This window comes from Balaenoptera borealis, assembly GCF_965194805.1.
Source record: "Balaenoptera borealis genome assembly, chromosome: 2".
NCBI classification, from domain to species: Eukaryota; Metazoa; Chordata; class Mammalia; order Artiodactyla; family Balaenopteridae; genus Balaenoptera; species Balaenoptera borealis.
In genome coordinates, this window is record NC_138867.1 from 1,410,161 (window position 1) to 1,547,973 (window position 137,813).

The 137,813-nt window shown below is 63.4% G+C and overlaps 4 protein-coding genes and 1 long non-coding RNA gene across 10 annotated transcripts in view; 3 read left to right on the forward strand and 2 right to left on the reverse strand.

Annotated features, from left to right (window-relative positions):
* Window positions 1–8,792: 8,792 nt before the first annotated feature.
* Window positions 8,793–37,218, forward strand: NKD2 (NKD inhibitor of WNT signaling pathway 2). Of its 2 annotated transcripts, XM_082381207.1 has the most exons (10): window positions 8,793–8,973; window positions 9,096–9,131; window positions 9,459–9,556; window positions 31,721–31,781; window positions 32,975–33,102; window positions 33,477–33,572; window positions 34,283–34,430; window positions 34,940–35,024; window positions 35,500–35,627; window positions 35,800–37,218. In XM_082381207.1, exons 1-10 carry the CDS (start codon window positions 8,949–8,951, stop codon window positions 36,363–36,365), a joined length of 1,371 nt encoding a protein of 456 aa, XP_082237333.1. In that variant the 5' UTR covers window positions 8,793–8,948; the 3' UTR covers window positions 36,366–37,218. The 2 variants fall into 2 exon arrangements, with proteins under 2 accessions (XP_082237333.1, XP_082237334.1); XM_082381208.1 differs by lacking the exon at window positions 9,096–9,131.
* A 3,561-nt stretch (window positions 37,219–40,779) lies between these two features.
* SLC12A7 (solute carrier family 12 member 7) lies at window positions 40,780–85,491 on the reverse strand. 5 transcript variants are annotated; one of them, XM_082381204.1, is made up of 25 exons: window positions 85,299–85,491; window positions 70,849–70,943; window positions 70,448–70,570; window positions 67,539–67,685; window positions 66,274–66,328; window positions 65,077–65,207; window positions 64,605–64,846; window positions 63,768–63,979; window positions 63,085–63,252; window positions 61,502–61,600; window positions 60,874–60,931; window positions 60,389–60,563; window positions 59,625–59,743; window positions 59,290–59,388; window positions 58,854–58,973; window positions 57,622–57,726; window positions 57,003–57,171; window positions 51,943–52,138; window positions 51,543–51,712; window positions 51,313–51,444; window positions 50,573–50,680; window positions 48,026–48,204; window positions 47,426–47,440; window positions 43,443–43,576; window positions 40,780–42,288 (listed from the first exon to the last, which is right to left on the reverse strand). In XM_082381204.1, the coding sequence occupies exons 1-25, from the start codon at window positions 85,396–85,398 to the stop codon at window positions 42,197–42,199; spliced, it is 3,243 nt and encodes a 1,080-aa protein (XP_082237330.1). In that variant the 5' UTR covers window positions 85,399–85,491; the 3' UTR covers window positions 40,780–42,196. The 5 variants fall into 5 exon arrangements, with proteins under 5 accessions (XP_082237330.1, XP_082237328.1, XP_082237331.1 ...); XM_082381202.1 differs by having other exon boundaries at window positions 85,275–85,491; XM_082381205.1 differs by lacking the exon at window positions 58,854–58,973 and having other exon boundaries at window positions 85,275–85,491.
* On the forward strand, window positions 43,573–47,420 carry LOC309623890 (uncharacterized protein; the record flags this gene model as incomplete). The annotated part of the gene is made up of 2 exons (XM_082381209.1): window positions 43,573–47,021; window positions 47,082–47,420. Exons 1-2 carry the CDS (start codon window positions 46,386–46,388, stop codon window positions 47,418–47,420), a joined length of 975 nt encoding a protein of 324 aa, XP_082237335.1. The 5' UTR covers window positions 43,573–46,385.
* Window positions 85,492–129,318: 43,827 nt separating the features above from the next.
* LOC309623146 lies at window positions 129,319–134,387 on the reverse strand. The gene is made up of 2 exons (XR_014241266.1): window positions 130,324–134,387; window positions 129,319–129,882 (listed from the first exon to the last, which is right to left on the reverse strand). It is a non-coding gene; the product is annotated as an uncharacterized lncRNA (long non-coding RNA).
* A 1,029-nt stretch (window positions 134,388–135,416) lies between these two features.
* Window positions 135,417–137,813, forward strand: part of LOC309623102 (uncharacterized protein) — a gene marked incomplete at its 5' end in the record, with an annotated part of 3,774 nt that continues 1,377 nt past the window's right edge. Inside the window, 4 exons of the mRNA XM_082379617.1 lie at window positions 135,417–135,517; window positions 135,715–135,777; window positions 136,133–136,259; window positions 136,351–137,813. The exon at window positions 136,351–137,813 is cut by the window's right edge and continues 1,377 nt beyond it. Of these exons, the coding sequence (XP_082235743.1) occupies window positions 135,417–135,517; window positions 135,715–135,777; window positions 136,133–136,259; window positions 136,351–137,166 (1,107 nt within the window). The 3' untranslated portion in view covers window positions 137,167–137,813. The remainder of the gene's footprint in view (window positions 135,518–135,714; window positions 135,778–136,132; window positions 136,260–136,350) is intronic.

Below are 137,813 nucleotides of genomic sequence, written 5' to 3' on the forward strand. Positions count from 1 at the left end.
TAAAGCAGAACTAACGCACTATTGTAAAGCAATTCAATTCCAATAAAGATGTTAAAAAAAAAACAAAAACAAACAAAATAAACAAGTCTAAGAGCAAACTGGGTGAATGTTTGCAACAAAATGATGGGGCAAACATATCCTTCATATACAAAAAGCTCTTACCCATCAATAAAAATAATACCATAATAGCAATGGAAATGTAACGGTAGACATTAATACAGAGGCCAACCTTGATCACAGCCAAAGAAAGAAATACTGAAACAAAAATAAAACTTCATTTTTCAGTTTATCATCGTTTTGGAATGTGATGGGCTTGCCTATAGTTGGAAGTATAAACTGGTGAGGGCTTTTGAAAAGCAATGTACCTCTAGACATCACAAGTAAGAGCGGTTCCATACCTCTGCCAGGCAGTTCAGGGGACAGTTAGAACAGAGACAATGATTTGTGACGGAGGCCAGGTGTGACGGTGTCACCTGTAATCATGACAGGAGGGAGCCAGTGATACATGTCCTATGGTCGTGCCGTGGAGCATCAGGCAGAAATGTAAATTGTGCTTTTAAAGACTATTCAGGTGTACAAGAAAGTGACCATGAAACAGTTCTCGGTAAAATGAGCAGAAACAAAACTCTGGATAATGAAGCGGTTATCTCAGGGAGGTGGCATTGGGGACAGTTTTATTTCCTTCTTCATATTTAATGTCTACATTTTCTAAATTTTCTATAATGATCAGCCAGAACTTTTATATTGAGAAAAAGTAAGGACCTTTTCTTTTCACAAAAAAACAATTCTCATAAATGTGTATGACGTATATTGTGAATATTATGAAGCTTTTGGATCCACACGGGCAGATCTCAGAAACCCCAGGTGCTGCTGCCAACGCGCTGGCCCTCGGGCACTGCCGGGACCCTGGGTGGCTCTGGGCCCTGCTCCTGCCTGGCTTCCCTGGGGGCCGGCCATCCCGTACTGGAAAAACTTTCACCCTCCACGTCACGGCCACCTGGCTTGAATGGAAATAGCCAGCTCTGCCCAGCTCTGCTGATTCAAATGCACTGGGTATCCGCGGTGGGAACCGTACCTCCACGTGCTCCGGGTCCTCTCCTCTCCCTCAGAGTTACATGTGTCATCCTTTCTGGAGGAAAACATTCAGTGTGGCTCTAGTTGCAATAACTTGAGTCAGTCCCACTCGGTGCTGACAACAGAGGAGATCGGAGGTCTGAGGGTCAGAGACCGAGACCTCGCCGCGCTCGCCGGGCCTCCTGCTTTGGGCCGGAGGTGCTTTCAGGACCCAGCAGGTGACGGTGCTTATCGACAGAGGCCCGAGTTCCCTAAGTGAATGACCCGGGCACCTGGAGCCGCCACAGGACGATAAGCAGGAGGCTCCCGGGCCGCTTCCCCCGGAAGGTCCCGGGCGGCTGCGGCAGAGCGGGGCCCCCGCAAGCTCGCGGCTGCCACCCAACCGAGTGCTTCTGCCCGGGAAGGGGCCAGGCCCTCCGTCCTGCGTCCTGTGGGGTGGCCGGTCCTGGGGGTCCTTACAGGACTGCTAAGCGCATCACAGCACACAGACCCAAGCCTTTACTAACATGGTCAGACGGAAAGTATTTTCATTTAGCAAAGAGGACGCCCAGCAGAAGCCTGGCCTGAGGGGCGCGTCCTCCCAGGTTGAGCTCCGCCCCCATCTGCCCCTCGAGGCTCCTGTGAGCTTCCTGCACGTCTGTGCTCGGGCCTCCCTCGGGGCGCGGGGTGTCTGGGCCAGCACTGCCCCCCGCCAGCTGGGTGTGGGCCCCTGTCCATGGACGTGGGTCCTGGTGGGGGTCCCAGCACCCAGGCGAAGGCTCGGGGTAGGTGTAGGGCCCACAAACTGTGCTCCCCAGAAGTCGATGCAGGTTTTCAAGATCGTCCACTAAACACACTGGAGGGGGGTGTCCTCCAGCAGCCACGAAACCCCACGCACCAGCCCCTCCCCCGGCCCCAAAGGAACGCAGGCGTGTGACCCCGAGCCCCGCAGCGTGGGAGGTGGGGACCCCTTGGGCGGGAAGGAACGTCCCAGATCCTGAGCTGGCGTAGGGCCGCTGTGCGCACGGGCCCACCCCCATCAACCGAGCCCCTCACAGCAGTCAACGAAGGCCACGTGCAGGGCGTCCTGGGAACACAGGCCCCCCAGGGCTGCGACGCATTTTCAGAGCAGGAAATCCCCCAGCCGAGCTGAAAGTGGTCTGGATCCGGCCTCCTCATCGCCTGCAGCTCTTCTCAACGGAAACTCTCCCCGTTACCTGCCCGCGGATGCGCTGGGTGAGGGACGTGGGGAGGACAGCGGCCGAGCATGCCCCCTCGGGCTCAGCCCACCTCCAGACACGTCTCCTCATCTCAGAGACACACCTGGGTCCTGATGCGACCGTGCGGACGCAGACTTATGACTAGAGACGCGGCTTCGGCACAGTCCCGCCCTTTGAAAGTGCTGCGAACTGATTTCTACCAACAGTGGAACTGTCCCGAAGGCGCCGTGCCTGGAAGGGGGCTCAGGACGCGGGCAAGGCTGCCTCTGAGTGAGCCTGGGCTGCTCTCAGCTCCTGGTCCGCCCCGGTTCTCCACCGGCAGAGGACAGGACACTGCAAGTGTCCCCGCCCAGACCGCCCATCCCCGGGGGACCAGGACGCTCAGAGGGACAGAGCTCAGCAGAGGGGAAGGGGCCTCGGAGGCACGGGGGGCCCAGGCAGAGTGTCCGCCCTGAAGGCAGAAGGTGGATGGCGTCCCACAAACGGACTGTGGTGAGGACACACCAGTCGGTGCCACGTGAGGGGGCCACACGCAAACCACACTGGTCTGAGACTTGCGGGAAGAACGGACGGCAACCCCACAGGGGTCACATCATAGCGATAGCACCAACGCAAACACGATGCCCGCTGAACCAGTGGGCAACAAGGAGAGGCCGCCCCAGAGAAGGTCCAGGACAAGGACGGTGACCAAGCACACCCCTGCCGACCAGACTAACAAAGCGGGCACGGCCACATTACACTGTGCACGGTCACAGCGGCTCCAGGCCTGAGTCTCAAGAACGCGCAAGCCAGCAGCTCTGCTGGGCCCTGGAGCTGGTGGCGCATCCTGCAGGGATCCCAGCTAGGCTTGGCCCTACCTGGGAGGGACAGTCAGAGCGGGGAAGGGTCCAGCAGGCGCCAGTGGCTGGCAGCCACGGCGTCCCAGGGCCACCGTTGAGCGGGGATCGCCGGCAGGGTGGGGGACTGGGGGTCCGGTGGAAGGTGGGCGTGAGAGGTCTGGGTTCAGCTCGGGGTGCCCGTGCCCCGTCCCCCAGGGATCCGGCCCCTCCCCTGGCGCCAGCGCATGTGAGCTCCGTCTGGGGCCTGGGGCGGAATCCGTGAGCTGGCTCTGGGTCAGAGCTCCACCCCTCGACCGCTATCAGGGCTTCTTGTCTGCGTCCCTCTTGAGATGGGGGGCACTTTTTCGCGGCGATGGTGTCTGTGCTGTGGCAGGCGCTCCGTTCAGCTGTGCGCGGTGGCGCTGGTCAGGCTCCCAGCGCTGTTGCCAAGTGTGTGCGCTCGGCCTGAGATCCTAAGTGTGCCTCAGCAAAGAGCCCTCTGCAGATTCTTAACTTGGAGGTTCCTCCTGAGAACTAAAGCGATTGCTACCTCATTGTGAGCAGAGAAGGACTTGCCTTTCCTGCATCTGTGCCCTCCAGCTGGGCGGAGCCAAGGTCAGCGGGCAGGTGGCCTTTCTCGGGAGCCCAGGCTTGGCCGGGAGCCCGCGGCAGCCTGCAGGACCGGGAGCCCGGCTGGGGGACGGCACGGGGTGTGGGGCTCCACGGGTAGCCCGAAGATGGAAGGAAGGCAGCCTGAACCCGCTTCCGCTGAAGGGCCTGGTGGCCTGGGGCCCAGATGGTGGGCGCAGCCTCAGCCCCGTGGGCTTGGTCACTGAGCTGGCCAGGACTCAGCCCTTTGGTGGGGAGGCTGAGGAAGCAATGCCATCAGGACAGGGGCGGGCACAGTTAGAAGATAGAATTTTCAGTGTTTTTTATGGAGAAAAGGGCCTCCGAAGGCCAATGTGCCCGGTCTGGGCTGGTGAGCCCAAGAGCTGGATGGACGCCCGCATTTTCCAAGCCGGCGCTGCAGACCCTCCTTCCTGAGCTCAAGCGGCGAGTGCACCCCGAAATATGGGAGCAGGGGCTCCCCTCACCTCCCAGCCCCCCTTGAGCCTGGGGGCTTGCCGGACACTCAGGACACCCCTGGCCCTGTGTGGACGACGAGGGACACGCACAGGACCCACCCGCGTGGGAGGCGCCCGTGGGCACTGACAGCCAGGCCAGGAAGCTGAGCTGCGGAGGGCTGCGGGCCCTTCCTGCCCCTCAAGGCACCCAGATGCCACCCTGAGCCCAGGGAGCGGGCAGAGCGGGGCTCGTGTCCCTCCTGCGGCAGGGGGAGGGCGCTGAGTGCCCCGTAGGGACGCAGCCGCAGCCTCGCCCGGTTGGGAAGCACGGTGTCCCGGGCCGGAGGGCCCTTCCGGCGTCTCTGAGGTCAGCGCCCCCGGACAAGGGACCCAGGTGAGAAGGGAGCCTGTGCTCATCCCCGGAGTCGGCAGACATTTGGTCTGAGGCTCAGGAGGGACCACATGGAGTCGGGCGGAGTAGCTTTTACAGGTGGGAACAGGAGCCCTGGGGGTCTTTCCGAGGAGCAGGTGGGGGTCGCCAGCTGAGGTGATGGTGGCACCAGACAGCGAGTGACCAGGACGCAGGAGCCACGAGCAAAGCACAGCCTGTGGCCGGGCCCAGCCCATCCTAGCTGCTGCCTGGGCCTCGCCGGGAAGGGTCTGCTGGGACCTGGGCCTGAGGGCAGAGGGGGCCTGGAGCCCAGTCTGCTGTCTGCTCTTCTGTCAACGATCTGCCTGTCCAGCTGAGGGCACTGCGGTAGCAAGGGGGGTGGGGGGACAGTGGCCGTTCTCTGGAAACTTCAATCCACACCCTGTTTTTGCACCCAAAACACCTGGCAGCCTTGCTGGGTGAGGCTGGGAAGCCATGGGCCACTCTCCACCCAGAACAGGATCAAGTGGAGGACACAGGACATTGCAAACAGATAGCACTTCTGGCCGGCCAAGCCAAAGATGATTCAGGATTTCATAGAGGGCGGGCGGGGCACCGCATTGCCTCTGTCCTGGCCGGGACCCACACTCAGCCGGGGCTCTGTGAGGTGACAGCCGTGGTCCGTGTCAGTCCCGCCCCGCCCCCTTCTGCCATCACCCCCCCACCCCCCAAGCACAGGGCTGGATGTTGAGCAGGCTGACGGCCACTGCACACAGGCCCCTTCTTGGGATCTTCCCAGCCAGAGCTGGTGGGACCGTCCTTGCTTCTTCCTGTTTTTCGGTGTGAGCGGGGCTGCTGGAGCTGCCGTGGCCATGTCTACACGCACCGGGGGAGCCCAGAGTCTTCGGGCAGAGAGGCCCCAGAGTGTCCCGCTGGCTGAGTCCCCTGTCCAGTGCCCAGGCAAGCCCCACCTCTGCTCGTCCGTGGCTCTGGCTCGTGACCCTCTTTGGGGTTCAGAGTCTGAGTTGAGTTTCTTGCAGTCGAGAATTCCCGGCACCAATAAGCTTGAGGGACTTCCCAGGATGACCGGCTGTGCCCTGGCCCCTGGCTGCAGCCACGTGGGCAGAAAGTCAAAAATGAAGACTCAGAGAAATTGGAGGTATGCCACCAAAAGCACGATCAACAAAAGATGAAATGGATATACTGGAAATATCAAAATTAAAAGGACACCATTAAGAAAGTGAAAAGACAACCCACAGGATGGAAAAAAATATTTGCAGATCCTATATCTGATAAGGAACTTGCAACCACAATATGTAAAGAACTTTTACAACTCAACGATAAAAAGGACAAAGACTTAATAGACATTTCTCCAAGGAAGATATGCAAACGGACGAGAAGCACATGAAAAGGTGCTGACATCGTCACTCATGAGGGAAACGCAAACCAAAACCATGTGAGACACCACGTCTCACCCACCAGGACAGTCAGAGCCAAACGTCACAGGACAGCAAGGGGCGGAGCCTCCCACACGGCCGGCGGGCTGTGAGGCGGGCGTCCACATCGAGAACACCTGGGCCTCAGTGGGGTCGTTCCTCTCGACGCCAAACAGAGGCCCCACGTGACCCAGGTGCGAGCCCAAGAGAACTGGAAACCTGTCCACAGGCGTGTGCGTGCACATCCACAGCTGCCTGAGAGAAGAAACGAGCCAGGTGTCCGCCAGCAGCTGAACAGACCAACAACACGGGGTCCATCCACGCCACGGAATGCCACTCAGGCACGAAGAGGAATGAAGCACTGACCTGCTACAGCGCGGATGAACCCTGGACACGTTATGCTGAGTGAAGGAAGCCGACACAAGGCCACACGTCACGTGATTCCCCTCACATGAAAGGTCCAAAACAGGGCAACCCATGGAGAACGAACACAGGTCGTGCGGCTCCCTGGGGGTGGTGGGAAGACAGCGGGTAGTGGAGTTTCTCTCTGAGGTAGGCAAAGACGCTCTGCGATTGCCAGCGACAGTTGCGCACGTCTATGAAAATACTGAGAATCAGGAGTTGTACGTGTCACGCGGATGAACTGTGGGGCATGTGAACTAGATCTCAATACAGCTCAAGAATGAATTTAAAGAAAACAGTCGCCAGCGAGCCCAGGTCAGGGTGGGACGGGCGTGAGGTCTCTGCTTTACGGTCCCACTGCCTCACGCTGTGTGACAAGGCAGCCGTGAGGACAGGCACCAGGCAGCCCCAGCCTCATGCCACCCGCCTTCCCAGGACCCTCGCTCTCCCTCTGGGCCTTCTCCAGACCTCGTGACATCTGCACGGAACAAGAACCAGAGCCTCTGCCAGAAAGAATGAGGCCCAGTGGTCTCCGCCACCACACCAGGCCGGGCCCCCAGCCAGCACCCCTCCGCGGAGCGCGGGGAGTCCCGCTTTGCAGCCGCTGCACCCGTGAGCACGCAGGTGTCACGCACAGCCCCGTCCAGGAGCGGGTCCGCACACGGCGTCGCACGCCCATCCCTGAGCTGCCGCCTCACGTGGACATAAACACGATGCCTTTGGAAAGGCTGCAATCCCCAAGCGGTCACTTGGCATAACGCACAATAGCATTATCATTATTGTTGTCACAAAAACAGTAACGAGACACATGAAACCACAAGATGACGAGCCATTATATTCTCAGTTGGGGTCAAAGGCCGTATGGATGGTGGAGACAGAGAGGGAGGGCTGGAGGATCCCGGAGCGCTGCTGAGAGAGGCTCAGACCCCGGCCTGGAGCCGGGTGCCCCGTGGAAGGCGACCGTCACCAGGGTCAGAGCCTGAGCCGCCTGCAGGTCCGGCGGAGACCTGTCCCCCAGGGCTGGGGACATCTGCTTGCACGGAGTGGCCCACTCTGCGGCCGGGCCTTTAGACGGGGTGAAGGGAACGGCTCAAGGGCCAGGCTGCCACAGCACCGCTCACGCCTGTGTTCACAGCCCCCGAGAGCAGCTTGGTTCCAGGCTGAGGGTCGGCCCGCGTCAGGAGCAGCACCCCACTTCAGCCTCCCATCCTGTCGCTGACCAGCTGTGCGCCGGCGGGCACCACGGGGCACTGTGGGCCGCTGTAAAACGGGGCGACGCCAGCACCAGAAACCACACAGCCTGAAACCTGGACCAGATGGTGCGTGTGAACTGCCCTCGGGCTGCCGGACGGTAGCTCGTCAATGCGTGTTATGTGGAGGTGAGCGCTGGGGGCCGGGCAGCTGTGAGGGCTGCAGCGGCGAGCTGGGGAGGCCCAGCTCCACTGAGGGGCGACCTCAGCCACCCACGGCAGCCCACCTCCAGGGCTTGGTGCCGGCCTGGGCTATGTGGGGTCACCACGGAGACTGGAGATACGGCAGTGACACAGAGTGACGGGCACCTGCTGAGCTGAGGCCGCTGCAGGAGATTCAGGTGCTTCGCGGGTGTTCGGGGGGTTCAGCTGAATCGAGGGGAGAGGCAAGCGGAGGCCCAAGCAGGAGGTGAGGCAGGGCAGTCTCCGAAGGCAAGCGGGTAGGGGCCGATGCAGGGCAGGGGTTGCAGGGGAAGATCAGGGAGAGCGCCCAGGGACTGGGCGACGTGGAGGGGGCCAAGCGCAGGAGACCCCCTGCCCACTGCCCAGGAGTCCAGCCAAGGCCAAGGGTATAGGGTGCAGGGCGAAAGCAGTCCTGGGGCCCCACCCCAGTCCTTCCCTGTCCTTGATGAACCCGAGGCAGAAAGAGGCCAGCGGGTCCCCACCAGCCAGGCCAGGACCTGCAGTTGGCTTTTCCCAGAGACTCCTCCTCCGCCTCCTGTCCCTCCAAAGGACCCTCCCCAGTGGCCTCCTGTCCACTCGGATCCCCTCACGGTCTCTCCAAGACCCAGGCTACCACCAGACAGGGAAGCAGGTTGCCTCTAAAGTCCTGGGTGGTGCCCCAGGGTCCTCTCCTGCAAGTGGAAGGGCCTCTCGGGCGCCTCTAGAATGGGGGATGCGGGGACACGGGGTGAGAGGTAGGGTGGGGAGCTGTCCCCCAAGGGCCCCGCGCAGAACCGCGAGGTCCACTGCACCCTCGACACCCTAAGAGGCCGCCTGCCCCGGGTCCTCGTCGCCGGCTGGCGCCACCCGCCTACGCCCCTGGTTTGGCTCCCGCCCCAGCGGGAGGCGGGCGGGAGTCCCGGGGGCCGGTGCGCTGCGGGCGGCGGCCGCGAGGGGCGCTGCGGGGGCCGCGGTTAAAGGCCGGGCACGGGGGCGCGCGCTCAGAGGGAGCCGCGCCGCAGCCGCCGCCGCCGCCCCCGCTCCCCGCGGCTGACCGGAACCCGGTCGCCGGGTCCCTGCGGCCCCCGCGGACGCCGGATCCCGCACCGGACCCCAGCCCGGCACCTGGGCTCGGCTCCGGGAGCGCGCGCGGGCGGGCGGGCCGGGGGCGACATGGGGAAATTCCAGTCCAAGCACGGTGAGATGCGGGGCGGCGGGCAGGCGGGCAGGCGGGCAGGCAGGCGGGCAGGCAGGAGGGCGGGCGGGCGCCGGCCACTCACTGTCCCTTCCCTCTCCCCGCGCCCTCCGGCCGCGCCGCAGCCGCTGCAGCCTTCAAGCGGAGAGAGAGCCCCGAAGGTGAGCGCGCGGGGCGGCGGCCGGGGCGCGCGACTGCCACCGGGGCTGGGACCCGAGCACAGAGCGCGACGCGCTTTCTGCCTTCGAGGCCTGGGGGGCGGGGGAAGGCGGGGAACCTGGCCTTGGGGCCTCCGGGAGCGCACAGGTTTCCCCGCCCCAGACCGCGACCCCGGCCCCCCGCCGGAGCCCCGCGCCCCAGGCCGCGCGGCGAGGGGTGGGCGCGCCGGGCGGCGGGGCGTCGTCCAGGCGCAGCTCCCGCGGGCTTACCGGGCGTCTCCTTCCCTCCTCGGTGCCCCGTTTCCCGCGCGTCCGCCCACGGGGCCGCAGGGGACAGCTTCGTGGTGTCTGCGTACCTGGGTGGCCGCAGAGGCACGGAGGAGGCGGAGCGGCGGGGCTGCGTGGAGCACGGCACAAGGGACAAGCAGGTAGGCGTGGTGGGCCCGGCGGCCCCGCTGGGGCCAGGGGACCTGAGTAGCAGCGTTGTGCCCTCTGACCCGGACCCAGGACCCCAGGGCAGAGAAGGCGAGGGCCCCGACGGCCCAGACGGCCCCTCCCTCTGCGGGAGGGGGGATGTGGCGCGAGGCCTCACTCTCCCAGGCTGGAGGGGTGGGGGCAGGGCTGCGGAATGACCTGCTTTGGGCTCAGTGTTCCACACAGCAGTGGCGGCCAGAGTTGAAGGTTGCCGTGCTGCCCATCTGCCGTGTGGGTGACCGCTGGCCTGCGGGGATGCTCACGGGAAAGCCAGGCTTCAGAGGGACAGCCAGGGCCACCCGGGCTGCAGGTGCTGTCAGGGGCTGCAGGGGTCCCACTCAGGACCCAGCGCCCCTGAGAGTGGATTTGGAAGGTGTTCCATCCAGGCCTGGGGCACCAGAGGGGCCTTGGGCAAACCAGACTGCGCACGTTCGCCCGGGAGGAGAAAGAGGCCAGTGGATGGTCGCGGGCATTAGTGTGGACTGGAGTTGGGTAGGTGGCCATGCCAGGCGACTGAGACCCCCTCCTCGACCACGGCTTGCTCCCCTCAGAGCCCTCTGCAGACAGAGTGCAGCAGCTCACGGGCACGTCAGCTCTCCTTTTGGAAAGACGCTTTTCTGGCCGGTTGATAAATGGAAAGTTCTGAGTGTATTTGTAAACACTTGTGTGGCCTCGTCCTGAGAAGGGGCCCAGATACGCCATGAAATCAAACACACACTAGAGTTACGCTTCCTGTTTTCTGGGGGTGAAATTTTACTCCCATACCTGTGAAGGTAGGAACTCCATTTTACAGTATTTGCTGGGTACATCATAGTAAGGTTGCATGGACATTTGCTCCTCGGTACCAGGGGCCGCCCCAGCTGGTCTCTGTCCCTTCTTTGGGCTGATTCTGTTTGCCTGGGCAGGTGGGTGTTGGTAACGGGATGGTGTTTCCTTCCCGCTTGGTCCTCCTGTGTGTAGGAGGCGGCAGGTAATCCAGAGCGGTCGAGGGCACGTCCACCACCTAACCCTGTCCTGCCAGCCACCCGCCTGGGGGCGTTCTCCTGGGCGTGGGCACGGTGGGCCTTGGAGCTCTCGGGCGGGGCCGTCGTTAGCTCAGGACGCGGACAATACAGCAGAGCAGGTCCCACACGCAGGTGGTGTTCGTCCCCGGGCTGCGGGCTACGGAGACGGAAAACAGAATGCTTCCGCTGTGGCCGCGGGCTATAGTGCCAGGTTACGATGGTTTCTTAGGCCAATGGACTCCATGCTCTCGGGACGTTCTTGAAAGAACAGTGTGGGGTTTGGCTTGGGTTGTTCCCTTGTTATTTTGTTCTCAGCTGTGGTCTGAATGTTTGTGTCCCCCCCAGAATTCATGTGTTGAAACCTAGTCCCCCGTGTGATAGATGCAGAGGATGGCCTTTTGGGGGTGATTTGGCCCTGAGGGCAGAGTCCTCACGATGGGATCAGTGCCCACATGAGAGCCCCAGAGCACCGCGCGGCGTCACAGGCAGAAGGCCAGGTCTGCGGGCCCCTTGGTCTTGGACGTCCAGCCTCCAGGACCGTGAACGATGAATTTCTGTTGTTTATAAGCCACTGGTCTGTGGTGTGTTGTTGCCGCAGCCTGAATGTCATGCGACAGCCTCATTTCATGACACCACAACGTAGAAAGAAAAAATCTCAGAATAAGGGATGGGCCTTTAAATGTAATACATTTTCTCTTTCCTCGCCTTTTCCCATCTTTTCCTCATTTGGCCACGGGGCTGTGAGCCATGCTGGGAGTTTAGACCCCCCGGCCCAGGTGCTCAGGTGTCTCGCTGCCGCACCACTGACCCCCCTCGCCGGGCACCTCCACTCCTGCCTCTGCCTGGAAGTTGCTCTGTCGGGGGACATTGGGGTGTCAGGTCCTACGTTCCGCCTGTTTCCGGTCCTTCCCCTTGTGTGGTGTCCGGAGCCCCGTCACCGTCCCTGCCCTTCCAGGCGATGTCCCAAGGAAGGCCAGCCTGACTGTGCAGTGCCCCCAGGACACCTGACTGGGGTCAGCAAGGGGACACGTCCTCCTTTTCTGAAGGCCGCCCTCCTGTGCTTCCACGCAGGTCAGTCCTGGTGCGCCGTGTTGCCACAAGAATTGTCCCAAATGACCTCGTGGAAATTAAGTGCATGCCCACCATCTAACTCTCACCTGCCCTCACTCACCATCGCCCCCCCCAAAATAAAGGAAATGAGGTTGATTTTGCCCACTAATTAGTGAGTCATGCTGGCTCCTGGTGCCTACTTAGTGCACGTCTAATAAGGTGTCCGATAACTGTGAGTGTTTTCGGGCAGATAGATGCCCGCTTCACGATCTAGAGTGGTCCTCCTCGTTGATTCTGAGAGATGCTGCCTCGCTTCATTGCCAAGGGGCCCCAGGGGCCTGGGGTTGTGCAGCTGCCGGCCGGTGACGCGGGACATTGGCAAGAGCGGCACAGAGGATGCAGCAGGGAGTGACTGAGGCTGCACGTGCGTTACAGTCGGGAGGAGAGACGGCGGTCACAGCGTCAGCGCCTGACCGTGCTGTTCCAAAGGTGGGGCCGGCGGAGGCCAGGGCGAGGCCCTGTGGGGATACGGCTGCCCCTCCCGGGCACGTGCTCACTCGCCATCCGCCCGTCTGATTTCTCCATGCTCCCTGCGGGGCGGGAAGAGTCCAGAAGACAAGAATCACCACTAACAACTGAAACTTTGTTGTGACTCAAACACAGATGTCTATTGAGTAAGCCCAAGAAAGGGAATTCCAGCCGGCTCCAGAGGCGTGGGAGGCGCCCCGTGGCTTCTGGATGCCCCCCTGTCCCCCGCCCCCGTCACCGTGGAGCCGTGGCGTGCGGCGTAAACCACACGTTACGGGGCTGCGTCCTGTCCTGTGGATGCCAGGGCTCCTCCTCAGCTGTCGGGCCGCAGCCACGGCGAAGGGGTGGCCTGGGTGGCTTCCAGCAGGACAGGTGGTGGCGCCGTAGCCACCGTGCAGCTCCACAGGCTGACCCCTGGCCTTCCGTGACCCGCGCTCTGGGGACGCGTGATCTGTGGAGTCCTGGCCTGTGTGGGGCGTCTGGGCCCCACTCCAGGACCAGCCAGGGGGGCTTGGCTTTCTCTCAGGGGCCCGCTGCGCACCCAGGGCCCTGTTTCTGCCCTTGGATGTGGCCTGGCCGTGTGTGAGGCCAGCACAGGTGCGCACGCAAGCCTGGGGGCTCCTGTGGATTTGGGGGCAGCAACCACAGGCCCGAGGGCCCAGACCTCACAGGTCGGCAGGGAATCCCCCCAAGGTCGGGCGGTGTCAGTGTCCCTCACCCCGCCCAAGCTTGCAGAACTGCAGATGGCCTCCCTGGACCCCGCTTGGCCTACGGATGAGCCAGGTGGTCCTGACTGATCCGCCTCTGGGGAGCCGCTGGGCTGGGGACCCTGGAACCGCAAGGCCGCTTTGCGGGAAATGCCTGGAGGGGGCGGGGGAGACGGGGTGGCCTGAGGACCCCGGGAGGGAGCCGGCTGCTCTGAGTGTGTCCGGGCGTGAGTGGCCAACGGGTGCCTCTTCCTCACCTGGAAACCTGGGTGGCTGCTGTCTGCAGGCGGGCCTCCCGGTGGTGGGGGGGGAGCCACCGCGCCCGCCTGGCTGTCCCCGGGGGCGGGGGGTGCAGGAGGTTGGGGTCGTTTGTGGGCCTGCAGCCAATGGCATTTGACGACCAGGAGGCGCTGAGGGCACGCAGGCGGGCCAGACGCCATGCACGTGGCACCCACCCCAACCAGGTGCCCAGGGCGGGCGTGAGGGCAGAGCATGGGCCTGCCTCGCACGTGCTCTGGCATCCTCGTATGGGTGGCAAGGACTCTGGGATGTGGACCTGGCGAGGCTGCGGCCGGCGCCCCGACCTCAGGGCCCGGGTGGTGGATGGAGTTAGCCGTGGCAGGGCCGGAGGCGGGCAGAGGCTGTGCCCCAGGGCAGGACAGTGGTGGACGGAGACACCGCCCTCGGGATGCTGGTCTCTTGAGAAGCCCCCAGCTTCTGCCTGCCCTGGGGACACGTTGGCACGTGACACTGACCCACCACTCTCACGTGTGCCCTTGGGGGCAGCCGCAGAGAAGCCCCACGTGCAGACCAGGGGTGGTGCTCGGGCGGAGGACGGGGAAGTTCATGGAGCGCCCCCGCTCCGGGTCACTGTGCTGAGAGGAGGGGCCTGCAGGACGGCGGGGGGCCTGGAGCAGCCCAGTTGGCTGCTGGGTGGGCGGAAACATCAACTTTGCAGAAGTAGAAGAAGAGGCCTGCTGTCACCCTGCTTTGCTCAGGACGTGACTGGCCACCGTGGGAGAACCTGGTGCCACATCCAAGCAGCACCTGTCCCTTATCTCGCCTTCATTTTCCTCTGTGGAGAAGTAGTTAAGTGAATGACTTAGAGGGGTTTTGTTGAAGTCTTGCCTGTTATCTTTTCTTTAAAAATCCATGCCAGTTCGCAGTCTTCAGAAGTCAGCCCTCAGCCCTGGTAGCTGTCTGGCCGAACTGCCAGCTTTTAAAGGGGGTGTGAGCACAGACCCAGATGCAGTGGTAATCCAGAGTGTCGGTGTGGCCCCGGCCCCTGGCCCAGCAATGCTGCGCGACCGACTCAGAGCCCTGGTGAGGAGTGAGCCGCGTCCTTACAGCCCTGACACTGTGGGGTTCGAGGTGAGCTTAGGGCGATGAGTGTCAGTGAGTAGGTTCTGTCCTGGGAACTGAGACCCCACCGTGCACACACGACTCCTGGCCTCCGGAGCGATCTTCCTGGGCACTGAGACCCCACCGTGCACACACAGCTCCTGGCCTCTGGAGCGATCTTCCTGGGCACTGAGACCCCACCGTGCACACACTACTCCTGGCCTCCGGAGCGATCTTCCTGGGCACTGAGACCCCGCCGTGCACACACGGCTCCTGGCCTCCGGAGCGATCTTCCTGGGCACTGAGACCCCGCCGTGCACACACGGCTCCTGGCCTCCGGAGCGATCTTCCTGGGCACTGAGACCCCGCCGTGCACACACTACTCCTGGCCTCCGGAGCGATCTTCCTGGGCACTGAGACCCCGCCGTGCACACACGACTCCTGGCCTCCGGAGCGATCTTCCTGGGCACTGAGACCCCGCCGTGCACACACGACTCCTGGCCTCCGGAGCGATCTTCCTGGGCACTGAGACCCCGCCGTGCACACACGACTCCTGGCCTCCGGAGCGATCTTCCTGGGCACTGAGACCCCGCCGTGCACACACGACTCCTGGCCTCCGGAGCGATCTTCCTGGGCACTGAGACCCCGCCGTGCACACACGACTCCTGGCCTCCGGAGCGATCTTCCTGGGCACTGAGACCCCGCCGTGCACACACGGCTCCTGGCCTCCGGAGCGATCTTCCTGGGCACTGAGACCCCGCCGTGCACACACGGCTCCTGGCCTCCGGAGCGATCTTCCTGGGCACTGAGACCCCGCCGTGCACACACGGCTCCTGGCCTCCGGAGCGATCTTCCTGGGCACTGAGACCCCGCCGTGCACACACGACTCCTGGCCTCCGGAGCGATCTTCCTGGGCACTGAGACCCCGCCGTGCACACACGACTCCTGGCCTCCGGAGCGATCTTCCTGGGCACTGAGACCCCGCCGTGCACACACGACTCCTGGCCTCCGGAGCGATCTTCCTGGGCACTGAGACCCCGCCGTGCACACACTACTCCTGGCCTCCGGAGCGATCTTCCTGGGCACTGAGACCCCACCGTGCACACACTACTCCTGGCCTCCGGAGCGATCTTCCTGGGCACTGAGACCCCACCGTGCACACACGGCTCCTGGCCTCCGGAGCGATCTTCCTGGGCACTGAGACCCCACCGTGCACACACGGCTCCTGGCCTCCGGAGCGATCTTCCTGGGCACTGAGACCCCGCCGTGCACACACGACTCCTGGCCTCTGGAGCGATCTTCCTGGGCACTGAGACCCCGCCGTGTGTGCCGAAACAGACTAGTCTCTCATTTGAGCAACAAAGTGACCGACAAGATCTATATTTTAGTTTCATCTCCCTCGTTGGCAGCACCTGTTCTTCTTCAGCCGCCGTCACCTGGGCGGCCAGTGCTCGACCAGAGCTTGCCGGCAGGGCAGCACGGCCGTGGCTGAGCCAGTCCGCAGACCCTCCCTGGGTGGGGAGGAGCTGGACGGGGCTGCCCCGCCCCTCTGCCCCGCCTCTCTGGGGGTCAGGAGTTAGGTCAGGGGTCCCCAGTCCCCGGGCCGCGGAACCAGGCTGCACAGCAGGAGGGGAGCAGCGGGCGAGCCAGCGAAGCTTCACCTGCCGCCCCCCGCCGCTCGCGCTACCGCCTGAGCCACCCCCACCCCCCGTCGCCCCCCGTCGCTCGCGCTACCGCCTGAGCCACCCCCACCCCCCGTCGCCCCCCGTCGCTCGCGCTACCGCCTGAGCCACCCCCACCCCCCGTCGCCCCCCGCCGCTCGCGCTACCGCCTGAGCCACCCCCACCCCCCGTCGCCCCCCGTCGCTCGCGCTACCGCCTGAGCCACCCCCACCCCTCGTCTGTGGAAACATTGTCTTCCGCCCAGCAGCCCCTGAGGCCAGAACGGTTGGGGACCGCTGGGTTAGGCCGTCGCTTCCTCCGGAGGTGAGACACCGAGGCCACGCACGTCCCCTGTTCTCACTCCCGCCGTATGGCCGGGGGCAGCCACCCGGGCAGCCCCAGCGAGGCTGTCAGAGAAATACTGCCCACAGGTAACGACCGGGAGCCCCGTGAGGTGGCCCCTTTGAAATGGGGGCGGCTCCCCCACCCCGCAAAGCCGTCCTCTCTCCCCTTGTTCGCGGGAGGTGGCCTGCGTGGTGGCCTCATGGCCACCCAGAGCCCGCTCTGGGCCTGGTGCTGCCCGCCGGTCACTTGCTCTCAAGTCTCTGGGCCACAGCCTGTGCTCCGTGGCTCGGAGGCCACACGCCTCCACTTGGGTCCTGCGAGGAGGGGTGAAGCGAGGGACGTGCGGAGAGCAGGAGGGGAGCGGGCGCTAGTGCCGCGGGCCGGTCTCCGTCCTCACTGCCTGCAGGGGCGGTGGTGGATGGCAGCCCACCCGTGGGCAGTAAGCGTGACGGGCCCGAGCTTCCTGGCTTTCACCCCAGGGCCCTGTGAGCTGCGCCCGCAGGTCGCAGCCCCCCGAGAGGCTGGGTGCTCCAGGCGGGGGTCACGGTGGCCCCTTCCTCTCCTTCTCCCTGAAGAGGGCAGGCCTGTGGCTGCCGTCCCGTTCCCGGTCCCCGGAGCGGAGGCTCGGCTTCGCAGCAGCGGTTCGGGCCCGGCCAGGCACGGCCCATCTCCTGAGTTTGCCCTGCGCTGGGATTCAAGGGAAGCCGCCTGCTGGGTTGCTGCACGTCGCTGCCCCCGGGCCTCGGCCCCTCCTGGGCGTGAAGTGGGGCCTCTCCCAGGTTGACCCTGCATCAGACAGTCGCTGGGTTTGGAAGAGAAAGCCTGAGTCGAATGGAAGCTCTTGAGGAGGATGCCGCGGCCGGAAGCAGGCCTGGCGTGCGGGTCACCGCGGGGCCGCCGGGTCGGTGACCAGCCCCCAGGGGTGCGCGGCGGGCCTGCTCTCTCCACGGGGCCCGGACGCCTGCTGCCCTTTCTACCCAGCAAGGTGCCTTCTGGACAATTACGTGTGTGGAGCGAGGGGCTGACAGCATCGCAGCAGGAACCCTGGCTGCTGGGAGAGGAGGAGGGTGCCCGGCCCTCACAGGGAGAGGTGGCCTCGGCGATGGGCCGAGTGTGGGTTTCCTGGGGCAGCCATAACAAAGCCCCATGGACAGACGGACAGGCGGACGGACGGGGCGACTTAAACGACGGACTGCTTGTCTCCGTCCTGGAGGTGGAGGGTCCAGGTGTCCACAGGCCACTTCCCACCAGGGCCTCGCTCCCCTGCCTGGAGGCACCGCCCCTCCTGTGTCCTCCCAGGGTCACCCCCCTGAGATGTGACGGTCTCTTCGTCAGGACACAGGCTGTGGGATCAGGGTCCGCCCCGGTGACCTCATCTCACCAGAGGGCCTCCGCGGTGACCCCACCTCCGCACATGGTCACCTTCTCGGGAATTGGGGTGCAGTGTGGCCCTGATGGGCTGTGAGGCTTTCCTCGGCTCAGGACCGGCTCTGTCCCCTGCATGTCCACCCTCCACGTCCACCCCGTGCAGGCCCCGCCGCTGCTCTGACAGCCGACACTCAGCCAGCTTTCTGGGCTCTGCCGTCCCAACCAGGCCGGCGGCTTGAGTCCCTGAGCTGGTGCATCGCCGGGTCGGGGTCTCCTGGGGAGAGAGGCCCGAGGGGGGCCTGGGCCTCGCACAGGGGCGGCTCCCGTGGCCACGCTGACCGAACGCTCCTCCGCCCCCGTGCAGCGGCCACCTTTGCACCCCAGCTGGGAGCTGCACGGGCGTTGCTGCTCCGGGCCAGGGTCCCCTGCAGCCCCGGGTCCCCCTGGAAGGGCTTCTGGGGGAGGGGACCGCATGCCTGCCTTTCTGGTTCCTGCCTCCAGAGCTGAGGTCTGTAATCGTCTGGTTGTTGTGCTTGGAAGAGGGTGGCTATTTCTACGCTGGTTCCACGGTCTCCCTTTAACAGCTTTTGTAAAAGAGCCTCCTCTGTTCTCTGGAGAAGAAACCCTTGAAACGCACTTCCCTCTCTGAGCACTAATTTCCTTTCCCTGTGACCAGAAGGCAAAGAATCTCTAGGAGGACCGGGCCCTCACAACCCACGGGTCTAAGCCTTGCCCGTGGGGGTGTGTCTGCAGCTCCCAGTCTCACCCCCTCCAATCTCTTCTCAGAAGAGAAGGGAAGCCCCCCTCCCCCCTCCCTTCTCCCCTTTCCCCCTCCCCGCCCTCCCCCCCTTCTTTGGGCTGTAGGAGGTTGGCGACCCCATCCAGAGGCCAGTGCACCCTGACATCCTGGGGCACGTTGCATCCTTCTGGCCTGAGGGCCATCTGCTCAGATCTTTCTCCCCCAGGAAGACGGGGCCGTCCCTGTCTGGGGGGTTGCAGATGCCCACGTGTACACCCTAAACCCACGAGGTGCCGGCCCACTGCCCTGGGGTCCCTGGATCCTCAGGTGAGGGTTGGGCAGACCCCAGACCCCATTGGGAGGCGTTGGGAATTCTTCCTGAGGGAGGCTGGACCCGTGATCTTACCTGTGGTCAGCAGGCACTGGGGCGTTTCACCGTGGATCTTTTCTAGGTCTTTGATGGCTAAAAGTGCACATTGGGAATGCCTTAAAGTTAAATATTTTAAAATAGTTATGTGAAAGAGCAGCCTTGGGCTCCCTTCGTTGGTCTCCTGGGGTGGCCGTGACAAAGTGCCACCAACTGGCCGGCCTAAAATGACAGACGTTTACCCTCACCGTTCTAGAGGTCGGACCTCTGACACTGAGCTGTCCCAGGGCTGCGCTCCCTCTGGAGGCCCTGCGGGGGGGGTCCTCCCTGCCTCTTCCAGCTTCTGGGGGCTCCAGGCCCGTGAGAATGTAGTCTAACGCTGCGGATTTCCACTTGGGTGCGAAAGGGATTCTGGCAGTTTCTTTCCGCAAGCTGGTCGGGAAGAGGCCCTACACCTCGTGGCCCGCAGGCCCGTCCTGGGCACCTGGTTTCTGTGTCCAGGGCTCGCGGTCTGGCGCCCTTCCCTCCTCGGCACGCGCCCCTCTGGCCCTTTGGCAGCTACAGGTCAAACGTCTCCGTTGGCCTCTCCCCGGCCCAGGAGCGCCTGTCTGGCTGCCGCTGGGACGTCCACTCCCCACAGCCTGGACAGAACTCCCGATGTACCCCTGGGCCTGCGTCCACAGCCTGGCCTGCTTGGGACAGCCCCGTGGTCCCCGGGCCCTCGGTCTCTGGCACCCCCATCGCTCAGCAGATCTGCCAGCCCCCCGGTCGGCCTGGAGTCGAGAAGTGCCCATGTGGGCCGCCTGCTGGGCCTCTGCGCTGGCCAAGTGTCCACACGCGGCCAGGTAGGCACGTTCCTCCGCCCAGAGCCGCCTGCTGGCCCTCAGAGCCTGTGCCGACTGACTCCCGCCTGCCTCCCGGCCACCCCCTGTCCGCTCTGCCGGGTTTCACGTGTTGCGCCAGCCCCTGGGATTTTTGCTCACTCCTTGGCCCGAGCCCTGCCGTGGACGTCTGGCCTGTCTGGGGGGCCTCAGGCTGCCCACCAGGACTGTCCACCTTGCCTGTTTCAGACCCCTGCCTTCCTACCTGCCCGACTGAGTCATCTTCCCAACACCGGCCAGCTGGAGCTGGGTCACTGAGGTCCCAAGGGTCCCGGGCTGGCGAAGCCCCGCTCGGGGGCCAGAGTCCAGCTGGCGACCTCTGTGACCTCGGCTGATCACCACGTCTCCACCTGTGGGTGGGGGTGGGATTTGGGTGCTCCCGACCGGCGCTGGATGTGGTCTGTATCCACACCGCCCACAGCGGTCACTGCCGGCCACGCTGGTGCCCGGAGTGTGGTGAGTGACAGGAGACCTGGATTTCTAATGTGGTTTCATTCATAAATTTAAACGTAAGTAGCCACATGTGGCTGTGGCTGCCACGTGGACAGCACAGCTCCAGAAAGCTCCATTTTATGTCTGCTAAGCCCCGGGGCCCCTCCCCCTGCAGCTGCAGTTTGGAAAGTGCAGAGCCCCAGCGAGCTTGGCGGGTCTCATGTATTTCAAGGAACCGTCAACGGCCAGTGTCTGCAGGCATAGGCAAGTCCCTGCTCATTTTTGACCATGCTGGAGGTTTGGGTTTTAAAATTGGCCGGAATCCTTTTAGATGCAAGAAAGCAAAGCAGATCATTAGCACCAGGGGTTCAGTAGTTTTTGTTTGGCAAGCATGTAATGCACCTAAATGTACAAACACACAAATAGGAGAGAGGACCATCGGAGACACACACTTTGGCTCGGAAAGGAGGATAAACTTAAGTCCAGGAACATTGACTCCCCTCCGTCCCTCGCTGGGGCCGTGAGAAGGGTGAAGGCTGTCCTTGGTGGTCCCAGATCCAGATGATACACCGCGGTCTGCTTCCAACCCACAGAACCCTCTCCCCAAAGGGGTGTCAGCAGAGCAGCAGAAGTGGTGAGGAATCCATCTCACACCACAAATTAAATTAATTGGCGGGGACACTGCCGAGGGCCCTGCTTTATAATCCACGGTGGAGCTGCCGAAGGGCCCACGGGAGAGAACACGGGCGGGCATGGCCGTGCGGCTGATCGTCTGTGTCACGGCTCTTCCCACACCCTCATGTAAACATACCCACAGAGTCAGAGGTGCTGGAGTTTGTGGGTGAGGAAGGAGGACAGTGAAAGGATATCTTGGAAGAGAAAGTCTGGGGTCCAGACTCCACTGGCATCAGCGTCCACGGCTACTGAGTACACGGAACCCTCCCGGACTGCCCGGGCAGCAGGCTCAGGGCTCCTCCATGGGACAGCGCACCCTGCGTCTGCAGCTGGTGTTCGTCTGGGTTTTTCTGAGTCACACGGAGATCCCAGGTGACTGTAAAGGGCGAGCAGAGGGTGCTGGGGTGTCTACGTGGTGGGGACAGCCCCTCCAGGGGGACTGCAGTGCCCTGGGATGGAGGACCCCATGCCCACCCATGAGCCCGGGACACCTGCGCCTCCTTCGAGGCTTCTTAAGGAAAACCTGGAGAAGGGCTGTGAGGCAGGAGCGGGTCTCCTGCACTCGGGGTTCTTCCCATGCTCCCCAGACTTTCCCAAACCACGAGGCTGCCCTGGGCCTGGCGACGCTTCTGAGATGAGATCATCATCGTTTAACAAAGAGGCTTTTCAAAGGAAGAAATGCAGATGGTCAACAGGCACACGAAAATGTGCTCAGTGGCGCTAATCATCAGGGAAATGCAGATCAAAACCACGAGGTGTCACCTCCCACCTGTCAGGATGGCCATCATCAAAAAGACGAGATAACAAGTGTTGACGAAGGTGTGGAGAAAAGGAAACCCTCGTGCACTGCTGGTGGGAATGAAAATTGGTGCAGCCCCTGTGGAGAACAGTATGGGGATTCCTCAAGAAGTTAAAAATAGAACTACCACATGATCCAGCAATCCCATTCCTGGGTATGTATCCAAAGAAAGCAAAAACACTAACCCAAAAAGATAATATGCAGCCCCACGTTCACTGCAGCACTATTCACGATAGCCAAGACACGGAAGGAAGCCACCTAAATGTCCGTTGATGGATGAATGGATAAAGAAGATGTGATGTATCTATACAATGGAGTATTATCCAGCAATAAAGAAAAAAATCTTGCCCAAAACATGGATGGACCTTGAGAGCATTATGCTAAGTGAAGTAAGTCAGGCAGAGAAAGACGAACGCCGTATGATCTCTCTCGTATGAGGACCAGAAACATGCAAATATGTGTATAAACCAAACTCACATGTACAGAGACGAGAGCGCTGATTGCCGGGGCTGGGGGTGAGGGTGGGAGGAATGGGTGAAGGAGGGCAAAAGGGTTAGACAAGGCAAGTGCAGGTCTCCTCAAAACACTTTATGTTTTTCACGGGTGGGGTCTCAACCCCGTTGCTTGAAGGGTGGGTTTAGGTTCCTGTGTGTAGGATTGGGGAGGGGGCGCTGGGCTCCGTCCGCTCTGACGCACGGGGGCCGGAAGCAGCCTCAGAGCCACGAGGCGGTGTTTCCACCTGACGCCACACAGGTGCTGCCAAAGAGAGGAAAACCCTGATGACTCTCCTCAGGGTGCCCGGCCCTCGGGCTCCGGAGCCGCGACCAGGTATAAGCCTTTAGCGTCTCCAGCCTGTTTCTCTGCTGTGGGCACTGACGTCACTCGTGGACGCGCGGGGCCTTCTAAACTAAAAACACAAATGCATGGGGTTCTCTTCCACTTTGGAGCTGATCTTCCTTTGAAATAGGAAACATGAGGCTTTAATATGAATGAAAGAGACGAAGAGTCCAGTGGTTTTTCCAGAGGAAGAAGTCAGATAGGGGAAGGTGAATCTGGGTCTGCAGCTCAAACCCAGGGGCATTAAACCTCGTCTGAACGGGAGCGGTGGAGGGCACGGCGGTTCAGGCATGTGGGGGACGAGGGTCTTGTTGGTATGTTGCGTGTCGTGACCTCTGTGGCCAGGAAGCTTGGAGGGCAGCTGTAGGCGCTGGAAGGATGATCGCCCGCGATCTTCCGTGTTCTGTGAAGTTACTTGTTGTTAGCTCTGAAGACGGAAACAGGAGCAGGCACGACCGGGAGAAAATTCGGTCTGCAGATTTGTTGCAGAATGATTTAGTGTTAAACAAAAAACACAATTCCAGGGTGCTGAGAATTGAAATCACTGAAGACATTTTCGGCATATTTTATGGACACTTCTCAATTATCTGGGGTAGAGATTGTGTGTGTGGGTGTGTGTGGGCATGTGTGTGCCTACGTATATATATATATATGTGAAGGTACATGTGCATGTGTGTGTGTGTACATGCGCATGTATATGTGTTTTCATGCATATGTATATGTGTGTACACGCACGTGTATACATGTGTATACATATGTAGGGGGTGTGTGTGTGTATATATATATATAGCTTCTCACTGACCCTCCTCTTATTATGTTTTCCTTGCACGTGTCTTAGGGTGAAGTTATTTCCCCAGCAGGTGGCCTGGGTGCCCCTCCCGCCCCCCTGTAACTTATTCACAGCCGTGGGCTGAGTCCCCCGTGGTGCGTGTTTTCAGGCCTTCCTGCCACGCGCGTGCCAGCCATGCTCCGGTGGGGTAGGGTGGCCTCACCCAGGAAGCAGGTTACGGCCTGTGCTGCCACGTGAGGTCTGTAGGCGTTTATCTTAGGAGACCCTTTGGTCCTCAAACGACTGAGCTTCTAGACCTTCAGTTCCAAATTCGGTTATTTCCCAGCCTGGTTAAGCGGCGCTAACGCAGGGGCACCGATGGGCAAATCTAGAAATGCCCCTCGGCTCCTGAAGTGCGGTTGTAGCTCGGGAAGCAAGACGCCGAAGGCCTCTGTGGTTGCGGGCAAGCCCCGCACCGCCCCTCCCCCGAGGCCTCGCTGTCCTTAACTTTCGCTTTGAAATCAGGAGCTCACAGCCACAGCCGCCGTGGCCCCTTGAGTGGAGACCCTCCGTGGCGTCGCCGCACCTGAGTAGGAATTATTAAGCCCCAGAACTGCGTCGTCACACCTGAAACTGTTCCGCCGCTGAAGCCGAGACTCCCACCACCTGGCGTTTCCAGACAGACGCGCTGGCCCGGCACCTTCCAGTCAGTTCTGCCCAGGCTGCCTCAGTTTCCCTTGCGGGTGTTTCTGAGATGTGTGCCCACCAGGCCTTCAGGCAGCGGCGTGGGCAGACCCCCTCTGCCCTCCGTTCTCTCCCACCTGAGGCCACCGTCCCCCCTCCTGCCGCTGCCCCACCCCGCCTCCTTCCCCGTCCACTCTGCTGCACCCCTGACCTTTGACTCTGGGGCGTCTCTCCCCAGTGCCCCAGCCCTTGGGGTTTCTTGAGCCCTGCCTTTGCCTTCTCCCGCGTGGCCCAGTTCTGTCCAGTGCATGGTGAGCCCAGGCCTGCCCACCTCTCACCCCACACCAATCCCGCCGCATCTGGCGTCCTGAGAGCCCCGAGCAGGAGCCCAGCTTCCTCTCCGGTTCCCCCACTTGGCCCAGGTCGCCCTTGCCTAGATCTCCCATCACCCCCGCCCCTTGCCCGGCCCCAGGCTCCCCCCAAACTGCCCCGAAGTAGCCTTGGTCACCTTGGGCACTGAAGTAGCACAAGCCCGCTGGGCACGTCCCCTGAGGACCCCGGCCTCCTCCCTGAGCCCCACGAGCCCCTGGCTGACTGGGGTGCTCACTCCGGCCCCGCATCTCCACCCTCTGCCACGCCCGGGTCCCCATCCTGGTCCCCAGCGGGCCGCCCGGCACCCGGGGCTGTCGTTTGCAGGAGTAACCGCGGGTGGAGCTGCCGTCCGGGGGGGTGGCGGCTGTCCTCGTGGCCTCTGGGGAGCTAGTTCCCTGGCCGTGCTGACCGCAGAGCCGGAATCAGGGTGGTTCCGACGGCCCCTTCCAGCCGTCCCCAAGGCCCTCCCCACGTGCCGCTTCGGAGCTACCTGCTTTACCTGCCCAGGGCGTCACCTGTCCAGGGCGGGGAGGTAAGGCCAGGCTCTGTCTCTGATGATCAGAAACCCTGCTGGACTGATCAACATTCCACGACGGCCGACAGCCCGCGAGGGGGGCTGGTGTGAGGAGGGCCCGGGGGCAGCCAGGGGGTGTGGCCAGAGAGGTGCTCTGCGCCCCTGGGAGAGGTGTGCCGGGGTGATGGGCGCAGCGGGCGCGATCCATCTGGCTTCCGAACAGGTGGGGACGCGCGGTGAACAGCACCTTCGCGGTAGTGCCTGTGACCCTGGGCGTGGGCGCCGCAGGCCCCGGACCCCAAGCGTCCTCCTGGCATTGAGGCCACCCTCTCCTGAGGGAGCTGGGGAGCACCAAGGGTCTGTTCTACCCGGAGCCATTCGCTCTGGAGGAGGCCCCCAGCTGGCGTGCTAGGTCCTCCTCCCCCCCACACCCCTCCCGGTGCTCCCCCAGGGGAGCCCCTCCCCCTTTCCCTCCCCCTCCCCCTCTCCTTTCCCCTCCCCCATCTCTCCTCCTCTCTCTGACTTCCTGTGTTCTTCTCTTCCCCCTGCTTGGGCTCCCATCCACACTGGGCCCCCCTCCTGCCCCCGCCTGCAGACATCTCATCTCGGGACTCCGGAATTCACCCAGTCCAGGCTCTCAGAAGCGGCCTTGAACTTACATCCCATGGGGCTGTATTTCCAGACGCCAAGATGCTCTGTGGGCTTTAGCTCCTGAGCTGCAAGGGGCCTGCAAACTCCTCTGAGGGGATAACCCCATATTTTTCCTGTTCCAAGATCAGCGGTGGGGCCAGGGCAGTTCCTGGGGTGGGTGCATGCAGCCCGGCTCTCCCAGGGGGACCCTCTGGATTCTTGAGACAGCAGCGTGTCCTTGGATCCTGCACAGAAAGGAAATTGGACTCAACACACAGAGCTAGTTTTCCGTCCTCTGGGGAAAACTAGTTCTCAGAAACTCAGGCCTGGGGCCTCCTCGGAGTCTAAAGAATCCACTGTGGGAGCAGACGCGGCTCCCAGTCCGCCCTCGCGGTTTGCGCTGTGACCCTGGCTTTGGAGCAGGGCTGCGGTCTCCCACCCCTGCGGCCGGAGGAGGGGCCTGGTCGCAGCTGGGTTTCTGGCCAGTGTGCTTCCCTGTCTGTCCCCCGTTTCAGGAGAAGGCCCTGTGAGCGTGTGCGTGGGCGGTCACTCTGCACCCCGGCCTCGCGTCACTGGGAGGACAGCCGAGGCCGCACGGTCGGCGGCCGGTTCAGGGTTCTCAACCGCCTTTCGGCTTCCGGACGGTGCTGGGCTCGTTCTCGTCCCAGAGCCCACGACTGTTACCTTATATGGAAAACGGGTCTCTGCAGATGTCATTAAACGCAGGATCTAGAGATGAGAGATGGTCCTGGTGGCCCAAACTGCCACCAGGTGTATCTCTGTAAGAGGAAGGCGGGGGGCGGGGGGCTGACCCAGAATGGAAGATGCACCCAGGAGAGGCCGCGTGGCCACAGAGCAGAGGTTGGCGGGATGCGGCCATGAACCCTGGGGCCCCCAGGAGCTGGGAGAGGCAGGAGGGACCCTCGCTGGGGCCTCCGGGGGAGCTCCCTGCCACACCGTGGTTTCTGACTTCTGGCCCCAGAACTGGGAAAGGATACATTTGTTTTAAGCCACCCAGCTGGTGGCCATTTGTTACGGCTGCCCCAGGACACTGACACACTGTCCTCCAGGCCCTGTGACCCTTGACAGCTCCTCTTTGTTGAAGCCCAAATCCCGCAGACCCCCGCACTAAGCCCTGGTGAAGAATCTGGGTTAAATCAACCTGGATTTTTGAAGGAAACACAGTGCAGGTTTATCTGTCTGGAAAAGAGGAGATGCCTGCCCTTCCTGGAGCAAAACAAGGCCTGAACTAACCCCAAGGGCTGCTGCCTGGAAGGGCCTTGAGTTTTCCCGGCAGCATCTGCGGGGGGTGGTGGCGGAAGGCCGGGATGTGAGCCCCCGCCCGCTCCAAGGCTTGTCAGCTGCCGAGGACTCGCCACAGACCCGCGTCCACGCCAGGACCCCGGGTGGACCCGGGTTCAGGAGCCAAGCAGCCTGGTGGAGGCCGGGCACCCCTCACGGCCGCCTCTGCAGGGAAGCAGGCTCCCACGCAGGTGGGCGGCCACAGGAAGGGGCGACCGGGCCCGAGCGGCCGGGGAGCTGGGCTGCAGGATCTACCAGGAGGTCCCCCTGGGGTGTCGAGTTTGCCGCGGTCTGCAAGAGCCTTCCAGGACGCCCAGCCTGTTTGTCAGGAGCAGTTGCTAACCAGACTCTCTAACAGGCCGATGAGGAAGCAGGTTTATAAAGGCCGTCTTTTCACACGCCCCGCCCGGTTCACGGCTCCGTGGGAAGAGCAGAAACTCCGGCCGCACCGTTTCCCTCAGGGCTCTTCCCGGGAGTCGGGGGGCGGAGAGCCTCTGCTCCGTCAAGCGTGTGGGGTTTCCAAGGAAAACGGGCGGCCCCAAAAACCCGGGAACATGTTTCCTAAGGTCGCAGAGGCACTGAATTTTGAAGGGATATGTGAATGTTGACATTTGGAAAGCGGACGGTGTTCAGGAGGTGATCGTTTACGTCACCAAAGGTTTCTCCTTTCCAATCACCCAGACATCCCCACATCCACGTGGCCTTAAACAGGAGCCCATCTCCTGCCCCTCAACCAGGCTCGCACGAGGGGTGGACGGCCCAGCGTCAACAGCTCTGGTGAATGGAGGGGGCACCCTGGCCGTGGGAATGTGCGGCTAGACCTCTTGGCTTTTCACGGGAGGCCAGGGCCTGAGCTTTTAGGTGGTACGTCCCAACACCTCTGTGCCTGTAGGCCTCACCTGGGCAGATGGGCCGTCCTGGGCCTTTCAGCAGGACCTGGCCAGGCCAAGGGCCGCTTGCTGGGAAGGACCAGGAATTCAGTTTTGTGCCGTGGCTCATGGAGCAGACGTCCTCGGGAGTCTGAGCTCAGGACAGAGGCACAGCAGGGTACGTGGCCTCTGGGGGCCGTGGCCCATGGGCCTGGTGGGCTCCCCCGAGAGCCCCTGCGGGTGAGAGGGGCGGGGATGGGACCTGGGGACCCTGCAGCGAAGGCCGCGGCCACCTGACGTTGACGTCCAAAGGAGGACAGGGAGAATAAAGCATCAGGATACGTGGGCCCTGGTGCCGTCCCAGGGGGCCAGCAGAGCGCCTGGCGAAAGGAGGGCCCGGCGGATGCCGGAGAGTGAACGCAGATGCTGCAGGAGCGAGGGGGGAGCTGCCCCTGCCGGGCGCCGCAGGGGGTCGGCAGGAGCTCAGGCCCCACGTGGATCGTAGAGCATGGCGATCTCGCAGGCCCTGCTGGCTGACATGGGGGTCCCGGAGCCCGTCACCAGGAGAGTCAGGAGGTGGTTGGTGCCGAGGACCATCCGGGCAGGCGGGGAAGCGGGAAGGCGGGGGCCAGACCGGGAAGCGAGGTGAGGTTGGAGGGTTCTGTATGCAGGAGGCCGGGGCTCCTCTGGGGGGGCAAAGGGGAGCGAGGGGGGAGGTTGATGCTGGGGAGGGTCTGCAGCCGGGGCTCAGAGCAAGGGGGGTGCACGCCAGCCTGGGAGGGGCATCCCAGGAGGCGTGGGGCTGGGCCGCCCTGGGGAAGGCGCTGCGGCGGAGGCGGGGCCCTTGAGCGGGGCCATCAGAGATGGGGTGTCTGTCTGCACCCCGGTCGTGCTCGAGGGCCCCGGTTTTCGGGCCACTTAGGAGGTCACCCTGCGGGGAGTGGCCGCACATCTGGTCAGCAGCCCTGCGGGAGGTTTTATACGTTGCAGTTAAAGCTCTTGGCCCTTCTATGGCGCCAAAGCAGTGAAGATTAAAGGGCATTTCTGTGTAACCAGGACGGATTTGAAATCACCAGTCACAGGGAGCACGGTGACTTTCCCCGCAACGCTCTTTCTTTGCCTTGATTGCTCTGCATCACAGAGGTCGTTGTTGACTCAGGTCTTAACACTGCGTGTTCTAACATCGGGGTGTACGTGGATGAACGTTCCTTCAAATGTTCTGAACGTCCAGCTCTACTAGGGAAGGAGGTCATGACGGCTGTCGTATCCGTGGCTGATTAGGTACCGTCCTGGCCCGTTGTGTCCTTACTGTGTTTGCGATCATAGGGGAACGTCTCAGGGTCCAACCAAGGGTCTGTGCAGACCGTGTCTGTCTTGACCCTCCCCCAGCCCAAAGCATTTATCATCTTCTCTGTAACCAACACAATACGCCAAAAGCAAGTGCTCAAATTATTTTAAAACAAAAAAATGGGGTGAATTTTTGAACTTCCAACGTTTTTAAGCTCACACGTAGAGGGCCTGGGTGGGTCTTGTTTTCCCTTTGACCTCTCAGCCGAGCCAGGCGAGCGATGTGGAAACCCTGGCTTCCTGCCTGTCGCTCTGGCTCCTGGTGGCCGAGTCCTCCGGGCCAGCCACCGGCCCTTTCCCAGAAGTGGGTCTCGGGGCCTCAGCCGTTTCACCCCGAGACTGGCCCTTCTAGCAAGAAATGCTGTGCTCTGTTGCCAGCTGACCCGCAAGCCTCTGGCACCTGGTCCGGGAGCTAACCGCTGCTCCCCACAAATGCCTGGGACCTCAGCTGCGTGGCTTATTTTGATTTTACAGAAAAAAATTTAACCAAAAATCAGGTTTTTAGAAGTGACTGGAAGTTATCTTAACGTCCACCCGGGAGAGAGCTCAGCCCTGTCTTTGGGCGGGAGAGGACCTGGTGAGCCCGGGCGCTGCGTGTGCAGGGCGGTCACAGGACCCCAAGGACGCTTGGAGCTAGGCGAAGCGGGTGCTTTCGATGCCAGCAGGCTGGGTGGCGGAGGGAGTGGCGTCTTAATAATCGGGTGTCTTTATTTCTTATTAAAACAAGTTCACTGCCCACCTGGTGTGCTGAGAGAACTATGGAAGCAGCCTTATTCTGAAGGCTGTGACCTGGAGGGGGTTAGGGCAGGGGATTAGTAGAGAGGAAGATGCCAGGGGCACCTGTAGGGGCTCTGGAGGCAGACAGCAGGGGTCCCCCTCCTTCCTGGGCCCAGCGACACCGGCTCCACCCCGCATCTTCCTCGAGGCTCCGTCTGGGCAGCGATGGTCCCTGCACCGTCCGGGTGCTCCTGTGGCGCCCACGGCCGTCAGAGCCCCAGGCCAGGTTCCCTGACGTCACGTGCGTAGGGGCCCCATCACAGCCGGCATCTCACCCAGAGGAGCCCACGCTCTGTCCCTCGGCCCCGCCCTGCTGCACCCGCGTTCCTGGGGAGACCCCAGGGCCTGGGTGGGGGGGTCCCTTCCCCACGCAGAGCGGGACGTCCGGGCCGGTCCTCACTGAATTCACCCAGGGCAGCGCGTGCCCAGAACAGGAGGTGTGTGTTTGTCTCCTCGTTCCCATGGACCCAAGTATCTTAGGGCGTGTTTGTGGTTTGTGTTTGTCATCAAAGCCTTCTTCAAAATAATCAGTTTGAAAATCTGGGTAAAAGCATTCTAGGTATTTTTCGTGGTTTTTGTTTTGTTTGCTCTCAGAAAGAACAAGCTAGAGATGCAGAGCTGTGTTTGAGGATGGCCCGTGTCCCCTCCCCTCCTGCCGATGGACACGGTCATCCCGAGGGCACTGGTGGGCCTGGCGCGAGGGGCTGGGTCTGGCTGGTGGCGTCAGGCCCCTAGATGGGGAACCTTAGAGCAGGGACCAGTGTCACAGCCACGTGGGCTGAGCCGGCACCGGGCCTTCTGCTGTTCTGGTGGTGACCGGGGCACCTCGGGCCGGCAGAGGCTCCTGCAGTCACCGGCCAGGGCGAGGATGCCGCCAGGCGGCCCCCGCTCCTGAGAGCGCGGCCCCGTCTCCCTGCCGCCCAGTTGGTCCCGCACGAGGTCCCTTCCGGCCGGGCCTGATCAGCACCCTCCGAGGCACCGGCGTGGTGACAATGCTTCCCACCCCCAGTCTGTCTGCGTGACAAGGCGACAGCGGGACAATCTGACCCAATGATACTGCCACGTGGAGATGACATCAGGCCTGTTTGTGGACAGGTCAGGGCTGGTCCCCCGCCACCACCCGCAGGCTGAGGGGCAGCGGTCGCAACCCTCCACCATCCCCCGCGGGACCCCGAGCATGTGGGGTGTCAGGTGACCTGGCGGGGCAACCCCGCTGGGCCTCCTGCCGAGTTGTCTCCAGCCTGGGCCTGAGCCCCTGGGAGAGATGAGGGGCCCCAAGTGATCTGGAGATGCTGCGTCAGGAGGTATGATAGAGCCTTGGGGCCCAAGAGTCACCGGGGGAAATGCCAGGGTCCTGGGGGCGGCGCCGTGTGACCCGCCACTGGGACACTAGATGGAGCCAGGGTCTGAGGCAGCTTCCCTGGCCATGTCGCCCGTCTTCCCGTCTCTGTGCTCTGACTTTTCTGGGCTGTCTCCACGGGCCACGTGAACTTCTGTTCTGTAGCTTCCTGGCTGAAACACCCTTTGGATACGTTGGAAGTCTTGTCCCGTTTTTCCGTAACTGGTCTTGGAATCGGCTGTGGAAGCCGGGGGGCTTCTGTCTGTGCCCTCGGCCCGGCCACCCTGGAGGAGATGCCGTCCCCCTGCAGCCCCGGCCCCTGGGTTCGTGGGTGTTTTGGGGGCAGGTCACTCGGGTTCTTGCCCGGCTGTGACGGGAGATGCTGCATGCGGGCCAAGGAGCAGAGGACAGGCGGCTTCTCCTGTCCGCAGCCCAGGGTTCTGGTCTGTGCCCACCTCTTGCAGCAAAGGCCAGGCCGGAGCTTTGTTCTCACTGTGGCTGCGCCCTCGGGCAAAGGCCATGTCCCTTGTGCGGGGCTCCTGTTGAAGCCCTGGCACTCTCACGGGCACCATGTCTCGTCCTGGAGACGCTTCTCATGGAACCAGACAACATCCAGGGATGTGCGTGTGTTTTACTTTCAAAAATCTGAGGCTTAGTGAGTGTGGAGAGGTTGGTATTTCTAGACCAAGAACTCTTGACGCCCCAGGAGGTGGGGTCCGGTTCCGGTACCCGGAGCTCGTGTTGGGGTGCACACCGTCTGCCCTGTCCTTTCTCCCTGCAGGAGCTGCCTGGCGGGGACCCCAAGGAAGGACCTTTCCTGGACGACCCGTGTCCCCTAGAGGGTAAGTCCTGCTCTCCAGACCTCACGGACGCCACACCGTACCCCAGGCCACCCTGACAATGGGGACCACCCACGCCCCACGCTCCCCGACCTATCCCACCACACCCAGGCCAGCCCTGGCTGGTCGCGGGTCCCCACCGGTGGCCGTTGGCAGGTGCAAGCCGGGTTCCCCAGTCTTAAAAGCAAATTGTTCTTAGATGTGCTTAGAAACACATCTCACGTGGGCTCCGTCACATGGAGACGACACGGACTTTGGTCTGGGGGTTGGAGAAGCAAAAGGCGAATCTCAGGGCCTCTGCCCGTCCACGTCCCTGGAGACCCACGAGCCCGTGGGCCGGAGGACAGGTTCCGCACACGGGCGTTTTGGTGAATCCACGGGTCACCCGTGGGTGTGATGTGCCGCATTAGTGTAAGGCTGCCCAAAATGGTCTGCGTGTGAAGCATGACCGCCCTAGTCACTGCCACACGTGGGCATCTGCGTGGAGCGGGTCCACCTGCGGAGTGTGACAGGTGACCACCGGGCTTGTCCGAGGGTCAGGTTCCGGGTGAGTGTTCTCAGCATTACGTGGGCTGGGAGGCCGACCGGCAGGGCTGTCTTCGGAGGGGCTCCGCGAGCCCTGGTCAGGAGCTCGGGCCCCGGGTGTCTCCTGGCAGCGGCGTGCCTCCCAGACACGCCCGGCTCCTGTCCTGGGGAGTGAGTGAGGCCGGAGACGAGAGCGCTCCTTGTGCGTCGGGCCCGGAGGTCGGGGAGGGGCCTGCCCGGTGCACAGGCAGCTTCCCAGGCTCTGGAGTCTCGGGCTGTTGGGAGACCGGACCGCGTCGCTGGGGAGGGGAAGCCAGACAGCGAGTGCAGCGACCCTCCTGGAGGCCCCTCGGGCCGGGCCGCCTGCCTGTGGGCCTGCAGGGCACCCGCTCGCTGCCCCAGGCTTCGAAGCCACTGCAGCCAGGAAGGCAGAGGCAGGAGCGCGCGTCCGGCCACGGCTCACCCCGGGGAGGGCGGCCCTGGCCTCCGCTCAGGTCCCTCGACGCCGCGTGTTCCAGAAGCCCAGGCCCTCAGCCCAGACCCGTCTGGAGAGGGTCTCAGGCCCGGCGAGGACTCGGTGGCCCCGGGGCCACACCCCCTCCCCAGCCCTGCGTCAGCCCCCGGGCCGGGCCAGGGGAGACGGACCTGCGCCACCCCTCTCGTCCCTGCAGTGGCCCTGCCGCCGGAGAAGGCCGAGGGCCGAGAGGGCCCGGGACAGCTCTTCGGCACAGACGATGGAGAAAGGGCAGCGAGCCGCGAGGGCCCCCGCGGGCTGGGCAGGCGGCGCCTGAAAGTGGACGTAGGTCTTTGCCCTGCTCCCGCTCCTGCAGGCGGCCAGGCGCCCGGAGGGGGGGGGGGCGCATACTGCGCTGACACGGGGTCCCTGCGCCCTGCAGCTCCACGCGGCAGGCTCTGCTGGGTGGAGGTGCCGCCGTGCACTCGGCCAGAGCTGGCCAGTGTGGCCCCAAGTAATTCAAGGCACTTCCCCAGCGCCAGTGCCAGCACCACGGAAATGATCCAGCAGTCGACCGTACCGACCTCTCACCTCCCCGCCCGCTCGGGAGGGAGGGGCCCGTTTCCTGGAGGGCAGGGCGGGGGTCGGGGGCAGGGCGGGGGTCGGGGTCCCGGCTCAAGGGTGAGGATGGCCCCGCCTGTCCCCGCGCACCCCTGCAGGCGCTCCAGTGTGACGTCTCAGTGGAGGAGGACAACCGGCAGGAGTGGACGTTCACGCTCTACGGCTTCGACAACAGTGGCAAGGCCACCCGAGAGGTGACACGCTGTGTCTGCGTCAGACGGCCCCTGGAGGGGCGCTGGCAGCAGACAGGCAACCATGCCCGCGCCTCCACGCTGGGACAGGCTGAGCCCTTCCAGGGTGGCAGGAGAGGCTGGCGCCCTTCATGGGACAGGCTTGCGGGGGGCGGGAGGGGAGCCACCGCAGGACCCGGGTCACCGGCAGAGCCGGCTGGAGTCCGCGTCCACTCCTGTGCCCAGCTGCTGTCTGTGCGGTTCCTGGCAGAGCCCTGCACGCCTGTCTCTGCCCCGGCCAGCAGCCCCTCCCCTCCGCAGGGCGGTGAGGGCCCCAGGGGTGACCCCGGCACTCTGCTGGTTTGCGTGTCCAGGAGGGGCAAAGTGCCTCTTGAAAGGAAGCAGACACGTAGGATGACTGAAAATAAGTGTGTTTGAGTTAAAAGCAAAATTTGATAGTTTATCTGATTGCTAAGTCTTTTGAACATAGATTTGGTTTGAAATTTAAAAGGTCGGAAAGATGTGATTCCAGCAGGGCTGCTGGCTCAGGCCGCGTGGTGCATTCACAGGACTGAGGAAAGGCGTCTCAGATAAGCTGTCTCCTTTAGCTGGGCTCTGCTGGGATGCCGAGTGAATCAATCAGGCAGGCAGCCTGGAGGCGGCAGCAGGCAGTGTGGGTTGGGCGGTCCTCCCCCCGGTCTGCCTGTGTCCATGACGTCCACGCCCGCCCTCAGGACATGTCCAGTCTGATGCACACCATCTACGAGGTTGTCGATGCCTCGGTCAACCACTCCTCGGGCAGCAGCAAGACCCTCCGAGTGAAGCTGACTGTCAGCCCTGAGCCCTCCAGCAAGAGGAAGGAAGGTCCCCCCGCCGGCCAGGGTGAGGGCCTGGGCTCCTGGGCTGCAGCAGCTCCCTGCTCAGGTGCCCTGAAGACCCTGCTTTAAACGTCAGCCCACCCCTCCTTGCAGGCAGGCTTCCTGCACCCCCTGCCCCCATACTGCATCTCCCCAGAGCTCCCACTCACCCTGCCGGGGGGTGTTAACTGTGTCTACTGTTCAGTGCCCCCATCACAGAAAAAATCTCTATGGCTTCCTGAGCGTGGAAAGCGGGGCCTGGCACCTGGCGAGGGCTCGAAGCTGCTTGTTCGGTGAAGGAATGAGTGCGTGGGTGCTTGAGTGAGTGAATGAGTGAGCGAACGAGTGGGTGAATGAGTGAGTGAGTGAATGAGTGAGCGAACGAGTGGGTGAATGAGTGAGTGAGTGAATGAGTGAGCGAATGAATGAGTGAACGAGTGGGTGATTGAATGAATGAATGAGTGAACGAGTGGGTGATTGAGTGAATGAGTGAACGAGTGGGTGAGTGAACGAGTGCCCACCTGCCTCTTTCAGACCGGGAGCCCACTCGATGCAGGATGGAGGGGGAGCTCCCCGAGGACCCCAGGGTGGCCGACAAGAGGCTGTCCACGCACATCAGGTGAGGGGCTGGCGTCCAGCTCTGCCCTCCTCAGACGCGAGCGGCCCAGCCACACTCCTGCGTCCCACAGGCCTCCGGGGCTGCCCCCTTGGGGTGGCCCGCCAGGATGGGCACCTGGGCACAAAGGCCTGCATGCGGCCAGGGAGCCCCAGTCACTCCCTGGCATCGGGTGGGTGGCCGGCACTCGGGCTGGAGCTGGGCGCTTCCAGCGTCGTCTGAGAGGCCGTGGGGCTTGAAGGGCAGCAGGGGTTCGGCCTCCAGACCCTCAGCCCAGCTGCTCCCGTGCCCTATGGCTCCACTCACTGGGGCAGCAGCCACGGAGCCCTAGCCAGCGTCCTAGGTGACGCAAAGACAGCGGAGGACACTGGGTTGGACTGTGGTCCTGGGGTCCCCTTGGCCCCTGCTTGTCCTAGCACCCGCCCCTTCTGGGCGGGCGTGCTGTTCAGAGCAAACCCTGCCCCCCATGCTGCACCAGGAGGCCCACCGCCGACCCCCACCCCTGCTCCGAGCGGGGGCCGTACTGCGTGGACGAGAACACGGAGCGGAGAAACCACTACCTGGACCTGGCGGGAATCGAGAACTATGCGTCTAAGTTCGGACCAGGTGGGTCCTGGAGACCGGGCCCCTGGCGCCAGGCCTGAGGGCTCCGGGCCCCTGCGGCGACCCAGCTGGGGCCCCGAGTCCCAGAGTGGGCCATTCAGGTGTGCGGGCAGGACTGGGTCCGGGTGGGATGTCCCAGGCCCCGCCAAGGGTCTCACGGGTGCCGTGTCTGCAGGGTCCCCCCCGGCGCAGGCCAGGCAGGAGCCCCCGGCCAGGGCTGCACACCCGCAGGGCCGGTCCCGCTCCCAGGAGTCGGACGCGCACGCCGCGCACCATCGCCGCTGCCTGGGGCTGGCTGAGCCCGCCCTGCTGGCCGCTGAGCCCGTGCCCCGGGCCCTGGACCTGCCGCCCCGGCCGAAGGGGCCGGAGAGGCCGTTCTTGAGGTCCCCCCAGGGCTCAGGGCGGCCGCCTGGGGCCCCCAGCGCGGGCAGGCCCGGGAGAGCCTTCAGCTTCCACCCGCCGGCCCCCCAAGCCCAGGCCCCGCCCCAGGACGGTCACCATGTCCCGCAGTCCCTGCCCCCACCCTACGGCCACAGGCGGTGCCGGCAGAGGGGCCGGGAGGGCCACTCGCCGCTCAAGGCCGCGCCGGGCCAGCCCGCTGCGCTGGAGCACGAGGCGGTGCGGGAGCTGCCCCCCGCGCTGCCGGGCGAGGCCTACGCGGTGCCGGCGGTCCAGCGCCACGAGCACCACCACCACCACGAGCACCACCACCACCACCACCACCACCACCACCCGGCCTAGCGGCCCGACGCGCCGGGGACCCACGCGGAGGGGCCTCTCACGCCGCGGCACCCCCACCCCGAAGCTTCCTGTGTCATCCTGAACACACTCGTACGCTTAGCCGCCTGCACCTGCTTCTGTCACGGTACCACGGCGAGGCCCGCGGGCTCGAAGGGACTCTGCTCGGACGGCCTCGGCGTGTTCTCCTCTCGGAGCCCCGCTGGGTGCGTCTCCTGTGCGGCAGGGGGCGCGAGGCTGGTCACCGGCCCCGGGTGGCCGGGGGATTCGTGGCTCCTGTGGCTCGTCCATGCTGAAGCCGGGAGGGGCGGCTCGGGGCCACGTGTGCGGTGGCGAGTTCCAGCGTGCGAGGCCGGCACGGATCACGGGGGAGAAGGGTGGCCACGCGGGGGGCCAGGGGAGTGGCCGGAGTCCAGAAAGGCGGAGGTGAAAGCCAAGAGGAGGGGCGGCCAGGCAGGGCCACAGGCGGTGCCACCAGCATCCTCAGAGGACACAGAGGTGGCCAGCGGGGCCAGGGAAGTGTGGGCGCCCCCGAGACACACACACGGACAGCTGGACAGGAGGCGGGCATAAACCATTGAGTGCCGGACACAGCTTCAGCTTTGGAAAAGCGCGATTCCCTTTGGGAGGCTGGGAAGAGGGCTGCAGGCGAGCAGGAAGTCTGGGTGTCCCGCGCATCCCCCTGAGGCAGGACGTGCCGCTGCTCCGTCTGAGACGAGCAACTTGTGAATTTGTGCAGCTGGTTTTGTATTTGCTTCCTTGGCACTGTTTTTAAGGATAAAGCAAATTGGTGGTTGACCTGTGATTGAGTTCTTCCCCAGTCATAATAAAAATACGTGCATTTTGTAACATGTCACACCTTGTTTTAAAGTGAGTTTCCAATCGAATCGGTCTGTCCCGCTGCACCAGCGTGTGGCCACGGGTGCAGACAGCTGGCCACTCAGCTGGGACGGGCCCACGGTGCTCGGAGAGAGCATGTCCGTCGCTGTTTGTACGTTTGTAGAAGTAAAATTAACGCACGTGCAGGCACACAGAGCTCCGCATTTATGCATAACACTTCCCCCACTTTACTGCTCTAAAAAAACCAAAATAAAAAAACCCCTAAGCCTAAAATTGGGTTCATGCTATGGGCACACTTCACACCTCTGTCTGGGGCTGCGTGGGCCGAGGCTTATGTGGAGACGCTGGCTCTTTGTGGATGCACCTCGCCTCCGTCTCCTCCTGCCCGCTTCTAGACGCCGTGCTCGTGGCTGCTTTAAAAACCCCTCCGGGCTTCCGAGTGGCTGGCGTCTCTGTGCGCTGCACCCCGCGTGCTTGGAGGAGCAGGTGTCCCACATCTCAGGGCTCCGGGGATCTCAGGAGTAGACGCAGGCCGGGCCCGGGTGGCCCAGAGGCCAGCGGCCGGGTGTGGCCCCGCGTGGATGAGTCCACGTTCCATTCTGTTGTCGTGAACCCAGCTCCATGTCACCTGCCCCTCGGCACCAAATGTTGGCCCCGACCCCGGTCCCTTCCTCTGTGTGCAGAGCTCCTGCACCCGGTCCCCCATGAGGGGACTTTCAGTCCCAGCAGACCCATCCAGCCCTGCCACCGCCCACACTGCCCTCAGGCGGAGCTCGCTGGCTGACCGGGAGTGTGCTGAGGCCTCAACGTCAGCCTGAGTCCAGACGCCGGTTTTAAAGACAAAATGTAAGTGAAATGCCATCAAACGGACCAGAAGCTGAGTGTGTGTGTGTCTGCTGCCTGTGGATCCGTGGAGGAGAGAGGCCCACCCTCCCTGCCGCCAGTGTGGGTCCAGGACGGCTGAAAGGGACAGAGAGCCGTTTGAGAGCAGCGACGAGGAAGATGACTTACGAGCACACAAAGGGCCCCGGGCGGCCGCGGACACGTTAACTAAACGTCCACACGTGGAGAACAGCTTGTGTCCCGTGGATGCAGCGGCTTGACCTGGGGCGGGGCCCTGGGACCACGTGGGCCAGGGGAAGCAGATGCCCTCCCGGAAGAAAGGCTGTGAGACAGAGGTGGGCGGGGTCAGCGGAGCTGTGTCCAGCCTGCTTTGGGGGCAGCTCCTGCCCGCTGGGCCTGGGCGGGGGGGTGGGGCAGGGAGGAGCCAGAGGCCCCAGCGCCGGGTCCACCAGGAAAGCTGCGTGGTGACTGGTCAAGTGCAGAGAGATGCCTTCTGTAACAGAAGCAAAGCGCCTCGTTACTTATTTGTTGTTAAGTGTAGATTTGGCTACTGGACGATCCCGAAACTGGCCCAACCTGTGTCTTCCTTCCTAAGAAGGCCCTCCCGGAGAGCGTGTTGCCCGATACCCCTGGTACGAGTGAGCGAAGGTCTTCGCGATACTCGGGGGCATGGCCTCTGGTCCTCGGCTGATCGCAGGGCTGTCAGCTTGGCCACCCCACCTCCTGGTCCCCTGCCCACACACCGGCCTCCCTCTCGCCCCCTTCCCGGGCCTGTGCTCTCGGCCGCTCCGCTCGTGCGTGCGGTCCCCGTCTGCTCGGCCCAAAGGTGAATCCAGAGAGCAAGCAGGCCGGCTTCCCGGTGCCACACCACGCAGGCCACTGGCCCCTGCCTGCCCCCGAGCCCGGGAGTCTCTCTCCTCCGTGTCCCTCTGAGCACAGACACGACGTGGTCAGTTATGTCTCTGCACTCGTGGCACCTGGTGTGGGACGTGGGAGGAGACAGCCTGCCAGGGCCCCCACCCCGGGCCCCACTCCTGCTCCCAAGGCCACTCTCTGCCTCATTCCCTCACTTCTTCTGCCTGCAGCCCTCATGCGTCTCTGCGCCTGAGATGAGCCCCGTGCCCCAACCCCGCGTGCCGGGCCGGCCTCGCCTGTGCCTGCTGCCTGTGGGGCCCGTTCCCGTCTGCTCCTGGGGCACCCACAGCTTGTCCTGGCCCAGGCTCTTCACAGGAGCCCAGCGAGCACGGAGGGTGAGTGAGGGAGTGAGGGAGTGAGGGAGTGAGTGGACGCCGCCCGCCACCACCAGACACAGGACAGCCGCCGCCCAGTCTGAGCCTGGAAGGACCGGGAGGGTGGTGCCCGCCACTGGCCATCGTCCAAGAAGTGGGACCCGGGGCCTCCCACGGGCTTCGCGAGCTACTTGCTCCCACCGTACACACACCCACGGCGCCTCCGTCAGGGCTGGGGGTGGCTGGGGGGTCGCTGCCCCAGGGGGGAGCCAACCATGGACAAGCCCGCGGCCCCAGCTGCCTCTTCGCCCTCCGAAGCGCCTGGCGCTGAGTCTGGCGGGGCTGCATCCCCAAGGCGACCCCAGGCAGCTCCAGGTTGAGGGTCCACGCGCACCGCGGGGAGGGCCTCGACCGCTCCGTGCCTCCCCAGACTCTGCAAACAGCAGGTCGGAGACACAGCTGGGCGGCCAGGGTTAGAGACACAGCTGGGCGGCCAGGGTTAGAGCCACCGCTGGCGTCCACGGCGAGGGGGCAGCACAAGGGGGGCGCTGGGAGGGAGCAGGGGTCAGACGTTGCCAGGGAAACCGGGGAGGCAGCCAACGGGGGCAGTGGCCGGGGGGGCTGAGGATTCACCACCTCCTTAGAACACTTCTCTTCGCCCTAAACAGAGACCCCGTGCCCGCCAGGGGCTCCCACTCTCCACCCCGGCCCCCGTGTGTACCGTCAGCTGGTCCGTCTGTGGCTCTGCCCACTCTGGACATGTAACGGGAACCTGACGGTCGTGCCCGGCATCTTTCTCACAGCAGAATGCTCTCGGGGCTCACCTGTGTGGCAGCATCAGCACTTCGTCCGTCTCAGGACTGAGTCACACACCATCAAACGTGCACACGCTGTGCTCGTCCACGTGCATCAGCTGACACGTGGGCTGTTCCGCAGCGGGGCGGCCGTGAGTGCTGGAACACGCGCTTTCACGGCTGCTCGGGCATCCGTTTCTCCTGGCTTTTACGTCCAGGAGTGGAGCTGCTGGGTCTCCTGGTTTAACACATTTAGGAGCTGCAACTCTGTCCCCACAGTTTCTCTACGTCCAGGCAACACTCGTCAGTCTCCTTTCTGTGGTCACGCCTACATCCTCGCAGGCCGGAAGGGCTGTCTCGCCACGAGCCCGTGTCAGGACACAGGGCCCCTCGTGACAGATTCTCTGCCGATTCCACCCTGATAGAGATGACAGGTGGAGTCATCTCAGCCGACAGCAGGATTTCACTGCTGTGCTGCACACGCACCATGGGGGGACACGGGACAGCTCCCTGTTGCTGTCCAACAGCTTTGGTTGTTCTCGTTTGGTTTTTACTTCTTTCAACCAATTCACATGATGATTCTTTCGCCATCTGAGTGTGCTTTGGCTGATCAGACCTGAAATAAACTCCTCAAAGAAAAGAGAGGGAGGGGAGCATCCCCAAATGTTTAATTTCTATGCTGAACGAGTCACAGGAGATTCTTCAACATACTCAGATTTTATACAATTTTATTCTTCTACTAACAAAATCATACAAAGAGCCTAAAAAAGGAAAACATGAAGTCAACTTTAAAATGGCTGCAGTTACGGTTACACAGTTGACAGTATGGAAAGGAGGCCCAGTGTAGACAGACACAGCAGGAGGCAGGTGGAAGGCCCAGGCACCTCCGTTCCACGTGAGCTGGGGTCATGTGACTTAGGACAGGGACTGGCGGCCCCTCCCCAGATGCGCGAGGGGTCTGGAAGCCACCGAGGTGGGTTTCACTGCCTAACTCAGCACTGAACCAAGACCCCCCACTCCCCAGCCCAGCTGTGGCATTTGGCACATGCTGTGGCTGCCGAATGCTGCCCGGCCACCCCTCAGAAGCGTCTGGAAGCACACGCTTAGCCCCTGCCTGACCTGAAATCCATGCACCAGGCCGATTCCCTTGGGAGCCCAGGGAAGCCAGAGAAAGCCAATGGCTGGTCTGTTTGGAGCCCCTTTCACAGAGGCTATCTCCTTATGGTCAACTTTTATCACTCAAACTCCCCCAGGTGTTTAAATAAATAAATAAGCCATCGGGAAAGTGAGGCACAAATTACTGCGACAATATACAGTGGACGGGATCACTCGTGTAAAGTGCAAACAGTCCAGGATCATTGGAAGGTATCGTGTCAGCACCCTCGATGTCGCTGGGACCACCCGTCAGTGCCCTCCATGTGGCTGGGACCACCTGTCAGCGCCCTAAACACAGCTGGGACCGTCGGTGCCGGTGGGAGGGGACACACAGGCTCAGCTGACAGCCGGGTGCCGTGACTGCTGACGCCACAGGCCCTCCCGCGGCTGCAGCCTCGTCCCCTTTCTCCAGCATGAAGTGTGGAAACTGAGATCACAGGGGCGGGTGCACGTCGGACGCTCAAGTGTGTGGCGTTCCCAGCCCCGAAGGCTCCCCCGCTGCTGCCTGCAGGTTCCCGGAGCATAAACGCAGGCGGACGCCCAGCTGGGAAGAGCCGGTGCCTGAGCCCGGGCCGCCTGAAGGGGCTGCACGGAGCCCTCAGCTGCAGAGGATCAACCTGTCTGTGGGCTTCTCGCAGGCACCCTGGGGTGGGGGGGATCTGAGTGACCGTAACTGCACGACAGCCCAAAGATCCAACCCAGGGAAATCGATTCTAGAATCCAAGGGGCTTCCCACCTCCTCTGTCACCACGAGACGGCCGGCCATGTCGCAGGTCACGGCCAGCCTCGCCGGGGCGGGTGGGGGGAAGGGGGGCACGAGGGCTTCGCGCCTCCCTCGGCCGCGAGGAAATCTTGAGTCAGGTGCCGGCTCTTGGCCCGGACAGGAGAGCCCCTGGAGGCATGCAGGTGCTGGTCGGCAGGCATCGCGGCGCCATCCGCACACCCGCCGGGCACAGCCCCGAGCGGCCGGACGTTAGGAGTAGATGGTGACCACCTCCCGGCCGCTGCCCCTAACCAGGAGGGCCCTGTTCAGCCCCTCGGTCAGGACCTCGAGGAACTCCATGTCTGGGGGCACCGAGTCAAGGACAAAGCCAACCCCTCCAGGTGCGCGGCTGCAAGGGTGAACGGAGCGCCTTTACCACCCAAGAGCCCACGTCCGGTTAGGGCTCGGCTGGAGAAAGAGGCGAGGACGGGACAGGGAAGGCCGGGATCCGGGGCCTTCAGGGGAGGAGACTCGGGGTGGGGGGTAGGGGAGGAGGGACCAGTGTGAGGGAAAGAGGGGCACTGACCCTGCCAAGGAGGGACCTGTCCACTCGCCAAGACCCTGGATAGGCCGGGGAGTCCCGGTCAGCACGAGGCACAGACTCCTGAAGCGTGTGGTCAGCCTGAGGCTTAAAACCCAGGAACAAGGCTGCTTACCTCCTCCCACCTCCTCCCGCCCCCGGGGGGCCGAACTGTGACCCCGAGGCCAGGACGACAGCCTCGCGCCCCGCAGCTGGCCCATGAGGGATCCACCCGGCGGGGGGCTTCAGGGTACCTGGTGCCGGGAAGGGCTTGGGGGTGGAGCCACGGCTCTGCCACGTCCTAGAGACGGGCGGGAAGGGACCCGGCCGGGCGGGAGCTCAGAGCCCAGCGCCGACGAGGACCCAGAGCCGGAGCTGCAGCAGGAGGGGTCGGGGTCGGTGATGCGGCGACCCCCCCCGCCGGGTGTTCGGTCTCTGAGCCCACGTGCTCCTCACTCACCACCCTGACCCAGGGGGCCACTGTGATCCCCACGGAGGCCCCGGGAAGGCCACCTCCTCAGTCACGTGGCCACACTGCCCCCTCGGCCCCGGTGCTCACGCCCGCGTCAAGCAGGGGCGACTCCTGGGGCTCCCCCGCCCAGCTGCCCTGGGCCAGCAGCTAAAACGTGGGGAGGAGACGCACACTTGCCCGCTGGCTCCCGGCCCCCTGCCGGCCACGTGGGGACCAGGCAGCCGGCAGGAGCCGCCGGCTCACAGCCTCTGCATCCGCCTGCCCACGGCCCCGCGGGCGGCCCATGGCGAAGCGGCTCTGCTCCGGGCCACCCGGGCTGGCCGGCCCCCCCCGCCCCCGACGTCGAGGGCCCCGCGGCTCCCGATCCCTGCCTCGGGCGTCTCCACTGAGCAGGAGAGGAGAGAGGTGTTATCCTGCCGCGGCAGCGGCGCCCCGACATGGGGACAGCGTCCGGGAAAGGATACAGTTCTCGTCCCCCTGCCGGTTTCTGGGGGGGCCCGGCATGTTCAGCAGGACCAGCTGGGCATCCTGGGACTTGTCAAGGACAACGCCATTGAGCTTCACGGCCGTGTGCATCCTCCGGACGTTGGACTGGTCCCTGTGGGAGGAAGACGGTCACTCGGCACCTCCAGCCGAGGTCCTGGGTGCCGGGCTCAGGCCCCACCCTGCCCGCTCCACTTCCGTCCGAAAGGGCGGGTGAAAACAGATCAGACCCGCCACCCGGAGAACCCCCGGCACGGCGATTCCACGCGGAGGCCAAGATGACAGCCGGGCGAATCAGCTTCTGCTCCCAAGCACTGCCTCTCGGGCGGGAGCAGCCCCTTCGACGGCACGGCGTGCACCTCTAGGTCACGGAGCGTCTCCCGCGGAGACCCTGCCCTGAAGCTGAGCCTGCCCTAAACGCTGCCCCTCGCTCCTTCCAACGCAGGCTGGGGTCCAGGGGGCTGCAGAGAGGCTGAGCGAGGAAGGGCCCAGCCCTCCACCCGCTCCGGAGGCCCGAGGTCCTGGAACAGAGCTGGAGATTCCGGCCGAGAGTGCGGCCGCCATGAGGCCCACCCCCGGCTCTTCGTCCAGCCGGCCGACGGCTGAAGGACGAGAGCCCCGCCCTTGGTGACCCGGACCCCGTGCCCGTACGCTCACTGCCTGCCCGGTCCCCACACTCCTCGAAGCGGGCGGACCATCCACTGTGCACCCGTGGTTCTCGAAGGGTCCCGGGAAACCAGGCCTGGCAGCGGCCCCCAAGGGAGGATCCCCGGGGAAGCAAGACTGGGAACACCAGGCGCTCAGGCACCTGCGTGCTTGCCCTCCCCCCTCCCCAGGTCCCTCCCCAATGAGCTGGGTTCCAAGAAGCAGGCGGCAGGCCCCCCGGCTGGGAAGACCCGCCTCACTGCACCAGCACCCGCTCTGCGCTGGGCGCTCCAGCACCACCGCCAACTCTGGGGCCGCACACAGGATACGTAGCTCAAAGGTCACCCGTGCCTCAGACATGAGAGGGACGGGCAGACATACACACAGAGGCCGCCACACAAGGGGTCAGGGAAAGGCCCCCAGGATGCATTCCGGGCCACCACCTTTGATCAACGCAACCCTTAAGCCAAATAAATCCAATTACAGCCTCCAATTACCAGGAGGGAAACAGGGAGATGGAGCCCTTGCTTTCCTCTCTCCAATTTTATCTGGTAAAATTACAGGTTGGGTCTCTGTCCACAGCAGTCGGGGGTCTTTCGTTACAAGAACCGTGAATCAGTTGCCAGGATGGGCCACAATTACCAGTGCGTTTGGGGACAAGGCGATCCCAGGAATGCGTGTGGGACACTGAAGGGCCTCTCAGGGTTAACAGTCTGAAAACACATATAATCTTAAAATCACGAGTGTGGGTCTGCACAGACCCACAGCTCCAAGATGACAGGCCCCGTGGAGGCGAGAGAGGCGCGGACGTGGGGCTGGGCAGCCCGTGTGTCCAGGAAGTTAACGGAAACCTGCACTGCCTCCACAACCGGCCACGAGGTCACCAAATGGAAACACGTGGCCATGTGCTGAGCCTGAGAAGGGCTTCCCTCACGGGGTCCTCTGAGGCTGGGAACTGCACGTGGGGCGGGGGCCGCCCAGGGCGGAGGAAGTCTCCGTTGGGGGCAAAACTGGAAACCCAGGCCCTTGGCTCCTGACGGAGACACGGAGGCGGCCGGCGAGACAGAGGCGCCCACACGCCTGGGGGCCAGCGAACCCCCCGCAGGGCGCCCACCGCGGCGACCTTTAGTTGGGCACGTGCCACCTGTGGGCCGACCTCCAACCTTCCGGGAGCCCCTCCAGCCCACCCCGAGGAGAAGCCAGACGGGAGTGAGGTCCCGTCCCCCGCTCGCATCCTGCTGACCCCTGCCAGGCGCACGCGGGGCATGGGCCCACGGCTCACCGTGCCTTTTGGGGGGGGACACGCACTCCTGTGTCCACGGGCTTGTTTTTGTCTTTTTAATTAGGAGGCTGTACTCGTAGGGCACTTCAAGGTCGTGAAAACACGGCAGGAGGTGCAGTACTCGGCCCAGCATTTCCCGACTCATCTGCACATTTTGCTCCCTCAGTGTGTGATGCACTCGGGTTTAGGGGCTGGAACAGGAAGTGCACCCCAAGTCCTAAGGCTCCACGGAGCACGCTGGCCGGGCTCCCACGGGAGGGAAAACAGCCCGAAAATCATGGGGGAACCAGGGGTGGACAGATGCACAGAGAGACAGCAACCCCAGGCGGGCCCTGGAGCCCTGGCCCTAAGCCTTCAGGGGCCGGCCATGCAGAGGTTCATCCACATCCCTTCTCACGAGACTAAAGGTGGCAGCTTCCTACGGGGCAAAAAGGCACCCGGTGCCGGGCAGACGGGAGGAAACGCCGTCCTGGACGAGCTGAGATGAGGTCTGAACCCCCAGCCCCAAGGGATGTGGGTGAACGATCGCTACCAGCTACGGGCACAGCACACGCTCTGCTCCGCTGTAGAGCCGCTCGGGACCAACCGCCCTCCAACCTCAGTCCTCACGCGCTACCCAGAGAAGGGATTTCGGGTGTGTGCCCTGAGCCGCTCCAAACGGAGTGAGCAAACTAAACAGGAAATTACTGAAAGCCACAGTGGGCGAGCGCCACCTGCACACGGACACGCGCACGTGGCCCAGGCACATATACACGGACACGCACACACGGGCCAGACACATATACAAGGACATGCACACACACCCAGACACGTACACATGGCCCAGGCACGTATACATGGACACGCACACACACACAGACATGCGCACACGGCTGAGGCACACATACACGGACACACATACACACCTGGCTGAGCACACACACTGGGACGTGCATGCACACACAGAACTTGGCACACACACGTACACGGGCACACCCGCACAGAGGGCTGAGCACGTATGCATGGACACATGCACACACAAGGCCATGCACGCACACTGGGGCGTGCACACACACACGGGACTGTGCACACACATGTACTCACGGGCACACCCACACACGGGGCCCCGCACACACACAGGGCTGTGCACACACATGTACTCACGGGCACACCCACACACGGGGCCCCGCACACACACAGGGCTGTGCACACACAGGTACTCACGGGCACACCCACACACGGGGCCCTGCACACACACGGGGCTGCGCACACACATGTACTCACGGGCACACCCACACGCGGGGCCCTGCACACACACGGGGCTGTGCACACACAGGTACTCACGGGCACACCCACACACGGGGCCCTGCACACACACAGGGCTGTGCACACACAGGTACTCACGGGCACACCCACACGCGGGGCCCCGCACACACACGGGGCTGCGCACACACACACACGGGGCCGCGCACACTCGGACGCGCACACGCGGTTCACGGGGCTGTGCACACACAGGTACTCACGGGCACACCCACACACGGGGCTGCGCACACTCGGACGCGCCCACGCGGTTCACGGGGCTGTGCACACACAGGTACTCACGGGCACACCCACACACGGGGCCCTGCACACACACAGGGCTGTGCACACACATGTACTCACGGGCACACCCACACGTGGGGCCCCGCACACACACGAGGCTGTGCACACACAGGTACTCACGGGCACACCCACACATGGGGCCCTGCACACACACGGGGCTGCGCACACACACGGGGCTGCGCACACACATGTACTCACGGGCACACCCACACACGGGGCCCCGCACACACACGGGGCCGCGCACACACACACACGGGGCCGCGCACACTCGGACGCGCACACGCGGTTCACAGGGCTGTGCACACACAGGTACTCACGGGCACACCCACACACGGGGCCGCGCACACACACGGGGCTGCGCACACTCGGACGCGCCCACGCGGTTCACGGGGCTGTGCGTGCACCGCACGCCAGGCAAGCGCGCCTGCGAGGCCCCGCGTACAGGGAGTGACTTACAGGCTTCCCCATTCTCTACATGGAAGAGAAAACAGAGAGCACGTTACTTTAAGAGGAAACACGACACACGCTTTGCACAACTACTGGGCTCACCCCAGGCTGTCCTTTCTCAGCTGACTGTGGTCCTCCTCAAGCCGACTGACCCCTCGGGCCCCCTCGGGCCCCCCAGGCCCTGCCGATGACTCAGGGCTCCAGAGCTCTGCTCCGCCACTGAAGACCCGGGAGGTACTGTCCTAGTCTCCCACTCGGGACCCCTCCCCAGGTCCAGCCACGCCACCAACCGGCACCTGTGCCAGCCCTGGGGGCCCTCAGCTCAACACCGCAGCCAAGAGCCAAGGAGGGGGATGGGCCCTGGCCCGACGGGCAGCCTGGAGGTCACCGCGGGGGTTCAGGCCTGACCTCTAGGTGCTGGGACACCCACCAGGAACACTGACGGTGGCATCGCCGCCAACTCACCACCCGCGTCCCCACTAACTGGCCCTGGAAGGAGGCTGCGGCCCTGGGCCGGCTCGGCCCTCTCAGAGGCTGGGCGTGCCTGCCGCTCCGCATGGCGGCAACGGGGCCCCTCGTGGCTGCGGGCTGGTGCAGGTGGACACTCACGGCTTCAGGCTGAAGAGATCCCTGAACCCGGACACGCTGGCGTCCTTATTCCGGTGCTTCTCGGCGACCAGCTTCTCCTTCGTCCAGGTCATCTGCACCTTGTCCAGCGTGGACGGGGCCTGGGTCCTGGCGGCCATGGCCGAGTGGGAGATGGTGTTCCTGTCGTGGATTAGCTGCGCCTGGTGGGACAGCAGGACACTCAGCAGCCGCACCGTGACGGCAGGAACCCACCCCCCGGGGAGGGGACGTGCACAGGGACAGAAGCCGGCCCCGGACCCGAGACAGAGCACAACCCACGGGGCCTGGGGACGTCTGGGCCGGCCCTCCCAGACCCACCTGGCCAGGCCCCTCCTCCTGGGCTCCAGACCAAACCCATCGCTACATTTCTGTCTCCTCCTGTCCCAGCTCTGAAAGCCCCTGAGAAAGGACCTTTCCAGACTTGTTGACAGGAGATGTTGACGTGCACGTCTCTGCACTGGACACAGCCCCGCACACACAGGCCCTGCCTTGACCTGCTCATCCGCCCGTTCACTTGCTCATCCTTCCATCGATCCATCTGTCCATCCATCCGTCCGTCCATCCATCCTTTCCCTCACCCACCCCATCCATCCATCCATTCATCTTTCCATCCATCTATCCATCCTTCCATCCATCCATCCTTCCATCCATCCATGCATCCTTCCTTCCATCCGTTCATCCTTCCTTCCATCCATCCATCCTTCCTTCCATCCGTCCATCCATCCTTCCATCCATCCATCCTTCCATCCATCCATGCATCCTTCCTTCCATCCGTTCATCCTTCCTTCCATCCGTCCATCCATCCACCCACCCATCCATCCATGCATGCTTCCTTCCATCCGTCCATCCATCCTTCCATCCATCCATCCTTCCATCCATCCATGCATCCTTCCTTCCATCCGTCCATCCTTCCTTCCATCCGTCCATCCATCCTTCCATCCATCTATCCATCCTTCCATCCATCCATCCTTCCATCCATCCATGCATCCTTCCTTCCATCTGTTCATCCTTCCTTCCATCCGTTCATCCTTCCTTCCATCCGTCCATCCACCCACCCACCCATCCATCCATGCATGCTTCCATCCGTCCATCCTTCCTTCCATCTGTCCATCCTTCCTTCCATCCGTCCATCCATCCTTCCATCCATCCATCCTTCCATCCATCCATGCATCCTTCCTTCCATCCGTTCATCCTTCCTTCCATCCGTTCATCCTTCCTTCCATCCGTTCATCCTTCCTTCCATCCGTCCATCCACCCACCCACCCATCCATCCATGCATGCTTCCTTCCATCCGTCCATCCTTCCTTCCATCCGTCCATCCTTCCTTCCATCCGTCCATCCATCCTTCCATCCGTCCATCCTTCCTTCCATCCATCTATCCATCCTTCCATCCATCCATCCTTCCATCCATCCATGCATCCTTCCTTCCATCCGTTCATCCTTCCTTCCATCCGTCCATCCATCCATCCATGCATGCTTCCTTCCATCCGTCCATCCTTCCTTCCATCCGTCCATCCTTCCTTCCATCCGTCCATCCATCCTTCCATCCGTCCATCCTTCCTTCCATCCGTCCATCCATCCTTCCATCCATCTATCCATCCTTCCATCCATCCATCCATCCATGCATCCTTCCTTCCATCCGTTCATCCTTCCTTCCATCCGTTCATCCTTCCTTCCATCCGTCCATCCATCCATCCATGCATGCTTCCTTCCATCCGTCCATCCTTCCTTCCATCCGTCCATCCTTCCTTCCATCCGTCCATCCATCCATCCATGCATGCTTCCTTCCATCCGTCCATCCTTCCTTCCATCCTTCCATCCATCCATCCTTCCCCTCACCCATCCATCCACCCTCTCACGCATCAACAGCAAAGGGGCTGTCAGGGAGCCCATGTCCTTGGGGCGGGGCCGTCAGTGCCATGGAGTCTGGGGAAGGGCAGGTGCAGGGGGAAGGAGCTCCCATGTCACACAAGGTGCCCGGGGAGCTGTGTGCAAAGAAGGCACTGACGACAGCCAGAAGGAGCGGGAGGAGGCCTGTGGGGGTGAGGGGTCGGGGCCCCCAGGAAACCGCAGCGGCCTGTGTGGCGAGAGCGAAGGTCACTCAGGCAGGGACAGGGTCAGGCCGTGCAGGGCCGTGGAGACACGTGAGCTGGGACAAGGCTGGGAGGGGTGTAACGAGTTGGCGGCTGCTGGTTTGAGGATGGAGGGACAGGAGGAGGTGGCCGGTTGGGATATGACGTAAGAGAGGCGGGGCCGCGCACCAGCAGGACGGCCGGGCTGACACGGGCCCGGCCCCGGGGGCCTGTGAGGATGTGACCTCGAGCCGCGTGGCGAGGGGAGGTGGGGGCAGAAGCCACGCCACCGGCTGTTCACAGAACCAGGTGTGGGGACAACAGCTCGAGGAGGCCTCAAGGGCCCTGTCCTGACAGTCACGCGGGGCCCAGGAAAGGACAGGCCAGTGCGGCGCAGGTGGACACACCCCGCTCTGTGCAGGGGCCCAGGAGCAGGACCCCCGTGTGCCCCACGCACCTCCCGCTCCTGCTCTGTCTTGGACAGCTGCATCTGCTTCAGCATCTGGGATCTCTGCTCCATCACCAGCGTCCGCTCGTAGGTGAAGGCCGAGATGTCGTTCTCGACCTACAGGTCCCGAAGCACGGAAGCAGACGCGAGCACACACTGATCACCACTCGCCCCCCGTCCCCCAGCGAGCGTGCTGGGCGCCTGGGGGCCCCCGGGCCACCCTCTGGGGCTCACAGCCCCGGCACCGGCGTCCCCACCCCTACGTGTGAGCGTGCAGGTCACGACTGAAAGCCCTCCACCCGCCCCGGGACCCACGTTCACTGACACACGAGACACCCATAAGGAGGAGGCACCACAACCGTGGGCTCCGGACACAGGCCGGCCCACACGCGCCCCACAGGACCGACCGTGACCCTCCCGCTGGCCCTGGAGCTCAGATCCTCCGGGAGGCGGCCAGTCCCGTGGTCAGGCTCGGTGCAGCCGGGTCCCCCTCCCATGAGCCCGTGACCCAGCCCAGCCACGAGAAAAGCATCAGGCAAACCTAAACTGAGGGACTCACGACAAGTCGCCTGACCCTCCTTGAAGCTGTTGAGGTCACGGAAAAGGAAGGAAGGAACCTGAGATGCCGTCACAGCCAGAGGACAGAGAAGGATGTCGCAGACAGGCCAAGCAGGCTGGCCCTGGGCTGTAAGGGCCGTGGGGACCCTGCAGATCAGAGCTGTGTCTGCCCGGTGCCCGCGCTCGCTCACCATCTCCACCACCTCCACCTCGGCGCTGATCCGGAGGTGGTACAGGAATGTCTGCAAGTCCTTCTTCATCTGGATGCTGTTGTCGTGCACCTGGGCCACCGTGAAGATGCGCATCTGGCACCTCCTCCACACCTGCGGGGCGGGGGTCGGGGGGGCGGTCATTCCTGCCCGCTGTCCACCCCCTCCCCCGTGACCCCCATGACCCCGCCCCCACGTGACCCCGCCCCCACCTTGTGCTGCCGCAGCAGGAAGGGCAGCAGCATAAGCAGACCCCCGTCATGCACGATCCACCACACGTCGATGTACCCGTCGCTGAAGCGCTCCTGGTTTTGCGGAAACAGATCCACGTTCTTGGCCACCAGCAGGGCCTGCTGTGCCGCCGTGGTGTCACGGACGGTGTCTGTGGAGAGGTCACGGGGTCACAGTCCCACCCAGCAGAACCAAGCAGCCTGGACTCACCAGCGGGACGGGGGCAGGGGAGCCCGGGGTCCCCACGAAGCCCCTTGCGGGGCACGGCCCTTGCCCCCCAGCACTCGGCGGCCCAGCCGGGGCGCCCGCGGGAACCGCCAAACGGGGGCAAGACCAGGGGAAGGAGCTCCCGTCGCAACGCTTCCAAACGGCCCGACCCACCAACAAAGTTCTTCCAGGAGAAGGGACTGTCCTCCCGCTTCCAGGCCTCGGGCCAGGCCATGAGCACGGTGTTGTGCTTCATGCCCCCCAGGCCGGCCGACTGGATCAGGTGGGACATGCCGTCCCGAAGGCTGGACGACACCACCAGCTGGCAGAAGCCCTTGGCCTTCTCGGTGCCCATCAGGGCCCGGATGTTCTGCAGACACAGACGGGCCGGGTTTGGGGTGAGGGGCGGGTGGGGGCAGCAGGCGCCAGCACACACCCACCTACCACAAAGGGCCGGGCGGGCCCCACGCAGACTCATAGCCTCACGCGCGGAGGCCAGAGGCTCAGGGGGCGCCCCTTGGTTCCTGCAGTCGAGGCCGGGCCCGGTGCCCTCGGGCACTGCCTGCGTGTGCACACGAGCACGAGTACACGCGCGTGTGCGTGCCCACAGGACAGTGGGGGTGAAGGGCACCGCTGCGGGCACGCTGGGACCTGCGGGGTCACAGACCACCCCCTACTGCACAGGGACACCCTGACCCTCACTCCTGGCTTGTGGGAACCTCGGTCAGGACGCGTCAAAACGAACAGCTTTTCCCAGAAGGCAGTGGTGCGGGAGTGAAATGCCCGGCGGGTGCAGGGCTGCTCCCGCGGCCACATGCCAGGCACCCGACGGGGGCAGCTCCACGTCACAGCGCAGCCCGGCACACCGTGACCACGGCAGGCCTTCTGTTGAGGTAGCGCCACCTGTGCAGCGGGTCCTCTGCCGGCCATGCCGACTGGCTCTCCGTGGCCTGGCTTGGGGGTGGGGCCTCAAGCCACAGGGAAGCACTGCCGGCCCGACACCACATGGAACTGCCCCGCTGGAGTCCAAACCCCCCGGCTCCTCCAATCTGTGTCTCCCCGGCTGGGACGCGTCCCCCGTGCAGGTCACGCAGTGCACTTTGGAACGCGGACTGTTTGTCTCCGAGTCGCGCAGGCTGTGGGCAAAGGGATTCTGCCCCGGGATGGCCTCCACTCAGAATCTCACCCCCACCTGAGTCAGGTGATTTAGAAGACGAGATTTGGGACCTTGAGCTGCTGGTACTTACACGAGATTCTGCACTTAGTTGACATTGTAAGGGGTTTGAGACTTGGGAGGATGCAGTGATGAGATAAACGTACTTTGCACATCAGGCAGGTGTGCATTTTGGGGGCCAGAGGACAGACCACAGTGGGTTAATTGACGGTGGCCCCCAAAAGATACACCCACTTCCTAATCCTGAGAACCTGTGAATGTGGCCTTATTGGAAAAAAGTCTTTGCTGATGTAATTAAGTTAAGGGTCTTGACGTGAAACCATCCTGGATTATCCAGGTGGCCCCAAATCCAATGTCAGGGACAGGAGAGAAGACAGACACAGGGAAGCCATGTAAAGACAGAGGTGGAGACTGAAGGGATGTGGGCAGGAGCCCAGGGACACCTGGAGACCTGGGAGCTGGACGAGGCAGGAAGGACCCTCGCCTGGAGCTCAGGAGGGAGCTTGGCCCTGGGGCACCTCGATGTGTGACTTTTGGCCTCAGAGCTGAGACAGAGTGAATCTTGGTTGTTCTAAGCCCCTGTTGCGGGTACTTGTGACGGACGCCCCAGGACCTCATATGAAGGGTTGGAGCCACGTCCCCCCTCGACCACCCGGACTTGAGCCACCACGTCGAAGGGCTGCTGGCTCAAGAAGGAAGAGTCCAAACAGGTGTTTGGACGTGACCCAGGGCCGCCTTGGTGCAGCCGCAGTGCAGTTCAGGGCTCCCTGGACGCACGCTTCCTGGAGACCAGAGGCCAGGGGCTCGGCCCCATCAGGACACAGTCACTCAAGGGGCTTAAAGGCCACACATTCCAGCTTTGAGACCAACAGCTTCTCAGGTCACTGGTGGAAATGCTGACCTGATGCTACGGCTTCAAGGAGACACAGCGGAGTTTTGTGGTTCTTCTGTCCCACTGCTGGGAAGCCCACTTCGCTGCCTTGTGAGGTTTCGGGGCCCCCACTACCCTGGCCTCGCGGGAACTTCAAGGGACAGCCCAGCAGTACCTCCAGGGCCTCGGGCACCAACCCCACACCCAGCTCCTGGGGCCCTGAGGACCATGCCCCGTGGGACCCAAAGTCAACGTGTGAGCCCTTCCCTGCCCCGCATTAGACCAGCCTCGTTCACGCTCCCGGGAAGGGGAGCACAGCCTTTCCCACGTCCCGGCCAGCACGTCTCAGCTGCTGAACTGTCAGACGTGAGCTGCTCAATCCCCCTAACGCAGCAGGAACCAACAGGGCCCTTCCCTCACGAGGCCTCTGCTTCCGCGGGCGGGACACACGCTGAAAAAATCGAGGCGGGCCCAAGTGCAGTGACCAGTCTTCGACCTACAAAGCCGGGTGGGTGCCCAGCGCCCCTCCAGCGGGTGAGATGCTGTGGGCTGCACAGCAAAACTGGCTGCACCCGACTGCAGCACCCCTGGGGTCCGCACCCTCTGAGACCCCGTGAGCGCCTCCACCCAGCCCCTCCCCTCGGGAACACACTGGGCTCTGAGCGCCATCCGTGCCGGACATGTGGGGCGACACCCAGCTGTGCCTTCCTTTTCCCACGGCAGCAACGGGACACAGCCCTCCCAGTAAGAGACGGCAGAGAGGGGCCTGAGGTCCCCCTGTTCCCCACCGGCCACACGGACCGGCCTTTACGTAAACTACCAGGCAGACCAGAACTGGAACTTGGCTCGGAGCCTCAGGGGCACCAGGGAGGGAGGCTCTAACTCCAAGAATCCATCCTAGGAGCAATCCCCCGTGGATGGCGACACATCTAAGTGCTGCTTACGCCACACTTCCTGACACCAAAGCACTGGGAGCCACCTCCATCCCCAGGACAGCAATTTCACGGAATAAAACTCAGAGCACCTCCACGAAACAAACACTGTGCAGCTGTCCTAAACAAAACAAGCGCCCGGCCGATTGGAAAAGCAACAGTTCAAAGCAAAATAAGTGTGTTAAGTGGTATTTCTGCAGGATCGTCTGTTTAAAAAAAAACCAACAGGAGAAAGTCCAAAAGGACACGTATCAGGTTATGATGTTAGTGTCTGGAAGGAGGGCTGTGAATCCAGCCGAGTCGGTGCCATTTCGGGCAGGGGCCCGGAGCCTTAGACCCCCTACTCAGTGCTGGAGCCCACCCCCACAGCCCCGCTCTGCCCCCTGCCCGTCCCCAGAGACGCTGGGAGGACAAAAGGACCTGCGAGTGTAAGAGAGGGAAGACGCTCCGTCAGCGCCTGCGCAATGTCGCACACGAGAGCTGGGACCTTCCCACCCTCGGACACGGGTCTGGAGCTTCTTCACACCGACGCAGGGAGCTGTCGAGAAGGCCGAGGCACCAGCACAAGGAGGCTGCCCCACCAGCGAGGAGGACACACCACGTCTGCACCCAGGATCACGGCCACGACCCCGGCGTCTATACCCGGGATCACAGCCACAACCCCAGGGTCTACACCCGGGGTCACAGCCACAACCCCAGGGTCTACACCCGGGGTCACAGCCATGGCCCTGGTGTCTACACCGACATCACGGCCACGACCCTAGCGTCTACACCCAGGGTCACAGACGTAACCCGTGTCTAAACCCAGGATCACGGCCACAACCCTGGTGTCTACACCCATGGCTCACAGATGGCCAAGGTCACCAAGGAAGATGTGTGAGATCACTCAGGGAACTCTACCCCCTAACGGTTGGGCAGGGGAAAAGGAGTCCAAGAATGAATGAAACTGGAATACCAGACAGGGAGGATACAATTCTCAGACAACCCTGGCATCTACAACTATGGCTCACAACCAAAACCCTGGCATCTACACCCAGGGTCACAGCCATGACCCCAGCATCTACAGCCAGGATCACGGCCACAACCCCGGCATCTACACCTGGGATCGCAGCCACAACCTCGGCATCTACACCCACAGCCAACACCAACAACTACCCCGTGAAACCCCTGGGTCACGACAATGCTGAGAAAACAGCTGGTGCCTCTGGAGAGATGAGGAAGAAGACACAGCAAGTCCCCTGAACAAGCTGCACCAGAGCCGCTGGCTGCCAGGGCGGGTCCCCGGGGGCCGGCTGTCCAGCCAACCAAGGAAGCGGGTGTTGATGCCTTGGGCTACACAGGCCACGACCCCCTCCAAGCAGCCGTGCCTCGCCCACGTGCTCCGGAGAACTCTGGGCGCAGCCCGGTTTACAGACACCTGGACAGCAGGGCTGACCCGGACGCCCGGGCACAGCGGCCAACCCAGACGTGGGGACGGCTGACGAAGGACCCACCCGAGCGTAAGACTCAGATGCCCCGGCCAGACGGGAAGCCGCCCGAGCCCAACAGCCGGGGTGGAGAGCAGGCAGGCTGGACGCGGCCTGTGGACGGGCGTGGTGGGGCTGCTGTGAGAATCGCCTCCTGTTTCAGAGACAGACGCGCGGGGTCTGGGGTGAAAAGACCGTGAGCGGTGGATCGGTGTCGACACTCCCGGGGTGGGGCGGGCAGGCAAGGTGACAGGACGTGGGCCATGCTGGGACGGCCACGTGGTACCATCTACCGTTGCTACGTATGCTTTAAACTGCCCGTGAGACGGGGTTTGAAGCTCAGGCATCGGGGCTGCCCCGGACCGAGACCAGAGGTCGCGGTGGCACCAGCTGAGCGTCCGAGTCAGGATGACGGAGGCCTGGCCTGGGTGCCCTTGACCCGCCGTCCCCTCCCTGGTCCGTGGAGCCTCTGGATGGGCAGACCCGGCAGCACAGGCCCCGTCGTGGGAGCAGATGAGACGCCACGGGCGCTGGGCCCGCCTGTCGGGAGGCCTGCCCCGAGGCTGCTCTCGACGGCCCCGAGCACCCCCCGCCGTCTGTGGTCTTGGGGCCGCGCACGTCAGACTCTCCTCCACGGGTCTCCCTCCTGCTCGTTTCAAACTCAAAAACTGCTGTCCAGTTGGAGACAGGACGCAGCACGACACACAGGACGGCAGTCGGGCGCACAGGTGGAAACCCAACGGCTCGAACCCGGCGCGGCCCCTTCACCCCCTCCCTGGCGCCTGGCCCACCTCCTCGGCCCGCCGGGCCTCCACGTGCTTGTCCAGGAAGGTCCCCTCTAGCACGGAGCCCACGATGGTCAGGCCCTTGCCGGCCTTGAGCTGAGAGGTGAAGGACAGCAGGCGGGGGTGCTTCACGTGCTGTTCCGCGTCCAGGTTCAGCATCACCAGCACCTGCGGCCTGCCGGGGGCGTGGGGGGCGGGGCGGGGAGCTGTTACCACGGCAACTCGCCACCACCCTCCCCGCAGGCGAGCTGGGTGAGACCCCTCCCGGGCCACGCGCCCCAGGCTCCCCGCTGGGCAGCGGGCTCTCGGCGCAGACAAAACCCGGGTTCTGCAGGGCCCGCCTCCCCACCCTCCTCCCAGAGGCGGGAAGACTGTCAAACGCCCTCCAGCCACGGCAGGCCCCCGAATGGGTCAGCTCGCCTCCGTCCTCCCCCTCCACCCCCGATGCATCTCCACCGGGCGATCGGACCCGAGCTGACCAGCCCAGGCTGACGTACAGGGACAAAGGTGCTAAAAGCTTCCTTGACAACCGTCTCCTGACGGGGGTGGGTGGGTACCGTCTTCTCTCTGCAGCCTGCTTTTAGGAACGGGCATCCGTGGGGTCAGAGGGCATGAGGACACTCACCTCCAGTTCTTGGTGTGGAGGGGGCCATGCTCCACGTGCAGCAGGGCGTAGCGGGCGGCGTTCAGCGACAGCCCCCGGATGCCGTCGCCCCACTCCTTCTCGGCCCTGCGGGACGGGGGGCGGGGGGGCAGTGGTGAGGCCCCGCCCACAGCGCACCCAGGTGGCCACTCAGGGCCTCTCAGCGCTTCTGTGACAGAGGAGGGGGCTTCCGAGAACGGGCGGGAGTAGGAAGCAGCAGGACATGGCGAGGGGCACCTGGTGGGACGGGGAGGGTGGAGGCGGCACTGGCACCCACGTAGGATCTCCGAGTCGGGGCCATCGATGGGGCGGAGGAAGGAGAGGGCGCGGGGAGGGGTCTCTGACTCACAGGCCGTGGCCCAGCTCCCCAGCAGGAGCGGTCACGGCCCCCAGACCCTCCTTCCGAGCCACCCTGGAAGAGCTGGGAGGGACCCTGCTTCCGAGCCACCCTGGAAGAGCTGGGAGGGACCCTGCTTCCGAGCCACCCTGGAAGAGCTGGGAGGGACCCTGCTTCCGAGCCACCCTGGAAGAGCTGGGAGGGACCCTGCTTCCGAGCCACCCTGGAAGAGCTGGGAGGGACCCTGCTTCCGAGCCACCCTGGAAGAGCTGGGAGGGACCCTGCTTCCGAGCCACCCTGGAAGAGCTGGGAGGGACCCTGCTTCCGAGCCACCCTGGAAGAGCTGGGAGGGACCCTGCTTCCGAGCCACCCTGGAAGAGCTGGGAGGGGACTTCAGGCAGTGTCCCTGGAGGCCCTCCCACCCCCCGTGCCCTGAGAAGCCCCCCTAGGTCCCACCTCCCCAGGGCCTCGCCCCCTGGAGGGGGCCAGGGCGTCCAGGGGAAATGCCCCAGTGATGGACCAGGGGCTCTGAGATGCACTTAACCTGCCCACCGTTTCGGTTTTTTACAGTGTACCTTTCAGAAATGTCTATTTCTGAAAATCCACTGCACAGCAGTGCTATCGTTAAATTTCAAAGTTTACAAACAGCACTGCTAAAAAAGTACAGTATACTTACACATAGATACACATAGATAAACCTAATGAAACATCGTAACAAACGTGGAATCAATTAGAAAGAGCAAACGTGGTTATCCACCTGATGGGAGCTCACAGGCAGAAACCCATGCAGCCCCCAGCAGGAAGGATGGGCTTTGACCCCTCGGCTGCTAGAGGTCCCTGAGCACCCAGCCCGGGAGAGGGGCCAGCGGCAGCTCACCCACGGTACTCGATGTACTTGTAGATGCAGCCGGCAATGAGCATGGCGCAGAGGGCGTAGTACCAGGAGCAGATGAACATCAGGGCGAAGCACAGGCTCATGCCCAGGAAGGAGAGGGTCCTGGGGGACAGGCAGCTCAGAGGGGGCCCACACCTCACCGCCCGGACCCCCAGACCGGCACCTGAGCAGCTGCCTTGGAGCCCAGCAGAAACCCTTGTTCTGGTTTCATCCAGAGCACAGCAAGGATGCCGTGGCCGGCTCCTGCACCCGGACCATCCCAAGGGCTGAAACGGCCCCAAGGCGCCCACAAGAGACCCGGCTCGGAGGCCGGGCTGGTCCCACGAAGGGCAGCCAGGGACCCAGGTGGCAGCTGGCCCCCAAAACGCACCGCGTGCCCCAGAGAAGGGAGGGGACCGGGCTCCCCATGGCCGCTCACCAGTGGTAATACTTGAAGCGCGGGCGCCAGTTGGGCGTGCGCAACAGGGTCTGCAGGGCGCAGGCCAGGTTCACGAACATGTAGCACATGAGGAAAAACCTGGGGACACGATCAGTGGCGTGAGGGGCGGGCCAGGTCCCGCCGAGCCGCCTGAGCCGCCGCCACCTCCCCCGGGAGCCCCCTTGCCCACATCGCGGTCCCCTCCCGTGGGGTCCGCCTGCCCCGTCATCCACCGCCTGGCCCCCTGCTCTGCCCTATGCCCTCCCGTCTGCCGTCCCCTGAGCAGGGGCCTCACATCCCCAGGGTGACTGCCAACAGGGCCAGCGGCCACTCACATGGAGAGGATGGGGGCCACACCGTCCAGAGAGGCGATGAGGATGCCAGTCTCGCAGATGAGGGCCGTGAGCAGCAGGGCCCATGTGGGCTCCCCGTTGGCCTTCCCGTGGCCAAACACCTGCCAGGAGAAAGGCAGGTGGGCTGGGGGCCGCGGGGGGGTGGCCGCGGCGGGGGGGAGGACGCAGGAAAAAAAAGCTCATGTTCGGGCAAGAAGCCGAGCTAGTCCGGTCCAACCCAAAAGAGGTCTCAGAGTTGCGGCAGAAGCAGAAATGGACTTTTCAGGACGTGGCCTGGACCTCACCCAGCCACGTGCAGGAAGCAAACCCGACACCCAGAGGGCAGACGGCGGCCCAGGTACCGTCAGACCCCAGACGCCCTCATCGAGCGCAGGCCAAGGGGCGAGACCCTCGAGCACTGGACGGGGCTCTCCCCACGGCACACACCCGCTGGGAGAGTTCTGTGAGGGCCCTGCTGCAGGCCCTGGGTCCTCGAGCACAGCCCTGCGGGAGGGCAGGGCTCGGGAGGAGGCTTTCCCACCAGCCTTCCTCCCGCGCGCTAGTCCTGAGAAGGGAAATTCAGGACACGTGGCAGACACAGGGCAGGACAAGAAATGCAGGCCTCGGGGTGGGCTGCCAGTCTGGAGGCGGGGACTGAGGTGGGTCCCACCGTGTTCAACCGTAAAGGCCACGCTCCGGGGCAGGATCTCTGGCCCCTCCTGCCGCGCTCCTTCCGGGGGACTCCCTGCTCTGAGGAGCGGGCTCACCTGAAGGAAAGGGACGATGCCGTCCCGGGCGATGGCCTGCAGCAGGCGTGGCGCCCCCGTCAGGCTCTGCAGGCCAGCCCCACAGGTGGAGAAGAAGGAGCCAATGACGATGACCCAGGGGGACGGCCAGGCCAGCATGCCAATGACGAGGTTCCCCTGCAGGGCCTCCCCGAACCTGGAGGGGCGGCGAGCTTTCAGACACGGGCGGAAGACTGAGACCTCCTCCCACCTGCTGGGTGGGAACGGCCTCTCCCGGGAGCCCCTGCACCCCGGCTCTACCAGGGTCTGAGGTCACTGTGCGGGACCCCAGCTCCAGGCTTGAGTAGGAGACGGAGGCACAGGTCAGACTCCAACGCGCGGGCCACAGGGCCACCTGCTGCACACAAAGCTAGAAATCCTGGGATTCTCAATCTCAAAGCTAAAATCACCTTCGAGAAAACCAGCCCTGGCCCCAGAAGTTCCCAGAAGCCATAAATGAAACGTACTTATCTCGTAAGATCACGCCTTCGATGCAAGCCCCAAAAAGCACAATGCAGGAAAGGTCTGCGGCTTGGGTCAAGGACACGGTGGGCATGATGCAGTAGCTGAAGCCAGCCCTGGACCGACCCCACACCCTGCCCACCCCGCCCTGGGCCCCGTGCCGTTTCCTTGCTATGCGGACCTCAGGTCAAGTTACGAAGGGCCTGGCCTGCAGGGTGACCACCACAGGTACCGGGCTGGAGACCTCGCCGGCTGGAAAGGGATGAGCTCAGTGAGAAAGGCTCCACTGGCACCGCAAAGCCAGTGAGCCCACCTGACAAGACCGTGACATGAGCACACATGTGGCTACATGTTAGTAACACGTCACGTCACAGTGTGCTTACTACACGCGGTTGTTCTCGGACAAAGCCACGTTCTACCACCAACCTAGGCTGGCGTCCAGGAGTCTGTGTTTATTTTCCTAAGTCAGGTCAACGCCAGCCCAGCCCCCTCTGAGAACGGATGTGTGGCCAGAACTGCCCAAGGCAGGGAGGCCCGCCCGGAGGCACAGAGGGCCCGGCAGTGAGTGGAGAAGGGCACAGAGCCGTCCCGCCCTCAGCACCTGGCCCCCACGTTCGACCCCCCCAAGGATACAAATGAAAGACGTGGTCACGATGGCCAGAATGGTTCCAGTGGGGATGGACTTCTGGGCGTCCTTGAGGTCCCCGGACCGGTTAGAGCCCGCCATGATGCCTACGGAGACGGAGGGAGAACTGATGGGTCACAGGGACTGATGGCACCTAGGAGATCCACCCACCTGCCCACCTGCCCGCCCACCCTGGCCCATCTGGGGCAGAGTCAGAACGGGCCTGGGACTTCCTCACGACGCAAAGGAGAGACCCCCAGCCTGCACGTCGGGCCTCACAGAGCCAGGCTGGACCTCTCTTCACATCTTGGGTAGGCTGCTGCAGGACACGTGGGCAGGTGCCCAAATGTCCCCCACGCTCTCCATGGGGACAGCCAGCCCAGCTGTGAACGAAGTCACGGTGGAGACTAGGGCACGGCTCATCCCAGACACCCGCCACGGACGTCAAAACCAGACCTGGCCTCCGTGTGCATCCCCTCCGACCTCATCCCCACTGTGATCTTGGTTGATCCCCGTGGCCGGGAGTGAGAAACTCCCTGGAGAGTGAAGCCAAATGCTGACTCACTTTCGGGGCCAGGCCTGGGTCAGAGCGTAGCTCAGCCTCAGCAGACACCCCGCTGGCCTGAGCCCTCCTCCTTCCCACGCGGTGACTGGCCACCGCCTCCGCCGCGCCCCCCACCCCGCACCGGTCACTCCATTTGCCACATAAAGTGTAAGTGATTCCTACAGGGATCAAAGAAAATCCAGGTGGTGGCAGGTTTGTTCGACACCTGTGACCCTACCTCAGGCGTGGCCTGACACGCCAGCACAGAGCCCATGGGCATGCCACGGGGCGTGGAAAGACCCACGTCCACAGAGGAGGTCTCCCCGCTCTGATCACTGACAGTGGGGGGGACAGGAGTACAGGAGAAAGACCCCCCAGGGGCCGGATCCACAACCCCCCACGCCTGTCCAAGTGGCACCGTGACCCCACCTTCGCGGGGAGGCTACCTCCCCCAGCTCCGGGCCTCGGGGAAGGCGGAGGTGAAGTTCGGAGCGGGGCGAGCAGCCCCTGGCAGGCCAGCCTCCCGGAGCGTGCGGACAGGCCTGAGTGGGGGCCAGGAGCAGGGAGGACAGGCGCGAGGATGGCGCCGGGCCCCTCGGTCGGCCAGCGCCAGCCGGGGGGGCCGGGGCTCCACTGTGCTGGGCCAGGCTGAGGGGCACCCAGGAGCAGGTGTGCGCCCACGGGTGCGTGTGTGAGCGTGTGGACCAGCGTGTGCGTGTGCACGTGTGGGGGACTGTGCACCAGGGCCCTGCGGGAGGTCAGCAGACTCTCTCGTAAGGACACGGACGCTGCAGTTCCCGGCCTCTGACGGCCCTCGGGGCCACTGCTAAGGGCCAAGGTCGCAGGGCCACTCCGAATAACCTGGGCCTCTCACAAGAACACGGACAGGCTCCTTGACGCCAAAAGCTCCTGAGCCCCCCGCTCAGACATATGGGGAACGGAGACCCTTAAGCTCATCTCTGAGCCAAAAGGAGAAGAAAGAGGGGGCGGGGGTGGGCGTGTTAGAGCTGAGGGGGCCCGGACCCGCCGGGAGCGCCGAGGCCTCACCGGTCACGGAGGGGAAGTAGATGCCGACCAGCATGGTGAAGTAGGTCATGATGTCAGTGAGCACGTAGGGCAGCCCGCCGGCTCTGCTCTCCTCCGGCACGGGCACTGAGGGCACGCCCTTCTTCTCCACAAACACCCCCTTGTCTGCGTACGCACTCCACAGGTTATCTGTGGGCGGAACAGGCGGGCCATGAGACTCCACACCTGCCATCAGGGCTCCGCCATCGGGTGACCATCCCCACCCCAGACTCCAACTTCACACCAGGACAAGGACGACTGACTAGGAGAAGTTGACCTCTAAGAAAACTATTCTCTCCTAATCTCTGAGTGAAAGGTTTTGGTCCTTAAGTCAAGTTTGATGAAAAAACTTACCTTGTACAACAATCTACCCCTGACGAGCTGCCTGAGGGACCCCCACCCATTAATTACTTCCCTTATCAACATCCTAATCCCCAGTGCCTGCCGCTTTGCAATTCTAAAGATAAAGGACCAACTTTGAAGCCCTGACCTGCTACCTGCACAATTCACCTGGCGTCTACGGCTCTGGGGAGAATCAGCCCAGAGGGACCCCAGTGGGCCAGCAGCCGGGGATGGGGTGAGGTGGCCACAGGCTGGGCAGAAGGACAGGACCCAAGGGACTAAGCTCGGAAGGCCCGGCCCCGGCAGACCCGCCGGACGCTCACCCAGGAGGGCGCCGCTAACCACACCGGGGATGCCCTGGATCTCCGTGACGTTGTTCTGGGCAAAGTACGGGTCGCAGGAGGTGCTGGCCGTGGAGCCGTTGCAGAAGAGGCCCCAGAGCGCAGTGGCCGCTGAGCCGTTGTCGGCAGCGTGGACTTTGGCACAGACGTCGAAGCTGCGTCGGGACAGCGTGCGGTTCCCCAGCAGACAGATCCTGGGCGGGGCAGGTGGTGACACGCCTCACCCACTGCTCTTCTCCGTAACCAAGTGGAGTTCGCCGGTCCCTCACGTGGGACTTCGGACCCCCTCCACTCAGGGTGGCAAGAGCATTCGCATGAGGGACCGGCCCGCAGCAGGGTTCCGGCAGCACCGGGCCCCGGTCTGTCCTGCCGCCCTCCGCTCTGGGGCACCTGACGCGCAGTGAGTGGCCCGCGTGGCGCGTCCACGTGTGCATAGCGGCCGCCCCCCCCCCCGGCTCCTCCTGGCCCAGCCCGGTGGGGCCGCACAGGGGCTCGCGTGCTCGCTCTGTGACCCGGGGCTACCCCTTTCCACGACCCTCACCCGAAAGGGGACAAGAGAAGACCCTGCTCAGGGGCTTCCGTGAGGACAGGGCCACAGCCGGGAGGAGCTCGGCGCTGCTGGATGTCACCGGGCCCGTCCTGTCCTTGCAGACAGCACGACCACGAGAGCACCGCGACCCGCTCACCCTCAACCCGGCCAGAGTGGGGACGTCTGCGGACACAGGGCGCCATCCCCAGCCCGGCCAACGTGGTCAGTGGTTAAGGCCCGAGCCGCAGACTGGGCCAGGAAGCCGGCCCGGAGCCTGGTGGAGGACTCACGGGATGTCAGGTGGGTCGAAGGCGGTCTTGATGACGCCGGCGTAGATGGCAAGGATGGACAGCACGACGCAGGCCAGGAACACCAGGGCCAGCTTGTTGACGTACTTGACGCCCACGAAGACCACCATGACCATGAGGGCCAGCGTGCAGGTCCCGTAAATGCGCATGTTGTGCAGCAGGGCCGTGGCCTCGCCGCCCGCCCCCGCAGCCTGCACGACGGCCGCGCTGGGGGAGATGTAGGTCTGCAGGGCAAAGCGAGGTCAAGAAGGGCCACCCGCCCCTCCCCAAGACGACCACACGGGAGCGCGGGGCCAGGCGCGCCCCTGCGCCTCCCAAAGGGCCCTCTGTGGGGGGCTCGGCGCTGGGCTTCCCTTCCCCGTGAGCCTCCACACCAGCAGACGCCCTGGGACAGACCCTCAGGCCGCACGTCTGCGGCCTGGACAAGGGAACCCGCCCGAGACATGGCACTTACCAAAAAAATCTCAATGGTCCCCAGAATGTACATGGCCCCCGCGAACGTGGTGCCCAGGTAGAAGCAGAGGCCCACGGCCCCCCCGAACTCCGGCCCCAGAGACCGCGATATCATGTAGTAGGAACCGCCCGCTGCAAATACGCCAGATGGGAGGCAGCGGGTTACGGACCTGCCGCTGGCCGTGAACACAGACCTCCCGGGGCAGACGGGCTCGTCCACACAACGGGGAGCCTGGCCGCAAGGGTGGGGACACGCGCCTGCATCCGCAGGCACCCTCCCCCCGCTGGCGGCTGTCTTTGGAAGCCGTGACTAAATGAGGTCGAGGTCGAGCCACAGTCAGGGGCCTGGACCCCGACGGCCGTGCCCGTAGAAAGTCTGCGGCTGACATCACACCCGAAACCTCGACTCAACTTTCGCCCAAGAAGGTTTAAAAAACCAAGGGCTCTTTAGTCATCCTTTGTGTGTCACACCCATAGATACAGTGACACCCACGGCCTCGCCAGCCCGTCCCTGGTCGTCCTGTCGGTCGGCTGAGACCCCACTGGGACACTGACCAGGGACCATGCGTGACACTGGGCACCTGGAGGACATCTCAGGGTGCAGCCCCCTCCTGAAGAGCAAGCAGTGGACAGCGTAGACGTGACAAGAAAATCCCTGGAGGCATTTACGTAGATTCCCCCTGAGGAGAACCCCAATTTCTCAGGGATCCCAAGTGCACGGGCAGGCTCTGGGGGACGAGCCGCATTTACGTAGATTCCCCCTGAGGAGAACCCCAATTTCTCAGGGATCCCAAGTGCACGGGCAGGCTCTGGGGGACGAGCCGCAGGGGGGCACCCCACCCTGGCCTTAGAAAAGCCCCACTGTGCCCTCGGTGGGGGGGGCACGCCGGGGGAAGCGTCACGTGCAGGTGGGGGCCGGGAGCCGCATGAGTTCCGCTGCCCAACGGCAGGGTCACTGCCGACGGGGCCTCTGGAAGGGAAGGGCCTGGCCACGCCGCGGGGATGTCCGCCCCTCCAGGTGTGGGGATCCATGCTGCAGGCGGGTGAGGGCGTGTCCGCACTGGGACCCGCCTTCTGCCGCCCCTGAGGCCACCCGGGGTGAAGGGTGAACGTCACACGATGTGGCACGTGCAGCACCGTCCACAGCAGAGCCCGCTGGTCACTCCCCGCCATTCCCAGCTCCCCGCGGCACCCTTACCTGGGACCACGCCATTGGTCGCGATCGCACTCATGGAGATTGCGGTCAGCATCGTCTGCAGAAAGACGGGGGCCTTTTAGAAGAAAGAGCACTTGCAAGAGCCACCCAGGGAGGCGGACGGCACCAGGCCTGGGGCAGCGCCCGCCTGCCGACTCCCGGCTCCTGACCTCAGAGGGCTGCTGAGTAACCGGGCGCCAGAACACTCAGGACCGCAGCCCTGCTCTCTCCCACTTAACCCCCAAAGCTGAGCTCCTGTGAGCCCCCCAGGAAACACCCGACTCAGGACCACCTCCTGCTTCCAGTGGGCGCCCACTTCCTGATGGGATGCAGGGGGACCCCCCGTAGGCCCCCACCTAGGTGCCCCCCGGGCCACCCACCCCACGGGGCTGGAGGACTGCCAGAGCCTGTCCAGGGCGGGCCTCCTCACCCGCTGCTCAGGAAAGCGGCCACACCTGTGGGTTGGGGAGCAACCAAGGACTTCACAACCCGAGGACGGGAAGAAACAGCCCCCGGCAAGCGTGCAGCCTCAGTGACCACCTGACTGCTTCCTGCCAGGGACATTTCTAGCTTAACGAAGGCCCTGCTCTGTATCCTGCTTTTCATCGGTTTTTATTGGGGGGGGGGGGCGGGGTGATTACTCCAAAGATACTTCCAGGCTCATTAAGTGAAAGCAGCACATGCAGAACAGCAAGAACCTTCAAGCACGACCTTTAAGCACGACACCACAGGACCGGGAAGGCCGTGACACAGGGGAGGCCCGGGGCGGCCGGGGGACGCGGCTGGGGGACAGGCAGGGTGGCGGACTGGGGTCGAGGGGACTCTGGCTCATCTGCATCATTTGATTCTTTCAGGCAGGTGGCACTTGGGGGGGTGAGAGCAGCTGAATCACCCTCCTCATAACAGCAGTGGAGAAAGGTGAGGAGGGAGCACAACAAGCTGTCGCAAGAAAAGGCTCCTGGGCCGCTAAGGCAGATGGGGACGTGGGTGCGGAGGCCATGTGGAGGAGGGCCTGGTGAGCCGGGTGCAGGGCTGAACGTGTCACCAGTGGGCAGGGGACCTGGCCTAAATGCAGGACGGGATGGCCGTGAGTGGTGGCCACCAGGGGACGCTGACCCCTGGCTTCTGCGGAGGTGGGCCCACGAGACTCCCCCCGGCCCGTCAGCAGCCAGGTGCTGACCTGCGCTCACACCAGCGCAGGTGAGGGGTGCCCTTGGGGCCGGGGACCCCGGAAAGCCCTGCCGTCCAGCCGCCCCCGCCCCACTCACGCAGGTGCAGCACACGGACACGATGAGGAAGGACTCCAGGACGCCGGCCGCCCCCACGATCCACGTCAGGCGCAGGAAGAGGATGACGCCCAGGATGTTCTGCAGGCAGGGCAGGTAGACGCCGATGAAGGTGCCCATGCGGGGGCTCTGGAAGAGAGCGGAGCAGGTTCCAGGGCCGGCAGCGCCTCCCCCAGGGCCCCCGCCCCCGCCGGGAGCTGAGTCCACACCGTGGGTCCCAGACACTGTGAAGAGATCAGGGGGCAGGAAGACAAAGGAAGCCCAGCAGAGGCCACAGCTTCAGTTACGTGGAAAACAGCTGAAGCGGGGCCAGGGCTTGGACAGAACCCAGAGCAGGACCCCCTGAAACTGTGTGCAAGCCCCTGCGTCCTTGTCTTTGGAAGTAACATGCTGACTCAAGAGTGAACGATTGGGAAACGTGAAGATGTATCAACAGAAACAGAGAATAGCTGTTGGCCTGGGGAACTGGTAATAATTCAGACTATAATTCTGCCGCATCGCAGAATCACGAACTCCCAGTTCCCTGAAACATACAGGTAAAGGCCTGACACACCTTCCTAAGTTGTTTCTGCAGGAAGCAGACACCCACCAGACGGAACCTGCTGACCACAAGCACACAGACCCCAGACCGGCTGAAACCAGAAGGTTGACGATGCTTGAAACTTCACCTTGATGCCAACCAATCCGAGAACTGTCCACGAGCTGGCCACGCCCTGCTCCTTGACCACTATAAGACTCCTCACTACCCCCTGCAGGGTGGGCACAGTTTCTGAGGCGCTAGCCTGCTGTGTTCCCTCTTTGCCTGGCAAAGAAATAAAGCCATTCTTTCTCTTTCCTCCAAAACTCTGCCTCCGTATTTCTATTCAGCACTGGTGTACAGAGGCCAAGATTTTGGCAACACCCTCACTGCCCAGGAGTAAGTGGGTGGGGGCAAAACCACGTCACTGCCCCGGGGCAGAGAGGGGAGAGAAGGGCTCGGCCCCCTCCTCCATCAGGGGCACAGCGGGAAGGGGGGGAAGTTAGAGAAAAGACGGGGAGCAAGCTGATCTGGGCTCTGTCCAAAGCGACTGCAGCCCAGGTCCTCAGGAGACCACGAAGTGAGGGGAAATGAGAGGCCGGAAGGAAGGGTTAGGGACCGGCCACCATTCCCTAAGCTACAAAGGGCGCAGAAGCACCAAGTCCAGACAGAAATCTGCCGTGTCTTGACCCACCTGGAGGAAGTGACCAGCGAGGGGAGGGGACCCAGAGAGAGTTCAGAGAGGACGTGCCACCTGTGAGTCACCCCCTTCCCGAAGGCCCCGCAGCACGGCCGACCAGAGGCGGCCTGGGAGAGGGTCGCCCCGCCGTGGGGTAACTGCAGGAGGGTGCCTGACAGAAACGCCTTCCGTAACCCCAGACAGACTACAGCCGAGCAAACCTGCCCGGAGGAAAGCTCGGGGACAAGGCCGGGGGCCAGCCCGCCCTGCCCGCCGGCCAGCGTGACAGCAGCGTCAGGCGACACAGTCGGGATTTGGGGACACCTGGCTAAAAAGACAAGAGGACGTTTAATGGGGGAAGCTGCTTAAACTTAGGTGAATAAACGGAAAAGCAGCTGGAAAGACCTGCTTTGGAAACACTGCCTGTGGAAGGGGCCAGGCTGCCTGACACGAGGCGTCCCGTGGCGGCTGGGGAGACGCGGCCCCGCCCGCTCGCCGGGCCGAAGGACGGACCCCCGCAGAGGACGCCGGGGGGGCTTCTCAGCGTGAGAACGGAAGGTCGACACACAGGAACGCCCGCACCGAGAGAGCTGGCATGGGGCTGGCACGGAGCAGAGACCCCGGGGAAGGAACCCAAGGGGGCGCCCGGGGAGCGTGGAGTGGGTCGGAAGCCTCGGGCAGACTCGGCCTGAGGCCTGAACAGCGCCGGGCGGCTGGCTTGTCACGCCTGGGCCCTGAGCGCCAGCGTCCGGGCCAGCCCGCCCCCCGCGGACCCGTGTCCTGTTTGTGGATGATGAAAGCGTGAGGGTTCCTGACCCCGGACGCAAGACGGTGAAGGATGAGGAGGTCAACACAGGCTGAGAGCAGCTCTGGCCCCTGCCTTTGGCCTCATGGACCGTGAAACACCAGAAGCAAACCCTCCAGTCTCACGGGCGCGGGGCCCCCAGCCGCCTGGCCCAGCCTCAGGCCCGGCCCCTGTCCCTGTGCAGCGGCGAGATGACCCTGAGTTGTCCTGAAAGGCCATGACGGGGCCCCCAGCACTCCCATAAAAGGCAGCTTCAAAGGGTCAACCTGACCGGTTACGAGGCCCAAGATACTAGAGGCGTCCAGACCCTGGAGAAGGCGCTTTTGGGGGACCGACCCCCCATCTCTGTGCCCCTTGGTCAGAGGGACAACAAGGGCCGCTGCCACCGTCCCCCGGGGAGCCGTGCTCGGGGGTGGGGCGGCCGGGTCATCCCGCCAAACCCGCCCACCTGGCCGCACAACGGTTGTGCTGAGGGTCACGGGTGGCCTGCGTCAGCCTCTGGCACCGGCTCCCGGGTCCCCTGGGGACAGAGGCCAGGAGCTGCCTGCCCGGGTCGCGGTCTGTCCTAGGTGCTGCGCGCAGCTCCGCAGGCTGGGCTCACAGACCCTCCCCGAGGTCTCTGCACAGAATCCTCCGAGGGCTGGGCTCATCTTAGGAGGGCCCCCAGAGACAGACCCTCAGAAATAAGGCTCCCAGGAAGGTGGCAGCGGGACAAGTCCCGTGACTGAGAAACGAAGCGGGGGGCGGGGGGGAGGGTCCGGGGGATCCTGGTGGGGGAGGGCCCGGGGGATCCGGGGGGGGGGAGGGCCCGGGGGATCCGGGGGGGGGGGCCCGGGGGATCCGGGGGGGAGGGGAGGCCCTGGCGCGGGGCCGGGGCTGCGTGGGGGCACCTTGGCCTGGCGCCGCCGGCTGTCCTCGGCCTCCTCGTGCTCCGCCGCGCCCTGGCTCAGGTTGGTGTAGTTGGCCAGCTTGTTGAGCAGCGAGGACACCATGGGATTACTGTCCATCTCCTCCTGTTTGGGGCCGAGAGGTGGAGTCAGTGACCCCCCCCCACCCCGAGACGCCCCAGACCGACCAGCCCGACCTCCCAGCAGGGCTCCCGCTCCACGTGCCCAGCGGGCCAACGGTCAGGGCTCAGGGCCCCGGGGCTCCCCGGACAGCCCAGACCCAGCCCCTCCGCGGGGCTCCCCGAGGCCTCTGCCCGGACCTCAGGGCACCGTGAGGCTGGGGTCCGCTCCCGCGGGCGCCGCCGCCTCTGCTCTGAAGGGGAGGGTGGGTGGGGGTCACCTGCCTCGAAGAGCGCCATGCTTTTCCTTTCGAAGGCCGTCTCTCCGCCCACCTCCACGCTGCCGATGAACGGGCTGCTTTCCCCGGGGTTTCCATCTCCTGTGGGGAAGGGCTCGGTCCGCCGTGAAAGGAATTAAAGGCGGCCACGAGGGAGCTGGAGGAGGGGGCCCCCCCAGGCGCTTCTCTGCGTGCCTCGGACTTTTCTAAGTTATCTGTCGGGGGGCGAGGGACCAGGTGGAGAGAACGCCAAAGGTGGCGCTGGGTCCAGGAACCTCAAGTCCCACCCCGGCCCTTTTGGGTCCCACAGGACAAACAGCTCAAGACCAGCAGCTCCGGACAGGCTGGCCTGTGACCATCCACGGCGGGGACGGGGTGGGGACCGGCACTTGTACCAGGTGGCGCAGAGGTTCGCTGCCTTGTTCCGACAGCAGCTTCAGGTTTCCAATTCCCCCAATCCCAGTGGATTACGGCGGCCTCACCGGTGACCCCATTAGCTCAGAGCACAGTCCCCACGGGGAGTGTCACGGAGCCTACACGTAGGCGCACGGCCGGCAGGTGGCCCATCGCGGCCCTGCTGTCTCCATGGCTGTTTCTGTCAGGAAGCCCTGACCCGCCGTCCCCAGCTAGAGTGTATCAAGGTTCTGGGCGTGGCCAGGCCGCAGAGGAGTGAAGGGTCAGCCCCGACTCACCCTGGGAGCTCCTCCCAGATCCTGAAACGTGAGCCTTACCACGTGCTCCCAATTCAAAGCAGAGAGAAAAACCCTGATGGCATCGCTCTGATTCCCAGCCCTGCCCCATCCCACGGGATCAGGAGCAATGCCGTCCCAGAAGCCGCCAGCAGGGACATGGGGTGAGCTCGGAGACACCGGCACCCCTACCTGGGCCCACCTGCACGTCAGCCCCACCCACAGGCCTTCCACAGGTGATGTGACCCTGTATCAGAAGGACTGAGTGAGGACACCAGGAAAAGGCGCTCCAAACTGGCTTTTTGCAGGCCCCCAGGGGCCCTGGGCCAACCCTGAGCATGACCTTAGCGGGGAATCACCTGCTCACCAGGTCCCGTCAGGGGTGACACCCGACTTCCTGATGGAATCCCCCAAAGCCCCAGAAGGAAACCAAAGCCCAGACGCACAGGGAAGGGGGCCCACAGTCCATCCCCCGTGAACTTACGCGCCTGCCCCTCACAAGGGACACAAATTCGGGAGCCGCCAGGGTCCAGGCATCGCCCCTCACCCCCCACTCAGCTGTCCAGTCCCCCGAAATCCACAGACCCCACTCAGCTCCACGCCCATCCACCAAGGCCTCCCAGACCCCTCCCCGGAAGGTTCCCAGGGTCCAGCCCGCGGAAGCCGCATGGCAGGCAGAGCCCTGCCCTCCTGCCGGACGGACCCTGTGTCCCTCACTGCCGAGCCCCAGTGACCAGCTCGGGGGCAGCAGAAGGCCCGAGGAAGCCAGTGGCTGGGGAACCGCTTGGTGCAGGAACCACCAGCAGATGCCGGGACCAGGGGCAACACCTGGAGGGGATGGGGCAAGGACCCTCCCCCCACACCATGGCCCCACGAGCCACCTGCTCAGCACCATGGGGCAGGGGCAGTGCCAGGAAGAGCCGACCACCCACTGAACCAAGGGTCAAGGTGAACACGAGGGTCACAGGCTGACCAACACCCAGGAGAGGACATGACTGCTTGGGTCCCCGGATTCCAGCACGAGGAGCTTGAAGCAAACCAAAGGAGGGACCGGCCCTCTTCAGAGGCCTCGGAGGACACGGGCCGGCTCCGGAACGTTCTGGAAAGAGGAAGAAGATGGAAGCAGCCCGATTCTTTCCATAAAGGACGTTATTGGGCTGACGGTGAAATCTGAATAAGACTTCAGTCAATGAAAACATCCTGATTTTGGTGACCGTACTACAGGGATCATGAGAGAAAATGTGCTTGTTTTAGGAAACACACAAAGGGCATCACACCCGCTGCCTGTTCTCAGCAAATCAGGAAGGAACGTGTGAAAAGGGGGAGCGGGGTGGGGAGAGGCATAAGGCAGGTGGGACCAATGCTCAGGCAGGTGACGCGTGATCCTGTGCCCTTGAAAGTTTTCTGAAGTCAGAGTTCTGAAGCTGGGTCAAAACAAAGCTTAAAAAATACCACCACATCCAATTAGACGAGGAATCACTCCTGAGCGCCCTCCCCCGGCTCTGCAGGTGTCTCCAGGAGAGCGCCAGCCTCTCTCCCTCCTTCTGGCCTCAGGAGAGCGCCGGCCTCTCTCCCCACTTCCGGCCTCAGGCGGGCTCCTGCTCAGCGTCCTCTTCCTGGGAATAATGACTGCATTTTTCTGGTGGTGACAATCCTGCTTCTGGTAACGAGACACAAGCGTTTCCGACTGGGTTTCTGGCGTAAACGGAAGCTGCGAAGAGCTCTCTGCAGACCAGACTCTGGAGGACACGCAGGCCGGCCCTGTCCCGGTCAACAGGCTTCAGCCACGCAGGCCAGGGTGCCGGCCACCCCGGGAGGGGTGTTGGGTTCTCCCTCTGCCCCAACCTTGGACAAATTCGTGGCTCCCGGGTCTCATGTTTCTCGTCCAGGGAGAGGCGGCCACCATGGACAGAGCCTCCACTCAGCTCAGGCCCAGCTGCCCAGGTGCCCCTGCCGCCCCCGCCTGGGAAGCACAGCCTGGTCCAGGGGGCTCTGGAGGGTCTGTCCGAATGCCCACCGGGCACGGGGCGGATGGGCACCTGCAACCGCGTTCCATCCACAGAGACGACATCTTTCTTGGAGCATCTGATGCTCCTGGTGGCTGGGAAAGTGAGACCACGACCTCAAACAGGAGCTGAGGCAGCTGGCCCATCCGCCATGACGGGGGCTGGGGGTGGCCCGGAACTGAGGATTGGAAAGGAGCAGAGTGGGCGAGAAGTGCCTGGGCGAGGGGGCCCGGGGAGACCACCAGGATCAACTGATTCGAGGCAGGTGGACGTTAGCGGCTTATTTACACACAGGACGACCGCGGAGACCGGGGAGTGGGAAACGGTGCCGTGAACGCCCCACAAAGGCCAGGATGGCCCGCCCCGTGGGGACACGTGTGCTGGGCACGTGTGCACAGGAGCCCGGGGACGGCCAGGACTGGGCTGTCAGGCTGTGAGGCTCTGGTCTTCCATCTCGCTGCTTATAACCAGAATTAACACACAGAGCGAGCACAGAGAACGGGGGAACGCACACAAAACGCACAGGAGGAACAGCACACGCCCCAGCATCTCCGTAAGTCCCCCCCCACCCCCCGACCCCCCTGGTTTGGGGGCTGCACCGCCCACACCAGAGGTTACGGCCAACAGTGAGTCTCCTTATCCATCGTAAACCAGCGTCTTAATCGCTAATCCTTTAACGAGAACACGTTTCCCTTCGTTTCTGAGAAGGCAGCCCTCTGGAGAGCTTTCCAAAGCGCTGGGGCACCCAGCGGAAGGAAGAGGCTCACGTAGGAGCCTAGGGCAGCCACCTCCTCCTCGACCTGCGGGAGCCGAGACTCTTGGTTAAAAATCAAACGCTTCTACCTGAGGGACACACCTGCAATCCCATCCCACAAAATGCAAAACCATCACAAGCTACCCGGGTGAGCCCTAAAATCCCCATAATTGCCTTCAGCGCTGGAGAACACTCAAATCTCAGTTTTTATTTTTCAAGGGAGGGGCAGGTTACAACTCAAGTCTTCACAAAGGAAACTGGTACACACACCCCCGGGGCCTGAGCCCTTGGTACACGCTGGGGGCTCTGAAGGCCTCAGGCTCTGGGTGGACACCCCTCCCACCTCCACCGGGACTCTGATGGCACCCGGCACGACCCTGCCAGGCCCGGTCGCGGCTCTGGAGGGCAGGGGTCCTCCTCTGGCTGAGACCCTCCCCCCATGTTTCGGGGACGAGGCCCCTCGTCTGGGCTTGCGCCCGCTGCGGACTCTGCTTGTTCACGACAATGAGGACCCAGGACAAGCCCGAGCAGAGGGGATCCCGGGGCGCAGGGCCCGCCTCACCGGCCCCGCCGCCTCCGTCCTCCTGGGGCGGGTCCCCCGAGGTCACCGGGTGCCCTCGCTGCGCAGCGGTGGCTGCCGGGCCGTGTGGGAGGGGTCCCTCCGACGGTCAGGTGTCCTGGGCCACGCCAGCCGGGAGGGCAGGACCCACACCTGCTGTCTCTGGGCAGGAGCGCTCGGGGCCTCGTTCACCTGCTCTAACGGACGGCCGATCTGGGCCGTCAGATGTGTAGTCACAGAAACGGCCTGGAGCCCACGCGATTAACACCACCCCACCCTCACCAGGGCTCCCCGCCTCGCGCACAGACGGGGCTTTCGGCCTGCCCGTTTCACACGGCAGGGGCCGCCGGTGGGCTCACCGCGCAGAGATCACAGCCTGACGTGGTCCAAGGTCACAGCCCCCGCAAGCCCGGGACCCCTGGACCCCTAGTGTCCAGCTGGGCGGGCGCAGTGGGCGGGGAGGCCCTGCAGGCCGGGAGGTCCCTCAGAGCCCAGCCACCTTGCACGTGACTCACCCCTCTCGTCACCGAGGAAGGGGACTGATTTGGTTTTAAAACAAGGATCCTTCGGCCAGTAAACCCACGCGGAACCAACAAGGCTCAGAATCTCATCACACTCCTCACCACGGGACACCGTGGCCGGGACACGTCCAACTGGCAGGGGTGCCCACGTGCTGGGGACGCCCGAGAACGGCCACGCTGTGGACGCAGCACCAGGAAAGAAGGGCCGAAGGTGCCCGGGACCCGAGGGGACAGGAGGGAACTGGGGGGGCCGCACAGAAACAGCTGACGAACACGCAGGACACGCCCACAGCACCGCCCCACACACCGGCATCGGGAGGGCGGGCGCCTGTATGCGTGCAGAGCTGCCCATCAGAGAGTCTGGAGCCTGGGACAGACGACACCCCACCCCGCTCACAGCTGGTGAGTTCAAACACCCCGGGAGCCGCGGGCAGGCATCACATGGCCCGAGCGCAGGCCCCTTGGCCTCTGGCTGCACCACCAGCTCTGGACTGCCGACATGCACTCACACTCGACATGCACTCACACTCATTTTGCTTTTCTAGGACACAGCAGCCATGTGCTATAACTAACCTTTTTAAGCCTTTAAAATGTATATCTACTGGCCCCCCCTGCAGCGCGGGAAACCCCTCCATCCCCCTGCCCCCCAAGTCGGGGCAGGCTGAGTAGGAGGACAGAGTGGTACCTGGGCGCTGGCTGAAAAGGAGGCGCCCATAAAGCCAGGATCCACTCGTTCTAAAGGCTGGGGAAGGGTTGCGGCACCTGATGACTCGTTTCCCACAGACGAAGTACGGAAAGCGGAAAAGAGGGGCTTCACGGCAGAACCTGATGGATACCCCAGTGCTGAGCCCCGGTGACGGTGGCACCTTGCGTGCCGGTGAGAATTCACGCTCCCTCCGGGGCCTCCCGTTAAAGCCACACCTCGCCGAGCCGCGAGAAAACCATCAGACGGATGCCAGTCGAGGGCACCTGCAACACACCTGGCCAGCACCCCTCAGAACTGTCCAGGTCACAAAAACTAGAAGCTCTGAGGCACCGTCACAGCCTAGGCGTGGCCTGTTTAAAGCCCCTCCCGTGCTCCTGGCGCCCCCCTGCGCCCGCCAGGCCCGAGGAAGCCTGCGCTTCAGGGGTGACTCCCAGTGCGGCCCAGCCAGGCCTTAGTGTCCACCCACCTGCTGGTCTCCCTCAGCTTCTAAAGAAAGTTCCAGGAACCTGCAGCACCATCTGAACACGGCACACCAAGCCCAGCGCCCCCAGAGGCCGGGGCGGCATCCTGGCCGGGGCTCCCAGGATGACCGGCCAGCAAGGCCGGACCGGACCAGGCCCAGGACCCAGGGCTGCAGACCAGCCTCGGCCCAAGACCACCGAGGAGCCCTCCCAGAAACGGGCGGGACAGCGGGTGCCTGGCAGTGAGAGCCCAAGGCCCGGGGAGCAACCGCGGCCAGGAAGGGTCAAAGCGGGCAGGGCATCCCTCTGCCTCCCCGTGAGGGGAGACAGCAGCGAGCTTCGCACGAGGCCGTGTGACTTGTGTCATCACGGGCGTCCTGAGAAGCCCCCGCGCCCGCAAGCGCCGGCCACACACCCATGCGGACCCTCCCCATCCGGTGCAGGCCTGACGCGGCTCAGAGCACAGCAGCCTCTACCAGCCCGCGTGCCCGGCCCTCGGAGACACACGGCCCCCGCCGAGGCGGCCTCTGCTCTTCCCACCCGTCCTCGACCTGCTTCTCCCACAGCCGTGTTGATGCCCGGTTTCCGGCTCCACGAAATGCAAACTTAACCCGGACCTGAGTAAACGTGGTGGTCACCAGGGACAGCGTGGGACCCGGTGCTCTGGACGAGGGGGCGGGAACAGGAAGCCACCAGGAGAGGAGCGAACGCAGCAGGGCAGCAGGGCCTTCGGGGCGGGCGGGGACGGCCCAGGCCAGAGAGGCAGGCGCAAAGCGGAGCCTGGCAGGCCCGGACCCAGGGGTCTGCTGTGGATACCGGGTCAGAGCCCCATCCCCGCTGAGGGTCCCGAGTGCAGCGTCCTCCGTCTGCGGTCACAGCCTCCGCCAGCCCCGCTGCAGCCTCTGTGCACAAGCCCTCCCCTTCCCAGTGCACCAGCACTCTCCTCCCCCCCCCTCCCCCCCCCCCACCCCCCGGGCTGGTGTTTGGGATTTCTACCACCGTCTCTTTCTCTTCCGGAAGAGCTCCCAGGGGAGGAGCGGAGAGTGACCTCTGAGGCTCAGAGCCAGGGGCGTTCCCGAGGGTCCGCTGGGCCAGGCCGGCACCGAGGCTGGATCCTCTTCCAAGGGGTTCAGCGTTGGAACGGAGTTTTTAGGTTCCACGACCCTCAGGGTTAACTAATGCCCTCTGGCCTTTGCCCCCTGCCCTCCGTGCTTTGCAGCCAGGATCAATGCTGGATCTGAAATCCAGCGGCCTGGCCACCTGGGCCAGCGGACTCCCCGAGGGGCACAGCCTGAGAAGAAACTGTTCTGCGTTCAAGCCAGAAAAAAAGGAAATGCTTGAGGCCGAGAACTCCCGTGCTTTCACAGCCAGTTTCTGGCTAAAACAGAAACCCGTTCTCTGGCGAAGACAGAGGAAACACTGACAGGACAGGACCCACCCACAGCCCGGCCAGCTGGACGCGGCCCCTTGCCGGGGCACCTCCCAGCGTCCTCTCCCGGAGGGCTGCCTGGCCCCCCACCCAGGCCTCTGGAGCGAGAAGCGCCTGCCCACAGGCGAGAGCCGAGAGGGCAGGAGGTGGATGCGCCCCTGCCCGGCCCTCACGCGTGGCCTGCGGGGGCACCTTGCCGGCTGGAGGCCCAGACGCCCAGAGATGCTACTTCCCAAGGGCCTCGCCAGGTGACCCTGTGCGCCCGGCCCCCAGCTGCCCCCACCAAGCACAAACCCCGCTGCCTGGGGCCAGAAGCAACACCGTCCAGGCCCACGGACCACGGGCGGCGGCAGGCCGGCTCCTACCCTACCCGCTCGCTGTGCACGTGCGCCTGGCACCTGGAACCCAGCACCTGGCGGGGCGTGGCGGGTGTCCGCTTGGAAAGGTGGGCAGGGCCGGGTCACAGCACCTCTGCGAGGCCTTCCTGAAACGACACAGCCCTCACTTCTGGGAGCACCCTGCCCCCAGCGCCCCCCGTGACACCAGGTCCAAGCCGAAACCAGCAACGGGCAGTGCAGCCGAGGGGAAAGAGCCTCCCTGGCCCAGGTGTGCCCCCTGCCCCCACCACCCCGCAGCCCGAGGTGAGGGTTCTCCTGGGCGGCACCGAGGACCGGGGCGCTCACAGACAAGGACTCAGGAAGGCTCGGGGCACTGGAGGGACACAGCCGCCCTTCAACCCGGACCAAGGCCACGGCCACCGCCCCGGCGTTCACTGCTGCAACCAAGGGCCTCGGCCCAGCAGTCGGGCCAAAGACACCACCTCTGGCACCTTCTCCTTAAACCTGACGCTCGCACAGTCGAGACAAAAAGGAAAGTACCGGGATTCTCGGCTACTAAGAGGCACGAACACAGAGGAACCAGCCAGACACACACGTTAACACACGTGTGCAGGCACACACAGGCACACGGGGCACAGCTGGGGACCACAGCTCTGCGAGCTGCTTCTCCAGAAAAGTGAGTGTTTCAGGGACTTCCCGTCCGTCCAAAGGACCTGCCCTCCCAGGCTGGACGTGCTCCCTCCTGGGCAGCGCGGGCCTCTGGTGGGCTCGGGGACCCGGCTCCCCGCCCCCCCCCCCCCCCCCCCCCCCGGTGTCTGCCGCTGATGCGACCTCTCCCTCCTCGGGGACTGGCGGTCGTGATCCCAGCCTGGGGGTGGGGGGAGGAGCTCAGGACGCCAGGGCCAGCCCAGCTAGGGCAAAGGCGGGAGGTGGGCGGCCGGGAGCCCCACCAGCCTCCCGGGGCGGCTCCCGTTACCGACGCAGGCTCCTGTCTGACTGTGGTCAAGACCCTCCATCCGAGGGAAGAGGAAACCCAAGAACCATCTGGCGCTTCTCTACTCTGATTTCGGCTCCACACGATCCCTCCCCAGTGACCGTCCCGAGAGCCTCCCTGAGAACCCAGGCCTGACCCGTGGGCTGTGACCAGACGGGGCCCAGGACACGGCCGCCTCTGGGACAGGCCAGCTCCAGGAGAGGGAGACGGGCACAAGGAGAACCCCCAGGACGGCACGGGGCCCGCACGAGGCCTCCCCATCTCCCTGGGGGGACGTCCCGCTCACGTGGACTCGTGGGGTGCCCCCGCCTCGCAGACGGCGCCAGGCCACAGGCACATGCTGACCACGCGGACGCCCAGACAGGCTCAGCTGCAGGCCGGCTGCAGGCTGGGCAGACGGGAAGCAGCTCTCGCTGCGAGCAGTAAACGCAGGCCCAGGAGCCCAACACCCAGCAGAGACCCCAGCGCCACGGGCACATGGGGCCAGGGATTCTGCCCGAGAGCAACCCTGAGCCCGGGAAACTCGCAGCTGGTCACAGGGCCCACCCAAGCCTCGCGAAGCTCAGAAACAGAATTCCCACCTCCTCCCCGATTGTGTTCTCAAGGAGAAACCGCCTGAGGAAAGAAAGAGGAAACAAACCCAGGCCAGGGCCCCAGGGCCTTGCCAGAGGCGCGGGCAGCGAGGCCACGCAGACGCACAAGGCCCCAGGCAAGACCTGGCACCGACAGTTCACCCCCTTCCCGGCCAGGAGCACGGCCCCGCAAACCCCCACCCCCAGCCACAGGGGCACCTGGACGGGGCCCCTCACCAGCGCTCCGGGCACGGGGCTCCAGGGCCGACACGGCGCCAGGGGCCACAGATGGAGGAGCGGCCATGGATCCGGGGGCCAGGGCGCCTCATTCTTCGGCTGGCCCTGCTGAAGCTGCAGGCTTATCTGCACAGACCAGACCTCTGCTCTGAAGAGGGAGTTCCCTCTTTCTCATAAAGGAAAGGTGTAACCCTTTGTGCTCTGCTCTCTGTGCCGGGCGGCACTGCCCCAGGGTCCCCCAGAAGGGAGCCCGGACGGCCCCGGACCGCCACGCTGGCCGGCCTCGCGCTCCCAGAGCGGCTTGCACACGCCTGCTCCCCGCAAGCAGCACTGCTGCAAAGTTGACCGCGAGAGGGGCGCCCCCAAAAGCACCTGGCTGCGCGCACGGCGGTTAACACTTAGGCCAAACGGCAGCCTCCGCCCTCCAGCCTCACGTGCCCAGCAACGCGCGGCCCTTCTGGGGGGAACGGGAGATCCCCAGAGACCAGCCAGCGGCACCGTCCTCCCACCCGCCTGTGCCTCCAATTTCCGCCCCGAGCCCAACCACAGTCCCGCTGCTGTGCCCCGAGGACACTGGCCCTGGGAAGGAACCCCCGGCCCAAGGCCACCCATCGCCCAGGGCAGGAGCCCGGGCCAACCCAGCAGCCAGCCGGTCAGGTGCCAGGACCTGCTCAGGTCTGCTCAGGGCCGTGGCCGCAGGCCTACTGGGCAGAGCCTCCCTCCACGGCCCGGTTCCCCGGGGGCAGGCAAGCGAGGGCAGCCCCCTCGCCTACTGGCTCCGACCTGGCAGACGCCTCTGGCCATCCCGGCTGCCCCCTGCTCGGTCCGTGATGCCCTGAGCTGCAGGAAATCAAGACGCTGGGTGACCTTGGCCCTGACGGGCTCTGGGCCCACACAAGGCCCCTCACCCTCTCTAGGCACACCCCCCCCTCCAACGACCCCGCGAGAATTCCCCCCCCACCCACCAAGCGGAGAGTAAGCCCGCTGCCCACCTCCAAGCAGGGGACATGTGGGATCAATTATTTGAAAATAACGGGGTCCACGCGGAGACCATGGGCTGCGGGGCCGTCTGGTTCTGATGCCCTGGCCGTGTGACCGCCCAGCCAGGAGGGCCTCTGAGCTGCACGCTCTCTGTGCGGTGGGGGCCCCGTCACGGGGAGCTGCTCTGCCCAGGTGAACCCACCTGCCTCCGTTCATAAGGTGGCTGTGGCCTCAAGAGCGGAGTGGCAGGCCCTGCAGACAGACCCTCTGCTTGTGTCGCCACCTCCAGTGACGTGGGCACTCGGGCCCGAGGCTGTCCCTGGGTTGTGTTGGGCCTGGCCGCACGAGGGGACCGGCGGGATGCAGGCTGTCCGATGGTAACAAGGACCAGCAGCAGCCTGTCCCCAGAAATTCAGCTCCCTCAAATGCAGCCCCCGGGATGGGGTGGGGTGAGCCCGGCCTGAGACAGGCGCCTCGGGGCAATGAGTCAGGGTCTGACGCCATGGGGCGCTGAGCTGGCCCAGGGGGATTCCACAGAAGGGCGGCACGGAGCCGGCTGGGGTGGGGCTGTCCCGTTGTGTGTGTGCGTGCGTGCGCGTGTGTCTGGGGGTGGCGGGAGGACTGCCCGGTGTGTGTGTCCTGGGCGGCCCCTGGCAGAGGGGAGCCGTGGGCTTGGCTGGGCTCTCTGCTAGGCAAGGAGAGGGCCCCAGAGGCCAGCAGGGCTTGCGTGTGGAGGCGCCACCGCGCCGAGCGTCCTGGGGCGTGTTAACTGCCTCTCTGCCCGGCGCCTCTTGGGGGCTGGGGGGCAGTGGAATTCCCTGCTGCTCCAGCACTTGGCGGGGCCCGCTGGTTGGTGATGCCCTGTGCGCTGCTGGAGAACGGAGGACCCCTTCTCCCCCTGGGGCCCCGGGGGACCGGGAGACACACAGCACCGTCCACTCTTCCCTCAGTGGATGAGGGTCAACCGATTTTCAGGGGTCAGCCCTTCGGACAGCCTGCACCGCCTGCCCTTCCTGCTCAGACGTCCCCCACGCCAGCATGACGCATCCCTTCCTTCCTGGACCCAGTGACGGAGCAATGCTCCGCGGCCTCGGCCCAGCAGGACAGAACCTCAAGGCTTTGTCTTGGGCCCACTCTCCGGCCGCGCTCACGTCCCAACGCCCAGGGCCCCGGCCTTGTGCTCTGGCCACCCCAGCGGCAGCAGCCCCTCGAGGGCAGCGGGCACACGCATCGGCACACAGCCTGCTCCCTGTGACCCCGAGCCCCGCAGGACAAAGGTGACGCTCCCAGAGCTGCCTGGGTCAGTGGCTGGGGGCGCGGGTCCCCTTCACAGGGGGCAAGAGCAGACCCCCGCGTGACCCACAGGACCTGAGCGGCAGAGCATGAAATCACGGGAAAGGAATCCAAAAAGAGGAACAAGAAAGGAAGAGGAAGCCCCAGCGGAGCTGAGGGCAGCTCCCGGGGAGGAACGGGCAGGAGACCGGCAGGGACAGTGGACCTCCAGGGCCCAGCCCACGGGCCCTGCGGTAGAGGGCAGTGGGGTCGGCGCCACCCCTCTGGGGGTGCACGTGGACACCCCCACCTCACCGCCCGCAGGCCACCTTCCCGGCTCTAAAGCGCCAACTGTGGGCCTGCCGACCGGACACAGCCAAGGTCAAAACAGCAGGGGCAGTTCAAGGTCAACACTTGGTATCGGCCACCGCACCCTGATGAAGGCCCAGAGCCTCCGACAGCCAGGAAACGGGCCCCGGCTTCACAGGCTGACAACAGGGCTCCCCGCAGGCCCAGCCTGGACGCAGGGACCAGAGGCAGCCCAGGCGGCCGCCCCGTGCCACAGGCTCACCGACCAGGCCCTCAGCCTCAGAGCCCACCAAGCTCTGGGTCAGCCAGGTGGGCCTGCAGACGTGAGCGCTGGCCCCTCCTCACCTCCCTCCCACCCTCGCCCTGGCGTCCCACGCTCCCTATTTCCACGACAGCCCCGGGTACACCTCGGGAGGGTATCCCCAAACCTGCTTCACCAGCACCACCGGGAGGCCCACCCAGAAAGCCAGGTGCCCCCCTGGAGGTTCAAAGGCCAGCCACAGAGTCAGGAAGGAACTTCAGTGACTCTGCGACGAGCAGGTGTGGCCACAAGCTGGACCACAGGGCAAGGGCCCTGCACGCGGGTCTTCAAAGGGGCTCCGGCCAGCGGTTCCGGCTCCCGCAGGACTGTCCCACCACTGGGAAGCGCGTGAGGCTGCTTCCCAGGCTCCCCCGTCACGCTGGCGACGCGGTGCCCGTCACAGGGCCTCTCTGGGCACCGACTGGTCTGACGGCTTGCGTTAAAACTCAGAACCTAGCCGAGCAGACCCCGAAAGGCAACAGGACGCCTGCCTGTGACCCCATAGGGGGCTCCGCCCAGTTCCCCAAGGTCTTCTGCGGCTGTCCCTCTAAGGGAACATGAGGACGAGTGAAGAACACAGGGTTCCCAGGGTGAAGTTCTGTGCCAACTCATCTAAGTGTCACAGGTGCAGCTCAGACCCTAGAGGGTTTGTTGAAAAGCATGCAGGATGCCCACACTTAGCATTTGCCTGTGCTCCTGCCTCTGAGAGCACACAGGCAAAGGGGGTTCTAGACGAGCCGGGAGAGGGAATGAAGTGGGATTACGGCTGAGAAAGCAAGAGCCTTGGACTGAGGGCGGGCTGGGGGCTCGAGGTCAGCCGGGCAGGCGACACCACGGCCCTCCTGGCAGCCCTGAGCACAGGCCCAGGGGCACCTAGCTTACAGAGAGCCACCGAGGCCCGTCCGAGAAGGAGCCAGCAGGCAGGGGGCCGCACACCCGGAAAGGTTGAGGGTCCCCGAGGACACGATGGCTCCTGGTGGCCGGTGAAACGCCGCTCACCCAGAAAGGCCACACCGGGATGCGCTAGTCAGAGCCGCAGTGAGAGAAAGGCTGGGCTTACGGACTCTGCCTTCAAGTCCGGCCTGGTTTCAGCCTCCAAGCCGTCGGCAGCCGTGCCCAGTCCCACACCCACACCCACACCCACGTGCAGAGGAAAGCTGGCGGGCACCCGAGGGACGGGGCGGGACCCTGCCGACCCGCCCCTGCCCACTAGGACAGCGTGCTGCCCCCAAGGGGTGCCCGGCCTCCAGGCGCCAGGACCTGTGGCCTCCACTGACCTCGCCCTCTTTCCTGCCTGGAGCAGGACATCTCTTCCCCAACGCTGCAGAGTGACCCTCCATTTCTAGAGGGGCGCTGAGCCCCAGATGAAGCAGCGGACTCAGGGTGACCAACCTATTAGCTGCAGAGAAGCCCGGGCCTAGAGCCCAGATAATGGAGGAACAGGCCTGGGGATGCCCCCGCACCAAGAGAAAGTGAAAGTGCCAGAGACCTGATTCCAGAAGCGAAGTGGGCAAGGAGGACCCTCAGCCTGAGTACAGCTCCCCTCCTCTGCCCCGGCAGGGACCTGAACTCCCTGCTCAAGACCCCACAGAGCGTGGGCCTGTCCCGGGTCAGCCGGGCTTATGTGACTGGCGGCCCTTTACCCCACCGCGCAAGAGCGGAGACGAACAAAGCAAAGGTGGCTGGGAAGGAAGGAGCCAGGCGCTCCTGCCCCAGGAGCCTTACCACGGGTGGGGACCCCACCGGGTCACCGGGCCTGGGGGGCCTGGGAACTCTCGGAGGAAGGGCCCCTCCTCGGTCTCCCTAGCTACCCAGGGCGTCTCACACCTCCCCAGGGGCCCACCCCAAGTGGGAGAAAGGTGCTTCCTAGGCCCCGGGGGGGGACCATGGGGGCGCAGCAGAGGAGGGCCCACCGCCCCTGAAACCCTCGCCCAGTGCCTCCACCACTAAGCTTGGAGAGGGGGCTCGTCAGGCAGGGGTGGGGGGCGGTGAGACGGGAACCACAGAAGCAGGCAAAGCGGGGGAAACTAGTGCGGAGTGAGAGGAGGGCGCGGGCCGGGAATCAGGGGGAGGAGGAGCGGAGAGCAGCCCCACACCCCTTCCTCGGGCGACGTCCCGGTCCGGGTCGCCCTCCCCTCCCTGCCACCCGTGCCACCCCCTCCGCCGCGGCCTCCCACCCCCTCCCTCCAGGGCCGCCCCCTCCTCCCCTCCCTCCCCTCCCCTCCCCTCTCCTTCCCCCCGGCCGCCAGCCCCGCGCAGCCGGGCCTCCGCCTTTGTCCCGCGGGCAGGTGCGGCCGCCCTCACCCGGGCTCGGGCAGTTGGGCTCACCGCCCTCGGGGGGGCCCGGCGCCTCGGTCTGTTCGGGACCCTCATCCTGGCCGCCGTCCGCCCGCGCCTCCACAGGCACCACGGTGAAGTTGGTGGGCATGGCTCGCCTGGCGCTCCGTCCACTCCGCGCGCACCGGCCACTCCGAACGCCCCGGCGCAGCTCCGCCCGCTCCCGCCGACGAGGCCGGACTAGGGCGCAGGGGCGGGGTCAGCGCGGTCCGCCCCCGCCCCGCCCCGCCCCACGTGACCGCACCTGGCTTTCCCCGCGAGCCCTGGAAAAGTTTGCGCTCCATGGGCCGGGGCGGGGCTGCTTCCGCTGAGGACGCTCCCCCAGCCTGCGCCCGGGCGCTGCCCGCGCCCCCAGACCCCCAGTGCCGCCCCGCCCACAGCGGCTGGCTTTCGGTTCCTGCACGGCCCGCTCCCCCACTGCCCCAGGCAGGCCTCTGGCCGGTCTTTCCCCCTTGCTCCCGCCCTTACGGCCATCCCCCTGCCCGCAACTGTACCCCCCTCCGCCCTCACTGTCCCCCTCACCCCGAGAGTGGGACTGTCCACCCCGCCTGAGGTCTGGTCTCCCCTCCCCTCCCCCTTGCCTGACTGAGGCTCACCGAGCGCTTCGTTTAGGGAAGCGCTTCCAGCTGAAGGGAGCCACGGTTAGCAGGGCGCCCGGTCCACAACGGACACAACCGTGTAGTCACAAGTCACCAGGGCTCTGCGACAGGACCCCGCCCACCGGGGACCCCAGGCCCATCCCTGCCGGCTCGGGGGAGACCTCCCCTGCCCCCACCCCACTAGGTTCTGTCTGGGGAGGCCCCCGGGGAAGGGAAGCTTGCAGGCCAGATCAGGGAAGGCACAAGGTGGGACTCCAGACCCGAGCTAGGCACTCACCAGGATGCCACCTGCCTTGTAACCTGCCATCACCTGGTAGTTTCTTAAAGACACAGGAAATCTGTGTCCAAACGTCCATCAAAGAGAAATTAGCCCAAAAAGTTGTAGCATTTAGGTGCAATGAATCACCCCAAAGCAGTTTTACAAAAATAAGGCATAAATATAGGTGGTGTGGGCAAAAATGGTCACGACATACTGCAGCAGAATAATCAGACAGTCTGATCCTGTTTGAAAGTGCATGTGAGTTCCTATGGGCCTGAAGGCAGGGGAGGCCACGCGTATCTCTGGGCAGGGGTCGCAGGGGTCCGCATTCCCCTGCACTGTGTTCTCCTCAACAACCAACGCACAGAAAACCAAAATCCGAAAAGCCACTTCCAAGAGAAGACAAGAGAAGCAGGCAGGGTGGCCCAGGCTCCCACCTCTGTCCCGGGCTCCTGGCAGAAGGCGGGCCTGGGACCCCCGGGAACGCTCCCCTGTCAACAGCCCCACCAGCAGCAGCAGCACCAGCCTCCTGAGGCGGGGGTGCCCCTGGCCTGGGCCACGGTCACAGACCACGCTGGGCCGAGGGGAGATCTGCAGGCCCGTGGAAGGGGCAGCAGTGTCAGACGGCAGAGATCAGCGCTGCGATGGTGCTGGGTGGCTTCAGCGGCTCTCCAGGTCAGCAGCGTGGAAGGTGGGGAAAGGGCCGCCCCCAAAGGACTGGAGCGTTTCCAGATGTCCTTCCGGGGAGGGACCAGCTCCCTGGGGAAGATAGGAGCGTCGCCCGGCAACACGATGGATGTGGCGCTGAAGGGGGTGGCGGAGCACAGACCCTCTCCCTGACGTCACCCACAAGGACCCCGTGTCTGCCCCCCATGCGGTGGCTCAGAGCGGGACTGTGGCCTCTTCCCTGGATGTGGGGCCCTCTGCACACGCGACCCAGCCCCGCACACCCTCCCGGACAGCAAGGCCCAGCGCGGAAAGATGAGGCTGCGGCTGAACCTTGGGCGGCGAAGTCGGAGGACCAAACACAGGCTCTGAACAGGAAAGGAGATGCCCTCCCAGCCCCTGCCGACGACCCTTGGCCTCTGGCCTCGGTCTCCTCATCTGCAAAACGAAGGGGCTGGACTTGCTGATGCGCTCCCGTGGTCACCAACACAGCTGGACGGAGCTGAGACCCCCGGTCTGTGAGGAGGCTGGCAGCCCCCCTGCCCTCGGGGCTCTGCCGATGAAACCTCAACCCCCACTGCCCCCCACAGGTGGCAGTAACTTGGGGTGGCGGTCAGCGCTGAGCTTGCAGAAGCCTTTGTAGGTGACCCTGCATCCAGCTCCCCACTGTGACCCCCTCTGTGGCCCCAAGTCCAGGCCCCCCCACCCCGGGCTCTGGCAGTGCTTACCCAAGGCCCACCCACGCAGAAGCCCTGCGGCTCTGCGGCCAGGCCGCCTACCCAGGACCTAACTGGCTCTGGGTTCTGCATAACAATGGCCTGGCTCCTGAATCACGTCATTGTCACCTGAGAAGCAAACGAAACCCAGCCCTCAGCAGGTGAAAGGGCTGAAGGGGTGGATGGGACGGCAAGGGCAGATGTCAAGGACATCACTGGGGTGAGTGCGGGTTCTCGCACTATTCTTGCGCTTTTCTGTAGGTTTGGAATTTTTCAAAATAAAATAATTTTATAATTCTAGGTAAATAAAGTTCCTTCTTTCACTACACGTAAAATAGATAAATGACAAGGACCTACTGTATAGCACAAGGAAATATACTCTATATCTTGTAATAAACTTTAATGGAAAAGAATCTGAAAAAGAATATAGATATGTGTAACTGAATCACTTTGCTGTACACCTGAAGTTCACACAAGTTTGTAAATCAACTGGACTTCAATTAAAACAACAAAACAAACAAACAGAAGTTCCTTGTTTCTAAGTGACACGCAGCCATATCTTGAAACTTGGTCTCCACACCCTCCATGTCCTCCTGCCACCAGCTGGCCCTGCTCTGCCTGTCCCCAGCTCAGGACGTCATGTGCCTGGTGGCTGGGTGGCCCACTCTTGGTGCCAGGATGCCCCAGGCTCACCCACCCTGCCCCTCCGCCTCCGGGATCGGGGTGCACACACAGGAGCGGGCAGCACCTCCCCGAGAAGTCCCTGTCGGGTGGCATCTGAAGACGTGCGGGTGGGACCCCCACCAGCAAACGCCCCTCCCCCCCAGAGACCTTGCTGGGCGGAGGAAAGGAAGTGACGTTAAGAGAATACACAGTTCAGAAAGCACAGGGCCTGAGCACTAGAGGGCAGGGATCCAGTCGTAAGGCCCACCCTCTGGGAGACCCCACCGGGCCGTCTGGGGCATCTCATAGGGGTGAGGTAGGGGGATGGGGGATGGGGGATGGGGTGGGGTAGGGGGATGGGGGGATGGGGGTGGGGTAGGGGGATGGGGGGATGGGGGTGGGGTAGGGGGATGGGGGCATGGGGGGATGGGGGTGGGGTAGGGGAATGGAGTGGGGGATGGGGTAGCGGGATGGGGATGGGGGTAGGGGGATGGGTGGGGTAGGGGTTGGGGGATGGGGGATGGGGTGGGGTAGGGGGATGGAGTGGGGGATGGGGGTAGGGGATGGGTGGGGGATGGGGGTAGGGGGATGGGGGATGGGGTGGGGGGATGGGTGGGGTAGGGGTGGGGGATGGGGGATGGGGGTGGGGTAGGGGATGGGGGATGGGGCGTGGGGGATGGGTGGGGTGGGGGGGTAGGGGTTGGGGGGCACAGCTCTGGGAAGCCGGTTCCTGCCAGAGTTCCACCAGGAGGACCCAGAGCCCCTTGACAAAAGAGAGAAGCCCCCACCCTGAGAAACCTTTCCCTGTAACCTGAGGATTTTGCAAAGAGCTTTCCAAAAACCGCAGGGAAGGAGAGCAGGCCAGCTAAGCGAAACAGCGAGCCGACCCGGCCAGACCCAGCAGGACTCTCGGCAGTCACCCCATGGAATGTGCAGACAACCGGACAAACTCGATCACCAGCCAGGGCCAAAGAAGGCCGCTCTGGGCATGACTGGTCTCGGGGAGTCTCCTGCCGGAGACTGGGGTCTTCCCACCAGGAAAGAGAGAGCGGGTCTGGGAGGAGGTGGGACACGGCCCAGGACAGGCCAGAGAGGACTTGGGTGAGTCGCCGGCTACAGGTTGACCCCAGACAACGGCACTCAGAATGAACTGAGCTGAAACCCCGAAGACGCCGACCATTTCTGGGGGTTCTTCCCGGTGCGGCTGGGCAGCTGGCGAGCCTCGGCCTGGTTTACAGGGAAGAGAGTCGGGGTCCGATCAGTCGTGGGCGGGGCAGGGAGAGAGGCAGGCCCAGCTCCCGGGAACCCCGCAGCCTCGGTGCTCAGAGCCCCTATTGTTTTAATTCTCGAAGAAAGGAAGTGGTGGCTCCCCGTTGTCAGAGAAGAGCGCGGCGGACCTTCCCGCCTGCTGGACGGTCCGGAAGAGGGTGCAGCCGCATTTTATACCTGGTCCAGCAAGGAGGGCCCTGACCCGTTTTTGTGCAACCAAAGTCTGGCATGTGAAAATTCAACCTGGGAAAGTACAAATGCTCCTCCTCACCTGAGACCGTACGTGCTGGAGGCGAAGGCCTTCTAGGCGAGCTTCAAGAATTCGTTCTCTGATTCGCAGGACATTTTAAGTCTCACCAGGGAGGCTGAAGGAAGCACCACTGACAGCACAGCGTTTTTCAAGCAACTGGGATCCGGGGATGCAAAGGCCAGACCCACGGTCACCGCCGCCGCCTTCCCCAACCCTGTCCTGGGGGCCACAGCCGGAGCCCAGACGCCCAGGGCCCTCGCCAGCACCCACGGTGCTCCCCAGAACCCCCGAGGGCCGTCAGCTCCACGGAAACGCTGGGAGCAGGCGCACGCCTCTGCTTGGCAATGCGCGCGTGTGAAACTGTCTCCCGTCCACTCCTGTCCACGTACAGCTACCACGCTGCCCGTCTCACCCATGGTCAAGTGCGCCAGGGCCCCGGCAGCCAGTCCCAGCCTCAGGAACAGCCGGGACTCTCAGGGCATCAGGGGTCCAGGCCGCGTATCTCACCCACCCTGCCATCTCCGTGCCAGCCCCCAGCCCCCTGGGCTCCCCTGCCACACACCCCCAGGCCCGAGATGGCTCAGGGCGCCGGCAGGGGTCCTCCCACCCTTCCCCAGGAGGCCACATCTCAGGGTGCAGGGAAGGGACACAGCCACCCCCTCTGGACTTCCCCAGGGACTTCCAGGATGGGCAGGATGGGCCGGCCCCAGCTTCCTGTGCCAGGACGGGGCAGGGGCTGCGGGAACGGGAGCTTCCAGCTTCAAGCTCTAATGCTTCTGACCTCCCTTCAGGACCAATGGCTCCCCTTTGCTGCTCCGTCTTCCCTCCAAAATCCTGTCCACCCCAGCCTGGCACACGTGCAGGTGGTTCCCAGCCTTGCGGTCCCACTGAAAGCCGTCAGGTTCCACCACGTGGCACTGGAGTCGACGCGGGCCCTTTCTGCTGATGTGGTGGCCAGGCTCCCCTTTCACCCCTCAGAGTGCCGTGGGTCTCTCTGGGGCTGCAGAGAGCCTGGCCACCTGGCTGGCTCTCAGGGCTCCCTGTGGGGCGGCCCCTGGGCTGGCCATCCCGTGAGGCCATCGGGGAGGCCCGAGGCCTGCAGGAGCACAGCCTGAAGTCAGGGCTGCGAAACACAGAAGTACACAAAGGTGATGGCTGGGGACTCCTTCGTGAACACAGAAGTACACAGAAGTGATGGCAGGGGACTCCTTCGTGAACACAGAAGTACACAGAAGTGATGGCAGGGGACTCCTTCGTGAACACAGAAGTACACAGAAGTGATGGCAGGGGACTCCTTCGTGAACACAGAAGTACACAGAAGTGATGGCAGGGGACTCCTTCGTGAACACAGAAGTACACAGAAGTGATGGCTGGGGACTCCTTCGTGAACACAGAAGTACACAAAGGTGATGGCAGGGGACTCCTTCGTGAACACAGAAGTACACAAAGGTGATGGCTGGGGACTCCTTCGTGAACACAGAAGTACACAAAGGTGATGGCTGGGGACTCCTTCGTGAACACAGAAGTACACAAAGGTGATGGCTGGGGACTCCTTCGTGAACACAGAAGTACACAAAGATGATGGCTGGGGACTCCTTCGTGAACACAGAAGTACACAAAGGTGATGGCTGGGGACTCCTTCATGAACACAGAAGTACACAGAAGTGATGGCTGGGGACTCCTTCGTGAACACAGAAGTACACAAAGGTGATGGCTGGGGACTCCTTCGTGAACACAGAAGTACACAAAGGTGATGGCAGGGGACTCCTTCGTGAACACAGAAGTACACAAAGGTGATGGCAGGGGACTCCTTCGTGAACACAGAAGTACACAAAGGTGATGGCTGGGGACTCCTTCGTGAACACAGAAGTACACAGAAGTGATGGCTGGGGACTCCTTCGTGAACACAGAAGTACACAAAGGTGATGGCAGGGGACTCCTTCGTGAACACAGAAGTACACAAAGGTGATGGCAGGGGACTCCTTCGTGAACACAGAAGTACACAGAAGTGATGGCTGGGGACTCCTTCGTGAACACAGAAGTACACAGAAGTGATGGCTGGGGACTCCTTCGTGAACACAGAAGTACACAGAAGTGATGGCTGGGGACTCCTTCGTGAACACAGAAGTACACAAAGGTGATGGCTGGGGAATCCTTCGTGAACACAGAAGTACACAAAGGTGATGGCTGGGGACTCCTTCGTGAACACAGAAGTACACAAAGGTGATGGCTGGGGACTCCTTCGTGAACACAGAAGTACACAGAAGTGACGGCAGGGGACTCCTTCGTGAACACAGAAGTACACAAAGGTGACGGCAGGGGACTCCTTCGTGAACACAGAAGTACACAAAGGTGACGGCAGGGGACTCCTTCGTGAACACAGAAGTACACAAAGATGACGGCTGGGGACTCCTTCGTGAACACAGAAGTACACAAAGATGATGGCTGGGGACTCCTTCGTGAACACAGAAGTACACAAAGGTGATGGCTGGGGACTCCTTCGTGAACACAGAAGTACACAAAGGTGATGGCTGGGGACTCCTTCGTGAACACAGAAGTACACAAAGGTGACGGCTGGGGACTCCTTCGTGAACACAGAAGTACACAAAGGTGATGGCAGGGGACTCCTTCGTGAACACAGAAGTACACAAAGGTGACGGCTGGGGACTCCTTCGTGAACACAGAAGTACACAAAGGTGATGGCTGGGGACTCCTTCGTGAACACAGAAGTACACAAAGGTGATGGCTGGGGACTCCTTCGGGGCCTGGAACGCTCCATGAAAGGAAGCGACGTGGTCTTCAGCAGCGTCAGCCACTGCTCCTCAGGGACGCCATCAGGGGCAGGAAAGTGGGCCCCAGAGCCCAAGGCAGCTGCCAGCCGTGTTACCGACCCAGGCCTGTCCGGACAGTATAAGGACCACTGAGAAAAGAAGGGGGGGCGTGGACTCCACAGTGGAGGTGAGGCAGCCCCTTCAGGGACGGGGTCCACCCACCACCGCAGGAAGGCCCGGTGCGGGCCAGGGCAGGACGTGGGGACTTCCTGACACGCCGGGCATGTAAAACCGGCTCCGTCACCACCCAGCAACGTGTGTGCACCAGAGACACCCCAGGACGGTCCCAGCAGCACCATCGGGTCGGCCCGGCTGTGAACAACGCACATGCCCATCAACAGCGACGGGCAAACGGGAGGGCACGTGCATCGGGTGGGATGCGCGCGGCCTTGGGACGAGAGGAGGCCGCACCACCCTGCCCACCAGGTGCTCCAGGGCAGGAAGACCAGCGCATGGCCAGGTGCCAGAATGGCAGCTCCCAGGCAGGCAGGCGCATCTGGAGTGCAGACCGGGCCCCGCTCTGACCTGGATGGGGCTGCGCGGGCATCCCTGGGCACAGAACGCTCAGGGCGTGGCATGGTGGGTGCATCCCTCACAGGAGAAAGACAGAAGGGCTCCGAGGGGTGTTCTGAGTCAGAATCAGGCTCAAACCGACCCGTGGCATCCAGCCCCGTCTGCAACTCGCAGGGAAGAACGCGGCTGCCACCCTCCTGGAGTGCTGTCACCACACCCCTGAATCACGGCAGGTCCGCATCCCTCATCTTCCTGGCACCTTCTGTCCCGACCTTCTGTCAACAAGGAAAGAGCAGCCAGCAAACACCTGTTAAATCACAAAGCCATCTGCCCGGCATCGGAGCCCCGTCTGGCTGGCACACCCCCATCAGAGGTGCCTCGGTCCCCAGACAACGGTCTGCTTAGCCCAGCCGGCAGGAGGCCCTGATGGGGGCGGGCGCCGAGTTCACCAAAACAGTCAGAGCACGGCGCCTGTTCCCTTCAAGTAGCTCACAGCCTCCTGGGGAGGGTGGAGGCCAGCGTCCAGGCCCCAAGGGCCCACAAGCCCCCAGCAGGGCTTTTCCCTGATACTCATTGAGTCAGGGGCTGCTCTGAGTCTTCGTGCGGGTGACCTCAACTAATCACGGAGAAAGAAAAAAGACAACCAACCGCGGGCACAATAAAGACACTTGTTCTGTGGGGCCCAGAGAGGCTGTGTGACTTGCTAGATGTCACACAGCCTATGGGGGCTGGGACGGCGCTGTGCCTTTCCTGGACGTGAGCCCGCTGTCGTCGGGACCTCGCCTGGCCCGAGGGGCAAACCCTGCCACACATCCACGGGTGTCCTCGGGAGCCAGTGCAAGCTCTCCTAGGGAAGGACAGCTACGTGCACACGCAGCCTGGGAGGGGCCGGGGCAGTGGTGTCCCTGACGGGGGCCGTGAGACGGTGGGGGTCACAAGGCTCTGGGGGAAGCGTGGGCTCCTTCACTGACCAGTTCCCTCATCAGCTCAACGCTCCATCCCCCAGCACTGCAGCCGAGGCTGGACACACAGCGCGAACCAGCAGGTCCATCTGGTCTGGGAGGCGAGTCCCCAGGCTGGAGGACGGAGGTGGACCAAGCACAGGGCACGAGGAGCGGTCCCTGGGGGAAGGAGGCCCCGGGCAGCAGGCGGATGGAGGGGGCAGCGGCGTGGGGAGGCCCTGTGGTGCCAGCTTGGGGCCCAGGCCCGAGGGGAGCAGACTGCAGGCATCTCCCCGGACGGGCTGTGGCACGGGGGCTGCACAGGAGGCCACCGGCTGCGCTGAGCGCTGTGTGGACGGGGAAAACGGAAGACGCGGGCTGGGAGGACGTCTGCCTTCCTCTGGCCAGCGTCTGCTCGAGGCATGTCGCTGGTCACCTGGGGGGTCTGTGCCCCAGACTCCCAACCCCGGGGCAGCTGAGTAGGGCCTCTAAGCCTCCTCAGGGGACTGCCCTGCCTGGTGCTGTCTCAGAGGTGAGACCCCTGCCACCCCAGCCCAGCCGCAGCCTCCGTTATTTCCCACCCTTTCTGGGCTCACCGTGCTCAGCGGGGGACACCCTCTGGGTCCCCGCGGCAGTCCTGGGCGGGGCCCCCGCCTCGCGCCCCACTCCTACAAGCTCCTGAGGGGTCTCAGGAAGGCTGAGCGTCGGGCACTACAGCCCCGTGGCCGGGGTGGGGCTGCGCCGTCCTGGCTCCTCTGGTCCCAGCGTCCCTACTCTGTCTCTCAGGAACGGCAGCCACGTGGCTCCCCTCTCCCCGAGCCCCCAGGGGGGAGGGCCACTGGGCCACTGGGTCAGCCTGGAGTCCGTCACCGGGCACACACAGCGTCCACCTCTGCCCCCCTCGCAGGCCTGGTAAGGACCAGCTGAGGTTTTGGGGCGCAGCCTCGAGCCCGCCAAGCGTCACCCTAGGTCAGCGGGGACCTCGGGCAGTGGCCCAGGCCACGGCTGCTGCCAGGCCTGCCTTTAACAGCAGGCCCAGAAACGCATCAAACCGTCTACTCCTTTCAGCTTTTCTTTCCCTTTCCAAAAAAATGAATTTTGTTTAATTGCGGTAAAATACCCATAACATAAAGTTAACCATTTTAACTGTAATTGAGTGACAGCCCAGTGGCATCAGGAACACTCACACTGGCAACCATAATTAATCCCGGAGGCCACTACGTGGGGTCACTCTGGTGCCCTGGTGGCCTAAACGTCAAACAGAAGCCCAGCCAGAGTCAGAGCAGCAAGCGCGAGAGCCCCCGTCACACAGAGCCACCGTCCCGGAGAGGGGGCTCCCCAAGGAGCCACACCCAGGCTGAGGCCCATCAGGTCGCCCCATTGTCTCCACAAAAGCCCCCCATTCCTAGCGGCTGGGGCCCGCACAAACACTCTGCCAGATTCAGATCCGTGCTCACTCACATAAGCTCTGTGCCTCGGTTCCACCTTTCACCACGTGGGTGTGCGGCCATCACCGCCTCCATCTCTGGGACTTTTTCATCATCTTGCAAAACCGAAACTCATTAAACCCTAGCTCCCCGCCCCCTCCCCGGCCCCAGGGACCCGCCACCCTGGTCTCCGTCTCTCTGGACCTGATTCCCCCTGGTCCTTATACAGGGGACAGGCGCGGTGCCCGTCCCTTCCCGGCCAGCTCAGCAGAGCCCTCACGGTTCTTCCCATTGCAGCTTGCGTCCGAATGTCCTTCCTCTGAAGGCGGAAGCGTAGTCCATGGTCTGAATGGACCACATTGTGTTTGTCCATCATCCATCGATGGACACCTGGGTTGCTTCCACCTCTTGACTATCTGCTTTAGTGCATGCTTTCCCCTGCATAGAGTGGTGGGGAACACTGTCCGGGGTATGTATCTAAGTAAGAAACACGAGCATCTGAACTATGTTCCCCAAGGAATCACACAGAGGTGCACACACATGCACACCACCCCCGCCACCCCGGCCCCGGGAGGAGACAGGTGGCACCTCCATGGCTGGAGGGGAAGGGCTGACCCTCTGCTGGGTGCTTCCCTGGACCTGCCACATTTGGTGGCATGCGCCAGACTCACTGAGACAAAAATACTTTACAATCTTTTAAATTAAACAGCTGCTGAAGCCCAGAGATAAGCAGGTCACCCTCCAGCGCCCAGGGCAGTGATTTCTATCCTATTATTACCCACAGCACAGATAAAGTGACCGGGACCTGTCCCAAGGTCACACCAACGGTCCTGAGGCCCAGGGAGAGGACCTGCCGCCCACAGGCTGGGGCCCCGCATGGCTCTGGGCTGAGACCTCCGCACAGGAGCCTCTGAGGGACGCGCGTGTGCGTGTCTGGGGGCCGCGGACACACAGACCTGGCTGCAGCCGATTCTGCCAACCGTTTCCCAAGCAGGCTGAACCGCCACCCCAGGCTTTAAACTTCAAATCTGCTTGGCAAACTGAACCAAATCCACCTCCTTTTCTTGGCTTTCTTCTGCTCCATGAAGAGAGAGAGAGAAGGGAAGTGTGTCTTTTTTTTTTTAAATAGATCTTTGTTGGAGTATAATTGCTTCACAATACTGTGTTAGTTTCTGTTGCACAACAAAGCAAATCGGCCATATGCATACACATGTCCCCATATCCCCTCCCTCTTGCGTCTCCTTCCCACCCTCCCTATCCCACCCCTCTAGGTGGTCACAAAGCACCGAGCTGATCTCCCTGTGCTATGCGGCTGCTTCCCACCAGCTATCTATTTTACATGCGGTAGTGTACATATGTCAATGCTACTCTCACTTCGCCCCTGCTTCCCCTCCCACCCCCTGTCTTCAAGTCCATTGTCTATGTCTACCTGTTTATTCCTGCCCTGCAACTAGGTTCATCAGTCCTTTTTTTTTTTTTAGATTCCATATATATGCGTTAGCATACAGTATTTGTTTTTCTCTTTCTGACTTACTTCACTCTGTATTGACAGTCTCTAGGTCCATCCACCTCACTACAAATAACTCAATTTAGTTTCTTTTTATGGCTGAGTAATATTCCATTGTATATATGTGCCACACCTTCTTTATCCATTCATCTGTCGATGGACAGCAAAGGAAACCATAAACAAGACAAAAAGACAACCCTCAGAATGGGAGAAAATATTTGCAAATGAAACAACAGACATAGGATTAATCTCCAAAATATACAAACAGCTCATGGAGCTCAATACCAAAAAAACAAACAATCCAGTTAAAAAATGGGCGGAAGACCTCAATAGACATTTCACCAAGGAAGACATACAGAAGGTCAAGAGGCACATGAAAAGATGCTCAACATCACTAATTACTAGAGAAATGCAAATCAAAACTACAATGAGGGATCACCTCACGCTGGTCAGAATGGCCATCGTCAAAAAATCTACAAACAAATGCTGGAGAGGGTGTGGAGAAAAGGGAACCCTCTTGCACTGTCGGTGGGAATGTAAATTGATACAGCCACTATGGAGAACAGTATGGAGGTTCCTCAAAAAACTAAAAATAGAATTACCATATGACCCAGCAATCCTACTACTGGGCCTATACCCTGAGAAAACCATAATTCAAAAAGAGTCATGTACCACAATGTTCATTGCAGCACTATTTACAGTAGCCAGGACATGGAGAAGGCAAGTATGTTTGATTAACAGTTTCTGAGTTAGATAACTATCTCTCAGTTTACCTCATTTAAACCTTAAATATTTGGCTTGAATCTGTGAGAGCAGAGAGGGCTGCGCTAGTAAGAATAACTTACATCCCGCATTTACAGAGAACAGCTTTTTGTGTGTAAATGCTGCAAGCCACTAATTTCTATTTTCTCAGGGCAATGAGTTAAAAATACGTTTTAAAAATAAGCTCTGATTGCCACTGAAGACCACGGTCACTCAGAATCCGCCAAGTCAACCTGTGCCCAATGCAAGAGCACGATCCTCCCAAAGTCCAGGGGCCAAACTGTGTGATACAAAGGAGTGCTGAGCACAGAGGAAAAATAACATCAGGGATGAGACCGTCTGACAGCTACACTTGGCTCCCGAGGAGAAAGGGGATGCACGTCAAAAAAGCAGAACCAGAAAAGACGTGCAACTTCAGCTTGGGAGGCAGTCAGAGGAGGGACGAGGCCAGAGGGGACAGGAAGAGTGTTTAAGGTGCCCAGGGAAAGCGGCTGCCCGCCAGGTGCCCACGCCAGCAAATGCAGTAGTTGAGAAGGAAAGATGCCTGCACCCCAATGTTCACTGCAGCACTAATTACAATGGCCAGGACATGGAAGCAGCCTAAGTGTCCATCGACAGAGGAGTGGATAAAGGAGATGTGGCACATATACACAATGGAATACTACTCAGCCATAAAAAAGAGTGAAATAATGCCATTTGTAGCAACATGGATAGACCTAGAGATTGTCATACTAACTGAAGTAAGTCAGAGAAAGAAAAATATCATATGATATTGCTTATATGTGGAATCTAAAAAAAAAGATACAAATGAACTTATTTACAAAGCAGAAACAGACCCCCAGACATAGAAAACAAACTTATGGTTACCAAAGGGGAAGTGGGGAGAGGGATAAATTAGGAGTTTGGGATTTAACATGTACTCACTACTATATATCAAATAGATAAACGACAAGGACCTACTGTACAACACAGGGAACTATACTCAGTATTTTGTAATAACCCACAAGGGAAAAGAATCTGAAAAAGAAAATATATATGTGTGTGTGTGTGTGTGTGTTCACATGTGGGTGAGCTGTACACCTGAAACTAACACAACATTGTAAATCAGCTATACTTCAATTTTAAAAAAGGAAGGCAAAATAAAGACATCTCCAGACAAGCAAAACCTCAGAGAGTTCTTCCCAAGCTGAAGGCAGCTAGAATAAGGTTCTCAACAGAAGCACAGAAAACACAGAATAACCAAAGCATAAGGACATAGGGAAATGGGCCAGAACGTGGACCGCAGAAGCCAGCAATGGCCATGGGGTCAGTGTTTAAACGCGCAAAACCTTAAATACATCGGTGGGTTAAACACAAGCAATGGCGCCCAAGAGGTGGGAGGAGTCCTGGGTTCCTGGGCTGTGTGGAAAGTGCTAATTTCCCCAAACAAGCAACACCACCGAGAACAGGAGGACGTGTGACTGACCAGCTAACGGGAGACAGCACAGGAGTAAAAACTACGTACTTGACACCAAAGAAGGCGGTGGAGGGAGACCCACTGGGAGGGGAACCCCCGACCCCTGCACTCGTGACAGAGCCCCACACGGCAGGGTGACAGGAAACGAGGAGACACTTCACTCCAACAGAGAGCCTGAGATGCCTCTCTAACGATGGGACAAGTGGACCAAAAAAACTCCCAAAGCTGTAGAGATAAAGATTTGAACCACGCAGGTAACAAGACTGACCTAACTGACAGATTCCAGAACATGCACCCACCAACCGCAGACCCCCATTCTCCCCAAATTCACTAAAACAGTAAGCAAAACAGATCATGGTCTGCACCACAGAGCAAATCTCAACTGATTTCAAAGAGTGAAATAACAGAGCCGCATCTTGGACCCCAGAGACACGTGCAGAAAATCAGCCTGAGAAGTAATGGGGACCCCCAGGTGCCTGCAGCTCAGCAACTCATTCCAAGAAACCCATGTGCTGGAGAAGAAGCCACAGTTGAAGCAGATAATATGTTGAATTAAATGATAATGAAAATACAGCCTAGCAAAACGTGTGAGAAAAGGTGGTCAGCACGGCAGAGGCTGCGAAAATGACAAAGGCAGTGCGGTGGGTCCAACTGGGTCCCCCAAAGATGCGCTGATGCCCTAACACCCAACATCTGTGAACTTGGCCATATTGGGAATAGGGTCATTGAAGAGGCAAGTGAGTTAAGGTTAGGTGGTAGGGGTTAGGGTGGCCCTAATCCAGCACAACTGGTGGCTGTAAGAGAGATGTGAAGACACCAGAGGAGAGGTACAGGGCAGGAGGTCAAGCGTCAACAGAGGCAGAGGGCAGAGAGATGCAGCCACAAGCCAGAGACACCTGGAGCCCTGGGAGCTGGACCAGGCGGGAAAGGTCCTCCCGGAGCCTCCGGAGGGAGCGCACACCTTGATTTAGGACTCGTAGCTTCCAGACTGCGCGAGGGCACATTTGTATTGCTTTAAGCTACCAGTTTGGGATAATTTGTTGCAGTAGTTTTAAGAATTTGATACGGATGGTAAGAAGACATTATTACCTGGAGGGGGTGGCCTCCAGGTGCCCACCGGCATTGGCCGCCTCCGCCCCAAATGCCACTGGCCTCGATCCAGGGCCGGGCCAGGGCCTCCAAAACTGCCACGGAATAAACATGAGAGCACCCAGGAGTCATCGTCTGAGGGGAAAGTTACAGCCTGACTCTGGTGGGGTGTAAGTGACATGATTAAATTGGAAGGAAATAAAAGATCCCGGCTGGGATTACATTCACAAATGCCAGACAGCCCCGCTTCCACGGCGCTGCATTATTCCTCTGCCCCGAAACCAGGTGATTCAGAAGGAAAAGACGTCTGGCTGTCGTCAGAGGCTGGGAATCTGTGCTGCTCCCTGTCACCCGACTCCTGGGCCGCGAGCCTGCAGGCGGGTCAGCCCACGTGGGAGGGACGTCCACGCCAGGGCAGTCCAGGGCACCCGATGCTATTTTCCCCTGAAAAGGAAAGTTAAAAAGCCCAGGAAGCCTTTGATGTTACCTCCATGACTTTATTTCTCGATGTGGTTCAGAAAATAGAGTGAAAATCACTGAAAGTTGCACCTGTTTGGTCTACACACGTCTAGTCTGGTGACCTGCTGCTGCCCCATCAAGGTGGCCAGCTTTGGCAGCTCCAGAACCCTCCAGAGGCCACGGCACTTGCTCCCGCCAGGAGACCCGCGGGGCCCCCGGGGAAGGCTGGCCGCGAGGAGGTGCCCCTTCCTCAGGGAGCGCCGGTCCGAGGGACCTCTGTGGCGTCAGGGGAAACTTCAAGGGGCAGGATAGCGGAGGTTGGCGGGAAGTGAGGGAGGGAGGGGCTCGGCTCAGGGCTCCCACCCCCCCAAACCTGCCCAGACTTCTGCCCGGTGCCCTCGCGTCGACAGCAGGAAGAAGGGGAGAGGCTGCCGCCTGTCCCTGGACCTGCAGCCTCGGACACACCTGGACGGGCACCAGTAGAGAACCCTGGGCTTCCAGGCCGCCTGGGGAAGGGGGGGAGGCAGAGGACGAGGGCCACCAGGGGTGACAGGGGAGGGGGCCAGGAGGGGACACGGCCCAGCCTGGCATGGGGGAGGCGGAGCTCAGAAGGGCCCTGGTCACTGCTTCCTCTCACCAAGGGGAACCCCCAGGCCAGTCTGAGGGGTGCAGGCCAGGGAGCCAGATGGCGGGGGCCAGGGGCCTGGCAGGCATCTGTCCAGGGAGGGTGGTCTGGGGGCTGGGGTGGCGGGGAGAGACACCCTGAGACGAGCTGGGGGGTCAGCAGGAAGGGGAGGGCCCAGGAGTAAGTAAGGATGGGAGGTGGGACTGCGGCCTTCTGGAACTCCTCCCCAGACCCCCGGCCTCCTGGCAGGATCTGAGAGGAGCCAGGGGTGACCAGCAGGGCCTGGCATGGAGGACAGCGGCCCAGGGAGACCCGAGGACAAGGCAGCTCCCACGGAAACAGGCTGGGGCAGCAGGACCAGGTGTGACTCGGAGCCCCTGTCCACGCGGTCCTCCCCGACCCTTACTGGCTGTCCTGTTACCCGCCCAACGGTCACCTGCATGCCCGGGGCCTGGACGCTGCCCTCAGCGCTGGAGCCCTGCTGCAGGGCTGAGGAGGAGGCCAGTGTTGGCTCCACACGTGGAAGGTTCTGGAAACTCACGACCCCTCACCAGCCTCGGGACACACACAGCCCCAGATGGCCAACCCGCTCGTCGGTGGTCACCCTGGGCCCTGAGGACAGCAGAGGCGGCCAGCCCAGGGTCTCCGCTCCTGCTCCGGGTCGGGAACCGTCCCTGCCCTCTCTCACCTCGCCGTCCTCGCCCGTAACCAGGTGCCGCCTGGGGCCACCACCCTCAGCGCCACGTCCACTCTGGGCAGATGGCAGCCGAGCTGAGCCCTGGCCGAACTCCGGCCCCAAGCCGCAGCCAGGCCTCCTGGGCACACGGGCGGGCACCTGGGCGCAGCTTCCCAAGAGCGACGGTGGAGATTTAGGGACGAATGGTGTGCCGGCACCGTCCACTCAGCCTGCTGCGCCGACCTGATTTCTCCTCTTTCCCTTCTCTTCCCCGAGACACGGTCCACTCTCCGGACTACCCCTCGGGCATCTCCCCACTCCCTGAGGTTGTCCCGACGCCCCCTCCCCTGCGCGGCTCCTCCGCCCGTTCAGGCCCCTCCCGCGAGGTCCCAGCCTCCTTCCCGCCAGGGCCTGGGGGCACCACATGTCCTAAAATCACTCTAGGGTCAGAGACAAGACGGTGCAGTGGAAGGACCCAAGCTACGAGCACACCAAAATCACAACTGACCGCTGAACAACGTCAGTAAAGAAGATTGGGTCTACCCAAAACGATACTCCACATCCAAGGACGTAAGGAAGAAACCCAGTGAGACGGCGGGAAGGGCGCACTAGCGATATGACCAGATCCCATACCCCGGGGCAGGGGAACCTGCAAACTGGAGAATAATTACGCCGCAGAGGTGCTCCCACAGGAGTGAGAGCTCCCAGCCCCACGTCAGGCTCCCCGGCCCGGGGTCTGGTATCGGGAGGAGGAGCCCCCGAGCATTTGGCTGTGACGCCGGCGGGGCTTGAGCGCAGGAGCTGCACGGAACTGGGAGACACAGAGAGTCCGCCCGCGCAGGGCGCACCCGGGCCTCGTGCGCACCGGGCCTGACCAACCTGCGGGTCTCGGAGGGTCTCCTGGGGAGGCGGGGTCAGGGGTGGCTGCAGCCCTCTCTGAATCGCTCTAGGACGACGTCCACGGTCACAGGGCACCGATGGGGGTTGCTGGTAAACACACAGCGCTCGGTCAAATTAAATTTCCAGTCAATACTGGTTTTTTGGTACGTGTGTCCCACACGTTGCTCGCCCTAAGAATTATTTGTGCGTATCTGGAGCTTGAACGTAACGGTGCCCATGCCACGGGCTGGGCCTGCCCGCCCTGCCCGGGTGAGGGTGGAGGTGCAGATGGACAAAGCTGGCCCTGCCCCTGAGGTGTGGCGGCCTCGGCCTCCAGCTCTTCAGACCTGAGTGGAAGATTCTCCAGTAGCCCGGGGACTTGGCCCGCAGGCCCCCTGGGGGGACGATTAGGCCAGAGGAGTCCAGCAGTTAGGGGCGTATTTTCATCTCTTTCGTAGGGGACGGGACCTTGCAGCCGGGGTTGGGGGTCGGGGGTCGAGGTCAGGAGGGGGGCGGGGCCGGGGGCCGTGGGTGGGGGTCGGGGGTGAGGGCGGGGTCGGGGGGCGGACCAGAAAGTGCCTCCTGGGAGCAGAGCACAGGCAGGAAGTCCCAGCTGCGCCGGGGGTCATCACTGACCAGTGTCTACACAGTGGCGTCCCCCAGAGAGCGGGGGCGGGCAGGAGGCTAGAAGGGCCTCCTGGAGAGGCTCCTGCTTCCGATTGGACTGTCAGGCTTCCTCTTTGGTGGAGCCTCAAAGAAGTCAGAGACTGGGGGCTCGGCTGCCACCCTAGTCACCTCCCCGGGTACCCCCGGTGAGCCGAGCTACGTCCAGACCGCAAGGCAGCGACCACGTGACAGGCAGGCGGAGGCAGTCGCCCCTCCCCCCCCACTTCAGGTGCGCGTGCGCAGCAGGGAGAGCGGCTCGGCCGGGCACCGCGGCTGTTGTCGGGACCGCCCGCCAGAGCCAGCCGAACGTGCGGGTGCCGCTGCTCTGAGCGAACCACCGCGCTGGTCCCCAGGCAGCCCCAGCTCCCTGATCTGGGGCAGCACACGTTCCCAGCGTGTTAGAAAACCTCAACGCCCGTTAGGGTGGCTATTATCAAGCAAACAGACTAACAGGCGAGGATGTTGAGAAATGGGAGCCCTTGCACACTCTTGGAGGGAACGTGAAATGGTGCAGCCGCCGTGGAAAACAGAATGGAGGTTCCTCCAAAAATTAAACAGAGAGCTACCGTGTGGCCCAGCAATTCCACTCCTGGGTACCGATCCCAAAGAACTGAAAGCAGGGTCTCGAGGAGATGTATGTCCACGCATGTTCACAGCAGCATATTCACAATAGCCAAGAGGGGGAAGTAGCCCAAGTGTCCATCAGCAGATGAAGGATAAACACAAGGTGGTCCATTCATACAATGGAACATTATTCAGCCTTAAAAAGGAAGGAAATTCCGACACAGTTTCCAACATGGATGGACCCTGAGGACATTATGCTCAGTGAGATACACCAGTCACAAAAGGACAAATCCTGTAGGATTCCACTCACGTAAGGGACCCAAAGGAGTCAGATTCCTGGAGACAGGAGGAGGATGGTGGGGCCTGGGGAGGGGGAGGGGGAGGGGGAGTTAGTGTTTAACGGGTGCACAGTATCGGTTTAGGAAGATGAGAAAGTTCTGGAGAGGATGGTGGTGATGGCTGCACAACAATGTGCATGTGCTCAACAGGAGTGCCAGCACTGGCCTGGTCTCCCGCTCACCGCAGGCGTCCCTCCTGGCCCCGCTGGACGCGCACTGCTGCCCAGGGCCAGGAGAAGAGTGGGTCCCTGAGGGGGTGGGGAAGGCAGGCGAAGCGTCACAGCTGGACATCAGGGTGTGGGGCTGTGCCCCTGGGGCAGGTGTGGGACCCCTGGGGCAGGGGTGAGCCGGGGGCGGCCGGGAGGGGGGACTGGAGAGAGGAACAGCGGGGTCTGGACAACAGAATGGGCACCAGCAGAGCTGGACGGCCTCCAGTGCCCGCCCTGCCCAGCCCCAGGGCTGGAGGGAGGACGAGGGCAAAGGGCACCTGTGTCTGGGGTGTGTTTCCACCACCTCGACGAACCCGCAGGGGAAAAGGAAGAATCCCTCTCCAGACCCACAGGCCTCCCCGAGACGCCGAGGGCCTGGCTGTGTGGCTGTGACCGCGGACGTGGCCGTGGCCGTGACCGCGGCCGTGACCGCAGCTGTGGCCGGGGCTGTGACCGCGTCCGGCTGGGTGAAAGCAGCTCCTCACACCCTCCCAGGGGCCTGTCTGGGGACTGAGCTGCTCTGCCGCTTACGCCACGGGTGACTCATGACTCAGCATCCGTGGGGACTTTTCCTCGGAACAGAATCGCACCCTCCAGTCGCAAGGAGGCCAGGGACCTGGGAGAGAGGCGATCAAGGCCCAGAGAGTGAAAGAGAAAGCAGTCGACATGGGCCTCCTGGCCAGCTCACAGGTCGGGGGTGCGAATTCTCCAAACTGGCGGCCAGCCTGGCTCTCTCCCATTGCTGTTTGGCGGGTCTGCCGCGGAGGCTGATACCCGCGTCCCCAGGCCCAGGCCTCACCCTTCAAGTCACGCCCGGGTGCCTGCAGCTGCAGGGACTTTGCTCTGGACTAAGTGCCTCTTGGTGAGCCCCACCGCCCGGCTGGCAACTCTCCCCTGGTCATCACGAGGTTCCATCTCCCCTGGGTCCCCCCTTGAGCTCACTCTACCTCTACTGCGGGGCTGTCCACCCCACACAGGCGGGGCCACGTGTTCCCCTCCGGAAACCTAAAACTGTGCCAACAACCGAAACATTCGAGTCCCGCTCCGCACGCAGCCCCGTCACCTGCCCCGGAGACACCGAGTGCACAGCAGCCAGACCACAGGTGACCACGGTTCCTCGGCCCACGACCTGTGCAGCCACCAGCCCAGAAGCCACACCGCAGCCTCAGCAGCGATGGGCCCCGATGGTCAGGACCAGTCAGCGTCGTCTCCTTCCAGCTCAGGACCAACCACAGAGGGTCAGCGCTCCCCTCACCAACCTCGTGCGACGCCCCCTTCTAGCCCCCCTCGGCCTCCCTGGGCCATGGCCCCTGTCAGGGCACCTGTCCCGCTCTTGGCTGGGACGCTCTCCCCCCTCGTCCGCCTGGGATTTTCTGCCAAACAAGTGATTGGCGGGGCCGACCCCCTCACCCCGCAAGCTCAGCAGGAGGTCTTCACTCACATCCGCAGCCCCGTCCTGGAGCCGGCACTGCCCCAGGGCCTTTGCACTCGGCAGCCTAGGGCACATCTTCCTGGAAGTGGCCCTTGCAGCCGAGGCCCCCTTCTCACTCCAGAGCACCATCGGGACCCACAGTCAGGACGGAGCGGGGAGAGGGCCGGGCACCGACATCTGAGCCGTGCCCCCGGCACCCAGATCAGGGCCCCGCACACGGTAGGCAATCCATCCCCCCGGCCCCGTTTCCGAGACCAGGGACGTTTCCCACCCCCACTTCGCGACCTGCCTTCAGGTTGGGGATAATCACCAGGTTGAAGCTTACGAAGCCGGGCAGACGCCGCTCCGGGGAGAAGCCATGGCGCTGTTCTCCACGGGGCAAGCCCATGGTGCTGGGCGGCTCTGGGGCCTCAGCCAGCCCGAGGTCCTCCTGCCACCCTCACCCCCTGTGCTCGGGTCACCCAGTCCTGCCCGGCCCCCTCGGGCCTTCAGTGGCCTCTGCCGGGCCCCACACCCTCCCGGCCTCTGAAGCCAGTGAAGGTGCCCCCCGGGGTCAACCAGGCTTTACCTGGACAACGCAGGGCCCCTCCGAGGACTGGAAGCTGCTGGCGGCGGGGCCGCTCCCTCTGGGGGGTTGCACCGATTCGAGGGCCTTCCGGTGAGGAGGGCTTGCCCGCAAGCAGCCCGTCACCCACGAGAGGCGCCAGTCGGCACCACCGCACGTGGTGGAACTGCCATCAGCAAGCCCCGCGAGCACCCTTTGCCTTCAAATGAAAGTGAGTGAGAACGAGGCACCCACTGGCCACCCATGCACCACCTCCCCGCTTGGGCAGACGGCCCCCGCGGGTCCTTCCCCAGCTCCTCACATGCATGCGCTCCGCGCCCGAGGCCACTGCGGTGGCCTCAGCCTGGGGCAGGCGCCGCCCGCATCCCCAGGGCCGTCGTCCCATCTGCTCCTGACATCGTCACTGGCAACCCTGGAGCCGCCCCCGTGCTGCCCCAGCAGCGGGCGGGTTAGACACTCGTCCCACAGGTTCTGGGTCACGACCAGCTTCCGGGCAAAGCGAGTCTGTTGCCAAATGTGAGCCAACTTCACGCAGCCCGCGGTCACCGCGGTGACAGGAGGGCCCGCGGTGACAGGACACAGGCGGCCCAGGGATGGACATGGCCCCGCTGAATTCAAGGGGACAACTTTGTCCCTGCAAACGCAGCAGCTGATGCGAGAACGCTCACGGCCTGTGCTCGGTGCCATGTCCCCGTGGACACCGTGAGGGGCGCTCAGCCGAGGTGCTGGGGATGGACCCCTGGGTCTGAACAAGGGGCTGCGTGGGAGGGGGCTTTGGTCACGGGGAGTTGGTGGGGGTCCCTCCTGCAGGGCTGCTTTGAAGGCTGTCGATCACCGAGTGGCACTGGGGGTGGCGAGGCTGAAGGGCACCGGTTCGGGGGTGGCGCTCCGCCACTCGCCAGGTCGCAGCCTCTGTGAGCTCCTCGGGTCACCCCTCAGTCTCGCTCTCTCACCGTCCAGCCCTCCGGCTCCAGGACACAACGATCCCCTCCCCCTGGTTCCAGGGCCGCTTGGGAGCAGGGTCCAGCCCCCTCCTCCTGGTGTAAGCAGACAGTGTGGGGGTCCCTGAAGACAGAGAACCAGGCACGGCTTCCTTGACATCAGAGAAGCCGTTGTTTGGCCTACGCCACTTTGTCACTGAAGCCTGGCCACAGTGCCTGCCCTTGGGCAGGTCTCGGTAATCAGTGATCTTTAGGGAAGTGAAGGAACGTAGGAACAAAGGAAAAGCAGTCAAGAGCAAGAGTTCAGGAAACGACAGTTCAGTTCATCCCTAGTTGCTCCTCGAGGGACGTACGCCACAACCTGCTCCGGTCTCTGAGTGGTCCTGCAGGAGCTAAGGCCCCCGCCCAGGGGGAGGACACAGTCATGACGCTGACCCTCCCGACTGCAGTCACCTGAAGCTTGGACTCCGTCCACCTGCCCCAATTCTGTGCTGATCTCTCCTCTGCTCGAGGCCCTCCTGGATGTGCGCGTACCGTCCCCTTAAGCCTTCCCCAGTCTTGCTTTTCGGGGCGACGCTGCTTTGGCGAAGATCCTGGACGTGCTCCTTACTTGCCGCAAGGAGTGAGTAACGCATCCTGCCTCTCCCGCTGTCTGGCTCGGTTGTGCCTTTTGGCTCAACACCCTCCAAGAGGCGGACCCAGTTTTGGGGTAACACTGGGGCCGCCTCAGGAAGCCCTGTGAGCCCTAGGGAAGGCGGGTCCGTGGTTCTCGGGGAGGACGTGCAGGGCTCCTGGGCTGCAGGGTGGGCACTCCGGGACGGGCTGCGGGTCCAGGCTGGGCCCTGCTGCCCCCGGCTCCCCCTCCAGCTCTGTAGATGCAGACGGTGGTGCTGCCCCCAGGCCAAACCAGGTGCCCAGAGCAGCAGCACACGCAAGACCCCCGGATGGCGGCCACAACGATGCCACACGACGGGGACGCCCTCGCAAGTCTGGCGAGGCAGGCGCGGGCGTTGTGCCTCGTCTCCTCTGCACCCACCCCCTCCCCAGGGCCCAGGGAGCTCGAGACACCTTCAGGCAAACCCACCTGGCCCCCGTTGGCACCACTCAGGAGCCCATGTGAGGGTCCTGCAGCTGCTGTGACCCGGAACCAAGAGCCGGTGGCTTAACTCAGAAACGTCCGCTCCCGGCTCTGGGGCTGGAAGTGTGATGGCGAGGTGTCACCGGCGGCGCCCTCCGGAGGCTCTGGGGGAGGGTCCTTCCGGCCTCGCCCAGCTTCTGAGGCTCCAGGCGGTCCTGGGCTCGTGGCCGCGTCCCTCCAGCCTCTGCCCCCGTCTTCACGTGGCCTCTCTTCTGGGGGTCTGTCTCTTCCCCTCTGTGTCTCTTAAGGACACGTGTCTTGGATTCAGGGCGCTCGGGTAACCCAGGATGACCTCATCTCCAGACCCTTAATCACACCTGCAAAGACCCTTTTCCCAGTAAGGTCCCATCACAGGTACCAGGGGTCAGGGCAAGGACACATCTTTTGGGACCACCATTCGGCCCACTAATAGCCTCAGAACCGGGCCCCAAACACATGCCCAGAGCAGGGGCCGAGGGCTGTGCACGCAGGGTGGGCAATGCAGAAGGCAGCACCCTTAGCCCCCGGCCGCCCCCGTGGGGGGCACAGCCCGGCAGAGACTTGGGACAGTGAGGCCTGGCCCGCCCAGCAGACAAGGCTGCTCTGACACGTGGTCCCAGACGGGCGGAGAGGCCGCGCTGGACCCCTGGGCAGCCAGACTCCGCATCTGCGACCTGAGTCCCCCACCGCGGGTCTGCTTGTCTTACGTGCATCCATGAGCGCCCCTCCCCGTCGTCCCAGCCCCCCACGTTCTGAGGCCCTCACAATCTGCCCCTAAAGCGCGTTTCCAGGACCCCCCGAACGCCCACGCCTCCGGCCACCAGGCCCAGGAAGTGCGCAGCTAAGACCTCTGGCCACAGACGTGCCGCGGCCCCCGGCGCATCCTCGTCTCAATTCATCGTAGGCGGCGGGCACAGACCCCTCCCGCCCGGCGTTTCAGCCCGAGGTGATCGGGGCTTCCCTGCAGCGGTCGGCGCCCCGAGGCAGCCCCCCTCAGCAGGCCGGTGGCAACACTGCTCTCGCCAGGGGCGGCCGTGAGGGCCTGCAGGCACTACGCGCGTCGGACGGCGACACCCTGCAGGGCGGCGAGGAGCCGGCAGGTGTGACGGGCGGGACCCCGCGGAGGGCGTGCAGTGCAGCAGGCGCCCGCGCCCCGCAGGCCACCACAGGGACCTTGTGCACGGGAGGCGGGGTCTCGCCTGGCACCGTCTGCTCGGGCGCGGCACCAGGCGCTCAGCACCCGCAGCCCCTGCCCAGGTAGGCGAGCCGCGGCCCGTGCTGTGGCCCAGCGGCCCCTGAGGTCCCGGGGGCAAACGCTGACCGCTCTCTGAACACGGGGCACATCTGTGTCTGGTCCCCTCGGCGCACCAACACCCCCGGCCAGCGGACACAGGTGGGCGGGATGGGGGTGGGCCGCTGGCCTCACCTGCCGGCTTCGCGGCCCCTCCCGCCCCCCCAGGGAGGTGGCCTCTGGTAACAGGGGACGAGGGCTCAGCGGCTGCCCAGTGTACCCGGCACGGCCTTTGCTCGTGAGCGCGGTACCGCCTGCTCTGCTCAGTCTAATCCAGGGCGAAGGAGCGCTCGGGTTTCCAGGCAACGAGAACAGGAGCCCGGCCCGGGGGAGGGCTCAGGTGGCCGGCGGGGGGGCGGGGGCCGGCTGGGGGCTCAGGGCAGAGCAGAGCCGGGGGCACAGAGCAGGGTTGGCGAGGAGGCTGAGCCGAGAGGGGCCCGCCTGACGGGGACGGAGGTTGCAACAAGCACCTGTGTCCTCACGTGGTCGTCCGTCTGTGCGTGTCTGTGTCCCGAGCTCCTCTTCTTGTAGGGACAGGTGCGACGAGGGCCACTCTAGTGACCTCATCTACCTTAATTGCCTGTTTAAAGGCCCGTCTCCAAAGACAGTCACATTCTGAGGTCCTGGGGGTCAGGGCTCCGATAGAAGAACGTTGGGGACGCAAGCCAGTCCGCAGCACGGTCGTCACGGTGTCACAGCATCACAGTGTCACGATGTCACGGTGTCACAGCTGCCCCTGGTCCACCACCTGTCATCTCCTGGACGGAAGCCCCGAGGCCCCAGGCTTCTGTTTTCTCCTTTGCTGTGTGCCCAGCTCCTGGGCTGTCCGACTCAGCAGCCGCTAAGCACACGTGGTCAGTTAAGCTTAAATTTAAATTAATTAAACATTTAAAAAGTTAAATCCAGCTCCTGGGTTGCACTGGCCGCATTTCAAGCGGTCAACGGGCACCTGTGGCCAATGGCCGCCGTAGGGACAGCACAGACGTTCTGTAGGACACCTCCGCCCAGGGTACAGGGCTCACAGGGATGAACGAGTGAATGCATGCCAGCATGGCCTCCCGCGCCACGCGGTGAGAGAAAAACGAACGTTCACTGTGTCGAAGTCACTGTAACTCGGAGACCCAAGTCCCACCCCGTGAGGTGAGTCGGAGGCTCTCGGGGGTCAAGGGCTGTGGTCACTACCTGGAGCGACGGCCACGCCCTGCAGATCCGGGAGCTGGGCACGGCCTCTGTCGTGGTCCCGGGGCCTCGGGGCGGAGCCTCACCCCAGCCACACTCGGCCACAGGCACGCTGCTCAGCCTCTGGGCCCTGCGGGGCCGGCCACCCTCCCGCTGGACGGGGCCACCCCACACAGACCTGGACTGACCGGTCCCTACACGCTCCACGGGCCGGAGCGGCCCAGGGCTGCAAACCCCGGTGACCTTCCTAACGGAGGAGGAAGGCGTGCTCTCCCCCCTCCCTCCCCTCCCCCCTTCTCCCCAACCCCCTCCTTCTCCGTCTGCATCTCTCTGTCTCTGTCTCTCTCTCTGCCCCCCTCCCCCAGGCTGAACTTACTGCCCAGAAAACCTGGCAGTGAGCTGCCCGCTGACCCGCCCCGGACCACTGGCCATGTGGTGCCACCCCACGGGGCCCATCCCTCCACACCCCCCCACTCTCCTGGGGGCCCCCGCTCTCTGGGCAGCGTGTGTGGAGCTCAGGGCAGACAAACGCAGCTGGACAACCAGAGAAGAAAACGGACTTTACCCACCTGTCCCCACCGCAGCGTGGGTGCCGGGTCCTGAGCGCAGGGGGAGGCCAGCAGGGGCCGAGGAGGGTGCGGTCCTGTGCATCAGGAGACGCCAGTTCCCCCGAGGGAGGCCTGGTGTGTGACCCGCCTGCCCCAGGAGCCTCCAGCACCCCGCAGCCCCCCTGGAAGGCGGCCGTCCCCACAGCCCCGGAGGTGAGCCCGTCCACAGAGCTCCGGGACGCCCCAAGCGTCCCTCCCCAAAAAAGCTGGAGGTGCTCTGAGCCGTGTGGAGTGTGAAACCCCCCGCCTCTTCTGGGGTCCCGCCCCGCTCTCCCACCCGAGGGCCCCGCCGGCTCCCTGAGCTGCAGGCAGGGAGGCAGGGAGGCCGGCGCCACACACCTGCCTCCCTCAGAGGCCGCCCGAAAGGACCGGCCAGCCCCACAGAGGTCGGAGGGCAGCTGGATGGCGGGAGGGGAAGGCTGCCTGGACCAATGGGCTCTGAGCCCCTCGCAGGGGCCTCGCCGCCACACACACACGTGCGCACACGGACACTCGTGCACACACGGACACTCGTGCACACACACACGTGCGCACACGGACACTCGTGCACACAGAGACACAGGAGCACACAGACACACGTGCACACACGGACACTCGTGCACACAGAGACACAGGAGCACACAGACACACGTGCGCACACGGACACTCGTGCACACAGAGACACAGGAGCACACACACACACGTGCGCACACGGACACTCGTGCACACAGAGACACAGGAGCACACACACACACGTGCGCACACGGACACTCGTGCACACAGAGACACAGGAGCACACACACACACGTGCGCACACGGACACTCGTGCACACAGAGACACAGGAGCACACACACACACGTGCGCACACGGACACTCGTGCACACAGAGACACAGGAGCACACACACACACGTGCGCACATGGACACTCGTGCACACAGAGACACAGGAGCACACAGACACACGTGCGCACGCATGCACGCATGCACGCTCCCCGCCCGTGGTCAAGACAGCACACAAGTCAACCCAGGGCACCGCCCGCCTGCTGGGTCTCACCTCGCGTGTGGCGCACAGGCCCCTCCAGGGCACGAAGCTGGGACCGGAGCCCCCCAGGCCGACTCTGAGCGGGGAGGTTCCCTGCACCCCGAGCGGGCAGCAGCGCCTCCCCGTCGCTGAGCAGAGGACCCACAACAGCTGAGGCCGCGAGAAAGGACCCAGAGGCCGAGAGCCCCAGAGCACCCAGCACCCAGCACCCGCCCCTCCCTCGACCAGAGATCTGGCCGCCGGCCCTGTATGTGGTTGGGAGCAGCCAGCGGGAGAGGGAGGAGGGACTCCGGTCTGTGCCGCCTGCTGAGGGCGGCCCTGGAGCTAACGGGGGCCAGTCTGCAGAGATCCCCGGGCGTCCGGGGTGGGTGGGGGGAGGCGCCTGACGGGACGCCCTCCCGTTCCCGCTGGGTGACCGAGGCCCACGGGGAGCCGGTCAGGGGTGGCAGTGTGGCCCGGGTCGTCCTGACCTGCTGCCCCCCTCCTCTGCCAGGACCAGGAAGGGCCACACAGGAGGTCACTTGAAACAGGAAGGTCCCTGGACAAACACACGCTGGTAAGAGGCCTGAACTCGCACCCTGCAGAGAGTAACTTAGATTAAAAAGGACCACTCCTGGGAGAGCCTGCATGGTGTGAATTGATTTAATCAACCTGGCCTCTCCCGGAAGACAAGAGACCAGGGTTCTGTGGGAGGAACAGGGCCTGGGGGAGAATTTAGTTTTCCTCTCAGCCCAGTCCTTCTCTCCTGTTTGCATTTTTTGGGTATTTTTTTGTATTGTGGTAAAATATATATGGCATAAAACAACATTTTCAGCCATTTAAAAGCACACAGCTCAGCGGCAGCAAGTACATTCACGTGGTCGTGCAACCATCACCACCATCATCTCTAGAACTTTCTCATCTTCCCAAACAGACCCTCTGTCCTCATTAAACACTGACTCCCGCTCCCTCTGCCCCAGCCCTTGGCCCCCACCATCCTACTCTCTGTCTCTACGGATTTGGCTGCTCGGGGGACCTCACCTATGCAAAAGCCTACAGGATTTGTCCTTTTGAGTCTGGCTTATTTCACTGAGCATAATGTCCTCAAGGTTCACCCATGTTGTAGCAGGCGTCAGAATGTCCCTCCTGTTTAAGGGTGAACCACGTCCCACCGCACGTAGAGACCGCATTCTGTGGATGCACGCACGCATCCATCGACAGACACCTGGGCTGTTTCCACAGGGCTGCTGTGAACACGGTGTACAGGTGTCTGTCCAAGCCCCCGCTTTCAGTTCCTTTGGGTGCACCCCCAGGAGTGGAGCCTCTAAGTCAGGTGGTAACCCTATGTTTAATTTTTGGAGGAATCGCCAAATTGTTCTCCACAGGGGCTGCAGCATCTTCTATTCCCATCCGCAGCGCACAAGCGTTGCTATTTCTCCACATCCTCGGCAACGCTTGCTATTTTCTATTTTTTTATAACAGCCATTCAAATGGGTAAAAAGTGGTATCTGGTTGTGGTTTTCATTTGTGTTTCCCTGGTGACCAGTGATGTCGAGCATCTCTCCACATGCTTACTGGCCATTCGTGTATCTTCTGTGGAGAAACGTCTATTCGAGACCTTTGCCCATTTTCTAACCGGTTGGATTTGTTGTTGTTGAGTTGTGGGAGCTCTTTATATATTCTGGATACTAATCCCTTATCAGACACGTGAGTTACAAATGTTTCCTCCCAAGTGTGGGCTGTCTTTTGACAGTTGCATTTTTCAACCCTGTGTTTGTAGTTACCTTTTTACCGTCCACCCTCCACCCCCAACATATTGGTCCGGTAGCCAGCACTGTGGACACACATCCAGAACGCCAGCCTGAGCCCATGTTTGCAGGCACAGCCCTGCTCATGGGGACAGAGGCCGGGTGGGAGGAGGCGAGGGCAGGGCAGCTGGGGCCAGGCGGGTAGCACAGGGCAGCAGGGCAGCAGGAAGGCAGTCCTGGCAGCGGGGCAGCTGCAGGGGCCCCCCTCTGTGGAGCTGGCCTGTCCTCGCAGCCTCCGGTGGGTGAAGGACGTTGCGGTAGCCGCCCGAACACGACACCCTCGTGTTTGTTTCCGGTGTGCACTGGCCACGTGCAGGACGGGCAGTGTGGATGCTGGGAGCCTGGCTCACCCAGGCGTCAGGGGCCGAGGCCCTGCCCCGCTGCCTGTGACACTGGGCCCTGACTCTCTCATTTGGGTAGTAAAGCTTCTATTTAAAGAAAAGTTTGATGCGTAAAGAGGGCCGGTGCCTCAAAACCCATGACGCTTCACCCCCTCCTCCCCGGAAGAGACCTGAGCTGAACGTTGGGTAGCCAAGAAGAGAAGCGAGGGGCGCACCTTGGGGTGGTTTAAACCACAGTAGGGATCCCTGGGCGGGAGCCCTTCAGCCACTGAGCCACAAGCCCGCGAGCCCTGCTTCTGCTCCGGGCAGCGCTGCCCCTGGGCGTCGGCGCTTACACATTAACGCGGCCACGCTCCCGGAAACACTGAAGCCACAGGGGATGGAGCGTGCCTGGCGGGGCTGGGCCGCCACCGCCCAGACGGCTCCCGGCAGCAGCTCACAAGCCTCGCTCCCGAAGGGAAGCTCCGACGCAGCCAGAGAAACAGGACGCGTCCCTGAAACGCACCTCGAGCAGAGACTACGGCCGACGCCCTGGATGAAGGCGTGGCCCACACGTGCAGCCGTGTGAAGGCACACACGCACCATCAGGGCGGGAGGTGGGCTCTCCCCGGGTCCGCGCCCGGCACAGGGCCCGTCACAGAGGGTGACAGGGCAGCAGCTCCCCACGGACAGAAGCGTCGGGGCCAGGGCCTCCCTTCTGGCGCCTGGCAGAGGGGGGACAGCGGGCGGAGCCTGAGGTCGGCTCTGGGCCTCGTCCCCTTCATGTCACCGGGTCTCCCGGGTCCCAACTCATGAAGGAGCTTTACCCTCCAAGTTTGGGCCCCTGCGCTGGAGGCGTCAGGTCCTCCGTTGTTCTCCAGCCGGAGCAGTCCCAAGGCTCAGGGGTCAACTCTTCACCCCCTGATCAACGAACAGCCAAACACACACACACACACACACACACACAGACACACAAGGACACACATAAAGACACACAGACAGTACGTACACACAGACACACAAAGACACCACGAAGCACACTCCCTCCAGTTCAGAGCGAGAGGCCTGCACTCCAGTCCTCCAGGCATAACCCTGCGGGTCTGCAGGACTCCGGCCCCACCAGCATAACAGCCCCGGCTTCAGAAGGACCAGAGGGGCCAACCCAAATCCGATCCGGTGGAAACCGGCCTGTACCAGGGCAGGATGGGGGTGGGAGACGCCGGGTGGGGGGGGGGAAGGCCCCTGGCCAGCAACCCCCCACCCCACCTCTCCAAGAGCCCAGATGCAGGGCAGGCCCACAGAGGGTGAGGAGGCGGCGGCTGAGCTCCCTGGAGCCTCTCAGCCTTAGGCCCTGTCCACCACCCCCCCAGGCCTGCAGACCTGCCCCGCTGACATCGGGACTGGGACGTGGGGCCCGGACCAGGCAGGACAGAGGCTCCTAAGGCCCGTGCCCACGCCGCGGACGCTGCTGGGAGCTCTGGCGGAGGGCCTGCTGCGTCCACACCGCCCTCCTCCCTGGGCAGCTGTGGGCTGACGGGCGAGGGCGGCGCCTGACCAGACCGGGTGCCTCAGCGCCTGCCGCCCAGAGGGACAGGCTTGCCGGTCCTCGTGTCCCCTTGGCCAGTGCGGCGCAGACAGCCTCCCGCAGGCCCGCTCAGCCCAGGCGGAGACCCCCGCCCAGACGGCCCCCAGGAAGAGGCGCGCCGCCGTCCACTGGCTCTGAGCCACAGCGCGGGGCCTCGGCCCTCGCTTCCAGAGCCTTCCACTCAGAGTCTGTTTCAGGTGCGGCCTGCCCCAGGCCACACGGACACGGAGGTGGCCGAGGGGAATCTGGCTCCTGGGGAGCCAAGCTGACCTCTGGGAGGTGTGGCCCTCCGGGTGGGGGCACATGGGAGACGGGAGGGGGATCTGGAACCCCTGTCGATCCCACCGAAGGAACTGCACTGGCGTCTCTGCCCAGCACCCCTCCCCCGGGAAGGGGGCGGACGGGTTCCCCACACTCGCTCCCCGGTCCTCCCAGACCATTCGTGACACTGCTCATCCCCCGAGGCTGGGCCGCTCCTGGGGTGAGGCTGTGCGGTCACCTCACCTGCCCACCCCCCTCCAGCCCTGCGCGCTCGGCCGAGTCGGTGACCAGACCCGCTGGAGGCCCCCTCCGGGTCGTGAGCGGCCAAGAGGCCGGGGAGGGCTACTGACACAGCCTCAGCCTGCGCGCCGAGGGGCTGGGTGTCTCCCGAGGGTGAGAAGCCCCCCGCCCCGTCACCCATCACACACCTGCAGGTGAAGGGCAGTTCAGGACAGGTGCCTCCACTCCACTTCCGGGCTCTGGCCCAAGGTGTGCCAACAACCCGCATTCGCTTTTTTAAACTTAGCCTACGTTGTCTTAATAGCAGCGTCAAATAATAGGTCCTTTGTTCTCACATAGTGGGAACGACAGAAAATCACTTGATTGGTCCTCGGCTGGCACTGTGCCCTGTAACTCCTGCAGCTCTGGAGCCCAGCTGTCCTTGGCCGGGCAGCGGGCAGTGGCCGCGGGCTCAGCACAGTGTCCACGCCCGAGGGCCGGACCGGGGAGCGGGTGGGGTGGCCCAGACCCTGCCTGGGTCCCCCAGCCCTGAGCGTGAGCAGGGGAGGGAGGGGCAGAGGGGAGGGAAGCCTGAGCTCCGACAGCCGCCCCAGGAGAAGAGGTGTGTGGGTGTGGGGGGAGTCCTAGGGTGGGGGGCTCCCCTTTCTCCCACCTGCAACGTCAAGGACTCGGGGTGATGCCCTCCTTACACGTCAGCGTGAGGATGAAGACAGCAAGAGCCCGGCGGAGGGCGTCCCCGGGGGCTCAGGCCAGGGCACTGGGCACAGAGGACGGGCAAAGCAGCGGGGCCAGAAAGGGAAATGAGGTGCGAGGAGGGCCTGGAGGGTCGGCCTGACCCAGGCCCTGCTGCGGGGGAGAGCAGCCCCAAGCAGGGCGGCGCCCGCCGGGAGTCCAGCCAAGAGGCAAGGCTGCGGCCCGCGGAGGCCCTGGTTCCTGTGGGGAGGAGGGTGAGGGGCCAGTAAGCCCAGGCTGGGGTCCTGGGGGAGCCTGGACCGGCCCCCTCAGGGTCCAGGAGACCTGGCGCCTCTCACGGCTGCCGGCCACTCTCGCCGGGACTCGCGCTCCCTTTGTCGAGGCACTTACTTCCCTCAGCACAGACCGCGTGCCGCACGGCACCCCAGAAGTAACGCACGGCTCTGACTCACGCTGCCCCGCTCACAGGGCGCCTGGGTCCGCCGGAGCTGGACAGCCCAGCCCGTCTGGGGCATGCCCTCCGTGGCGGCTGTTTGAGGGGTGCCATGGGGAGGGTCCACTGCGGTTCCGGGGTTGAGACCACAGCTCACTCATCAGGTGCCATACGCACCCCTCCTGGAGCCCAAGAAATGGCTCCCGGGGCCAAGAGGGTGACCTGAGAACCAGTGGCGGTGACAAGTGTCCAGTCCGCCCCTGACCTAGAGCTCAGAGCAGATCAGATGGAGGCATGTGCCCCACGCCCATCACCCTCCTCAGGGTTCTGGGCCCGAAGGTGAGTCGCAGGTAGAAGTTCAGTGATTAAAGGCAGGGGTGGGGGCACGGGGAAGGACACAGCGAGGGGCTGACGGGAGGGCTGTGCAGTCACACAAGCACATCGAGCGGACAGGAGGGACCGGCCATTTCCTCGGTGGTCTCCAAGCCCCCTCCCCACACACACCGGAATGTGACTGGACCTGGGCCCTGAGCTCCAGGAGCAATGGGGTCAGAGGGCGCCAGGGGCTGTCACCAGCCAGTCCCCGCAGACAACGGCCCAGGACTCAAATTCCTGTCCAAGCCCCACGACAGGGAGACCGCTGATGGGGGGCGTTAACGCCAAGGTCCCCGGGGAGAGCGCGGAGGACGTGCGGTACAGATCAACACCAGGTGGACCCCAGCTCGACACCACGCAGCGACCCGCGGCGACCCCAAGGCCAGCGCCTGGGCAGCCCTGCCGCCCGACCACCGGCCACCGCCTGAGACCCACCCGACGCCCGACCCGGCTCCGCGCCCCGACACGGAGGACGCCGCGCCCCGAGGGGACCGCCCGCACCTACCGTAGCGGCTCGGCTCGCGGCTGTAGCGCAGGATGGGCAGCGCGTCCATCCCCGGCGGCTCCGGGGAGGCTGCGGGGTGCGAGTCAGGCCCCCGGCACGAGCTGGAGCTCCGGCTGCCGCCGCCCCCGGGTCTGGGCCCCGCGTCCCCCGCCCCGCCCGCCGCAGGGGTCACCACGAAGCGCTGGGACATGGTGGCCCCAGCGCCAGCCCCAGCCTCCGGGTCCGGGCGCGGCGAAGCCTGCGGGGACGCGGGCGGGGCCCCGGGTGGGGGGCGGGGCCGGGCGGGGCGGGGCTGGGCGGGCGCCGCGGGAGGAGGCCGGATGGACCCTGAGCCGTCAGGGACCCGGGAGTGGGCGGGGGCGGTGTGGGCCTTGGGGGCGCCGGGGGCCGGGCGGGGCAGCAGGGAGCGCGGCGGGGGCGAGGGCACCAGGGAAAGCCGTCGGGCAGCGGGCGGAGGCGGTGCCCACCTTCGCCGAGGTCCCCTGCCCGCCGTGAGACACGGAAACCTTGATCTGGGAGCCACAATGGTCCCTTCAGAAGAGCGCAGCCTCGGGGTCTCCTTACAAGACCTTGGAGACCCCACCCCAGGCGCCCGGGCTCAGCGCGCCAGGGCCTGGTCTGGGGAGGGACAGGTCAGGGATGCAGGAGATCTGGCTTTGGTCTGGGAAGGTTGACCACCCCAGCGCCAGGCAGTCGCCTGGGGACCACTGAGGATGCCCACTGAAGGCCAGGACCAAAGATTCCAGGAGTGAGTGAGGGTGGAGGCCTCCCACGGGGAGGGTCCCGAGGGAGGGAGCCCTGGACATTTGGTGGGCATTTCCACCCCCCGCCTCTGGCCTCTTGGCCACCAGGGTCCAGCCATTCAGTCCCAGGAAGTCAGGCCGATGGCCTCCCTCAGAATTCTACCTGGTAGAAGCCCCCGGGAGGGCGGAGGTGGGGCTGGGGAGCCAGGAAGGCCCCGGGCGGGAACCAGCCCCTCTGCTCGTGGACGCCTGCAGGAGGCCCCAGGGGTGCTCCAGTTTGCTTTCCCTCCACGTCTCAGGTTAGTCTACCACCACCTCACACTTACCTGGTAGCAATTCATTCATTCATTCATTCATTCAGCGAATATGTATTGGTGCCTAGCAGTGCCATAAGGAGGCAGGAATCCCTGCTTCTTTGAAGCCTGCATTCTAGAGGAGAGGCAGCGATAAGAGCTCTGATTAAGAGGCAAACAAAGAAGGGGTCTGGGGGATGAAATTTTAAATGGGGTGTCTGGGGTGGCACCAGGAGGAGGTGACATTCAAGCAATGACTTGAAGGAGGTCGGTGGTCAGCTGTGTATGGCTTCTACTCACTCACCTCATGATCCATGATGGCTGCTCCTGGTCCAGCCATCACATTTGTATTCCAGCAATGGGGGGAGGAAACAGTGGAAGGGCAACTAGCACCCTTCCCAAGAGCATGACCCAGAAGTCGCACACAGCACCTTTGCTTAACTCGTTATCCGGAACGTAGTCATGTGGCCACAGCTGCCCATTAGGAAGACTGGGACATGTACCTGCCAATGTTTGGGGCTCTGCTAACAAGGAAGGATGAGAGGTTAGGGTTAGAGGCACCTGGAGCACAGGAGGAGAGACCGAGGGCAGTGGACGGTGACGCCTCCTTTCTTGTACCCATTCACATGGCAGCAGAGGGGATGACCAGGCCCCAAGCTCTCCCAACTGCAGGCACACCTGGCCACCCCCATCTCATTCCTGCACAACCTTCTTGGGCTCTTCTGGGTGCTCTGGAGCCCTCCTGGCAGGAGGGGGGCCTCCACAGATCCCAGGTTTTCCGTGATTCACGGGGATGGCGGTCCTGCCCCTCCCCCACCCCATTCATCAATATTTTCTAGGCCATTTTTGCCCATTGATTTTTTCTTTTTCCCCCAACATGAATGTTTGAATCATTGTGGAAAGTTTTCCCCCAAGTACCTTCATGTTTTGGTTGAAAAGGCATTTAGTCTAAAAATAAATTTGCTGAGAACTGTCTTCATGGTGTCTAACCTTTCTACCCAGGTTCTACACATCTTTCTCATAAATTTAAGTCATATGTATTCACATTTTTTGTTGCTACTGTAATGGATCTTGCAACTATGCTGAAATCTATTAATAAAAACAGAAACAAGACAAACATTATTGGCCGTTGTGTATTTATTTTGTAGCCTGCTATCTCCCAGAGCTCTAAATTCTATTATTCACTTGTTTTTCTAGTTTCCTCTGTGGTTTTGCTGGGAATCTTTTTACCTGTAAAGAATGATAGCTTTGTCTTTCTTCATTGCTTTTACCTCTACTGTTTTCTTCCCCCCTTTTGTCCTTGTTTTGGAATTTTCTAGAAATTCCAGGGAAATAAATAACATGCTCGCTAGAGCTCCTTGTCTGGTCAGAACTGAAATGGGAAGAGCACTGGTGGTCATCACCAGTCATCAGAAGCCCCCCGATCTGGGAAAGGACCACTGAGCTCCGCTCAGCCCCGGGACACCACCCCTAAGACCGGAGGCGTCCTGGACGGGCTGGACTGTGGAGGCCTGGAACGAAGCTGCCTTCTCTTCCCTCTGTCCAGGGCGCATCAGGTGAGGGGCCCTCCCGGCCTCTGCCCGAGGACAGCCTGCATCCCCAGACTTCCGTCCACGACGCCCAAAGTTGCTTGGTCCAGCCAGGCTCCCTCTCCGCCCACCCAGTCCTTCAGTGCGTGGCTGGAAATCCAGAAGACTCAGGCCACGCCGACCTCGGCTAGTGGACCTCAGGCGAACGGGCTCACTGCATCCCCCAGGTCCTCGGCACCATGTGGGCGGGTCCTGCCTGTCCTGTGGCGTGGCTGGGACCTGACCCGTGGAAGCCCACGTGGCTCCAGATCCCGGCTCTACAGCAGCGAGAGAGGGGAGATGGAAAATATCTGTTTCTTCTTTAAAATGTTCAAAACAGAGAAATGCAGCCTGGTCCACGGAAGTTCTCTTGTGCATGGTGAGTGGAGAGGTGAAGGCTGGAGGGCGGAGTGACTGGGGATGGAGCATGTACAGATGGGACCAACTGGCCATCACCCTGCCTGCCCCTCCTCCAGTGCACGACATCCTGCTGCCGTTCTCATCACCTCTTACTTTGCACACTTTCCTTCTACCGTCTTGGTCCGAATACTCAGTTTAAGAAACCTGATCTGCATTGTGTCTTGGCAAATAAAGAGAACATTGAAGACTAGAATTTTCCTCTGAAAATAGCTTTGGCCTCATTGCTGAGGTTGATCTTTTCTGGGCATCCTCTCAATGTCACTGTTTTATACGTAAACTATAATTATAATTTTAATCTCATCAGCTAACAACCAGTTTATAGCCTCTAATTTTAAAAATTTGTTTTTTATGTCTGTGTGTATTCGTTGATTTACTAACTGAGGTCTAACGTATAGGCAGTACGATTCACCATTTCCTGGCCGAGTTCCCCAGGTTCTGAGGAATGGGACCAGCAGGAAAATGGAAATGGAAAATTGCAAAGCAGACATTAGAAGTGCCCATCCTGGCCGTAAAAGCATCTTAGGGAAGCACTTGTACGCACACAGTCTAACTTCCAGAAGCCAGGCCTCCAGGCTGCAGTCATGGCAAAGCACGGGCTCTTCAGGGGGACCCAAAACACACAGCTTCAGAGTCGTTTGCGCACAGAAGATGGAGAGCGGCAGGCACGCCTGCGTGGGACTGCGTGCATGTGTGTGGAGGGGCTCTGGGCGTCCGTGAGGGTCAGTGTGCCGTCAGTCGTCCAAACCGGAGCCCCCTCTGCCCCTGCTGCTGGCCTGACCACCTGGAGGTCACTCCAGGGGCTCGGACCGCACAGACCCTTCTGAGGGCAGTGGCTGTCCTGGGCTGTCCCGGACCGCTGTGACCAGAGCCGAGGAGCCGACAGCTCGGGTGACGGCAGGACTGCCTCTAGCGGGTGCGGACAGCCCAGGGCCCTCTGTCAGCCTCCCAGGGAGGACTACCCCACTACCCGCGTGTGCGTGCACACGCACACACGCACACGCGCACACGCACACGCACGGGGCGCCTCAGGGCTTCATTCCGTGTCCAGGGGTCTGGGCTCCGCTACCTCACTCAGCAGGCCGCCTGCTGGGAGACCCTGGGGGGCTCGTCACAAACCTGGAGGCTGCACCGCACCCCGACCCCCGCCGTCAGCAGGTCCTGTGAGGACCTCAGGAGGGTGAGTGTCCCCAGGTAACATCCCCCCCCCGCACCCCAGGAGCAGGCGCCCGGGCAGAGAGTGGGGGAGTGAGCAGAGGTTGGACCCCAGGGGCGGGGCGGAGGAGGAAGAGACAGACACAGACACCGAGGAGGGAAACAGATGGAGAGACAGAGACAGAGAGAGACAGACGGGGAGGGGCAGGGCCTGCTGGCCCTCCCGCTGTCCCCTGAGCCGGGCGGGCCCTGCGTGACCGATGCCCTCCTAGCCTGTACAGCACAGGCGTGCTTAGGCCTTGGGACCCCTCTGGTCCCTCGTGGGGCTGACTTTCCTTCAGAGGTGAAGAGAGGACGGGGACGGGGAGAGAGGAGGCGAGGGGTGTACAGCGCCGTCGGGGGGGATCGCCCCTCGGTGTGTGAGGCCAGCCCCCTTAGCCCCCGGGCAGCCCGTGGGCACGGCAGGGGCCGGCTGGAGCTCGGGCTGAGCCTCCCCAGGAGACGCCGCTTGGAGGGCAGGCGGGGGGGGGGTGGCGGCTTCTGAGGTCTGGGGCTCAGACGACCTCCGCCCACGTGTCTCTGGTCATCTCACCAGTGACCCTGGCTTTCGATTTTGTTTCACCTGTGACAGTGCCTGTTAAACACGAGGGGGAAGGCCCTGTGAGCTGGCGCCTGCTGGGGCCCCAGCCGCCTGGAGGCTGACAGCAGACCTGCCGCCTGGGCCCAGGAGCAGCCCCGAGCCCCCCAGGCAGCGCGAGTCTGGGGTGTGGGAAGCCTTCAGCGTGGACCTGCACCTGACCCCACAGGCAGCCGTGAGGTCAGACGGGGCCGCGGAGGCTGCTGGGGCCCTGCGGTCGCAAGCCCCGGGCCGGTCCACCCGTGGCGGCGACGAGGAGGCCTCGCGGCCGGGGCTCTGTGTGTGGACCCGGCGCCCCCGCGGGAGCTGGGCCGTCGCAGGCAGCCCCCTGCAGCTCTTTACTGCGGGGGGTCTGACCCTGCGGAGGCAGGCGGCTTGACCCGACGCCCGCCCCGCCCTGGCTCGGCCCCGAGCCCCACGCGGTCCAGCCCACCTGTGTCATCGGGAGCAAAACCCAGTCGTCAGAGGGTCTCACCTGCGAGTGACCCTTTCATTTAACAGGCCCAAGCCCCTCCCTCCGTGGACACAAGCCCGATGCTCTCTCACACCCGCTGAAGGCGGAGCTTCCCGGGGCTCAGACCGGACCGACCCACCTCTGTGGGGCGCGCGGTCCGCCCGTGAGGGTGGGGAGAGGACGGGGCGCCCGGTCCTCCTGCTCTGCTGCTGGGTCCCCTGAAGTGGGCGTTCTCTCCGCTCCTCGGCCGTCTTTCTATCGCGCGCCCCGCATGCTGGGACCCAGGCCCTGGGGCGGGCAGCGAGGCCGCGGGCCCTCCCACCGCCCCCCTCCGCACAGCGGCCCCTCCGTCCTGCCGTCTGAGCCCAGATCTGGGAGCCTCTCCTGCTCTCGTGAACGCTCAGGCAAGTTCACAAGGGAGTGAAGATTGCATTATGACGGCCGCGCCAATAATGAGTCAAGGTCGGCTGTCAAGTGTAATGAACTAACGGACGACGCTCCGAAATCCCGGTGGGGAGCTGCAGCCTCTGTCCTTTCCAACAAATTTGTCTGTAACCCTAAAACTGCTCTAAAAAATAAAGTCTGCAAGTTAAAAAAGTCAAGTGAGTGGGGCAGGCAACGACCGCCAGGAGGGGCTGGGGGCACAGGAGTGACGTCCAGGCCTCACGTGCCAGGCCCCCCACCGGCCCAAAGCAGGGTCTCCCCATCCAGGACCGAGGCCCCTGCCAGGCGGGTCACGCGAAGCCCCCATGTGAGCGGGAAGGAAGGCGCGCGCTGGGCCCTGCTCCAGCCTGAGGCTCTCGTTCTGCAGCCCTGCGAGGGCCCTAGGGGGCGTGGCCTTCCTGGGCCTGGCAGGGGGCCCAGCCCGACGACACTGGTAAGGGACCGCGCAGTGCGGCTCCCACAGGGACACCCGCCTCCCTCCTCAGGCCGCAAGGGGACGCTCCCGTTTGCTCTGGACAGGACGCCAGGAGGGGCTCCTTCAGGGCCGCCTGGAACTGCGGGCCGAGGCGCCCTGCTGTTCCAGGTAGAGCCAGGCGGCCAGTCTGGGCTGGGTCCCCCCACTGTCCTGCCCGCTCTGTGGCCGGAGTGGCTGATTTCCATCCCGCTCTGTCACGGGCTCCCTGGGAGCTTTCGGATGACGGCCCCTCACGGTGGGGGGCTTCCTGCCCCAGTGGTGCTGTGTTGGCCAGGCTGGCTTGTTTCCCGGTGTCACCATGACGGGAACGTGCCTGGCCGGCCCGCTGGCCCTGGAGGAGCAGAGCCGGGAGCAGTTCTGGACGCACCTGCAACGGCCAGATGAGCCAGCAGACGGCGACGCGTGGGGGAAGGTGACACTCGTAGTTCTGGGCGGCAGCTAAGGAGCGCGTGCGCTCTCAAAGCCTTGGCTTCCCGGCTCACGAGGGGGGATAACAGTGAGGCCTCGCCCTCAGGGCTGGCTCGAGGGTGAGGTGACTCAGGTCCTGGGAATTCACTGGACGGCGCAGCGAGCTTCCAGTGAACGGGGTCACCTTACAGGCCGCCAGGACCAGGTGAGATGTCAGGCCACCTGGTGTGTCCTAGCTCTGTAGAGTGTCGTGTGACGCTCTGGGCTCAGAGCTGGGGTTTGCGTGTCCCAAGCTGTCGAGTGTGCTGTTGTGAGGAAGACCCGCTCCCCCAAGGTGGACGCGTCACGGTCACTCCCTCACGCCTCCTGGTTTTGGTTTCAGATGGAGACAGGCTTCCTTTAGGGCTCCAGGCTGCGAGGGCCACGCCCACCTTGTCTGCAGAAGATGAAGCACCCATTGGGCCCACTGCTGCCTGTGATTCGGTGGAAGGCTTGGCCCCCGTTAGCAGCTCTGAGACGTTTCCTGGAGGGGGACGGGTTCAGGGTTGGGTGTGTTATGGGGACGGCACTGCCCTCGGGAAATGGGGGGGCTTGGTGTCCCCAGCCCCGGGCAGGGGCATCTGCTGAGCAACCCATCCAGCCTCAGCACTCCCTTCCCCTCAGCAGGGAGCGCAGAGACCCACAGCGGCCACCCCATCCCAGCCCTGGAGTTTGGGACGCTCCCCGGGGCCCTGGAGCACAGGGGCCGCTTTCTGTCCCAGCTGCCCAGCCCAGCCCTCTGTGGCTGGCCATCAGGAGCCCAAGGGAGGGGTGCAGTGAGGGGGTTAGGGGTGAGGCTGGGGCGTGGGTGTGATGGAGGGTGCTGGGCTCTGACACCAACTGGAAGTGATTCATGCTAAAGACTGAGGGGTTGATGGGGGCCTCAGGAGGGGTCAGGAAAGCCGCCCCCCCCCGCCTCTGAAAGATGATTCCTGGCTGGAGGGTCCTCACTGTGCCAAGAAGGGGTGCCCCAGCCTTCTGGGTAAGCAGAGGTGGACCCCATACATGCAGGGCCACAGCAGGTGCCCCCCAGGGTCCGTATGACAATCCACGGGGGAGTTGGGTTTTTTTCGGTTTCACCCTCCCGACTTTTAGAATGTCCTCCTTAGGCTCTGCACCATCCCAGTACCCACTGGATGGTACCCACCAACCCACCACACCCCTCTTGGACGACGCAGCTGCCTATGGCCTTTGGTTCTCCCCGTAGACACTTCTGTATTATTTCCTGCTTTGCTCCAGCACCCAGGATGGTGTGCAGTGCCTCTGACATTCAGAAACGAATGTGGAATGATGAGTGGATGGATAGTGGATGAATGGAGGGATGAGAGGATGCAGGGATGATGGGTGGTGGGGTGAAGGGGTGGAGGGATGATGGATGGATGGATGGATGGAGCGAGGGATGAAGGATGGAAGGACGGACGATGGACGGCGGATGGGTGGATGATGGGTGATGGATGATGGATGGTGGATGGATGGAAGGATAGATGGTAGATGGATGGTGGGTGGAGGGATGATGGATACAAGAATAAATGCCTGGAACTCCCCCTTATAGTGCAATTGGCACTCAGTAAATGTTAATTTTCATTCTTCTTTTCTTCTGGAAAGTGTCAAAATGGCTGTTGTTTGCCCTGGACCCTCATGGCTGTTTGGTTTAAGTTCCACATCTCTGCCTTGAATCGTGTGCTGAGGGAGGGTAGTGTGACCGCCCTCGAGGAGTTTAGATGAGAACAGGGAGGGAGAGAAAGGTAAGGAGCCGGGCGCACAAGAGGAGGACCGTGGCCCAGGTGTGTTGGGGGAGATGCCAGGACTGGTCCAAGGGGTGCTGGGCTGGCCCTGAGGCTGCTGGCGTTGTCACTGAGCGGGGCTTGATGGGAGCCAAATCCAGGGGTGGGGAGACCACACAGGAGGGGCAGGTTGTGGCAGTGGGGGCGGCCTCCTTGCCCTCCGTCTCCACGGCCGTCCCCTCCCGTCACCCTGCCCTGCTGGGGAAGCCCGGGTTTGCCCAGGCGCCCGCCCCTCTGGAAGGACTCCAGCAGGTGCCGGGGCTCTGAGCCCATCTCTATAGCCCCACCCCCTTGCCTCTGCTGGTTTAGGTGATGAGGGCCTGGCCAGTGAGCTGTGGGGTAGGGGTATGGGGGGCCCGTGCCTGGCGTGGGGTCCGCCTGCTTGCTACTCTGCGACCGGTACAATGGGAGATGGCCCTGGTCCCTACCTGGGCTCATTCAGCCGCAGGGTCCGGTCGGCCTCAACTGGGCCTGTCCTGGCTCTAGGATCGGTCTCGGGGGGCCCCAGGGTCAGGGTGCTCAGAACCCCCCTGGTGGACCTGTTTGGCCTCCCCCTCCGGAAACCCCAGTCCGCCGCGGCCACGTTGCTCCCAGGTCTCCGGGTCAGCCCTCGGCTGTGGGCCCCTCCCTGCAACAAGACCTGCCCCACTTTGGATGTGCAGACACGGAAACTTGGGCCACCTGACCCACCGCCTGGCCCAGCATGGTGACTGGATCCCTTGGGCTCCTCCAGCCCCTCGGTCCCTTGGGAGGTCAGGTTTCCAGGGCTGGGCGTCTCAGCCCGCTGGAGCGAGGGGGACCCGGGGTGACCCTGGCCCTGAGCCTCCCCGGGGTGCCTCCCATAGCTTGGGGGTCACGTGGTGCTTTGGAGCCTGTGATCCTCAAGCCTCAAGGGACTTCAGACGCCGGTGGCTCCGCCTCCCACGCTGGGTGGCCTGGGCGCTGCCCGCAGATGGACGGTCTGAGCCTCAGAGTGTCCCCACGCCGCGGCCAGCCTGCTCCCGGAGAAGGTCTGAGACAGAACACAGCCGGTGCTCTCAGCCTGCTTCTCCCACCCATCCCTCCGTCCACTCATCAAGCAGCCATTCCAGCACGCAGCGCCTGCGGCAGGCGCTCCAGAGCCAGGCCTCCTGGGCCTAAATCCGCACCGGCCAGAGGCAGCGGGTGCCCAGCTTCCTCCAAATTCTAGAGCGCCGGGTGGTTGTGAGGTTACAGAGCCACGCTTGTCATCCCATCAAGGGTCCCGGCACCGTGACCACTGAGGTCAGCCGGAGCCTGCAACCGCGGGGCGCAGCCGGGCAGGAGGGGGCCAGGCGGCGCGCCTGAAAGACCACCCTACGGGGGACGGGCCACTTCGGAGCCTCTCTGAGGCCTGCTGCTCATTAACTCACCGTGGGTGCATTTTCTGGTGACATCATTGGTAGATAAATGACACTTTTGTGAATGTGGCTTTACGTTTGCTGATTTTTTAAACTTAAGGGAACTAGGTCACATTTGAAACAGAAATAAGAACCAAAATCATACTGTGTTCAAAATAGTTGGCTTTCTGTCATGTTCTGCCCCAGTCTTTAAATTGTATCTGGTGTGTATCTGTTTGTCACCTCGAATCCATCTGGGAACAGAGAGGGCTATAAAAGCCACCGGCCATTTCAAGTGTCCCAGGCCATCCCTGTGGACGTGGCATGGCAGCTGTAGACGCTCCCACTTGGCCGCGGATGGAGACCTCCGCTGGTCCCCTGGGACGTTTCTATGAACTCGGGGGCCCTGGTGGGTAACTCTTTGGAAGCCACCTGAGAAGAAGTGTTCTTTGAAATCTTCTTTCTTCTTTGAAATCTTTTCTGAGCCGTGTGGGATGTTGACAAAAGCAGACTAAATGGTTGAAGGTAGAATGTGTTTCAATTTTAAAGGGCCTTTGAGAAGAGCCAGCTGACCCTCCGGAAGGTTCCGGAGAGGGGAGACGCCCAAAACAGAGTCAGCTGCACGGAGCTTTAAGGGAAAGTCACAGCCTCGGGGACAGAACGGCGGGCGTCAGCGGGAGAGCAGAGCCTGTGTGGGCAGAGGAGGTGCCTGCAAGTAACCCCCAGTCTCCACGTGGCTTCACCAGCCGGCGGAGCCCAGGCGCCCCACCCTGCGGCCTGGCCGGGGCCCTGGCCAGCCGACCCGGCACAGACCAGCTGGCTGGTGTGGTTCCCTTGGTCTCGTGGGGCAGGGGTCACCGTCGCGAGATGGGGCCGCAGGTTTGCTGGACGGTGGTTCCTGGTTCTCAGGAGGACTCACTGTCCGACAGGCGGCCAGGCATCCCCGCCCAACGCCAGGGCTGGAGGACGGAGGTCCTCACGGCTGTGTGACGGGCGAGGCCCCCGCAGGCAGGAGCGCCGTCTTCACGCGTGGCCTGGGCTGGCTCCTGCTTTGTTCTGGAAAGCCTCCGAGGGGGCCAGGGCCTTCGAAAGCCGGGGGAGGTGCAGGGCTGAGCTGCTGGGTGCGAGATGCCTGCCGGACCCCTGGCGAGGACTCAGCCCTGGAGCCCACTGGGGTGCTGGCCTGGGCGGTGCCGGGGCGGGGGGCATGCCCAGGAGGCCAGGGCCAGAGGGCTTGGAAGGGCTTGCTGACCAGGAGAGACTCAAGGAAGGCAGGGCCCCCCGTGCCCTGTGTTCTCAAGGCTGATAGGGCAGGTAGGCGGGGCTGAGCGGGCACCAGCATGTCCTGTCCCCCGGGGGCTCCATGGGGGTCCCCGCAGCATGGGCGGCCGTCTCATCACCATGGCCAGGGCCCCGGCACTCCTGTCCCCCTACCCCTGCTGGCGTCTGGCCCCAGCCCACCCCCCCTGAGGCCACCTCCCTGCTCCCTGCACGCCCAGGGCTGGTGGGGTCCCCTGGCCTCACCGTCACCCACGCTTGTTGCCGACGCACCCACGGCCCACTGCATGCTGCGGCTGTCCACCTGGCTCCCCGCGCCCCCCAGCTTGTCAGCGGCCACGGTCGGCCTGTCCCTCAGGAGCCGACACCTGCCCTCCAACGTCAGGCGGGCAGCAGGCTTCGCAGACGCTTCGGACGCTCTCGGGAGACGGGCTCAGCTTCTTCGGGGCGGGGGGGGTGCTCTGCGCTGTGACTGTCACGCCGAGGGGGCCGTGAGCACTGGGGTTGCAGGAGGCGGGGCGAGGAGGCCAGCACCGACCAGAAGCCCACGCGCGTGTGGGTGAGAGGCTGTGTTCCCCCAAATGGCCCTGCCTGAGGGTCTGGGAGGCCAGGGCGGCCACTTGTGTCCCCCACCCCCGAGGGACTCTTGGTGAGCTTGGCGGCCGTCACGGACCTGGAGGCCAGCCCACGGGCACAGGAGCAGAGGTGCAAACTCGGAAGGCGGCGGCCAGATGCCAAGGATGTCACCCGGGTGGCAAAAGTGCGTGATGGAGGTGCATCCAGCCGGCGACCATGACTCCGAGCCCCACCCGCGGCCCTCGAAGCAGCCGGGGTGGGCAGAGACTTCGAGAAGAAGGCATCGAAAGCACGAGGGGAGGAGTGCTTTGGCGCCAGGTAACCCTCACCCAGTGCCAGGGCTGCAGAGCCCGCCGAGTGAGGGGGGGCTCCTGCGGGGCTGGGGGGGAGGCCCGCTCCTTGAGGTCCACCCAGCTGGACCCCTGGCAGGACCGCGTCTGCAGAGGACGGGGGGCCCCGGAAGCCCCTCTCCGCGGCTCAGCTTCCCCCGGCCTTTCCCTGGGGACCATGCCTCTGTGCGGAGGGAACAGACCTCCCCAGGGACGAGAAAACCTGTGTGAGCCCAGAGCCCCCGTCAGCAGGGTCACCTTCCAAAGTGGCACGAGGCCGACCGTGGACTCAAGTGAAGCCCACCCAGCAGACAGTGGGTGGCTTGCCCTCCGAGCTCGCGGGGCAGGGGGTTGGCCCTGCCACGTCACTCCCAGGCGGGCAGTGGGGGGAGAGCGTCCCAGCAGAGAGGGGTGCAGGTGCCCTGACGGGGGCTGCGGCCCGGGGAGGCCGGGGGGTGGGGCTGGAAGGGGGCGTCCCATGAGGTTGGTGAGGGGAGCGCCTGGCCCCCTGTGGTTGGTCCTGAGCTGGAGACAGTAGAATCAGGGACGCTGGGCTCATCGTAGGTGGTGGGTGGCTTCCAGGGTGGCCGCCGCAGGCCGCGGGGCCGAGCTCTGCTTTCACGGCTGGTCTGGCCGCTGTCTGCATCTTCAGTGTCTCACATATGTATTAAAGTAGATGGCTACATGCACCCCAAGTTTCTCAGAGTGAAGGGAGTGTCCCGCCACTGTCAGCCCCGCCCCCGCCTGTGCCCAGAGCCCCTGCCCAGCTTCCCCATTGCCCCCGCCCCCTGCCCCGGGGCCAGGGCCCCTCCTGCTCACCACCACCCCCGCCGCCTCCTGGTCCTGAGTGCTACTGCAGGGCCCACCGGCCCCTTCCAACTGCCCCCCAGCCTGGGCCCTGCCCAGACACAGAGCAGGAGGGCCTTTGCCTTGGGGCGGGGGGGCACGGAGAGGGAGGCACTGGCGGATCTGCCCTGGAGCCCCACCCAGGAGCTGCGGCCTCTCAGAATGAGGGCGGGGGCAGCAGGGCCTCCCCAGCCACCGACTGAGGCGGCTCCCGGGGTTCTCACGGGCCCGCATGGGCGCTGGCACTGATCCCAGGCAAATTCCAGGCAGAGTGCGCCCAGAGCAGAAACGGCCCACAGGGCCTGCGTGGCAGAGGCCCCGATGTCCCGCCCCTGAGGGCAGGAGCGTCCAGCGTGGGGAGGAGCCTGCAGGCACGTGCGGGAGGCCACGGGCCACAGACCGGGGACCGGCCCGAACGGCTGCCTGGAGGACCCCGTGTGACCGTGGACCCCGATGCCCGGCACAGCCGCGCCCCGCCTCAGGGGCAGCCAGGACAGGAGCAGGTCTCAGCCGGCCTCAAGGCCCTGCAGGAGGGGACGGCCACAAATGCCGACTCAGCTCAACTGTTAAAATCCAAAGTCAGGCCGTTGCTTCCGGGCCTGGGGACACAGGGTCTGTCTGTGCGGGGCGCGCGCGGACCTGTCAGGGGCTCAGCCTGCCTGGGAGGGGCCTCGGCCCACTGCCCCCAGGCTGGCACATGCCGACGCCGCATGGGTCTGAGCCATCCCGCCTGAGAGGTTGGGCCAGGCCGGGCGCCATATACTGGTCTTCTGGCCATTCCCGCCCCGCAGCTGCAGAGCCCACCGCCTCCTGACTCAGGCCCTCAGGGGTGTCCTTCCTCCTCCTGCCTCCCAGGGCCCTCTGCTGTGACCCTTCCCTCTGCTGGGCAACTGCCCTGCCCCTGGAGCACCCCCAGTTCCTTCCTGGCAGTGGGTCTGAGAGACAGACAGACAGACAGACAGAAGCTGGATGTCATTTCAGGATGATCTCCAGTGCTACTTGCTAAAGAATGAACATGTTTTCAACTTGAATGAGACTTTGGAACTTCTGCCTAAGCCTTTTCTCTTTCCCCAGAGGAGCGGCACTGAGAAGTTGTGTGAAAGCCCCAGGGTGGCCAAGGAACATCAGCAAAGTGACCCTCGTGGTCCTCCTGCCCACTCTCTCAGCCTCCACATGGCTGTTCTCGAGGCTGTGAGCTCGGGGCAGACGGAGCCTGGTAAGTGCCCGTTTCCAGACAGCTTCACTCCCACGGGTCCCACGAAGCGGGGGGCTAGGGATGGACGGTCGCGTGGATTATGTCTTCACCTCCCATCTGTAGGGCTTTCAGCAGCTGATTTGCAAACCTTAATCTCAGGGGAGTCCCGGGGGCCCTGCTAGTGTGCGTGTGTGTGTTTGTGTGTGCACGTGTGTGCCTGTGTCCCTCTGCATGCGCATGCAGTGTGTGTCTCTCCGTTTCTCTGAGTGTTTGTGCCCCCTGCTGGCCGATCCAGACATTACTGTCAGCGGCGCGTCCTGAGTGTGTGTGACCTGGTCCAGCCAGGACGGACTTGTCTGGGAGTGACCCTCACCCACCCCCTGCCCTGTCCCCCACCCAGGGCCTTAAGCTAGCCTCCCATGTACCTGAGAGAGGCGACTGGGACTGAGGGAGGCTGGGATCTCGCCCACGCTCTGCCCACCCCTGCCCCCGGCTGCCCACTTCATCCCAGCACCGCATCCAGATTTGGAAGGCGATCGCTGGGTCCCTCCTGTGTGGGGAAGGTCATCACAGTGAAGACTCAGGGCAGCCTGAATAGGCTGTATTCATCAGGGGTGGTGCTTGGAATTAACCGAAACCCTGGTGCTTCCTGGGCTGTTAAAGGGCAGGGGGTCTTGGCGCCCGACAGGCTGCGCAGAGAAGTGTAGTTTTGTCTGCTTCATCGACGTTCACGCTGACAGTGAACTGTGGGAATGTCACTCCGAAAGGAACTGGGGACCAGCTGCCTTAGCACCCGATGGAGGGAGCTCGCGGTCCAGCGCAGGTGGCCTGGGACCATCTCCCTTCCTCTGAGAACTGCCCCCTCTTTCGGGGGACCCTCTTCCCCTCCAGCCACAGATCCAAAGGAGCCCCCAGCCAGGGCGGCCGACCGAGGAGGGCGCTGGTGACCCTGAGGGGAGCGGAAGCCAGCCCGCCCCATCCCTTGCGGCGGGGGAGGGCAGGGGGCTTCCATGTGGCAGAGGACCTGCCATTCTCGGGCCTGCTCACGTGGGCCCTCCCTCTGGGTACAGCTGGCTGCACTGGGGGAGCCCCCCACGGGCAGGGTCTGCTCTGCTGTGTCCCTCCGCCCTGTCCCCCAGGGACCCCACTCCACTTGGCCCCGCCAGGGAGGAGGCAGCCGCCCCGCTCTGTCCCAGGCTCAGTGACCGCCTCTCACTGTGGATGCGGCCCAGCCCCGGTGGCAGTTCTCTAGGAGCGAGACCCCCAGCCCCCAGGAAAGTGCTCAGAAGAGGGAAACGCGCAGACACCCCCCGCCAGGCCACCCTGCCTGCTCATCGCTTGGGCCTCTGTAAACTCTCTTTCCCCAAATTTAGCCTCCCAAGCTGATGCTTTCACCACCACCATTCCCCGCCTCCCCTCACTGTGCACACTGGGCGCCCTCCCCGCCTGAGAGGATGTCCAAAGTCCCGCCTCCGCGTGCCCCCCCCCCCCGGCCTCAGCACCCGCCTTGGCTTAAGGATTAGAAACAGCCCTGCGGTCAGGACAATAAGAGAGCCAGAGCCAGAGGAGCTGATCTCCGGCTGCCCGTGGGGGTTTGCTCCGTCCTTCCTCCACGCCGGTCCTTCCGCCCCTGCCTACCCCAGCTCAGCTGTGCCGTCCTGACCCAGACGGTGAGGTCTCTCATTCCTGAGCAGCTCAGCCCTTTGGGGTCCCGCCTGCACAGGTGCTGAAACTTTCCCCTACCTTCCCCAGGGAAGCAAGGAGGCACCTCGGAGAACGCCTCCAGACACTCTCCTTGCCGTGGACTGAATTGTGTCCCTCCCTAAGTTCGTATACTGGGGGCTGACCTCCAGTGTGGCCGTATTTGGAGATGGGGCCTCCCCATGCGGTCATGGGGAGGGGCCCCAATCCCACAGTACTAGTGTCCTTGTAAGAGGAGGCCCGGGAGCTCTGTCTCTGCCCTGCGAGGACACAGGGGACAAGGGCGTCTGCAGCCAGGGAGAGGCCTCACCAGGAGCCGGCGGGGCTGGCACCTTGCGATCGAACTTCTAGCCTCTAGGACCGAGAGAATAGATGTTGTTTGCTCTTTCAGCCGCCAGCCTGCAGTGTTTGCCACGGTGGCCCAGCAGGCAGACGGTTCCCCCACCCCTGGGGTCCTTGGTGACCAGGAGCCACGCTCCAGCCAGCTGCCGTGTGGCTCGGAGGCCCCAGAGGCCAGAGAGGCCCCGGGCAGAGCAGCGGCCCCACTGGTGTCCCTGCAGGGAGCTCCCTCCCACTGCAGGGCGGGGACCAGCATTTTGCAAGTGGGGCACTAGGACAGCAGCAAGGGCGTGACCCTCACCCCCCAACCCCCCCATGGCCCCAGGAGACGGAGGTCCCCTAGGTCAGCCCTGATGGGCAGCCCACCAGCCCCAGGCCGTGCCCCACGCCAGCGTTGGGCTTTCAGCGTGCAGTCCTGCTTTCCCTCGGGTCAGCTGCTTCCGGGGGACGGGACGTATCCCAGGGACCCCCTGAGCACGAGCCCATCCCTCAGTCTTTGCTGTGAAGTAAGATTTGGGGTCAGAAACACTGTGAGGAGAATCCTCTGAATAAACGTTCAGGCAGACGGGAGGGCGAGTGAGAAAGCCTCCGGGTCAGGGGAGGCTGGTGGACGCACCTGTCCCGCAAGGACGCGTTACCGCCGTCTTCCAGACCGCAGAGGGGGCCTGCTGGGTACTCGGTGCTGGACGGCGCCCTGCAGCCAGCGGGGCCTCGGTGAGGGGAGGCCAAGCCTCCAACGCGCCGGGCCTCCTCGCTGCCTCCGCTTCGCAGACCTGAGCTCCTCCGGGAAGGAGAGGGGCTGGGAAGAGGCTGTCCACCCACGGAGAGCGGCGTGTCGTCCACCTTCCTGCTGGGCTCTGGGTCCCCCTGGGGAGCACGCACGGGCGCAAACATCCTCTGGCCCCTGTGCGTCTGGGTGGGTCCGTCAGCAAAGCACCTCCCAGGCCATCTGGCTGCCAATTTCCTGGTCACCTTCCTTCCAGGTCGGCCGGCAGCCAAACCGGCAGCGGTTGCCCAGGGACTGGTGTCGACGGTCCCTCTGGCCACTGCTCCTTCCACGCAAGTGAAGGGCCAGCAAGTGGGAAGGCTGTGCTCTGCGTCCTGAAGGCTCTCCCCTCCCTGCAGGACCCCCCGTGGTCAGCACCCCGGCGGGGTGGGCTGGCCGTGCAGAGAGCAGGCAGCCCCGCAGCCCCTCGGTAAGCAGGGTGACTTGCAGCTACAGACGAGGCACCTGCTGGGTCCAAGGTGCGGGGCAGGCACCGAGGCGGGGCTGCTTCCTAACCTTAGGCAAGAGGTACCAGGAGCAGCCGCGTTGCTGCGTTGCTGCAGTTCTGTCGGAGCCGTCTCACCACATCCAAAACACCGAGAAGGCCGCCAGGCGTCATCTCCAGGGGGATTGTCTCCACCCTCCGGCGAGGGGTCTCAGCGCAGGGCTCGGCCGGCCGCGGGCAGACGGTCAGCCGTGTCGGAGCTGGACCCTCGCACCTGCCGTGCGCGCATCCTGGGAAAGCACGGCTCAGGGCTCAGCGTCTCCGACGGGTCAGCGTGTCCTGGGATCTGACTCCAGACAGAGTCCGGAGCTTGAGGGGGCGAGGGGAGGTCTGGAGGAGTCTCGGCACCCCTGGCAAGACCACCGTGGCAGGTGGGGGCCCGAGGGCCCTCCATCAGGGAGGAGACCCCCACAGAGTAGAGGCGTCCGCTGACCCATGTTTCCGGGCCCTCTGGGTTCTTGGACAGCAAGAGAGGGGCAGCAAGACCCTGCACACCTTCCCCTGCACGCTGAGGGCTGGGGCGGGGGGGCCCATCCCTGCAAAGGGGACCAGCTTGTCCTGTCAGCACTTCAGACAGGAGCGCTGGGCGGGGGTCAGGCGGATCCCGGGACGGCCCTCCTGGACGGCCCCGTCTGGCCCTTTGGGCCGGCAGAGGCCCAGCGCTCTGAGCAGGGTGCGGCCGGCGAGATGGGGTCTGAGCCACGGTGACCGAGGGTCCATGGTGGGCCCGGGCCTCGCCCTGGGTCAAGGTGAAGCAAAGGGACGGGGCGTGGCTGTCGCCCAGGCAGAGTCCCAGGGCCGGGGGGTGGGGGCAGGCCACACCTGCCACTGAGTCACAGAGGGGAGGGCGGGGAGGGGCAGGGGGGAGGGGTCTGGCTTCCCCACCGGAAGCGTGAGGCCGGCGTCCCGACCCCAGAGTGAGCTGGGCCCCTCCTGGCTCAGGTGAGCGCTCAGGTGGGGAAGGGCTTTCCTGGGAGGCTGTCCCTCTCCCGGCCCCGTGGACTTCAGGGCGGAGGGTCGACCCTGCTCCCTAGCCACCGCTGACCCTGCCTTTCCCAAACCCCAGCCCGTGCGGTCCCTCCTCCCTCCTCCGACCTCTGACCTCCGACCTGTCCCTCCTCTGAAGACTCTGGTCAGGCTCCCTCGCTCCTTGACACTTTTGCCAGACGCTCACGTGTTCAGACCTGACTCAGGCACTGCCCGCCCCGTGACCTTGCCCTCCGAACCCCGGCTGCCAGCCAAGACCACACCCAGGCCTGTGTCACATCCGACCCCAGCCCGGGCCGGCCAACACTGCAGCCCTGGGAGCGCAGGGCAGCTCCTGACACCCCGGGCTCTCCGGCCGTAGCGCCCACCAGCCCGCTGTGCTCACCACGACCCTCAACCTCGCCCAGCCCTCACTGGTCCTCCTGCTCTAGCACCTTCTCCCCGGCACCCCCTCCAAATTTCCCAAGTCTGCTCTGGGGGGGCCCATGCCCG

What these genes read in the sequence shown, in the direction of transcription:
- NKD2 (XM_082381207.1), top strand. Translation starts at nt 8,949, where the DNA reads ATGGGGAAATTCCAGTCCAAGCACG. An exon ending in ACGGCACAAGGGACAAGCAG is followed by an intron (nt 9,557 to 31,720) that starts GTAGGCGTGGTG and finishes TTCTCCCTGCAG; the next exon opens with GAGCTGCCTGGCGGGGACCC. An exon ending in GTGGCAAGGCCACCCGAGAG is followed by an intron (nt 33,573 to 34,282) that starts GTGACACGCTGT and finishes GCCCGCCCTCAG; the next exon opens with GACATGTCCAGTCTGATGCA.
- SLC12A7 (XM_082381202.1), bottom strand. Translation starts at nt 85,398, where the DNA reads ATGCCCACCAACTTCACCGTGGTGCCTGTGGAGGCGCGGGCGGACGGC. An exon ending in CTCCACACCAAGAACTGGAG is followed by an intron (nt 57,172 to 57,621) that starts GTGAGTGTCCTC and finishes CGCCCCCGGCAG; the next exon opens with GCCGCAGGTGCTGGTGATGC. An exon ending in CTCCTGGAAGAACTTTGTTG is followed by an intron (nt 51,713 to 51,942) that starts GTGGGTCGGGCC and finishes ACCTCTCCACAG; the next exon opens with ACACCGTCCGTGACACCACG.